The 144,179-nt window shown below is 39.6% G+C and overlaps 1 protein-coding gene across 2 annotated transcripts; it reads right to left on the minus strand.

Annotated features, from left to right (window-relative positions):
- Positions 1-7,707: 7,707 nt before the first annotated feature.
- TLL1 (tolloid like 1) lies at positions 7,708-108,856 on the minus strand. Of its 2 annotated transcripts, XM_063458197.1 has the most exons (22): positions 108,549-108,856; positions 77,229-77,339; positions 63,043-63,123; positions 61,349-61,498; positions 57,284-57,401; positions 54,396-54,574; positions 53,912-54,017; positions 50,380-50,504; positions 48,548-48,663; positions 45,866-45,968; positions 44,553-44,669; positions 43,595-43,740; positions 40,746-40,941; positions 40,088-40,213; positions 39,832-39,992; positions 34,232-34,412; positions 26,892-27,014; positions 24,282-24,407; positions 22,143-22,270; positions 21,494-21,707; positions 16,591-16,841; positions 7,708-9,582 (listed from the first exon to the last, which is right to left on the minus strand). In XM_063458197.1, exons 1-22 carry the CDS (start codon positions 108,700-108,702, stop codon positions 9,451-9,453), a joined length of 3,144 nt encoding a protein of 1,047 aa, XP_063314267.1. In that variant the 5' UTR covers positions 108,703-108,856; the 3' UTR covers positions 7,708-9,450. The 2 variants fall into 2 exon arrangements, with proteins under 2 accessions (XP_063314267.1, XP_063314268.1); XM_063458198.1 differs by lacking the exon at positions 26,892-27,014.
- Positions 108,857-144,179: the final 35,323 nt, after the last annotated feature.

Here is a 144,179-nt window from a genome sequence, read left to right on the forward strand (position 1 = left end):
AATCACCGGGGTTCTCGGTGTAGAGATTTGAAGATATTGGTACAGTTCCATGGAGATGTAGTTAGAACGTAGCCCTCTTGATAAGCATTCTTCGATCAGATTGATTACTTGATCTGTGGGGTCCTTTGATAGTTTCACGTATGTATTGTGGTCCGACAATTGTGATAGGAGTTCAGAGCGGTAGTCAGAATAATTCTGGATGACAATACCTCCTCCTTTATCGGCTGACCTAATTATGATGTCCTTATCGGTAGCCAAAGATTTGATGATTGCTCGTTCATGCTTCGTACAGTTAGAGTGATAAGAGTGGTGTTGTTTCAAATGGTCAGTAGATTCCTTGTGCACTGAGCGTAGAAAAGATTTGATGGACGTCTGGTTGGGCATAGGGTCGAATGTACTCTTCATTTTAAATTTGTTTATGGGATTGGTTGTATCCATGATTTTGGACTTGAAGAAGTCCTTAAGTCTTAATGACCGACCAAATTTATACAATTCCACTTCCCAGTCCAAGGGATTAGCTCCAGAGGTAGGGACAAAAGATAGGCCTTTACTGAGTAACTGGATTTCCTCTTGTGCCAAGGTTCTAGATGACAAATTGAAAATAGGGGCTATCTCTGTTGGCGGGGTGGCTTTCCTCTTGCCCCAGAATATGCGCCCCTTCTGACCACGTCTAGTGATGAATCTTCGCCTGATGTTCCTTGTCTGCTCTGGTATCGTGTCCGTATGGAAGGTTCCTCTGCTGATGCTCTGTCTAAAAAAGGTTGTGTAGTAGTAGGTGTGCCGCCGGTTTTCCGTGTTAGATGTGAGTCGTGTGGTAATTCAGACTCAGAAGTAGATTCCCCTGAAGTTCTATCTATTGTGAACTGTCTGGGTTTACGAATAGGTCTCCGCTTCTTAATAAAATATGGTGTATCAGTCTTGCCGCTGAGCCATCTATAGACTCGATGTTCCTTGTAGTCAGCGGTCACTTTCTCTTGTTTTTCTCTTTTGAATCTTACTAGATCCGTCTTATAATTCTTGATGTTGTCCTCCAATTTTAGTAGGGTGGTTGCAGCTTCTGGTGCTGATAATAATACAGCTTGTCTTGTTTCTAGTTCAGAGATCCTTCTCCTCACTTGAATTAGATCTTCTCTGACATCCTCGATGATAATCAGCATTAAATCCAGTGAACACTTATTCAACACTGAGATCCAACGCTTGCAGACCTGTGGTTTTAATCTGCCTATAGTGGGGATATTCTTAACACGAAACCCTCGTGGAATTTGTAGCTTACGATGATACTCAGACAAAAAAAGCCCGTGTAGGTCTAGATCAGTCTCCCGTTTTCTCAATCTTAGTAGTTCGAAGTATATATCACGCAGAGACGTAGTATTAGGTAATTCAGATGTAGATGCTGTCCATCGTATCCTGTCTGCATCATCCTCACTATATTGCCATACTTCCGCCTGTTCTGCTAACCCACCAGCCAATGTGAAAAAATCTTCCATAAATGAAATAGGGATAGTAGATTGAATCCAATATATACAGGTATATACAAGTACTCCCCAAGGTACAAACTCACAGTTCAAAACAGATAAATATAAATCCAGGAGCAAAAACGAAGGCTCCAAATGTTAGGGTGCATAGAAATCTAGCTCTTGCCACTGAGCTATGTATACAAAGAAGAAAAATAATCTTGCACTCCAATCCCAAGATATAAATGCCCGGTGCTTGTCCAGCCAAATACAAAAAATCCAAATAAGATAGCACTCCCAGGACTTGTAGATACAGATAAAACTTAGCTTTTAATTCACTTGAAAAAGGATCGACGTTTCAGTCTGCTAACCACAGACTTTCATCAGGACTAGTGTACAAACCATAAAAAACACATATATATACAAATATACAAATTGGCAATCAACTTACCCACCACCAAGATAATTGCATCTCCCTGTCAGCTCGGTCTGGGTTTCCCGCGGGTTCTGCCGGCGTCAGTGCGTGCGTCAAAAAAAATGACGTCATAACGTGGCGTCGGCGTCATTACCGCTACACGTGACCACTCGACCCGATGCATCATGGGGAGGCTGTTGCCATGGTATCAGAATCCATGGCAACAACTAAAAACAATAACACAAAAGGCTGAGGAAGCAGTACAGATCAAATTAAATGTATAACCTTGCATATAGACCCATACTGTAGAGTCTATCCTTGTGAACCAAGGAAATTAGAGATTAGGACTGGGTGATTACGTTATTACCAATATCCGCTCCTCCTAAATATATCATTAAAGGGCTAGCACACATAAGTGCCAAGATATACGGAAAGCTCACTCTTTACTAAAAAAATGCAAAAAATAAAGTAATACAAAAATTAGATATATCCCAGGCAATAGTGTATACGAAGGAGCAAAAATATGAATATATAAGTATACACAAAAAGGGGCAAGAATTACAGTCACCCCTCGCTTGGGCATTTGACTATCCCAAGCAAGCTAAACCCAACAAATAAAATTGAGACTACTTTTATCGTTAGAAATAACCATCTAAGCAGGTAGGCAGAAGGTTATACATTTAATTTGATCTGTACTGCTTCCTCAGCCTTTTGTGTTATTGTTTTTAGTTGTTGCCATGGATTCTGATACCATGGCAACAGCCTCCCCATGATGCATCGGGTCGAGTGGTCACGTGTAGCGGTAATGACGCCGACGCCACGTTATGACGTCATTTTTTTTGACGCACGCACTGACGCCGGCAGAACCCGCGGGAAACCCAGACCGAGCTGACAGGGAGATGCAATTATCTTGGTGGTGGGTAAGTTGATTGCCAATTTGTATATTTGTATATATATGTGTTTTTTATGGTTTGTACACTAGTCCTGATGAAAGTCTGTGGTTAGCAGACTGAAACGTCGATCCTTTTTCAAGTGAATTAAAAGCTAAGTTTTATCTGTATCTACAAGTCCTGGGAGTGCTATCTTATTTGGATTTTTTGTATTTGGCTGGACAAGCACCGGGCATTTATATCTTGGGATTGGAGTGCAAGATTATTTTTCTTCTTTGTATACATAGCTCAGTGGCAAGAGCTAGATTTCTATGCACCCTAACATTTGGAGCCTTCGTTTTTGCTCCTGGATTTATATTTATCTGTTTTGAACTGTGAGTTTGTACCTTGGGGAGTACTTGTATATACCTGTATATATTGGATTCAATCTACTATCCCTATTTCATTTATGGAAGATTTTTTCACATTGGCTGGTGGGTTAGCAGAACAGGCGGAAGTATGGCAATATAGTGAGGATGATGCAGACAGGATACGATGGACAGCATCTACATCTGAATTACCTAATACTACGTCTCTGCGTGATATATACTTCGAACTACTAAGATTGAGAAAACGGGAGACTGATCTAGACCTACACGGGCTTTTTTTGTCTGAGTATCATCGTAAGCTACAAATTCCACGAGGGTTTCGTGTTAAGAATATCCCCACTATAGGCAGATTAAAACCACAGGTCTGCAAGCGTTGGATCTCAGTGTTGAATAAGTGTTCACTGGATTTAATGCTGATTATCATCGAGGATGTCAGAGAAGATCTAATTCAAGTGAGGAGAAGGATCTCTGAACTAGAAACAAGACAAGCTGTATTATTCTCAGCACCAGAAGCTGCAACCACCCTACTAAAATTGGAGGACAACATCAAGAATTATAAGACGGATCTAGTAAGATTCAAAAGAGAAAAACAAGAGAAAGTGACCGCTGACTACAAGGAACATCGAGTCTATAGATGGCTCAGCGGCAAGACTGATACACCATATTTTATTAAGAAGCGGAGACCTATTCGTAAACCCAGACAGTTCACAATAGATAGAACTTCAGGGGAATCTACTTCTGAGTCTGAATTACCACACGACTCACGTCTAACACGGAAAACCGGCGGCACACCTACTACTACACAACCTTTTTTAGACAGAGCATCAGCAGAGGAACCTTCCATACGGACACGATACCAGAGCAGACAAGGAACATCAGGCGAAGATTCATCACTAGACGTGGTCAGAAGGGGCGCATATTCTGGGGCAAGAGGAAAGCCACCCCGCCAACAGAGATAGCCCCTATTTTCAATTTGTCATCTAGAACCTTGGCACAAGAGGAAATCCAGTTACTCAGTAAAGGCCTATCTTTTGTCCCTACCTCTGGAGCTAATCCCTTGGACTGGGAAGTGGAATTGTATAAATTTGGTCGGTCATTAAGACTTAAGGACTTCTTCAAGTCCAAAATCATGGATACAACCAATCCCATAAACAAATTTAAAATGAAGAGTACATTCGACCCTATGCCCAACCAGACGTCCATCAAATCTTTTCTACGCTCAGTGCACAAGGAATCTACTGACCATTTGAAACAACACCACTCTTATCACTCTAACTGTACGAAGCATGAACGAGCAATCATCAAATCTTTGGCTACCGATAAGGACATCATAATTAGGTCAGCCGATAAAGGAGGAGGTATTGTCATCCAGAATTATTCTGACTACCGCTCTGAACTCCTATCACAATTGTCGGACCACAATACATACGTGAAACTATCAAAGGACCCCACAGATCAAGTAATCAATCTGATCGAAGAATGCTTATCAAGAGGGCTACGTTCTAACTACATCTCCATGGAACTGTACCAATATCTTCAAATCTCTACACCGAGAACCCCGGTGATTTATTCACTTCCAAAGGTTCATAAAAACATGGATAAACCTCCGGGGCGCCCCATTGTTTCGGCAATTGGGGGAGTCCTGGAACCGTTAGCCAAATGGCTGGATTTTTTATTCAAAAGTCCAATTGAACACCTTCCTACTTGCATAAAGGACACTCCAAACTTTGTAAAAATGCTTTCTGAGACAACACTACCCTCGGGACCAGTGGTCCTATTGACGTGTGACGTGGCAAGCCTGTATACCGTAATACCCCATCAGGACGGAATAGACGCAATGAGAGCGATACTATCACAATCTAGGTATTATACAGGACCCCCTATAGAATTCACATTAGAGCTGTTGGAGATAGTCCTTTCCCAGAACTATTTTAGATTTGAGATGGAATGGTACAGACAGATTGCCGGGACATCCATGGGGGCAGCCATGGCGCCCATGTATGCCAATGGCTATATGTTTGGTTTTGAAACCAGATACATCCTAGAACCCTATAAAGACCGCATTTTAAAATATGTAAGATACATCGACGATATCTTTATGTTGGTCACTGGGTCTCTATCCCAAGCAGAGGAGATGATCCGATCCATCAATTCAAGTACTGATAACATTAAACTGACGGCGGTGATAAATGAAACATCTGTGGACTTTCTGGACATCAGAGTATTACGTGAGGGGATGTACTTGGCGTATACTTTGTACTCAAAGCCAACGGACCGTAATACAATACTACAGGCTAACAGCTTTCACCCAGGTCCTTTAAAAAACTCATTGCCTTACTCGCAATTCCTACGGGTCCTGAGGAATAACTCTGACCCACAAAGAGCCCAAGAACAATTGGATATAATGTGGGAGAAATTTCAACAACGAGGATACACACGCCAAGTCTTACAGAAAGCACTTGATCGAGGATTGGCCACAATTGATACTCCTACTCTAAAGACACAGAGTGACAGATTGATTTTTCCAACCGCATTCACTACTTCATCCCCCAAGTTTAGACAGATTGTTGAGGAAAACTGGAGAGTATTGAAGAATGATGTGACACTACCTCCAATCTTTCAGAATCCTCCTATGTTCTGCTATAAGAGGAACAAAAATTTGAGAGACTTGCTAGTTAATACCGATCCGGCACACTGCTATACCAAGGGAAGTACTCCACAGAACTTGGGATGCTATCGTTGTTTAGGATGTGTAACGTGTGGACATATGATTCCTGGCAAGACGTTTACACATCCTTATACAGGAACTAGTTATCGTATCCAACACCGATTAACGTGTACTAGTGATTTCGTGATCTACAAGTTAACGTGCCCATGTGGATTAACGTACATTGGAAAAACGGACTTACCACTGAGGGAACGTATCCGAAACCATAGGTCCAGCATTAGGACAGCATATAGGGACCAAAAGTCGGAGTTGCCAGTAGCTAAGCACTTCCTGGAACTGGGGCATACTATGCCATCTATGAAATTAATGGCCATTGACCACGTCCCTATGCCAAGGAGAGGTGGGGATCGTAAAAAGATGCTCCTTCAACGAGAACTATTCTGGATAAGGACATTGCAAACAGTTCATCCGCATGGACTAAATGAAAAATATTCATTATCTGTCTTTTTGTAATTATTGAAGTAATTATAACCTGTCGAATACTGACATGGGAGATGGGGGCTCACCCTTGGGGTTAGGCCTCCTCTCTCGTTATTCAGTTTTGAGGATGGTTATTCTCTCTTCACTTTATCTCGTTGGTTTAGAAACACATATACAGTGATGGCATGGGTATCCACTTCTTGGCGGAATTACCACATGTATTATCCTATGTTATTGTTTTATCCACTAGTACATTATCGCCTTAGACTCATTGATTTGATATACTCTGGTGACTTGATGGAAGGTGTTTTGGGCTTATTCTGCCTACCTGCTTAGATGGTTATTTCTAACGATAAAAGTAGTCTCAATTTTATTTGTTGGGTTTAGCTTGCTTGGGATAGTCAAATGCCCAAGCGAGGGGTGACTGTAATTCTTGCCCCTTTTTGTGTATACTTATATATTCATATTTTTGCTCCTTCGTATACACTATTGCCTGGGATATATCTAATTTTTGTATTACTTTATTTTTTGCATTTTTTTAGTAAAGAGTGAGCTTTCCGTATATCTTGGCACTTATGTGTGCTAGCCCTTTAATGATATATTTAGGAGGAGCGGATATTGGTAATAACGTAATCACCCAGTCCTAATCTCTAATTTCCTTGGTTCACAAGGATAGACTCTACAGTATGGGTCTATATGCAAGGTTATACATTTAATTTGATCTGTACTGCTTCCTCAGCCTTTTGTGTTATTGTTTTTAGTTGTTGCCATGGATTCTGATACCATGGCAACAGCCTCCCCATGATGCATCGGGTCGAGTGGTCACGTGTAGCGGTAATGACGCCGACGCCACGTTATGACGTCATTTTTTTTGACGCACGCACTGACGCCGGCAGAACCCGCGGGAAACCCAGACCGAGCTGACAGGGAGATGCAATTATCTTGGTGGTGGGTAAGTTGATTGCCAATTTGTATATTTGTATATATATGTGTTTTTTATGGTTTGTACACTAGTCCTGATGAAAGTCTGTGGTTAGCAGACTGAAACGTCGATCCTTTTTCAAGTGAATTAAAAGCTAAGTTTTATCTGTATCTACAAGTCCTGGGAGTGCTATCTTATTTGGATTTTTTGTATTTGGCTGGACAAGCACCGGGCATTTATATCTTGGGATTGGAGTGCAAGATTATTTTTCTTCTTTGTATACATATATATATATATATATATATATATATATATATTTTTTTTTTTTTTTTTTTTTTTTTTAAATGGTTCGAATAACTTTGTACTAAAGTTTATCTAAAATCCAAGAAACTATACATTCAGCCAAATGAAAAAAAAATGAAAAAAGAAAAGTCACCCTTACTACATTTTTAATACACTTTAAAAGAACAATTTTAATTTAAAAAAAATTAAATAAAAAATGTAGTGCCAGTGAATTTTGGAAGATAAGACCTGATGCCAATGTACATAGCAACCTACAAACAATCAAAACAACTCATTTGAATTTAATTTCCAGTAACGTTAAATATCCAATTTTCTGCATTTAACAACTTTAAAAGCTGCTATTGTCAAAAAGGAATCCAAGTAATTTGGCACAAAGTAACAGTTTAACTAGTCAACCATACAGGGTATTTCACACTTATGGAACATGTACATTCAAACAGACATTAGCATATACATCACTATATCTGTATGGGCCTAAAGTACATCATAACCATTTAAACATACAATATAATCTATACTGAAAGAAAGTCATATGTACACGAGAAGCTATAAGCTTTTGTTTACAATTTCCTTCGTAACATACATGATTTAACGACTTAAAATTATACTGTATCAAATTACAGATTTATCTACAATACGATCTGTTCGATCATGTGCAATAATTCTAAGGCAAAAGTTGTTCCACAGGACATAGGGCTGCAATTGCAATGATCTTTACATACACGTAATAAGTCTTAAGCATTCAGATGCAGCCAGGCATAGTAAGACATTCATGTTTTGTAGATTGTTGGCTCAATAATTTCTTTGTTTCTCTTTGTGGTTTTGTTTATCTAATCAGTTTGTCTTCATTTTTATGCTTGAGGAATAGCACCATTGGAGATTTCTTCCAATAACAAAGTATATACTAAACAGTCCACGATATAAAGGTAGTCTCCTTCCACAGACAATCTCTATAGGCATATGAACACTACAGAATCTTTTGTCAGAAGGAAAAAGAATCCCAAATAGACAATATAGCAGCCTTCTTGTTACTGAAGTGAAAAAGCCTGAAGTGGAAAAACAAAGTTTAACAAATTTGAGGGGTCATTCTAAAATTCACCTTCCTCCCTCATCACTAATTAGATAAAGTAGTAGATTTAAAAAAAAAAAAAAAAAAAACTCACTTAGGTCCCTGATTAGGTTTGGTGCAAAGGGAACAGTGCATAACATATGACATTAGACCAGCAAAGTGAAAACCTTTCTTAGTAGTCACACAAATAGAATGCTCAAACAATAAAACTGTTACATTCTTCTAAATGATGCTTACAATGGAAGGAACAGAAGGGCTGTTTATAGAATGTAAAACAGACATCTGTATAAAGAAAGATCAGGGCTTTAATATTCCAGTTTCTTAGAATCATTATGCAAATAAATGGAGGAATCCTGAATTCTACAGAACATCCTAAATGTTGTTTATAGGTTATATGCGGACAGCAGAAGCATAAGAGTCAAGTCAAAAAAATTTTGAAAACATACAGGTCTGTGACCAGCGGGATCTTTCAATCTTGCCTATATTTTTCTTGTTTCTGAGAAACAATCAGGCGGTAATGCTGTCCTCCGGTTGATTTTTACTGAATGTTACTGACTGATTCTGCAGGCAACTTTGACAAATGTCAAGCAAAGTACGAAAGCACATTTCTTCCTATAAGCATGCAGTGGCCTTTCATGGACTCCAGCAAAAAAAAGTCATTCTGTATCTACTTTAAAAATGTCTCCAATGTATTGAAATCATTGTTTCTTGTTTATGTTGCTCCTGATATTCCAGGGTACTTTAGTTTATACTTGCCTTATAAAAATGTCTACTATTAAAGTTTGTAAAAAGAAACAAAATAAAATCATTAAAAATCCATAAAACCAAAATGTCAATCTTGCGTGCACATAATTGTTTTTTTTTGTCAGAGGTTTCTTATGTTATTTGGTGTGTAGGATATCTTGAAATTTCACACTTTTGTATCGTATATGAAATCCCTTCTTGCTTATCGTGTCGTCTGTATGGAAATGAATCAGTACTGCATCACCGGTTGATACAATTTCTTCTGGAGGCTGTAAGTAAAAAGAAAATGTCACTCTAGGGATTATGTTTATGCATTAAAACACTACCAGTTCTTGTAATATGTACTTTACAATGGACTACATTAGAAGCAAAACATACAAACTTTATTAAACTACAGAATATATTCAAAGCAGGTGTTTTAGCATTCGGCCTTCAAAACTAAAATGGAGTTTAAAAGATGACTGACTTTAGGTGAAATATTATACTAAACATGCATTTTTTTTATTGTTGTAGTAAATCCATAATGAGGAGTCATTTTTACTTAGAATGGCTTAAAAATATGTAGTAGAAGCCATGCAAGAGATAGAAGTTTAATGCAAAGAAAGAGTGTTACTTTACTTTGTAGAATAGCAATGCCATAAATTGAGTGTTCTATTGTGACACAAACAATATCCATTTAAAGAACCAAATTACTTCTACAAAATGTTATTGTAAACTTCTTGATAGGGTTACATTGGAAGATGTTTATGGTATCAAGAAACTATTCCACGATCCCTACTCATCAGCAAAACACTGGGAAAACACAAATGGGTTACATGCACTTTAGACTAACCCACTGCTCAACAACTAGTGTGCTAGAGCACTGTGCTAGGTGCTAGAGCACTGTGCACTGTGCTAGGCCACCACGGAGAGAGAGCCCAGGACAGCCTCTGGTCTGCAACTCCCCTGGGTGGAGAGCTGCAGACTGTAAAGTAGCCATCAGTGAGCTCCAACCAATTATATGTGTACACTGCTCAAAAAAATAAAGGGAACACTTAAACAACACAATGTAACTCCAAGTCAACCACACTTCTGTGAAATCAAATGGTCCACTTAGGAAGCAACACTGAGTGACAAGCAATTTCACATGCTGTTGTGCAAATGGGATAGACAACAGGTGGAAATTATAGGCAATTAGAAAGGCACCCCCAATAAAGGAGTGGTTCTGCAGGTGGTGACCACTTCTCAGTTCCTATGCTTCCTGGCTGATGTTTTGGTCACTTTTGGATGCTGGCAGTGCTTTCACTCTAGTGGTAGCATGAGACGGAGTCTACAACCCACACAAGTGGCTCAGGTAGTGCAGCTCATTCAGGATGGCACATCAATTCGAGCTGTGGCAAGAAGGTTTGCTGTGTTTGTCAGCGTAGTGTCCAGAGCATGGAGGCGCTACCAGTAGACAGGCCAGTACATCAGGAGACGTGGAGGAGGCCGTAGGATGGCAACAACCCAGCAGCAGGACCGCTACGTCTGCCTTTATGCAAGGAAGAACAGGAGAAGCATCGCCATAGCCCTGCAAAATGACCTCCAGCAGGCCACAAATGTGCATGTGTCTGCTCAAACGTTCAGAAACAGACTCCATGAGGGTGGTATGAGGGCCCGACATCCACAGGTCAGGGTTGTGCTTACAACCCAACACCATGCAGGACGTTTGGCATTAGCCAGAGAACACCAAGATTGGCAAATTCGCCACTGGCACCCTGTGCTCTTCACAGATGAAAGCAGGTTCATGCTGAGCACATGTGACAGACGTGACGGAGTCCGGAGATGCAGTGAAGAACGTTCTGCTGCCTGCAACATCCTCCTGCATGACCAGTTTGGCAGTGGGTCAGTAATGGTGTGGGTGTGGGGTGGCATTTCTTTGGGGGGCCGCACAGCCCTCCATGTGCTCGCCAGAGGTAGCCTGACTGCCATTAGGTACCGAGATGAGATCTTCAGACCCCTTGTGAGACCATATGCTGGTGTGGTTGGCCCTGGGTTAATGCAAGACAATGCTAGACCTCGTGTGGCTGGAGTGTGTCAGCAGGTCCTGCAAGATGAAGGCATTGATGCTATGGACTGGCCTGCCCATTCCCCAGACCTGAATCCAATTGATCACATCATGTCTCACTCCATCCACCAACGTCACACGTTGCACCACAGACTGTCCAGGAGTTGGCAGATGTTTTAGTCCAGGTCTGGTAGGAGATCCCTCAGGAGACCCTCCGCCACCTCATCAGGAGCATGCACAGGCATTGTAGGGAGGTCATACAGGCACGTGGAGGCCACACACACTACGGAGCCTCATTTTGACTTGTTTTAAGGACATTACATCAAAGTTGGATCAGCCTGTAGTGTGTTTTTCCACTTTAATTTTGAGTGTGACTCCAAATCCAGACCTCCATGGGTTGAAAAAAAAATGTGATTTCCTATTTTTGTGTGATTTTGTTGTCAGCACATTCAACTATGTAAAGAACAAATTATTTCAGAAGAATATTTAATTCATTCAGATATAGGATGTGTTATTTGTTTTCCCTTTATTTTTTTGAGCAGTGTATATATGTATAATCTTACTATCTATACAACAAAACATTTTCTCCCTTCTATTTTTCACTTTCACTCTCGCTTCTCTCATTGCTAAAATATCACTATCCTTCTGCTCACCTCCCCTGGTGAACCATCTTCATTGCTCCCACTTTATTCCCCTCCCATCTCTCTTCATCCCATGCACTCTACTTATACCTTTCCAGCCTGCCCTTCTCCACCAACTCTCCCCAAATGCTCTATATACATACCCTCTTACAAAACTTTCAAATCCTACTCCCAACTTCACTTCCTTTCTATCCTTCTGCTCCTAGCAGCGGGTGATGTATCTCCAAACCCCGGTCCTACCTTGGCAAACCCACCACGTACTAACTCAAGGAATCACACCAATCTCAGGTTACTCTTCCTCTAAATCCTCCTTTAATACTGCCCTCTGAAATGCACGCTTTGTTTGCAATATTACAAAATCCACTGTGGTCCATCACCTCTTCATCTCTCATTCCCTAGACTTACTAGCCTTAACAGAAACATGGCTCTCCCCCTCTGACACTGCTACCCCTGCCTCTCTTTTGGTGGCTTTCAACTTACCCACAACCCAAGACCCTCTGAATGTCAAGGTGGTGTAGGGCCACATATAACACTACTCTCACCTCTGCCTTGGACACTGCAGCCAGGCTCCAAACATGCATCTCAAGGAGGACACGCTCCCAACCGTGGCATACTAAATCAACACGCTACCTGCAAAGATGCTCCCATTCTGATGAACGCTCATGGAGGAAGTCTTGCATCCAGTCAGACTTTCTCCATTATAGATTCATACTATGTGTATACAGCGCAGCCCTTGCCAAACAGTCATATTTTTCCTCTTATGCAATCCAGCTGTCTGACACCATTAACTCTTTTCCCTGCTGTGGCCACCCCTCAGACTAACCTTACAGGAGATAGCTTTGCATGCTACGGAAATCATTCTCCCCACCTTGCCCCTCTCTTTAACCACACCTGCATCATGCCTTTCCACATCTTCAACTGCTCTCTCTATTCTGGCATTGTTCCTCCTGACCTTAAACATGCCATTGTAGTACCTATCCCCCCCTCCCCCCCCAAAAAAAAAAAAAAAACACAAACTCTCGACCAGTCCCCCTCCCCCTAACCATCGTCCCATATCCCTGCCCCCTTTTTTGACACCGTTGATCATGTTCTCTTTCTCCAAACTCTTCAATCACTGAGTCTCTGTCCTCTCATGGTTTTCCTCTTATCTCTCCAAACGCTCATTCAGTGTCTCCTTTTCTACCTCCTCCCTTCGTCCGGTCTCTGTTGGAGTCCCCCATGGCTCTGTCCTTGGTCCCCTTCTATTTTCTCTTTTTACAGTCTCTCTTGGCAAACTTATTACCTCATTTGGATTCCAATACCACCTGTACGCTGATGACACACAGATATAGCTCTCCTCCCCAGACCGCTCCCCTGCTGTCCTGCAACCTGTCACTGTTTGCCTTTCTACCATCTCTGAATGGATGTCCTTCCGCTTTATGAAACTCAGTCTCTCCAAAACAGAGCTCGTCTTTCCTTCTCCTTTGAATTGACTCCTATATGATACAGGAAGTCAATGTAAAGTGCTAACCCATACCTATAAATGGTCCAGGGTCCTCTTCAACCTATCGTTCCTGTAAGTTTTCTTATAATTGTCCCATTTATAGTTAAATCCCCCCCTCTTATAACATTGTAAAGCGTTACCGAATCTGTTGGAGCTATATCAATGATAATAAATAATAAGAGTGTAGCCTCCAGTTAGAATAGAGATGTAATATATTCAGTTGTGCCTCGCATTTTAAAGTTTGTAAAAAGTTCACTCTACTATTGGAAATATACTTTATTGCATTTTGGTAATGCTTTTTAGGTTTTCTAAAGCCTGTACGGAATGCAAAAGTAACAGTCAGATTTACTGGCCACACTGTCACCCCCCTCCCCCTCCACACTGCCACTCACATTAATCACCCCAGTCCTGTCACACCCACCTGCTACAACCATACCCACTCACCCCCTACCACGTTAAGTCCCCTAAATCTTGTCATGCTCACCTCCCCTGCCAATGTCACAATATCTCCTCTAGCCAGGCCACATTTACCACCAAACTATGCCACACCGCCCTGTCATGTTAACCCCTCAAGCCTGTCCCACTAATCTCCTTTTGCCTGGTCACACTCGCTCCTCCAACCATGTCACGCTCAACCCCCTACCCGGTCTCATTCATCGCTCTCAACCCACCCTGCCCAGCTACCTTTTTACCCACCCAGTCAACCCCTGCAGACAGTCCTCATACACAGTCATAAAAACATAGCTTGAGAAACTCAATGCAGAAACTCCACAAGCTGCCGCCGCCTCCTCCAACACACACACACACACAAAAGATGCACATGCTCACCGAGACATACATTCACACAGAAAAATATACACGGTCACACTCAGACCATGCCAGAAATACTTAGACGTAGGAAGACACAGCCCAATACACATTGTGACTGCTTGTCTGCATTTGTCAATGTCTCTGTGGTATTTATTAATTGGGAAACTTACTGTAATATTTATTAATAGGCAAACTGGTATTTGTTAATTCAAAAAAAAAAACTACTATGTATGGCTTAACATAGGTTTAATTGGAAAATTACCGTATATACTCTAGTATAAGACGAGTTTTTCAGCACATTTTTTGTGCTGAAAAACCCCCACTCGTCTTATACTCGAGTCAGTTGTCTGTATTATGGCAATTTACATTGCCATAATACAGACATAGACCGGGGGCTGTCAGGAAGCTGTTATTTACCTTCACAGCAGCTCCTGTCAGCTCCCTTCTCTCTTCTCCGGTGCGTGCAGCTCCCAGGTCAGCTCCCTCTGCAACTCTCGCGAGAGCCGCGGGGTCAGAGCGTTGCCACGGGTTACCGTGGCAACGCTCCGCGCGGCCGCGAGAGTTGCAGAGGGAGCTGACCTGGGAGCTGCACGCACCGGAGAAGAGAGAAGGGAGCTGACAGGAGCTGCTGTGAAGGTAAGTAACAGCTTCCTGACAGCCCCCGGTCCATGTCTGTATTATGGCAATGTAAATTGGAAAGCCCATCCTACAGCCCATCCACTGGACCACCAGGGAGTGAGAGCCCCCCTCCCTGGCCAGCTAACAAGCAGGGAGGGGGGACGAAAAAATAAAAATATTAATAATCAAACAAATAATAATAATAAATATTAAAATAATAACAAAAAAATAATACAATTAATAATAAAAAAAAAATGGTTACCTAAAAAAAACATTAATTTTTTTTTTTAAATAATAATTAATTAATAAAATGCCCACCCCCCACCAATGCTCTGCACTCCTACACACACACTGCACTCCTATACACACACACACACACACACACACTGCACTCCTATACACACACACACACACACACACACACACTGCACTCCTATACACACACACACACACACACACACTGCACTCCTATACACACACACACTGCACTCCTATACACACACACACTGCACTCCTATACACACACACACACACACACTGCACTCCTATACACACACACACACACACACACTGCACTCCTATACACACACACACACACACACACTGCACTCCTATACACACACACACACACACACACACTGCACTCCTATACACACACACACACACACACTGCACTCCTATACACACACACACACACACACTGCACTCCTATACACACACACACACACACACTGCACTCCTATACACACACACACACACACTGCACTCCTATACACACACACACACACACTGCACTCCTATACACACACACACACACACTGCACTCCTATACACACACACACACTGCACTCCTATACACACACACACACTGCACTCCTATACACACACACTGCACTCCTATACACACACACTGCACTCATACACACACACTGCACTCATACACACACACTGCACTCATACACACACACTGCACTCCATTCATTATATACACACTGCACTCCATTCATTATATACACACTGCACTCATACACACTGCATACACACACACTTTATTCATATACACACTGCAAATAAATATTCAGTTAATATAATTTTTTTAGGATCTAATTTTATTTAGAAATGTACCAGTAGCTGCTGCATTTCCCACCCTAGTCTTATACTCGAGTCAATAAGTTTTCCCAGTTTGTTGGGGTAAAATTAGGGGCCTCGGCTTATATTCGGGTCGGCTTATACTCGAGTATATACGGTATATATTCTGGAAAGCGCTTTGGTGAGCCTTGGGTGAGAAAAGGTTGAGGAGCACTGCTCTAACCTATCTGAATTCCGCTTTAACTAGTGTGATTATTTTTCTGATATTATCAATATTATGAGAGGGGATTTAACTATAAATAGGACAATTACAAATAAACTTACAGGAACAATAGGTTGAAGAGGACCCTGCTCAATCGAGCTTACATTCTATAGGAGGTGGGGTGTAAAACACATTAGGGCAATTACAACGGTAATTACTAAAAGGAGAATAGCTATTTTGGCCATTGTATGGTTAATTCAAGAATCAAGTTTTAATAAAGGGTTAGAATCTCTCTTATTCAAGTACTTTGAATGAGGGGAAAAACAGACAAGGTTATTCACAAAATTTAACAGAAAATTAATGGTAAAGCCTAGGTCAAAGTCCTTAAAACCATAATAGCATACTTACCCCTGACCCACAGAAACGCCCTAGCCTTATTGCAGATGTGTCATAGCCATCAAAAAGCTCAATATAATCATAACCACAATCGGCCTCTTCTTCCACCTCAAATGTTTGGAATGTAAGCTCCACATGTAACCCTCTTTCTGTCACCAACAACCACTCACAATCTGCTTGGACTGGGTAGTTGTTATCACCAAACTGGGCATGAGAAAATAAGTCTCTTGGTTTTGTTTCAGTCTTTAATCTGCCGCCACACTCTGGGGAAATAAATAAAAATATATATATATATATGAAGATCAAGGTTTAGGTAGGTCTATGCATTCATCAGTTCTATAATACATTTTTCACTACCAAAGAAAGATGGGTAATATAAGCTTGTGTTAGAATGGTAATGTTAACTTGGAAGCATGGTTAGTTTAAGTCATCTCTTAACTGAACCAGCTTGACAAGTATCAACACTTCTAGATTTCAAACGGAGTAGGAGCGAGTTTCTCCTTTAATGTAAATGTCTTGCAGAAAACTACCAAGCAAGCTCCAGGGTATGTGATAATTTCAATTTACAGTAAAAAAAAAAAAGGTTTAGCGAAGGTTTGAAAGAAGAACATGTTTACCAAATACGGATAAATGAAAACACAAAAATATTAGCCATTGTAAGGTAGATGTTCTGTTCTTTGCTTTTAATACACTTGGGGAAGATTTATCAAAGTGTCACTAACACTTAAAGGGACACTATAGGCACCAAAACAAATATCTTAATGAAGCTGTTTTGTTGTATAGATCATACACCTGCAGTGTCACTGCTCAATCCTCTGCCATTTAGGAGTTTAATCACCGTTTATGCAGCCCTAGTCACATCTCCCTTCAAGTGACTTGCGTAACCTTCCCTAAACCGTCCTATAAAATGATCCAGTGTTAAGACATTCTAAATTCAACTGACTGTGCTATTTAGATAGTGTAATCTCCTGGTTTGTTAACCTTCTGGCCGCCTGCAGGTGTTTGATCAACGTTCAATAAACAGAGCAGGATATGAAAATGTCAAATGCAAGTTAACATCTCATTGAAAATTAAACCATTTTTTTCATGCAGACCGAGTCACAGGCAGGGGAGGTGTAAGTAGGGCTGTATAAACAGAAACAAAAGTGATAATGCCTAAATGGCAGAGAATAAAACAGCAAGAATGCACTATACACAAAAACTGTTAAATTAAGCTAAAGTTGTTTTGACGACTATAGTATCCTTTTAAGACCATTGTTTTGTGAATTTTTTGGAAAAATATGCTAAATTTATTGCATTTTGTGTGGTCATTTCACTATTTATGGTGACGCAAAAGGATAATTTTTTTCTGCCACTTTTTCCCCCAGCGGAAAAGTGTTTTACTACTTTTCCCCACTACTACGGTCTCTAAATTTGACAGTCTCCTGAAATGGAAAAGTTAACAAAACCATATAATAACTAAAATATGAACAATAAGACTAAAATTTAAGTCACTTGAAAACACCTTGCTATAACATGCCCTATTAAATCCAATGCTTCAAAATGTTATGGATTTCCACCAACATAAATATTTCATGTCAACAAAATAGTGCAAAGGAGATGTGATGTATGTACAATGTATTATAAACCCATGCTATTGGAAATCCATGCTAATCTGTAGGGAATAATGTGAAAGGAAAGAGGGGGAGGAAAACTAGCAACAATAACAGTGGTGTTCAGTATTGTTCCTCTTCCAGTTTTTCGGGTTTCTTTTTTCCAGTGATAATTTGGCAAGTTTGTTTTCCTTAACATAACCCTTGAGTGACCAATTTCAACAACATTGTTTTGGGTTTTTTTTTTTTCCTTTACACGTTTTCTTTTATAATTTAACAAAAACCCACACAAATACAGAATCGGCACACTGATCATTTAAAAACAAAAACAAACAAAAAAAAACACTACATTTCACAATTCACCACTAGAGACTGCTAGAAGACCACCAATATAAATGGCTTTCATTTTTCTTTTTTTTTTTTTTGAAAAATCCATTCCATGCTTATTTCGAAAAACTGAAGCAAGGGAGTGGGGGTTCAAACTCAATCAAAAATAGTATTCCATCATACAAATAAACTTTGTTAAAATTTAAATAAGGAATAATGCATCAAAGAGGTTCAGAACAAAAAGTAATTGACAAAACGGATTTTCAAATATCTAACTCTGTGCTTTCAGTTTTTCATTTCATTTCCATACACAACCTATGACCATGAATGCAGCAAAATTGTTAAAGTAACACCCCGATCACCATAACTTCTTCTAAATTAAGTTATGGTGCCACAAGGCCCCTAGATGCGCTCTAACCTTAAGGGATTAAACAGTTCACAAACTTTTTAACCCCAAGGGCTGCCTCCAATGCCGATTTCCAGGTACAACAGGAAGTATCCAGCGGCACTCTGATCTATTTAAAAGAGCAGAGTGCCGCTGTGCAGGATGGCAGCTGATTGACTTAGAGTGTCATCTGAACTCTCTAGCCAGTCAGTAACTCCCCATTCACAAAAATAGGTATGAAGTTATTATGACAGGACTGTACCTTTAAGCAAGAAGGGGGAACCATTTTGGCTGGGGAGGGCTTTAAATGTGAAATCAGCAAAATAGAAGGCAGGTTTTGCTTGCTTCTAAACTGGACACTAAGCATCAGAATTACATAATGTGCCTATTAGTATTTAAGGATCACCATACACCAGCAAAATATTGGCCTCTCTTAAGTGTATGCATTTGGTTTATTTAACACCGTTTTTTCATATTCACTATCTTTTGGCACGGTTTACAACATTTTTTTTCTGCTACGTTTTGAGTTCTAGCGAGGTTTGGGAATACCTGCTGGTTCACTGCTGCCTTCCACCTTACTATAGTGAGAGCCTATTCTGTGTTTTTTGTGTATAACGTGCCTATTGTATCGTGAGCAGATGGGCACAAAAAATAAAATTACTTTAAGTCTGCAATAGTGTATTTTGGAACAGTTTACACAGCAACACCCCCACAACTCTAAATCTCATCAAATGTGTCACTAAAAGCAGGCATCTCAAAATCCAGTCCTCCAGATGTTGATGACCTACAACTCCAAGATGGTCAGAGAATCTTGGAAGACGAAGTTCAGAAAAACTGGGGGACGAGAGTTTAAGATGCCTGCAAAAAACAGTGTGCACACATTCAAAAGTCAGGATCAAGTGACATTTCATAGGTTATTTTTCATTAAAGAGATATGGTAACAGTCATGCATTCAAAAGAAAAGCATCATTAAAGTTATGTTAAAATTGTCAAGATGGCCACCTTTATCAAGGTTGTAAAGAGTCATCAGTAGTATCAAGCCAGTACTTAATATAGGGCTGAAGGTGAACCCCATAAATCCACTATGCTTACTTTAAATATACATTTGTGATGTATGGAAAATATAGTATAAAGTTAAAGATATAATGGTCCACACCTCTCCACCCTGTAAACAGGGATCTTAATTAAATTAAGAAGAAACAGCAAATGGTCCATTGCTACAAACTCAACTAGGGTAAACAAGCAAAAAAAAACGACAGGGGGATTCTTTTAGGGAGTCCAAAAGTTCCAGTTTGCTTGGAAGAGCGATTCCTTCCATTTACACTCCAAAGATTACCCTTAAGTGTCTTGTAACCCAGTATGGAGGTTCCTTCCATCCTCACTAAACACCCATCAAGTATATCCCACCAAGCCAGTTCCAGGCTATTCCCATTCCCCTTGACTTATGCGGGGGCATGGGGAGGTTTTTACACAACCTTGGACATGATATAGTCAAATGACCAACAGGCACAATGCTCATGCAGCCTTAAACATTACAAGAAGTGTAAACCTACTACAGTTAAATGGCATGGAATTTTTTTTTTCCTCTCCAAAGTTAATTAGAACCCCACAAAATACATTATTTAGTCCTCCTGAAAGCAGGATTCCAAATTAAAAGCAAATCTTCTAGCAAACCTTTTAAGCAGAGGACTTCGATTTAAAATCCTTCTGACTCCAAAGCTTATGGGGTAAAGATATAATGTTTGAGCAGTCACTAGATGGTCAAAATGTTTAATTTTTAAGCCTCAACCACAGGGTCTTTCTGATATTTATAAAATTGTGATCTTGAATCCCCAGTTTCTTTTTTTTTTTTTTTACATTATTTTGTTTAGGATATTTAGGAGAAAAAAAAAAGAAAAAAGCTTTATCAAATATGCATGCCAAACCTTTTTCAAGAAAGATTTTACACATAACATGATGGACAAAGTACATTTGGAAACCTTCAGATAAACAGTGGTCAATATAAATATTGAATTAACCAATTTACATATATGAAAATACGGTGGCAAAAACAGTTTCTCTGAATGGGGAGACACCACCCCCACTCACCCGCAAGAGAAAAAAAAAAAGTAAAAAACCACGGCACCAACTTTTTATTTGGTGATAATACATAATAATACATCTTTAATGCTAAGCAAGAGTACTCCACAGCCCATTCCCTCTGTGCTGCTTGGACTCAAAGAAGTCAAAGCCTGAGCGGTAATAAGCAGCTATAATTGGATAAGAGTGTCAGCTGGTATGAATTGGTATGGCTAGAAAGTGTGTAATCTCTGCGTTACCCCCATACCTCCAGTAGGGGTCAGGCTGTGGTAGCCATGGCCAGAAACAGCGATTTAATGATCAAATGCTCTAAAATGTTTGAATAGTGAATGGAGGTAGAGTGACTGAGAACTCCAGGCATGATAACCAATTCAATGAGGGGAAATGGTTGTAGTGGCTACAGGGTCGCCAAGATCTGCTGTTAGAAAAATGTTAATGGAAAAACAAACCGAAGGAAAAATAAGCATCCAATTACATTTCCAACTATTGTTTGGTAAACACATTGAAAGGCAAAATTATCGCACATACTGACCTGTAGAATGCGTGGCTTGAAAACCTTTCCTTTGCACTGATGCATCAGAGACAAAACGCAAAAACATTTTATTTGCAGTGGCAACCAACGGTTCTGGTATCTTATTGCCACATAAACGTCCCAGGATAGGGGATGTGTCGGTTTCCCCATCAAACACCTCCAGGTGATCGTAAGCACATTCTTGATGTTGCTCAATCTCAAACTCTCCAAAAGTCTGCAATGAAAGACACTGCATTACAATTGGGTTTTGAGGGAGAGCGTAATCGGATTTTTTTTTTTTTTTTTTTTACTAGAAGGGAAAATATCTATTGAAAACGCAAACTGAATTCTTCTCTGTTCAAACTAAAATAAGTATTGTAAGTGATCAGCTGGCAATTCAAATAGTTTAGTTAACTCTCCCCTCAAATAAAACTGCAGAAAATAAGACAAAAAGTAAACAAAATAAACAAACCACAGAAAACTGATGCGCTTCTACTTCTTTACAATGATAAATTATCTTTGCCTCTGTTTTACAGGAGGGGGAGTGGGCAGTAAACTCCGTACACTGTAGTGTGCACTCCATTTTAAAGAAATGTATTCATTTAGGTTTGGCACCTCTATTTTATGTGCAACTTCAGGTTTTTATATTAAAGGAGTGGTATATAGTTACCAGTTTCACTCTGTGGCCTGGGGTGGCACTTATTTCCCACGTGCATTCTTTGCGACTAGGATATTTGTCTGGCCAGTTTGGACTCGTGATTACTCCATTTGGACTATGAATTCGGTGTTCACATTCAGCTGTCAAAAAAAAAAAAAATAATAATAATTAATGCATATGTAGGTAAATATATTAACTGGTTCTTTAACATTAATATCACCTAGATTTTCTGTTAATTTCCATTAAATTATAAAGATAGGAATAGATTTAGTAAAAGGGTATCAAGGACAGAGCTGCAGATTTGTTTGAAGCATAAATACAAAATAAGGCTAGGAAAAAATAAAAAAGCTTTGAATAATGTACTGCTGTAGATACAAGAGAAATATGCCAGTGAATGTGCAACTGCTATGGTGCACTACAAAGTCTGCCTTGTTGTAGTTTACAGAACAGCATGCAATTCACCCTAAACATACACATGGCTCCATTTTTATGTAAGTTCAGATCAATGGAGCAATGTTCAGCCGTACTGTCTACACCGCAAAGGAGCACAAAATTGGCAAATAATTTCCTATCCTCTCGATGTAAGGTGATGCTCTAGCTACTCCACTATCTGGACTGTAGTCCAAGTATCCATCTCTACCATCAGCACTAGAGAAACATAGCATTTTAATCCCACCCTTAATGTGAGTATGCAGCTAAGGCAGGGAAAGGGAATGTTGAAGGGAGAAATTCACTTTAAACCCTATCCAATTACAAGATAACTGCTTAGAGTCTTTACTACTGTAAATACCAGATACAATTCTGCCACACGCTGCTGCTATCACTTGATATTATAGACTGTCATACATGGGAGGAAAAAAAAATAGATGTTTCAGAGAGCACTTTTTTGTTTCTGTGTAAGGCTTGGCATCATCAGTTTCACATACAGAGTTATTTATGTAGAATACTGGGGCAAAGTTTCAATAAATGGCTCCTAGTCATTTTGCAATGTTTACCATTTTCCCTAGAATTGCTCTTTAAAATGAAACTGGAATGTGTTGCTGGAGGTTATGTTAAAACGAAGTTCTGTAACAATGTAACACTTGCATTTAGAAGACAATCTTTGTGAAATTAGAGATGCATAAATAAAAAAGAAAAAAAAACACTTATTTTACATGCAAAATAAAAATTCACACAGAAAGATTAATAAAAGTGTTCCATTTCTGTATAGGAAAAATAGGTAACAAATATGGCTAATTAGCACACAAGGTGGAAAGAGACATAAGAAGGTGGCAAGAGATAAATCACAGATCAGGTTAAACAAGCAAACCTATTGAAAAAAGGGCAGGTGAGACTGTGGCTCAAACGGAATTTAAAATAAAATGAATAAAAACCTGGTAGGTTTTCTGTGCACAATACATTAACATTGAGGTTCCATGTAACATATCTTACAATTCAAATAATTCTTACAAATTACCGACAATTCAATGGCTTTATTTACAAAGATGTAAATTATGGAAAATTCATGCTGTAGTTCAAAATGGTTCAAAATGGCCAATCTGAAAAAATAAAGTACGGTAATATTTTTCCAGTTCAGCTATTTTTGCTGGAAGTTTGTAATTCGTCTATTCCGGGTTTATTAAAATAACCCTGCAGTACTGGTCCTGCAAATAAATATATATATTATATATATATATATATATATATATATATGTATATATATATATATATTTATTTTTTTTTATTATTTTTTTTTTTATTTAAAAACAAAAAATCAAACATATGCTACATCACTATTTTTGGCACGATGCTGAACTGTTCAGGTGTTTCTGTGAGAGGCGATCATGACTGACGCGTTGTACACCGTGCCGACAAAAATGTGTGGTGACATTTTCACAGTTAAAAACAAAATCTGGAAGAAAACAAGGAATAGTCACATAACTAATGTGATTTCAATGGAACACCGTCACATAACAGAACATAAAGTACAAATCTGAATTTTGTCACCAACACATTGGTTTTAATTTGGTTGTTTGGATTAAGGACTATTAAATATTATTAAATAGCCCTTACGGAAATGAATCCAAAAGTCTCACGTAGCACACACCCCACATTCAGATATTTTATCAGCTGAATACATCTAGTCTTGAAAATATTTTATTGCCTCTGTACCTTCTTTGCAGTCGTGTTTGTTCTCGTGGAGCACAAATCCATTACGGCACTGGCAAACATAGCTACCTATGGTATTTATACACTCATGCTGGCAGCCTCCATTGTCTTTCGAACACTCATCTTTATCTGTAGACAAGGTAAATCAAGAAATTAAGAGTTAGAATGATGTAAGTTTTCAAAAAAGGTTAAAGCAATTCGGACTTGGAAATCGTGTTAATGTAAGCAGAATAAAACATGCATTTGCCACCTCACCTGTAACCTTGCATAGGAGCAAAAACAAAAGGAGGTTGGAGTGGTAAAATGCACTTGTTTGGAGTATGCAGATATGTTTAGTTATTGCAAATTGATAGCCAAAAAAAAAAAAAAAAAAAATCACTGAAACCTAAATACAATTCAAAGCAAGGTTACAAGTGGGATCACTTTAAACACCAGAAAGTTAAGCAAAAAGCCTTCATAAGTACACCCATTCAATTTATATTAAAATCTAAGAAATGTACACAAAAAAAAAAAAAGTATTCGTTATAAAAGGTAGTCAAGCATGTAAATTCAGTATAATTTCCTCTTATGTCACATCGTGTTAAAAAGCACTATACTGGCACTGCTGTCATTAGCTGTGGTGTTATTTTTATGTAAACCCATGAGAGATTATATTTTGAATTTAAAAGTAATTTAGTTCACTTCGCAGAAACTTCGTATGTTTTGTGAAAAAAATCCACCTTTCTGATTTCAACCACTAGGCCAGTGTTTTCCCAAACCAGTCCGTTCTCATGCCCCACTAACAATCTAGGATTTTCCCATTTTATTCCAATGGAGATACTGACAAAATATGGACTGTTGGTGGGTCTTGAGAACTGGTTTGGGAAACACACCACTAGACCATGTGCCCCAGAATAAGCATATGACAGAACATTCACTCAACTCTTCTCAAAAGGTTAATGCCTGGGAAGTAAACCTTTTCTACAAAACAACCTACCATCTTATAATTGCAACCAACCCTTGCAAAAGCTGCTGTGTAAAATCTGTTCTTGAGAACAGCCAAAAAATATTACACAAAATGTGGATGCCCCGAGTTTAGACTATTAATCGGGATTTTGTGGCTTGATTTTAAAAAGGCACAACATGATGTGCATTTGCTACGTATGTGGTGCATTTGGGGCAGTTTTTTTTCCCCCATGGAATTTCTAAAATCAGAAAACATCTCTCCATTGTTCAATCAAATGCTTCTCAGAGAAGATTTTGATTGGACCACGTTACCAGCTCAGTGCACATCCACACACTCTTAACCAGATAGTGATATCTCTGGTTGTGCAGCTTTTCAAGCAAAAATGCTGCACACACATATTCCTACCACCATGACCACTTCTAGAAGCAGAAGTGGTCATGGTGGTTGGAGTAACCCTTACAGTTGGATAGCACAGCGAATTTAAAGGAACAGAAAATGACCTAGCATGGAATTAAGCTATATGCAGTCCAGTTTCAAACGTTAGAAAGTATGCGTCTATCCGATAACGCTCTACCACACAAGAGAAAATGGCACAAAGAGGAGACTAACTTTAGGGGTGTATATAGGGACAATTAAAAGGTATTCAGAAATAGAAGGCAAAAGGATTTTCCTTGGTTAAGTGGAGGTATTTGGCCCTGTACCTTTGAATCGCCATTTCAATGTAGCTGCAAAAAACTTTTGTATTTAAGATCAGTAGTTATAGGCACCCAGACCACTTCAGCTCACTGAGGTGGTCTGGGTGCAGGGTCCCTGTCCCACTTAGTTTTGAGAAACTCTACCAGACAGCCACTCGAGGATCTTCCTGGATTTTATTGGACTATAGGACATCTAACCGACATTGGACATCTGCACGCTCTGCATAAGGACATCCAGTGTCAGTGAAAACTCCATAGGAAAGCATTGAATCAAAGTTTTCCTATGGGAAGGGCCGAATGCGCTTGTGGCACATGTACATTAGGTTCCTCATGTAGGATGATGTACGAAGAGGCGGAGCGCAGACCCAGCACCAAGGGAGGTCGGCACTGGAATCAGGTGAGTAAATAAAAGGATTTTTAATCTGTTCTTTGCAGTAGCACAATAGAATTACTTTAAATGTTTACGCATTGACCGGCAGTATCTGGATCCTTACTCCAGGGCAGCTGAGCAGAGAGAAAGCGTACAAAGGCTGACAATGAGAGCATTGAATACAGATCGGATAAATATTCTCCGATTCGAGAAGCTCTTAAAATCATATACATCACAATATTCCTAAGTTATTTACGGATAAAAAAAAAAAAAAAAATTAGTCACAGATCTCCAACATAGTCTTAGAAAACAATGTTAATCCATGCATCAAAAGGAGACAACTGTTGAACTAAAACTTCACCCAAAATGATTTAGCACATATCCATACCCTGCCTGCAGATTTAGAGGACAGTCATTGTTAGTATCCACCAGTATTCCCATGGATTTAGCATTCTGCTTACACATGTTTTGTGCTACACGTTGAAAAGCATTTGTTGCAAGGAGAGCATCAAGCAGTTATAAATGGATCAATATTCCCTAACCCCAAGAGAAAGCAAAGATCCATTTCCCACCTCCGGTTAGCTTGCAACAGGTGGTCATACCTCTGATACCTACAGAGGACACCAGTCTGTCAATTACACGTACTCGGCCTGATGGATCACCTTTTATCAAGTCCTTGCAAGATTCAAAAATAAAAATCTTTCCTTTGCAGGAAGCTTTCTTGTCTGTGAACACAAACGTACCAGGATAACAGCAGCAATGAACTCAGATTTCCATACAATGATTCAATATTTAAACAGTTTAGATCTGTTCTCCTTGGACATTGAATCGTACACTAATGAATCATATAAACAGATACATTTGTAATTGTAAAGAAAAAAAAAATAAACAGTCCAATTTTATCTCTGGTCTTGTCATTTTTATTTATTTTTTATCAAGTTCAATATAATTTCATTCTGAAGAGCGTTCAGTATGCAACATGCAGAGAACAACATGTTTTATATGGAAAAAATAAAACCACACAAAATAAAAGGAGGCCATCTGATCTTATGGCAAAACAAATCTCTCAGTGATGACATTGAAAACTTCAGTGCCTGACTGCCCCTTTGCTGACAGCAACAATGTAGGTTGTCTGACGAGGGCTGATCCTGTCAGCAGGGATTAATGCAGAGCAGCATATATCTGGAGAGACACATACTTACTTTGTCCCGGTGGCAACATATATTAAGGTAAAACTGGAGGCAAAAACATGCCCTTTTATAGTTACAAAATGCTTACAAATATTTTTTTTTTTTGGGGGGGGGGGGGGGGGGAGGATGTTTATTTAAACCATGCTGCCTTCTGGTCATTTTAGAATGTTTACATCTTTACAGAGTGTATAGTTTTTAATCTACATTTTTTAAATTTTATTTTTATAAATGTACAAATTATAGCCTAGAATGCAATTTTAAATCCATTTTTATTTCAACTTGTGATTCTTTGACAAGTCATTAGTTAGGTCACATTCTCTACCTTATTGAAGGGTGGGAAGATTTATATAAAAAAAATACAAATAAATTATTTGCAACAATTTTTTTACAATTCTATATATTTGCCACGTTACATGCATTGTACAGATACACAGAAGCTCAGTCACCTAGCAAAATTGTATATCATAAAACAATGGTGTTTACTTTGTTAAAGACTGCTTCATGTGTTTAGGTTTATCTATATTAAGTACCATATTAGTTTAGCTTAAAGAAGTCCTTGTAAACCTCCTAACGCAGACATAAAATGCTAACACTGATTCAGTTAAATGTTTTTTTTTGTTTTTTTTTTGCTTTTTTGTTTATAATTAATTGCAAAAGCATAATAAAATTAAATAAAAAAAAAAAACTATAGCAAGATACACAAGCTTTACCTTTGTTACTTATTTCACATCTGGAAGATAGTGTCTAAAACCGCTCATAGAATAAATTTAAACATTTCAAAAATAAAAATGTAAAAGCATCACATTCTTAATGTCCAATATTTAACCCCTTAAGGACCAAACTTCTGGAATAAAAGGGAATCATGACGTGTCAGACATGTCATGTGTCCTTAAGGGGTTAAAGGTTTAAATTCAAATGGAAGGTGAAACCTATTGTTAAAATGTAAATGTAACTAACCAAATAAAAGCTTTAATTACAATCCTAAATACAAGACAACAAAAACCAAAAACAAAACAAAACGGACTTGCATACATTTTAAACCTGAACACAATCTACACTACATTATCTAGATTTCTTAATGGAAACTAGATCTGGTATGTGTACATATTTAGTACAGAGTATCATTTTGTTGTACTTTTGTTTTGAGCACTTAAAAAGAGCTGTACAAGACTGGCAAGATAAAACCACCACAGATTGCTTTGGAATGAATATGCTGGGACACCAGTTATTTATGCAATTTCTTATATGATCGTGGAAGTGCCTCTGGTTATTAGAAAATCTTAAGCAGCACCTCTCACCTAAAATACAGGTTATGTTCTGTTTCTGTTCTGTAATTCCAGTCTGCATAGAGAAAAAACGGTGGGTTGGAATATTACTGGCCAGTATTTTAAACTAGGAATATTTTATGTCTTTCAGCGAAATAACCATCATAGCCAGATTACACAGCTGCCATAAAAAGGAATCTCTAAAGAACGTGGACTCACAATGCATTTGTTGGTAGGTTTAAATAACCTCAGATTTTATTGATCAACCTTGATGAAAATGGACTGGTTAATTCTGGCATAAAGGGTACATCTACGTCTGATTAGGTGTCACTTAGGAACACCGTAAATTGATTTAACAGTTTGGATACTGTAGTATTAATGTGTATATAAAGAAGCACAACTTCTGTACAAGTTTACCTTTTTGCCACATATCAAATGGTATAAATGATTTTTACCAGAATACCTTACGTTAATGCAAAAAAAATAAAAAATAAAATAAATCTACAGGTTTATAAAAAAAAAAAAAAAAAAGAAAAAAAAAAAAAAATCAGTTGAAGATGCAAGGTGGGCTCTTTCACAAATATTTTCTAGTTTCATCCATTACAAAATTAGAACACCGGTTCTAAATTCCAGTCATGAACTACAGATGATACAGTATCAAGAATCCAGTCATTACATCAGCAAAATGGAAACATGCACGCTTATGTAGTTTATCTCAGAGGGAAAAGTACTGCAACAAAAACTAGTGGGAAGCTGCCTCATCTATATGGACATCTTCCCACCAATTTATTTTGCAATAAAAATAAATAAAAAAACACCTTGTAAATAAAACTATATTTTTTACTTTTTTGTTTATTCAGACAGACATCTCAAATGTGTAAGTTTATATATGTGTTCGGTTCTTTTATTTATTAGTACTAAAGAGTAAAGAAAAATACAAATTAAGCATACCCATATTTATGGTTGTTTACCCAATACATCAGATGAAATGCTATGAGACATTGTGTGAATCACTTTCATTAGCTGCCTGACAGCCCCCCCTGTTCTTCCCAAAGTATCATTTACAGGCAGTAAATAAGCTTCCCTAATGACAGGCCTGCCTACTGTTAAAGGCTCCTAAAAGTAGAGGGTGGAGTTGGCAGGATCTGACATCTCTCACCTAACTCCATGCATTTCTCCCCTGCTGACAACTTTCTACTGCAGTCTTAACAAGTCAGGGACTGAAAGCACTGTGCCCCAACCAGGTAGGACATTGTCTGACAGAACTAAACTGTTTAGTAGTAACCTCAAATAGCAATGTCTTACCTTTAGCACTGCAGTTCTTGCAGTCTACCCTTCCCTAGAGACTTAGCCAGCCATTCAGCTCATCAAGTATCTTGAGAAATATAATGAACTTGAACTGGAGTGCTACTGGTCAGAAAACGCACACACACACACAAAAATGGCAATGATAAGACTAAAGTATCCTTTAAAAGGGACACTCCAGACACCCAGACCACTTCTGCCCATTGGAGTGCTCTGGGTGCCAACTCCCACTACCCTTAACCCTGCAAGTGTAATTATTGCAGTTTTTTTTTTTATAAACTGCAATAATTAATCTTGCAAGGTTAACTCCTCCTCTAGTGGCTGTCTACTAGACAGCCACTAGAGGGCACTTCCTGGTCTATAGCACAGGTTTTCTGTGCTATAGCGTCGCTGGACATCCTAACGCTATGTGAGGACCTCCAGCGTCGCTATAATCACCATAGAAAAGCAATGAATGCTTTCCTATGGGAGGCCTAATGCGCGTGTGCTGCATTGCTGCGCATACGTATTAGGTCTCCCCCGCTGGCTGATGTCGGCGGGAGAGGAGCATGGGCGGACCCTAAACCACCGCCGAGGGACATCGGCGGTGGTCTCAGGTAAATCACTGAAGGGGTTTTCACCCCTTCAGCAACATGGGGTGTGGGGAGGGAGGGAGAGGGGACCTGCAGTGCCAGGAAAACTATATAAAGTGTCCATTTAATGTGTGAATACCCATTTTCTATCAATAATGATAAAGGGCTACTTAAGGCACCAAAAAAAACTATAGTGTAATAAAACAGTTATGTTGTATAGATCAATCCCCTGCAGTCTCATGGCTCAATTAACTGCCATTTAGGAGTTAACTTTGTTTAGAAAGGATATGCAAGTCCAAGGCCAGTGGCGTACATACCAGGGTTGCAGGGGTCGCGGCTGCGACCGGGCCCGGCCCACCAGGGGGCCCGGCCGCCCTGCGACCCTGTATGTACGCTCTGGGCCAGCCTCTTCTCCTGGGGGGCCCTGAAGCCGGCCACCTCCGGGCCCCCCGAGGCTGGCCCTGCTTACACCCGGCGGGCAGTCAGGCTGGCCGGTGCGCGAGGGAGCACTCTCCCCTGAGTTCTTCCTCTTCAGCTCCCTCGCGCACCGCACTGATACCGGAGCCGGAAGATTACGTCATCTTCCGGCGCCGGCATCCCTACGCGGCGCGCGAGGGAGCTGAAGAGGAAGCACTCAGGGGAGAGTGCTCCCTCGCGCACCGGCCAGCCTGACTGCCCGCCGGGTGACCGCCCCCCAGGAACCCAGCAGCACCACTGGACCCCAGGGAATCCCCTCAGCACTCCAAAAGGTAGGGAGGCTGGGGGGATTACATTTTAAAAAAAAACTTGTATAAGTGTGTGTGAGTGTTAGTGTGTGTGTGTGTGTGTGTGTGTGAGAGAGTGAGTGAGTGAGTGAGTGAGTGAGAGTGTGTGTGAGTGAGTGAGTGAGTGAGTGTTAGTGAGTGTTAGTGAGTGTGTGTGTGAGTGTTAGTGTGAGTGAGTGTTAGTGAGTGTGTGTGTGTGAGTGAGTGTTAGTGAGTGTGTGTGTGTGTGTGTGTGTGTGTGTGTGTTAGTGTTGGTGTGTGTGTTAGAGTGTGTGTGTCTGCTAGTGAGTGTCAGTGAGTGTTACTGTGTGTGTCTGTTACTGAGTGTGTTTGTGTGTGTGTGTTAGTGAGTCTGTTAGTGAGTGTGTGTTTGTCAGTGAGAGTGTATGTTTTGTAAGTGAGTGTGTATGTATGTCTGCCGCTGAGTGTGTCTCTGTCAGTAAATGTGTGTGTCTGTTAGCTAGTGTGTATGCATTTGTTCGTGAGAGTGTGTGTGTCTTCAGCACTTACCTTTCTCCAGCGCCGGACTCCCATGGCGCTGGGGATCCCTCCGCCTCTCAGCTCCGAATGCGCATGCACGGCAAGAGCCGCGCACGCATTCAAACCGCCCATAGGAAAGCATTACTCAATGCTTTCCTATGGACATTCAGTGTCTTAAAATGGCGGAAGTGCCTCTAGCGGCTGTCAGTGAGACAGCCACTAGATGCTAGATTAACCCTCAGTGAAACATAACAGTTTCTCTGAAACTGCTATGCTTTCAGCTGCAGGGTTAAAACTAGAGGGACCTGACACCCAGACCACTTCATTGAGCTGATGTGATCTGGGTGTCTGTAGTGGTCCTTTAAGTGTGTGTGCATCTGCATGCACTGGCGTACATACCGCGATCGCAGCCCTGCAACCCCTGCGACCAGGTGCTCGCCGCCATGTGCTGCTGCCCCGGCCCGCGCAGAGTAAGCGCAAGGGGGGGGGGCCCACGGATCAATTTTCGCACCGGGGCCCCATGGGTCATGTGTACGCCACTGTCCAAGGCAAATGCTTCATAAACACCTCATGTAAAGAGAAATGTAAATGTTTAATCTTCCTTTATTCCAGTGTGTTTAATTTAGAATTTTGTATTTCCTGCTAGAGGCTGCAGAAGCCTCATAAGTGTGTTTAAAGTTCAACGAACAAGGATATAAAAAACAACAAAAACATACAAGCTCTTTATTTCTGGTCATTTGGGTGACGTGTGTATGCAGACTCCTCTACAAGAAGTGGTGTCAGAGGGAAGAAAGACTTGCCGTATATACTCTAGTATAAGCAGAGTTTTTCGGCACATTTTTTGTGCTGAAAAAAGCCCCTCGGCTTATACTCGAGTCACTGTCTGTATTATGTCAACTTACATTGCCATTACAAGCCCGGAGGTCCTGGAGGCCGGAGCAAGCTGTTACTTACCAGCTCCGGTCAGCTCCCCTGTTCAGATCACAGTGCAAGTCTCGCGAGACCCGCAGCCATCAGAGCATTGCCACGGGTTACCGTGGAAACGCTCAGCGCGGCACGCAGACTGCAAAACTTACACCGAGCTGAACGGAGCGGCTACAAAGGTAACAGCTTGCTCCTGGCCCCCCCTGCACAGCCCATGCCACTGGACCACCAGGGAATGAGAAAGTGTGGCACGCGCCCTCGCCCTCCCCCTCCCCCCCTCCCCCACCTCCCTGGCCAGGTAACAAGCAGGGAGGGGGGGGCGACAAAAAAATTAAATGAAACAAATAAATATTAAAATAAAATAAAAATATAAAAATATATATATTCAAATAAAAATGCCCTCCCCCCACCCAGATTACACACACACACACTCTGCATTATATATATATATATATATATATATATATAAATACATATACACACACACACACACACACACAGTGTGTGTGTATATAATGCAGAGTGTGTGTTTGTATGAGTGTGTGTATATAATGCACACACTCCGGATTATATACACACACACTGCATTCACACAAACACATTCTGCATTCATTATAAACACACACACACTGCATTCACACAAACACATTCTGTATTCATTATATACACACACACTGCATTCACACAAACACACTCTGTATTCATTATATACACACACACACTGCATTCACACAAACATTTTGCATTCATTATATACACACACTACACAAACACACACTGCATTCATTATTTACACACACTGTAAGTATTCAATGAATGTCATTTTATTGGGATCTAATTTTATTTAGAAATTTGCCAGTAGCTGCTGCATTTCCCACCCTAGGCTTATAATCGAGTCAATAAGTTTTTTGTGCTAAAATTAGGTGCCTCGGCTTATATTTGGGTCGACTTATACGCGAGTATATATGGTATGTCCTTTGTGCATGAATGGTCTTTGGGAACTCTGAAAAGTGGTGCAAATGTACCCATACCACAAGCGTATACAGGTAGTAGACTACAGTTAAAGCACCTGGTGGCACATTTGAATATCTGTAGGAGTAATGCAGGAATTACACACTGCTCACGCAGGCCAGATCCTGCTGGATATTTTGACGTGAGGTAAGGGGGGTTGGGGATACACCATTTTTTGTACTAGGCTCAGACAAAAAAAAAAAATTATTTTGATGATTTTAGGGATCATTAAAAAATTTATGTGCATCAGGTAGGCTATGGTGTTTCCTGATCAAGGCCCTAGGTAGGGTTTCTGTCAGAGGAGGAAAAGTCTGGTGTCTGAGTAAAGTAGCGTTAAACTATCTAGTGTCTGAGAAGATAGATAAATTAGTGTTTATATGGATAGAACACAGCACACATTTTTATATATTTTATCAACATGAAGACAATACCTGAGAAGAAGTGTGCCCGAAAGCCCTTCTTTGATACAGTGTTGTCCGACCTAAATTCGATTCTCATATTGTTATATTGGGAAGTAATAACTTCAGGCACTTCTGTTCCACAATATTTTCCATGTAATTTTGAATCAGATGAAAGTCCGCTACGAACTTCAACAAAGTCGTATTTGCAAACCTGGAAAGTTAAAGAGAACATGGGATTAAACACTTCATAAACAATGTAAGTAATGATAGAAATGTTTTACTCTAAACTGTTGGAACAAGTCTCTTATAGGCTACAGGTTTTCCTTGATTGATTGTATAGGATGTAGGCTTCATAACACATACAATATCTTTTAAGGGTTCTATATGAGAAACAGGCAGTTTTGTATTAAATGCTTGGGTTGAAGAAAATATACCCCAAATCTGTAGACAAGTTGTAGTGATTTAAGATTACAGAACAAAGACAAGCCTTTAGTTTATATTGAGTTAAGATTGAAGATTACAGAACAATCCACATATTTGTTCAGAGTCAATCACTACAACTGGTCTACAGATTTTGGGTATATTTTCTTCGACACAAGCATGTAATACAAAATGACCTGTTTTTACAATTCATTGTTCAGTTTTCTCCAAATGATCTAGCGATTTGAGGCCTAACCCCAAGTTATGTTAAAGCCAATTAAAAAAAACGTATTGCAAGACTGTATTATCAAGATCGATATGGTTTTTGTTTTCTCATTGGCATATATACTGCATTAGCAGTTGATAATTTCATGTCTAGGTTTATACAATGTTTATGCAGCTCTAATCACACCTCCCTGCATGTGACTAGCACAGCCTTCCTAAACACTTTCTGTAAACAGTCATCTAATGTTTTAATGTTTTAAAAAAAAAAAACAGACACTCCTAACTTACCAACCGGGTTCTGTTCCTATGACCTTGACGTAGAATGAATTGGTAGATAAGTGAGGAGTTAAGGGATTCCCTGCTCTGGTGCGTTCGTCTATGTTCGGGGAAGTTTCCCCAAACATAGACAAGCGCATCAGTGCAGGGAATCCCCACGACGGCTCGCACTTGCGTCTGGTCATAAGTGCGAGCCATCGTAAAACAGGTAGGTCACTGAATGAGGACCACCTGTATGTTTTACATTCATAATTTGAAGAGGAGAAAAAAAAATGAATAGTTGTGCCTGTGCTGAAGATACAGATACACTATAGCACATTAGTATGTAGAGGACCTGTCAATTCCGGATTTAAATCCTAACAATATTCTGCAACTTTGTGCCAGGATTTTTCAGAAACCCATTGTGTACGAATTTTCAGTCAATACACTTGTCTTCTGTTACTGTACTGTTGAACAAGCTGGGAATGCATGATCTAGTTTGTAGATTACCATGCCTAGTCTGGTATCTTCGTAGTTAATTTTAATTTCAGAACTTTCCACATAAATGCATCAGAAGGCAGCCAAATGAATTAAAATATCCCAAATATAAACTTATATACCGTATTTACTCTAGTATAAGCCAACCCGAATATAAGCAGAGGCCCCTAATTTTACCCAAAAAAACTGGGAAAACTTATTGACTAGAGCAGTGTTTCCCAACCCAGTCCTCAATGCACACCTACCAGTCCAGGATTTAAGGATTACCCAGTTTTGTCTAAGGCGTTTTTTCTTTTTTTTCTAAAAACACCTTAGACAAAACTGGGTAATCCTTAAATCCTGGACTGGTAGGTGTGCCTTGAGGACTGGGCTGGGAAACACTGGACTAGAGTATAAGACTAGGGTGGGAAATACTGGTAAATTTCTAAATAAAATTAGATCCTAAAAAAAATTATATTCATTGAATATTTATTGTGTGTATATAATGAGTGCAGTGTGTGTGTGCGCGCGAGTGCAGTGTGTGTGTGCGCGCGAGTGCAGTGTGTGTGTGCGCGCGAGTGCAGTGTGTGTGTGCGCGCGAGTGCAGTGTGTGTGTGCGCGCGAGTGCAGTGTGTGTGTGCGCGCGAGTGCAGTGTGTGTGTGCGCGCGAGTGCAGTGTGTGTGTGCGCGCGAGTGCAGTGTGTGTGTGCGCGCGAGTGCAGTGTGTGTGTGCGCGCGAGTGCAGTGTGTGTGTGCGCGCGAGTGCAGTGTGTGTGTGCGCGCGAGTGCAGTGTGTGTGTGCGCGCGAGTGCAGTGTGTGTGTGCGCGCGAGTGCAGTGTGTGTGTGCGCGCGAGTGCAGTGTGTGTGTGCGCGCGAGTGCAGTGTGTGTGTGCGCGCGAGTGCAGTGTGTGTGTGCGCGCGAGTGCAGTGTGTGTGTGCGCGCGAGTGCAGTGTGTGTGTGCGCGCGAGTGCAGTGTGTGTGTGCGCGCGAGTGCAGTGTGTGTGTGCGCGCGAGTGCAGTGTGTGTGTGCGCGCGAGTGCAGTGTGTGTGTGCGCGCGAGTGCAGTGTGTGTGTGCGCGCGAGTGCAGTGTGTGTGTGCGCGCGAGTGCAGTGTGTGTGTGCGCGCGAGTGCAGTGTGTGTGTGCGCGCGAGTGCAGTGTGTGTGCGCGCGAGTGCAGTGTGTGTGCGCGCGAGTGCAGTGTGTGTGTGCGCGCGAGTGCAGTGTGTGTGTGCGCGCGAGTGCAGTGTGTGTGTGCGCGCGAGTGCAGTGTGTGTGTGCGCGCGAGTGCAGTGTGTGTGTGCGCGCGAGTGCAGTGTGTGTGCGCGCGAGTGCAGTGTGTGTGCGCGCGAGTGCAGTGTGTGTGCGCGCGAGTGCAGTGTGTGTGTGCGCGCGAGTGCAGTGTGTGTGTGCGCGCGAGTGCAGTGTGTGTGTGCGCGCGAGTGCAGTGTGTGTGTGCGCGCGAGTGCAGTGTGTGTGTGCGCGCGAGTGCAGTGTGTGTGTGTGCGCGCGAGTGCAGTGTGTGTGTGTGCGCGCGAGTGCAGTGTGTGTGTGTGCGCGCGAGTGCAGTGTGTGTGTGTGCGCGCGAGTGCAGTGTGTGTGTGTGCGCGCGAGTGCAGTGTGTGTGTGCGCGCGCGAGTGCAGTGTGTGTGCGCGCGCGAGTGCAGTGTGTGTGCGCGCGCGAGTGCAGTGTGTGTGCGCGCGCGAGTGCAGTGTGTGCGCGCGCGAGTGCAGTGTGTGCGCGCGCGAGTGCAGTGTGTGTGCGCGCGCGAGTGCAGTGTGTGTGCGCGCGCGAGTGCAGTGTGTGTGCGCGCGCGAGTGCAGTGTGTGTGCGCGCGCGAGTGCAGTGTGTGTGCGCGCGCGAGTGCAGTGTGTGTGCGCGCGCGAGTGCAGTGTGTGTGCGCGCGCGAGTGCAGTGTGTGTGCGCGCGCGAGTGCAGTGTGTGTGCGCGCGCGAGTGCAGTGTGTGTGCGCGCGAGTGCAGTGTGTGTGCGCGCGCGAGTGCAGTGTGTGTGCGCGCGCGAGTGCAGTGTGTGTGCGCGCGCGAGTGCAGTGTGTGTGCGCGCGCGAGTGCAGTGTGTGTGCGCGCGCGAGTGCAGTGTGTGTGCGCGCGCGAGTGCAGTGTGTGTGCGCGCGCGAGTGCAGTGTGTGTGCGCGCGCGAGTGCAGTGTGTGTGCGCGCGCGAGTGCAGTGTGTGTGCGCGCGCGAGTGCAGTGTGTGTGCGCGCGCGAGTGCAGTGTGTGTGCGCGCGCGAGTGCAGTGTGTGTGCGCGCGCGAGTGCAGTGTGTGTGCGCGCGCGAGTGCAGTGTGTGTGCGCGCGCGAGTGCAGTGTGTGTGCGCGCGCGAGTGCAGTGTGTGTGCGCGCGCGAGTGCAGTGTGTGTGCGCGCGCGAGTGCAGTGTGTGTGCGCGCGCGAGTGCAGTGTGTGTGCGCGCGCGAGTGCAGTGTGTGTGCGCGCGCGAGTGCAGTGTGTGTGCGCGCGCGAGTGCAGTGTGTGTGCGCGCGCGAGTGCAGTGTGTGTGCGCGCGCGAGTGCAGTGTGTGTGCGCGCGCGAGTGCAGTGTGTGTGCGCGCGCGAGTGCAGTGTGTGTGCGCGCGCGAGTGCAGTGTGTGTGCGCGCGCGAGTGCAGTGTGTGTGCGCGCGCGAGTGCAGTGTGTGTGCGCGCGAGTGCAGTGTGTGTGCGCGCGAGTGCAGTGTGTGTGTGCGCGCGAGTGCAGTGTGTGTGTGCGCGCGAGTGCAGTGTGTGTGTGCGCGCGAGTGCAGTGTGTGTGTGCGCGCGAGTGCAGTGTGTGTGTGCGCGCGAGTGCAGTGTGTGTGTGCGCGCGAGTGCAGTGTGTGTGTGCGCGCGAGTGCAGCGTGTGTGTGCGCGCGAGTGCAGCGTGTGTGTGCGCGCGAGTGCAGCGTGTGTGTGCGCGCGAGTGCAGCGTGTGTGTGCGCGCGAGTGCAGCGTGTGTGTGCGCGCGAGTGCAGCGTGTGTGTGCGCGCGAGTGCAGTGTGTGTGTGCGCGCGAGTGCAGTGTGTGTGCGCGCGAGTGCAGTGTGTGTGCGCGCGAGTGCAGTGTGTGTGCGCGCGAGTGCAGTGTGTGTGCGCGCGAGTGCAGTGTGTGTGTGCGCGAGTGCAGTGTGTGTGTGCGTGCGTGTGTGTATATGAATGAAGTGTGAGTATATGAATGAAGTGTGAGTGTGTGTGATGCAGTGTGTGTTTGTGTATGTGTTGGTGGGGGGTGGGCATTTTGATTGTTATTTTATTAATTATTATTTTAATCATTTTTTGTTATATTATGTATTTTATTAATTATTATTTGAATTTTTTTGTTATATTGTTATTTTTTTAAATTATTTTTAATATTTTATTATTATTATTATTATTATTATTATGTATTTACTTTTTCCATCCCCCCTCCCTGCTTGATACATGGCAGGGAGGGGGGCTCTCACTCCCTGGGGGTCCAGTGGCATTGGTAGTTCAGTGGGGGGGAGGAGGTGGGCTGGCTGAGAGTTTACTTACCTCTCCTGCAGCTCCCTCCTCCTCCACGCCGGTCCGTGCAGCTCCTCTGTCAACTCACAGTGTAAGTCTCGCGAGAGCCGCACTATGACCCTGCGGCTCTCGCGAGACTTACACTGGGAGCTGACCGAGGTGCTGAACGGACCGGCGCGGAGGAGAAGGGAGCTGACAGGAGCTGCAGGAGAGGTAAGTAAACATTCTGCAGCCCCCACAGCCCCCTGTCTGTATTATGGCAATGTAAATTGCCATAATACAGACACTGACTCGAGTATAAGCAGAGTTGGGGTTTTTCAGCCAAAAAATGTGCTGAAAAACTCGGCTTATACTCTAGTATATACGGTAGTTAAGATGTCACTCAAGGAAAAAGAATATAATTTATGTGCTTTTTCCTGAATACTCAACTACTGATCAAAGTGAGTTGCATTAACAAATATACACTGAAAAAATTAAACTACACATACTTTGGACAATTTTATTTGAATTTAATTCACACAAACACGAGAGTCTATTTCATTAAAATAAGTGATGACAGCGATTGCTGTTGAAAATTAATCTCCCAAATAAGGTTACGTTTGATGAGCAAATATGAACATAAATTCCACAAAAAAAAAAAAAAAAGGAAAAAAGTTCTCTCTAGTAACAAAAGACTTCTTGAAAAAAAAAATTGCCAGTATTTTACATTATTCTGTACAGGTTTAAAAGAAAATTATTACATTGATAAATCTGTTAAGACAGCTTGTCGTTTACTTACTTCATTGCCTTCCAATTCAAAGAACTCAAACTTCATGGAGATCCTGTACTGAGATGGAGCCACTACCTGCCACACACAATTTTTGTTGGGTGGGTACTCTTTGGGCCAGGCTGGAGTGGTTATGGTGCCATTAAGTTTAGTCAGCAGCCCACCACATGCAGCTAAAACAAAGCAGACAGAATCATTAGGTGAAGAGTAGTGATATTTTTCAAATCTTATTTTATACAATTTTACAAGTGGGGATAAGCGCTACTACCTTCACAGCTTTTTTTGTCAGGTGCCAGCTCATAACCAGGATCGCAGGAACACTTATAACTTCCCAGAGTGTTAACACAGCGCTGCTCACATCCGCCATTGTCTGGTTTGCCACATTCATCCTCCTCTGTAAAAAGAAGAATAAATTGACTTTTTTTTTTTTTTTAAAGAAAAAAATAGCAAGGTTATAGCTACAGATAAAATACAATGTGAGGAAGCACTTCTGCAGAAGGCTTGAAAATTCCATTCAAGGTCATGTGAAGGATACATTATCTAAAAGTGAATTGCACATTGTCCTGATGTCACAAAAAATTAACAGAATCCTTAATCCCAGGTCTTTCCATTAATTGACAATCAGAAAAAAGCAGTATCTTGCTACACATGTGCCTTCAAATGAACACTTAAATTTTATTTTACAATGTATTTTTCACATTATTGAGAAAATACCACTTAAGTTACGTTAAGAATAAATAAGGACTACATGTACAACATTTTAATAGATCTCTACTTCTATGAACAAGCAGGGCTTCAAAATAGATTGTTTTAATCAAATCAAAGCAATATAGCCCTCATGCTTCGATTCATTATTAATTTGTGCCACAAATGACTGGTTTGTTCCATTCAATATTCACAAATATTAATGCATATAAAAGGCTTACCCTTTAAAAAGTCAGCAGCAAACCCAGCTTTGTTTACTGTTCCATCAGAAACAAACTTCATCCACAGCGTGTTTGAGGTAGATGTGATGTCTTCTGGTTTGTCATAGCCACAAAAATGGCCAATGAGTGGACTATTCTCACTGCTTCCATCCCTTACTTCCAAATAATCATAAGCACAGCTGTCATGGCGTTCAATCTGAAAATAGTTTAATAGTCAGTACAGTTCTCCCATTTGGGTAAAAAAAAAAAAAAAAAAAAAAAATAGGATCCACTGGCTAAACATCACTTAATAACAAATATTCAGTACAATTAAAAAGTAATTTGTTCACCCAGTTTTTCCTCCACTGTATCCCTACCTTTTAGGTTTTGTTATTCTGTTTTCCCTCTCTTGTACCAAATGTTGACAATGCTATCGAACATATACACAAACACGATAAATGCACATACATCACACCACCTAAAGTTGCACTTACGACAGCAGTATTAAAATGCTTGTGTGTTAAATGAAAGCATGGTTTGGGAGCTTTTTGTAAACATTTATTTTTCTTAACGCTCATTACTTCAAGCACCAAATAATCACTATAACCCATAATAGTAGTTCTGGTGCCTTTAGTTCCCTGGTGCCATTGCACAGTCTGAAAAAAAAAAAAAGACAAAAAAAAATTGCCCTGCCAGGCACCATCCCCGCATCAGTCTTCTCCAGCTGGGGAAGTTGGATTGCTCTGTAGAACAAAACAGGACCATGGCCATTGGTTGAGAGTGAGCAAAGCATTCTCAGCCAATTAGCACAGTCCTGCATCAGCCGTGCTTTACTCTATAGAGAAATCTGGCTTCTTCTGATGGCGACGGAAGAGAGTTTACCTGGGTCATACCAAATCCAAACCAAGCTGAAATGCACTTTCTGTAAAGACTGCGAAAAAATAAAGGGGGGTGGGGAAAGCATTACAAGCATCATATGATGCTTGGAATGCTGCCCCTCCCCCCTCCCCCCCCCCTTATTTTTTTGCAGTCCTCAAAGACAGGTACAGTTTTCAAAACTTATGCTGCTACCATCATATAGACACTTTGTACAGTTTTCTATTTTCCCATCTGTTTTAAAGCAATCAGCATCCAGTTACCTCTTCAGCCTCACTGAGAATTATTATTATGATATTTATAGAGCGCCATAAAATTCCGCAGCGCTTTACAATGGGTGTACGAACAGATATGTAGTTGTAACTAGACAAGTTGGACACACAGGAACAGAGGGGTTGAGGGCCCTGCTTAATGAGCTTACATGCTAGAGGGAGTGAGGTAAAGTGACACAAAAGGTAAGGATTGTATTAGACTTGTGACAGTTGCAGAAGAGGAATCAGTTAGGAGCTATTAACAGTTTAATTGATACGCTTTTATGAAGAAGTGGGTTTTTAACGATTTTTTGAAGTAGTGGAGACTGGGTGAGCATCTAACGGAGGAGGGAAGCGAGTTCCACAGGAACGGTGCAGCCCTCGAGAAATCTTGAAGGCGAGCATCAGAGGAGGGAGTACAGACAGAAGATAGACGTAAGTCTTCAGCAGATTGTAAGGGCCTAGACAGGACATACTTGTGTATAAGGGAGGATAGATAGGTGGGAGCAGCATTATGTAGAGATTTGAAAGCAAGAACCAGAATTTTAAATTGAGCTATATATTTTATAGGAAGTCAATGTAGGGACTGACAGAAGGGTGAGGCATGGGAGGTGTGGGCGGACAGGAAGATGAGCCTCACCGCCGCATTCATTATGGACTGTAACGGCGCAAGTTGGGAGCACGTAAGACCACTGAGAAGCGGATTACAGTAGTCAAGGTGAGAAAGGACAGTGGAATGGACCAAAACCTTACTCGCATCTGGCGTTAAGTAGGGGCGGATGCGTGCAATGTTTTTGAGATGGAAGTGGCAGGATTTGGCGGTCGACTGAACATGAGGCTTGAAGGAGAGGTCGGAGTCAAAGAGAACACATAGGCAGCGAGCCTGCGTGGTGGAGCTGATGGTAGCACCGTTGACTTGGAGGGAGACAGACACAGGAGTAACAACACTTGAGGGAGGAAAGACCAGAATTTCAGTTTTGGTCAAGTTTAGTTTAAGGAAGTGGGCAGTCAGAAACAGCAGAGAGGCAGTCAGAGAAACTAGTCATGAGGGACAGGGAGAGATCAGGAGAGTACAGGAAACTACTACCCAAATCTACGCAACAATGAAAGGCTGAACACACAAGGCTAACTCTGGCATGGAGTCCATTCAAAGAGTTACACTTTGCATGTAAAAAGGAATTTAAACATTTTCACATGTGTGCTGAGCTCTGCTCCTCCTGTGCACAAACACTGCTTCCATTCAAGAAATCACAGACCCTGAGATAGCAAAGCTTATTTGCAATAGTTTAACTTTGTTGTCAAGTTTGGCAACAATTTGCAAAGTTATTTGTAGTAGGTTTAATTATCTGCTTTTCAAAAGTAAATTTGAGAATACACTCATTTGGTTATAGTTTTCCCTATTTCACATGGAGCCAGTCTTAGCAAAATACCTATGAATTTACTTGTAATAAATAAAAGGTCCCATTATTTAAAGCCATTTGCTGCTCTCTGGTGTAATGGGATTAAGAACTTGTGAAAAATGGGCCATTGTCAGTACTTTAAACATTTTAATTCAAAAGAGCACCAATACGATTAAGCCAGTTTAATCCTCTTGGAAATGTATGCAACAGAAACAGCCTCACCACATGTAAAATTAAGATCAAGAGGTTAGCTTCTCAATGGCAATTTGTTTGCGCCAGTCTGGATTAGGAGATTTATGAAAGCAATATAATTTATCCAGAGTGATAGTAAAGATGGCATTACCTCAAATGCCTGAAAGGTTAATCCGACATTGTAGTTTTCTCCAACGGTTATTTTCCACACACATTCCTTCAATGGCCTATAATCATCAGGATAATTGGGAGACTGAATCTGACCAGAATCTTTGTGGATTTCACCACCACAAATTGCTGTCGAATAAGAAAATAAATGAACAAAGAAAATATGTATTTAGGCATACAATTTATAGAAATTAAGCTAAAAATCAGACTGATAAGTTCAGAATAGATATAGAATATATTAAGGTTTTGGGTGTCTGCCATATTTTCAAACTCCTTACATATTATGAAGTAAATTACCAATTCTATTTTCCGTTAAAGTGAATGATTTCTTGCATTTGGTGTTCGACATTATCTTTTAAAATCAGCCTATTGACCACAAAAAAACTGAGGCACACTAGGTTCCCTTCAGGTGTTAAAGTCAATCCATGTGCTATTTATGCTTTATTTAGCTAAAGTAGTTTAGGTGACTATAGTGTTCCTTTAAATTATCCCTTGCTTACACCAAGTTGCACAATCAGGGCATTTAACTCCCCATTTAATAAGCATATTTGCCAGAGAGGGGCCACCAACCCAAGCCCCAGCTGGCAAACAGGAGTATAAGATAACTAATAAAACCTGGGGTTCCCCTGTTACTAGCAGCAACACTGTCCCTGCTGGTAAAATATAGCATGACAGAATTATTTAGTCATGGGTGCTTAATGGAAGGACATCCATTCTGAAATAATCCTGTCATGGGTCATTAATGGGTTAAGATATACATACCTTGCTACCTTGTTTACAAATATTAACCCACTCATTATGCCAAGATACCATATCACTTTAGATGGGTATGGCATTAATAAACTAAGCAGCCCACTATGTTTAATTATCGACAAAGAGCCATCACGTTTGTTTTTGTTTTTTTCTACTACTTTGTATACATTTTGCGATTGTTTCCTTACCCTCATAAACCGCAGCAAATCCTTTTCCGACCCAGTTGCTGCTGCTTCGGAATTCAATCCACATTCTGCTGTCTGTTGTTGTGAGAACTTCTGGAAGTTTATCTCCACAGTACCTACCTGCAAAAATTAAGCAGTGGCAATTTAAGAAAAACATGGAATGTTGTTGAGGAATAACAAAACAAAGACTTAAAGGGACACTCCAGGCACCCAGACCACTTCTGCTCATTGGAGTGGTCTGGATGCAAACTCCCACTGCTCCTAACCCTGCAAATATAATTATTGCAGTTTTTACCTTGCAGGGTTAACTCCCCCTCTAGTGGCTGTCTACTAGACAGCCACTAGAGGGAACTTCCTGCTTCATAGCACAGGAAACCTGTGCTAGAGCGTCGCTGGACCTCCTCACGCTGTGTGAGTACCTCCAGCGTCGCTCAAATCCCCATAGGAAAGCATTGAAATTCGTTTTCAATGCTTTCCTATGGGGAGTGCTAATGCGCATGCGCGGCATTGCCACGCATGCGCATTAGGTCTCCTCGGCCAGTGGGCGGGATCAGTCTCGCCCACCGGCCAACGGAAGCACAGGGAGGAGCGTCGCGGAGGAGGAGACAGCGGCGAGGGACATCACCGCTGCCTCAGGTAAGTCACTGAAGGGGTTTTCACCCCTTCAGTAACTGGGGATTGGTGGGTGGGAGGGAGAGGGTACCTCCAGTGCCAGGAAAATGGATCGTTTCCCTGGCACTGGAGCTTCCCTTTAAACTAAATGACTACAAAGGTCATTTCAAAACTCTTAATTAAAGTTGAATCAAATGTTGAGAGACTTTATTCTAGATTAACATTGCAGTAAGTCAGTCATTTTAGGTCTACGTTAACTCTTTGAGGTATTGCAGGAAAAAAGTGTATTACCCAAGATTATATGAAAAGGGACCTACCTACATGACTGGAAGTGTATGGATGTTCTATTTAAAAATGATAATCCAGATTAACTAAAAAGTGTGCTAGCCATATATGTATGAAGCCACAAGTATACAAACAATCACAGATAACGATCCAGAAAATTTCAACTGCAATATCAGTGAAGCATGATCACGAACACAGTGATGAAAACTCAAGGGTATTTTATGAACCCAACTGAAAAAGGTCATGGAACATGATGCCTTAAGAAGGAGTCCATGAGTTTGTCATATGCAGGCAGTCACCATAAACATAGATGCAGAATATATCGTTCCAAGATGTATAGTGGGTTGGGAAAAAAAAAAAAAAAAATACACCCCCCCCCCCCCCACACACACACACACACACACACACACACACATTACCTAGAAGTGGTGATTTTCTCCAATATCCATCCCTTACTTCAATATAGTCATACCAGCACAGACTGCTCTTGTAAAGGTCCATAGTGGTAAAATTTAACACAATCTGCAAAAAAAAAAAAAAACAGATTGTCAGAATAAGCAGAGTTACATTGAGGGGCCTCTATACAGAGCTGTAAAAGGAAACTTGTATGTAAATCGCTCTAATGTGTGCATGCAGTACATTTTGTTTTTAAAGTGACACTTTAAGGCAGTGTTCCCCAACCCCCGGGCCGCGGACCGGTACCGGTCCGTGGATCAAACGGTACCGGGCCGCCCAGGGGTGTGCGAGCCTGCCGGCTAATGCAGGGCTGGCATTGCCCAAGTGCCAGCCCTGCAATGTGCCTGCGGACCGGAGGGGAGATCAGAGATCTCCCTCCCCGGTCCGCAGGCACTGTGCTGACAGCCGGCAGCGGAGGGAATGAGAGAGGACCCGGGAGCTCTTACCTGCAGCTCCTCCGGGTCCTCCTTACGCGAGATTTGGAGCGTTGCTGCGGTAACCACGGCAACGCTCCAAATCTCGCGAGAGTGAACTCTAGCCCTGTAACTGGGCTAGAGTTCATCTCACCACCACCGGACCACCAGGGAATCCCCACCGGACCACCAGGGACTAAGAAATGTCCCCCCTCCTCCCAGTAAAGGTAAGGGGGGGGGGGGGGGGGGAGAGGAGGGAGGGGGGACATGAATATATTAAGTTTAATTAAATAAATAAATAAAAAGCCTCCCTACCCTCCATACACACACTGCCCAACAAACACTGCCCCATACACACACTACACACACTGCCCAACAAACACTGCCCCATACACACACTACACACACTGCCCCAGAAACATTGCCCCATACACACACTACCCACACTGCCCCACACACACACACTACACACACTGCCCCAAAAACACTGCCCCATACACACACACTACACACATTGCCCCATACACACACACTACACACACTGCCCCATAAACACACTACACACACTGCCCCATACACACACTACACACACTGCCCCATACACACACTACAAACATTGCCCCATACACACACTACACACATTGCCCCATACACACACTACACACATTTCCCCATTGTCTTATTAAATCAAAACAAGCGGGCCACGGAAAAATTATCAAACGTTTACCGGTCCGCGGCGATAAAAAGGTTGGGGAGCACTGCTTTAAGGCACCCAAACCACTTCAAGGAAACAACACACCTTTAGAATAGGACTAGATCCTTAAGCCATACACATGCACCTCTTCCTTGCTTCTGTACCGTGTTCTCAGACAACGTCTCACCCAAGGTGCATATATGGCTGAATAATACGGTTCTATACTAAAAAGGTAGGTAGTTAGGAGTAATTATATAAATATAATGGTCTCCATTGATACACCCTTTTGCTCCTGGAAAGCTAGGTAACCTGTTAGTTTAAGCTGCCCCACACCTTCCTCCTATCCTGTTCTAGAGCAATTTAAATACCTCAGTGTGATAAAGTATTTACTTACTTATGACATTGAATTGGTTCTTTATGTACTGTTTATGGATGAGAGTCACCTGTGCCAAATCTAAATCCATTTAGTGAGCTATAGAAGTACAATGATGTAGGGTTCAAAGTAGTCCAAATAAATCCATGAGGTTACACAATTGTGGTAAAAGGAAAATATGGGAATATAGTCACAGCTTTTTCAGCCTAATCATCAAACACATTTTGTTTTCAATGTACTATAGTCCAGCATTTGAAATATAGCCTCAGTTAATGCAATTTCTCACTCGTTGAATTCCAAATGACAGTAAGAGGTGTCTATATATTAAATGTATTTGAATGGAGAGAAACTCTGCTATATCCCCAATTCAGCAAAAAGGACACTGCGGTTGTAAGTGGAAAACTTTGATTTTATTTATTTTTATTTTTTGGTGGGGGGTGGAATTTGATTTAAATGATGTGTTTCCAAACTTTATATGCATCAAACTCTAAAGTCTAGATAACGTAGCAGTTTGTAGAATACAAATAACATGTCAGAACGGACTTTATATCTTGGTCATTATTATGCGGATCATGGTGCCATTATGATCACAGGATGTTTTTTTATCCTACCTTAACATTATGCTGCTCTGATTTCTTAACTGTATATTACATCAGACACTGATGTATACTTCATTCACAACCTATATTTGTAGGTCTTACACCAAACACTATTATATAGTGTGTAAAAAAAAAAAAAAAATTATATATATATATATATATATATATATATATATATATATATATATATATATATATATATATATATACATATATATATATATACATACACACATACACACACACACACACACAATAAAAACAGAGCACAAGCTTTTGCACATTATTGTTCAGTTATGATTGGTGATATAACTGGCAGATTGTCACAATGAGGTTAACCCTGCCTCAAAAAGAAAACATTTAATACCGAGTGCCAACAGGCCAGGATGTACTCACAGCAATTCTGTCACATGGCAAAATACTAAAGTAGAAAATGTGATCTCCTGCCCCTTCAATGGAACAACTGGTCTTAAATGTTTTTACCACCAGGAAAAACATTATTGGTTAATTTCTACATTTGAAACAAAAGGAGCAAAAACATATTTTACAGAACATTCTTTACTTGCCTTTTCCCCTGGTGTCACAGAAACCCTCCATATGCAGTGAGTGTAGGATGGATAACCATTTGGAAAACCTGGAGATGAAAAGTTGCCCGTAGATTCTTGCAAGGTCTCTCCACATGCTGCAAAATAAATATATTTATTTTATGATTCAAAATATTCAGGTGAGACTCTGGGTATTATCAGTCTAGGTCAGTTGGTATCAAATGCATTGAACTATAGACATTTAGTATTTTTTCATATTATCATTTGTCAAAGGCCTGCTCTATGGAGTTTGCTACTTCCTGGATTGTGATGAGAATAAAGCTTATTTGTAGATTTCACTAGTGGCAGACAAAATTAGCATAACAAACTATGTACAATTGTTTGAGATCCACGAGAGCATAGAATCTGCATGTTTTTTTTGTTTGTTTGTTTTTTAAATCAAAAGATAAAAAGGATAAAAGGGACACTATAGTCTCCAGAACAACTACAGCTTGATGTAGATGCTTTGGTGAGTATAATCAGTACCTGCATGCTTTTTAATTTAAACACTGTCTGTTGCGAGAGAAGGCATTGTTTATATTGCTCCCCAGGGACAGCCACTGGAGGTACTTCTTGGATCAGTGTTGTACGACGTGCAACACGGACGTTCAGCGTTTCCATGCTCTGCTTGGAGACGCTGAACTTGCCCCAATAGAGATGCATGGATTCAATACAGCTCTGTGCAGATTGGCCAGGATGGCATTTGCCTCTGCCACGTCTCCCTGGTGGAGATCAGAATTGGCAATCTCAGTCAATCCAATGCTTTCCCATGGGCGCAGCGCTGGGATAAAGGCAAGTTTAAAGCCTTTTTAATGGGGGAGGGGAGCTGAAGCCTAAATAGTGTTAACACTATAGGGTCCGGAATACAAAGACAATTTTTCACAGCCTTCTTTGAGCAGATTTACCAAGGGTGCCAATGTTAGTGGAGGGCACTGTATAGCAGTATCAATAGGGAAAAAAGAAACAAGGTTTGTGTTTATTTGCATACAGAGACAGCTGCAAAATAATGGAGAGCTATTGAGGCAGCTTTAATGGATTGAGATATGTAGATACTGTACAACAGTATATATAAGAAACTAGCGGTCCATGCAAGATAAACCATTCTGTACAGCCAGAGTTGATTTCTTTAAACTGTATTAGGATATGAAAATAGTCTAGTGGGTGGTATCACACACACCAATAGGAGCTACCCACAACACATTGGCATGTATGCCCTGAAGCCAGATGTTTAACTGCAGCATCCAAACAGAGATGAAGTCAGACCTGTATAATGGAATAAGATGAAAGGCATTTCCATGCGACAGAGCTGACATTTTTTTTTTTTTTTTTTTTTAATGGTGATAACACTGTAATCATAATATTAAAGAGACTCTAGCCTAGCATTTTTTTACTGGTTATTCGCTGTTACCTTAACTGTAGGCCTTCTTGCAGGAGTTAAAAAAAAAAAAGCCTTCTTAGTTATTTACTTCAAATTACTGCACACATAGCCACCTAACCAACCTACTCATTTGAAACAGAATTAAGGTTATTCATACTTATTTACTCTGGAAGTAAACCAAAATAGCAATGCCAGGAGGTTTCATTTTGATACGGTTTAATGGATTATAGAGGTCAGCCTTCTCCTGCAGAATCATGTTCTTTTTTGCTATAGTCCTTAAATTAGTACTTACCCCAGGTTACTTATCAGCTTTATTTCAATAAAATATCCTGATTGTTTGGCTGACTATGCATTGACTTTTGAACTCTGACAGAGTTTATTGTACAAACTCCAAATACAATCTTCTTGCTTAGTCTTATTGCTTTTCTAATTATACCTGGACATCTGTACAGTTTTCTTGCCTGTGCGATATCCCCATTACTTAATCTGGTTCGTTGGCCAATAGGAGGACGCAAGCCATTCTCATCACGGGAAGGCAGAATAGTATCCAGAAACATACCCCTAAATCCAAACATAAAAGAGAATCAGTTCTATTACACATATTCACAAAAACAAAACAAAAAACAACTAGTTTTGATTATCTTTCCATATCAACTCTTTACTCAAACAGCAACAGTTGTCTTTTTTCCCCAGGACCATTTTTTTTTTTTTTTTTTTTTTTTTTTTTTTTTTTAACACCCAATGGAAGAAAATAAATATCCAGGCACACCTGACGTGTCTTCTAAAAGGTAGGCTTTATTTAAAAAAGTGGAGAAAACGTTTTGGCTCCTCTTGGAGCCTTTATCAAGTCTTGATGGGTTTTGAGAAAGGGGAATAATAGAATATATATTCAATAGTTAATTGCTTATTCGTATTTGTGACAAAAGGTTTACAAATTTTAAAGTGGGGACACAACTGCAAATTTGACTTTTTTTTTTAAACAAACTAACAGGTGGTGAGATAAAGAAAAGGAAAACTATTTTAAAAAGCACAAGCTCAAAAGGAAGAGCAACGCGGGGGATATGTGCTTGAGTAACAAATCCACAGTTAACTTGCAGGCTGACATGTGACAATTTGTGATTAGAATATTTTGCAATCATGTAAAATGTATGGTGCTTGCATCTGAAAAAAAAAAGCATAAAAACACAATTTGCTTAAAAAATACTTTTGAAAATATATCCAGCAGTCTACTTTCTGCAAGAAAGGTCAATTCCACAAAGCTGATCATTAGTAAAAAGCAATGGTTCCTAATTGGCCTTTTATCATGTTATTCTAGTGGGTAGTAGCAATTATATGGGGATCTAATATTAATGAAGTGGAACCCAGTAGGGAACATTAGGTTAATACAGTTAATTTTATATTTCGTCTGTCTTTTGATTCCTCTAACAAATTAATATCAGAATTACAGAAAACATAAAATTACCACCATTCCATTTATAAGAAAACAAAAACAAAAAAACACTTCCCCATAGTGCATGCTTGACAATTTTCTTTGTGGCTTTATGCAAGTTTGGAGTGTATCAAAGTAACAAACCAAATAAACAATTAAGCTTATGTTAAAATCTGACCATTAAATTGGCTATTGTACTCTGTTTAGATTTTCTATGAAAAGTTATAAAAATAAACACATTTTAAAAATACATTCAAGATTACATAAAAAAAAGTATGCATATGAAAGTTTATGATAGCAGAAGAATTGTGTCTAATCAGCAATACATCTTTAAGTTTATAGTCTCTTTATCATTACGGGGAGTATAAACATAACAGAATATAACTTAGGGACACTATACCCATCAAAACAACGTTAGTTAATTAAGCAGTTTGTGTATAGATCAGAGTTTCCCAATTGGTGTTCTGCAGAACAGAATAAAACTGGGGCTCTTCCATGATTTACCCATCAGGTGTCCCAAGCACTTAGGGCCACCCGATGGGTATCACTGAACAGGGGCCCGGTTCAACGATACCCATCAAGTGGCTTTAAGTGCTTGGGCATCTGGGTTTACAACTCCAAAATTATATAAACATAGATATATACACACACACACACACACACACAAACGTACATCCCCATTTAAAAATTCAACACTACATACAATCACACCACTGATCATAAATGCAAATATTACAAACAGCTACATTAAAATGCTAACATTATATACACTACCCAAAAAAGGTATTTAAAACCCCTGGTATTGATCATGCCCCATGAATTGTCTCTGCTCAATTCTTTGCCATTTAGGAGATAAATCACTTTTGTTTCTGGCCATGCAGCCCTGCCCACACCTCCCTTGGCGGGGACTCACACCGCTTGCATGAAAAACCAAATGGTTTCATTTTCAATCAGATGTTAAAACCTTCTAAAGCAAGTTCTCTCCCACTTTGAAATTGAACACAGAGAAGGCTCCTGCAAGCTATTAATAAAGCATAAGATAATAAATGATCATTTAAACAAAATACAATAAATGAAGTCTAAATATTTGCCTTACAGGAAGTGTTTAGGAAGGTTGTACAAGTCACATGTAGGGAGGTGTGTCAAGTGCTGAATAAACAAAGTGATTTAACTCCTAAATAGCAGAGAATTGAGCAGTGACACTACAGGGGCATGATCTATATACCTAAACCGCTTTATTCAATCTAAAGTTGTTTTGGAGTCAATAGTGTCCCTTTAACCCCTTAAGGACACATGACATGTGTGACATGTCATGATAACCCCTTAAGGACCTAACTTCTGGAATAAAAGGTAAAGGTGGACAGACTGCAAAGTTATGCATCATTAAAATTAAATCTCAAAACTGCTAACATCCTGCCAAGTATAAAGCTATACAAACAAATATAACACACTAATTTCCCTCCACACAAAATCAAAACTAAAAATCAATCAATACATTCAGAGACAACACCAAATCAGAACTGCACAACATGGGATTTGTCAAAACTTGCTCCTAAATAGGTTAATGAAGGCATTCACATACCAAAGGAAGGGGGTGTAAATAAATACTGCAGAACAGCAAAAGGTTTAGCACTCCTAAAAGCCAGTCTTGGCTTACATGTGTTCTAGAAAAAAAAAAAAGCGTATTGGACTGAATTAAGAGGAGCCAAAAAGGTCAGAAGATCTGTTTCTGGCACTGAAACGGCTGCATGTATTACAAAATACACTATAATGCAGATCTTTATGTAGACAGTAGAACTGTACTCTGACCTAAAGAACTGTCCTACAGTAAAACATCTCCTGAATATTACAAAACATCTCCTGAATATTACAAAATACAATATTGAAAAATCACCTATAAACAACTGTTATCCTTTTCATGGATATGCCATTTTCTTTTCATCTTATATGAACAACTTGGCAATAGACATTGTGTCCTGGCATTGCCTGGCCTGCATTGTATTGCACATTGCCAATGAGGAGAACAATAAATAAATAAATACATTTGCAAAAAATGTTCCACTTTTCCTCTTCATTGTAGATTTGAATATAAAACAGATAGGTGCATGGGATACAGCTTAAAACGATTTACATGAAGCCAAGTTGGAAGAACTTAGTTGCCAGGATAAAGTTTACATTTAGTGTTCCCACCACCTCAAACAAACATTCATATTTGATAAATATAGGGAAAAAAGTAAACCTAGTAGTAAAAATCCAGATAATTGGCAGTTCCCCTTAACCTTTTACATTGTGTGCCAGCAATCTGAACATCATTCAGTATTTTGGTTAAGTAGTAGATTTCACAAATAAGCGATGCCACAAGCCTCTTACAGTATCTTCATTTGCCTTTACTTTTCCCTTCGGTGAAGTTTGATGTGGAAAAAGTGCCATGTTTTACAGTAAGCGAGTCTGGACGACTTATCTGCCCTGTATTACAGTTGTTATAAGGTGTTACTCTGGGAAAAAAATGAAGTCAAAAATTATAACCTGAGATTCCAACCTTGAGAAGGTGTTCCTTGCATAGTGCATGATGCTCTCAAAGTCATAGGACTCTCCAAGTGAGTTTACTTCTCCTGGTTCCATTTTTAAAAAGTTATATTCCTGACCTAGATAGAAAGAAAAAGTAAGGAAAAACCAAAAACTCAAATATTTGCAGAATGGTATTGATACTTTGCATATCAGGGCACACAAAAACGCATCCCTTTCACATCTTTAGAGGGGAAGAAAAAATAAATAATTAGAGATATATATATCTCAAAGAATAGCTGCTCACCGGTCTTTAAAACTCCAATACTTTATTTAGTTCAAGTTAAAATCAGATTCTGGAGTCCAGGCTATGGCACCCAGCATTTTGGAATACTTAAAGCGTGAGTGCGGGGGAAATAAAAAAAAAAAAAAATAAAAAAAATTTATATATATATATATATATATATACATATACATATACATACATATACACACATATACACATCTTTTTTGCGTACCTGGTTGAATGTTCTCTCTGATGATTGCAACGTGATCATCTCGATCTGGCCGCGTGTGCTCATGCCAAAAGCCAATGACATGGCCCAGCTCATGAACAACTATCCCAAACTTATCACAGTTTTTGCCAATTGATATTGCTTGAGGTCCATTCCCTCTTCTTCCAACATAGGAACAGCACCTGTTGATTATATGAAGATTTATTTTCAAAATTTAAGTCTAAGGGGAGAGAGGGAGCGGGCGAAACACACGACAAGAGCTTCCGCAAATCATTGGCACACCCTGCCGTAGTGAAATAGTTACAGTTATTAATAGACTGATTCATCACGTCACATCTGTTGCACCAGATTTCTATCGTATCATAGCAACAAAATATTCTGAGAAAACTGCATTGTGTTTTGACTAAAAATATAACTTTTGCTATGTGACAATGTCATGTATAATTAAATCAATCTGACAAAAATCAGTTCTGTGATGTGGTCAGAATGTTTTCTGAAACACACAGTTCTAAGTTTTTAAATTATTTTTTTTTACATTATTTTTCTGCAGACTACAGTTATCCCAAAATTAGTACAATCATTAACCATCAATATGGTTATGGTGTTTGTTCTGCATTTTTACAGATTGAAATCAAATCCAAACTGGAAACTTTGCCATGTATGTTATTGAATATTTTTCTTGCCACATTATGCGGAAGACAAAACAGGAGAGCACAAACCAAAATGTGCAATAACAGGAGAGGCACCCAAGGCATTTTGTGCTTAATGTGGCACTTATTCAGTCTAGTTGTCTATGAGTAAGATTAAGCCAAGCACAGAATACATAAGGGCAACTCCTGTTTTTGTTTATTTGGGTTAGTGTGCAATATATTTTATTGATTATTAAATTGTTCTACTACTTGCACTCTTGTTGTACAGTAAGTTTTCTTTCCACCCTTTTTGTTGGTTGGTATACTGACTGGATTTCTATTAGTATGGCTGCAGTAAAGAAAGCTTCCAAATTTCCTCTATAGATTAGAGAGTTATATTTATTCAGCATTTAATATAGCAGCATGATCCACTTTACTTTTTGTTTAAATTTGTTCTGCATTTTCACTGGTTAAAGGGACACTATAGTCACCAGAACAACTACAGCTTATTGGATTTGTTTTGGCGAGTAGAATCATTACCTTCAGGCTTTTTGCTGTAAACGCGGTCTTTTCAGAGAAAATGCAGTGTTTACATTACAGCCTAGTGATAACTTCACTGACCACTCCTCAGATAGCAGTTAGAGATCCTTCCTGGGTCATGGCTGCCTAAAATGCATCCAAACATTCAGTATCTCATGCCTCTGCATGCAGACACTGAACTTTCCTCATAGAGATTCATTGATTCAATTCATCTCTATGAGGAGATGCTGATTGGCCAGGGCTGTGTTTGAATCATGCTGGTTCTGCCCCTGATCTGTCTCTTTGTCAGTCTCAGCCAATCATATGGGGAAGCACTGTGATTGGTTCAGGCTACCACTTCTGCTGATTTCAGCAGGCAGTGGGCAGGTCTAAAGGAAACAGAGCCAGAGCTAGCAGCTCCATACATGAATACAAGTAAGATTTAAACAAAAAAAAATTAGGGAGGCATGGGTGGGGGCCCAGGGTGGCTAGATGGTGGTTTAAACCCTATAGGGTCAGGAATACAGGTTTGTGTTCCTGACCCTAAAGTGCAACTTTAAGCCTGAAAAGATCACGTGTGGTAGTGTAATTGGTGAATTGCTCTTTTGCATTATTTCTGAAAATCCGCTCCGTTCTATTACATTGTTCCAACGTGAAGATGAGGCCACATTAAACTTTCTCCCATCAAAGCCATCCTGGTGGCCTGGAAGCAAGGTCCTCTCCATATTCTTAACCAATGTATGCTGCACATTGCATCATTTAGTGGTCAACAAAGAAGCTCCATGTGATTTCCAGAACATCCTGCTTCCTTTGCATCAGGATGAATGGGCTCTACTGGTCTCATCTTAGCAAAAAGGTCCTTATGCCCCACACAAGGAAAGGCGGCAGGCCTCTCAAATGATTACTCCATGATCATGGTTATAGCTGAAATAACCAACTGGAAACCAGGGCGTGAGGCAGGGTCTTTCTTTCCTAGGTTTCTCACAAACAAATCTCTATTAGTTTAGTGTATTTTCATATCAATCTAAGTGAAATGTGGTCACTTTGTGCTGCTTAATACCAGTATAGTTAGATATTTGACAATAAGGAGGTTTTGTCTTGGGAACTTCCTTTAACCATACATTGAAAGAGGGGCAAATCTTTTTGTTTGAAAGATTACTACAAAAAATAATTCAGGATTCAGTATCGTGTGGCCATCTAAGAAAACTATTTAGGTTGTAAATTGTTCCAAGGTTCATTTAGGATTTAACATAAATGTTATTGTGTGTACAGTCATCCGAATGAGTAGAGAATTAAGTGTAAAAAATAAAAATGTAGTTACAATGAAGTTTGGACATATAGGTGGTGCAATCTATTGCTATAAGTGTTCATCCTGCAAACTTCTGCTCGAAGTACTTAGAAACTGGGGTAATTAATGTTCTATTCCTGAAGTTAGACAAATCAATCAAGAGCCATTTTTCTTCCCACGTTTCTTAAAGTTTATCTAAGAAAGCCTGGACACCACTTATTGGTGTAGGTGATCAATATGATTCTTTTCACTAGCACCAGTTACTCAGGGTCTTCACAGTATAGATTTCTCTAGAGAAAAGGGGGTGAAAAATCCCAAGAAGTGCCTATTTTTTTTAATACACTGATGCAACTGCTTAAGCTGAAGTCAAATTCTTTTTGGTGATACCCATCTATAATAAGAACAGTTTAATTCGTACATAGACTGGACAATATTCTACATTTAGGGTTTTTTACCCGCAAGGCCTGTACGTAAACACAATGTAGCTCTCTTCCTCAGATCGCTCAATAAAAGTCACACATGTGTGTTTCTCCCAGTGCCTCATCGCCTGTTTAAACATTGCTCTCTGGATACCTAGAAAAAAAATTGAAAAAAAAAAAAAATCATCAAATCAATGAAGTATGAAAGCATATATTTTCTAATAACAGTGGACTTCTTTGGGTTTTAATTAAAAAAAATGTATTGCAGAATAATACATCTTAAGAACTAAATACCCCTATGTTGTGACTATTATGTTGACCAACATCATTCAAAATGGCTCCTATTATCCTAGACAATAAGGGGTGGGGGAGGGGCGTCTGTGTACATCCCAGGAAATAAACTGGGCCTACAAAGGTTTGTGCTATGAGATTTTACCTAGGAAAGGTATAAAAACAGAAATAGGCCTTGCTACTATTAGCTGTATTATGGGCTTACAAAGCATTGTTTGCCTTAATCAAAAATCAAGCCTATTTAATTTATAAAATATTTTACCAGGATGGATACATTGAGATTTCTCATTTTCATACATACAGGTAATAAATATTTTCAACCATGACAGGTGCATTCTATTGCCATAGATATTGCCTGAGGTCAGGGCCGGTGCTAGGATTTTTGACTACACAGGCAAAGATGCATTTTGACGCCCCCCCCCCCCCCCCCGCACCCAAAAAACCCAATGCATCTTCACCTCTGTGTCTCGTAGCCCCCCTTTTGAATTTTACCCCCATTAGTGTTGCATATCCACTCTCTTACCCCTCTGGTCCCTTTGTGCCTTACACCCCCCTTTAGTGTGTCTCATACAACCCCTCTTGTGTATTTCTTACTTCCCCGTCAGACACTTTCTATCTCTCTTTTTCTCCCATATAGACATAGACATAGATACAGGCAAAAATACATACATGCACAAATACACAAACATACAGACACACAACCATACAAGCACACAGACATAATTATTCAGGCACACAGTCACAAAGATATACAGACACACAGTCATAAAAGGCACACAATCAAACAAACACAGACATACATTCATACAGACACAGGCACACACAAAAATACAGACACAGACATAAAGAAACAGAGATTGGCATATAGAGACATACATACACAGTGATACAGAGACATACATACGCAGACAGTCATAAAGAGACATACAGACAAGGCATACAGAGACATACAAAGACAGACAAACAAAGAACCCTGCACACTGATACCGTGTAAATGCTCCGGCCATCCACAGTGGTAGTTGCTCCGACGTCAGGCAGACATCGCTGGATCCACCAGTAAAGTCTTCAAAAGGAATAAACGCAGGCAATACTCCAATAGTAAGGATGGTATATTTATTGATAGGTGACCAACCCCATAGAAAGTGTGATGTTTCGGCTCAGCAGAGCCTTAATAAGGCAATAATGCTCTGCTTAGCCGAAACGTTGCACTTTCTTTGGGGTGGTTCACCTATCAATAAATATACCATTATTACTATTAGAGTGTTGCCTGCGTTTATTCCTTTTGAATACATACACAGATCATCATACAGAGACATACAGACTGTATGTCTCTGTATGACGGTCTGTGTATGTACACAGGATGGCTAAAAGATAGACCCCCATCTGTCATGCAACTTTAACAATGCTTTGAAAGCTGGGGCTCTACCGATTCCCCATGCTTGCAGGATTGTATTTAGCACGGAGCGTGTTTGACTGTAAGTATGTGTTTATATAGAGTATGTTTCTGTGAATGTAGGGGTGAGTTTGTATGTAGTGTTTGAGTTTGAATGCAAGCATGCATTTACGTGTAGTGTTGGGTTTTTGAATGCAGGTGTGTGTTTATATATAATTTTGGTGTCTGATACAGACGTGTGTTTGTATGTAGTGTTGACATTTGAATGCAGGGGTGTGTTTGTATGTAGTGTTGAAGTTTGCATGCAGGTGGTTATTTGTGTGTAGTGTTGGTGTTTGAATGTTGAGATGTATGCACATATACACATACACTGCCACACACGCACACACTGACACACATGCAGATACACATATACACAAACGGATACACATTCAGATAGACAGACACACATATACAGATACACACAAACACTGACAGACATACAGATAAACACACACTGACATACAGATAAACACACACTGACATACAGACACACACATACACAATGATAGACATACAGTTACACACACAGACACACTGACAGACACACACACACACACTGACAGACATGGATACACACAGACACACTGACAGACAGATATATATACACACACACACAGACACACTGACAGACAGAACACACAAGGATACACTGACAGACATACAGGCACACTGACAGACATACGCACACACACATACACACACACACAGACAGACACACTGACAGACATATAGATACACACAGACACACTGACAGAAATATATACACACACACACACACACACACACACACACAGACACACTGACAGACATACACACACGGACACTGACAGACAGAAACACACAAGACACTGACAGATAGAAACACAGACAGACATACAGGCACACTGACAGACATATACACACACAAAGACACACTAACAGACAGACATACACAGACACACTGACAGACATATAGATACACACAGACAGATATATACACACACAGACACACTGACAGACATACACACACAAACATGCTGATCAAAATATACACTTTTCTAGCCATACACAGGAGGGTGGCTTACCTGGGATCTAGAGTGCTGGCTCAGGTAGTTGGGAGTTGGAGCTAGTCCTGCCCAGCCCCCCTCCTCTCTGCATTCTGCTCTCTGCAGTCTTCTTGGGAGGAAGTCCTCCCATGCTGAAATGAAGGTGGCCAGCGTTAGCTCCGCCCCTGCTGGGCGCGCTGTGTGCTACAGAGGGAGCAGGGATATGACGTGTTCATATCCCCGCCCCCTCCACACAGTCCGCGGCACTGTAGGGAAGAAGGCTGATTTGTGGGGATGCTGCTGCTGCTCGGCCACGCTTCAAGAAGTGACCGGCAGGAAAGGGATGCTGTGCGCTTCCCTCCTGCCGGTCACCCCGACATTTGCGCCCCCGGGCCGGTGCGCCCTAAGGCGGCCGCCTGTGCCGCCTTATGGACGCGCCGGCCCTGCCTGAGGTATATTGCCATAGATCTCATAAGATTTTTGATTGAATGAAGATTTGACTGTCCCTGAGGTTATTCCATAATTGCGGTGCTCTGTAGGAAAATGAGGATCGAGACCCTTTATTTTTTGTATTGCGGTATGTTAAATATCGTGCTGGTACTGGATTGGAGGTTATAGGAGGTGGAAACAGCGGGGGAGAGCATTCTGCTCAGGTAGGGTGGAAGCTTCCCAGAAAAGCTCTTATGCACGAGGCTGGAAAGATGAAGAGTGAGTTGGGATTCTAGAGACAGCCAGTTTAGCTCTTTTAACATGTCACAGTGGTGGGTAAAGTACATTCTAGTACAAAGTGGCAGAACAAGATATATTGTATTAATTTTATTAAGGTGGGTTTGTGGTACGGGTGCATACACTACATCCCCATAATCAATGACCGGCATTAGCATATGTTGCACGGTTTCCTTACTGTAGGGCTTATGCAGGATTTGTTTCTGTACAGGGTACCTTGTTTTGGGTATTGCTAGAATTTTTTTTATTTTAATTGCATTTTGTCTGCAGTATAGAAAAGATTTAGCAAATATAACAACATGGCTTAGAGCTCTGGTATTTGTTTTATACATATACATTTTATACATACAAGAACAATCAACAATGTGTTCGTTGTTAGAACAGACTAAGTGAGTAGTTGTCATTGCTGTATGAAAACTGGTAGCCAAAGCAAAAACATGCAAACTTCGGTCTCTTCCCTGCCACCCTTTTTTTTAGGTCTAGTGGCAATGTTTGCCTGCACACTTTAGAAACGTTATAACCTAGCCTTTATTTATAAGACTAGACTTTCAGTCTAAGCTCCTCAATCTCCCAAAGCACCCAGTTTTCAGAAATTTTTAGACAATTAACCAATTATTCTCTTACCAGTGAAATTGCCACCAATAACATATGGAATGACTCCACCAGGCCATATTCTTTCTGCTCGAGATGTAGCTGCTCTGGGAATTCGAGTTCTCTCATTTTTCCCTGAAGGCTTGGGATCCTTTTCGTTAGTTCCATTGGTACGTTCATAACCTGTGAGGAATTGAAGTGGTCAAACACTGTCTAAAACTAGACTTTACAGAGTCTTCTTACTCTTCACCCTTGTCAATGCTAAAATGATCAAGATCATCGCTTAGAAATGAACAAAAACCGGTCCAAAAAGGGAAACCACCTCAAAACAAAATATAAAAAACATGTATATTATTTAAACAATCATATATATTTTATAGCACTCATCCTTTTTGAGTCAGAAGTGTTCAGAGAAAAAAGTTTCCAACAGTATTTGCTTTTCTCAGTGTGACACCAAGCATCACATCTTAAAAGACCACTCCACACCAATAAAGCAATTCAGCTTTCTGGAGTGCTTTATGGGTGAAGAGTATCCTATTTTAATGAGAAATCCTCACTTTTATATTTACATTATGAACACCCCCTGGCTGTCAGCCAGTTTGGGAGGTTTGTTTCCTCCTTCCATTAGCTCCCCTCAGACTGGCACTAGGGGCCCTTCCTGGTGCAGTACTGCAATATTTGCAGGGTAGATGTTTGCATGAAGACAAATGCTCCCCAAATGCTCACAGAGATGCAAATGATGAAGATGGCAGGTTAGCCCAGGGCAGAGATTTCTGTGCATGCACACCAGAAAGACTGGCATACATGGGGGGGGGGGGGGGGGGGCTAAAGATAAAAGTGGATCAAATAATCTAATTAGTTAAAATAATCTCCTGTTATCAATACAGGTTTGTATTTCTAACATTAGTGTTTTTTCAAAGGGTCAGCTTATTGTAGGAGTCAAGATGCTGGAAGACAATGGATAAAGTCCCTCTAAATTTTGTCAATTCAGTTGAAAAGGGTATTCCTTGAGCCAATTCGCTTTAGTGATATAAAGAAGGATTTCCTCAACTTCACCTGTGGTGAGAGAAACCTTTGTCAAGTCTGCATCATACAAATAATCTTGCACATGCAACATTCAATCCAACCTTCAACCCCTAAATATGCACCCCCCTGCTGCAATACAACTCTGCACGAACAGCTATGCCAACTGTCAACTACAATTATGCCCGTATTTTCTCTCAAGATTACATAGATAGACATGTGGCTTTATAGGAACCCAATCAGGGCTCCAGCTCAGGTCAGTCCTACATCTAGGAATACCCTTGGTGTAAAGACTTGTATATAGCCTTATTGTTTAGATCTAAGAAATGTGACTAGGCAGGCATGATTTCCAGTTTAGTCTGGTAACATTAAGTAACATAGAACAGTTTGGGAGGAGCTTTACAGTTATACTTCCCTAAGGATTGCCATTTTAAAAGGCACACAGTGGTCCCTATATCTATATATGGTACCCAGAGTTCTCAGTTTGTTATTGACACCTAAGGTGTTGAATGGCACTTGAGAACAGATGTTTTTATTATCAGTGCTCTGAAGAAGCAACCTAATAACTTTACTGTTTACGCATGTCAAACAGCTTAACTGGAAAATTATACATGCCCTTAATAAGAGGTTTACAATACTCCGGTTAAAAAGGCAAGCAGTTTTTGATTTACAAGACCATGGAAAAAAAAAAAAAAAAAAAATACCAGATCCAAATCTTTGTATCTTTTGAATAAGCTGATAGAGAGCACCCCTCTTTTTTTCTAAATCATGTTCTCCAAGGCCACCTAAAAAAAAAAAAAAAAAAAAAAAAAGTGTAATGATACAATATTACAGACACAACCTATTAAATATTGAAAACAAAGTTTGTCTCCCCAAAATAGCTCAAACACATACCACTTGCTCTAATGAAGGGGAAAAGGAGTAGAGCTAAAACCAAAAAGTGTTACAAATTAAAAAAAAAAGTGATTTGGAATGCAGCCCACCATTCCCATTTAGACAGGTTTTATTGTACACCACATGCAAGTCTCAGTCTCCTGCCACTTAATTTTTGGGGGGAATGAGCACCCCCTTCAGATCATTACTTGGTAACATACCCACACTAGATAAGCTGCTGGTCAGCCATCGCTGTTCTTTGGACAAGAAGCAGTGTATAAATTGTCCTACTGCTACCATAACCTTACATCTATATACATATAGTATTTACAACACTATTTTTGCAAATGGCTTTCAAGTGACATAAAAAAGCAAAAATAGACAAATTGTCACTATGGTTAGAAGGAGAAGTCATAGTTTAGTGAATTCCCAACGTTTAATTTAAATGAAAAACACTATATAACCTTGCATAAAATTAAAGGGACACTATAGTCACCAGAACAACTACAGCTTATTGGATTTGTTCTAGTGAGTAGAATCATTACCTTCAGGCTTTTTGCTGTGAACACTGTCTTTTCAGAGAATATGCAGTGTTTACATTACAGCCTAGTGATAACTTCCCTGGCCACTCCTCAGATGTCTGTTAGAGATCCTTCCTGGGTCATGGCTGCCTAAAAAGCATCCAAACATTCAGTGTCTCCTCCCTCTGCATGCAGACACTGAACTTTCCTCAGAGACTCATTGATTCAACTCATTTCTATGAGGAGATGTGGATTGGTCAGGGCTGTGTTTGAATCGTGCTAATTCTGCCCCTGATCTGCCTCCTTGTCAATCACAGCCAATCCTATGGGGAAGCATTGTGATTGGATCAGGCCACCACTTCTGTTGTCAGCAGACAGCTTGTTTTTCTGAGGCAAACAGCATGCAGAGCTACAGCTTCAGGCTTGAATACAAGTAAGACTACTATTTTTAGTGTGGTATGAGGGTGTAAGGGTGGCTAGATGGTGGTTTTAACCCTATAGGGTCAGGAATACATGTTTGTGTTCCTGACCCTATAGTGCTCCTTTAAATAAAAATCAAAACAACAACAAAATATGTGCATAATAGGCTCCCAGACCACCTCAGCTCATTGGAGTGGTCTGGGTGCATTGTCCCCAACTCCTTTAGTCCTGAAATGTAAAACATTGCAGTACAGTCTCTAAAACTGCAATGTTCTCAGGAGTATACCAGACTCTAGACGTCCTCGCACTCTACTTGAGGACAGTGAAATCCCCATAAGAAAGCACAGATTCAGTGATTCACTGTGGGGAGAGCCTAATGCGCTTGCCGCACATGATGTCTAAGGAGGCGGAGTCCAGAGGTACACAGCGCTGGAGTTTGAAGAGTAAATAAAGGTTTTTTTTTTTGTTTTTTTTTAAACCTTTATGGTCTATGGTGGGGGAGCGAGGAAGAATGAGACCAGAGGGCAGTATAGTGTTCGGAAAACAGATTTCTACTCCTAACACTACAGAATCCCAACCATTATCAATATTAATTTAGGCAATACAGCCAATCTGGAAAGTTCATGCATCTTCACTATAGTAACAGCTTTGTAATTGTAGCATACATTTTGCTGATTGTGTGATCATTGCTACAATTCAAGCTTTAGTGAAGATCCCTGTTGGTGTTCTATCTGAAGACACTTGAACTAAACATAAACCAAAGCTGTATAGGCTAAAATATATGTGGAAAAAAAAGCTAAATCTTGCAAGAATTGCAGAAAGGTATGCTAAGAAGACAAATTGTATATTTTTGGTAGAATTTTGTGTAACCTCGCATTATTTTTTCCAAAGGTTTCTCATGTTTAAACGTTTTGAGTATTTGTCTTAATGCTTTAGAATTTCTAGCCAACCACTCTGGAAATAGGAAAATATTTTAAACAAGCAGTGCTCAATGTTGATTAGTTCTTTAAATTTTCTAAAGCAAACTGTAATGAAAGCTTCAAACATGTCATGACAACATCAAATTATCAGTAAGTCTTTGCTCTTGGTGACCTTCACATCTTTTGTGCCGTATTGATTGGCAGTCAAATATATGGCTTTTAGCTTGAATGCATACAAGTGACTTTCATTTTCAACCTCAAAAGAAGGTCAATTACAAAGTAAAAGGAGAATTTTAAAAGGGTGCATTTACTTTAAAACCATCCTTGGTCTTGAAACTGATCTGGAATGAAAAATAAAATAAAAAAAAATAAAAAAAAAAACACCCACATCCATTGTTCACACTAAAATGGCAATGGTATCAGGCAGCTACGGACTTGTAATAAAACCAGATAAACTGAGGAGGTTTAAAAATCAATCTAGATGCGAGCTGCAATACCAAATGACATAATGAATGATCTACCACAAACACAAATCTATATCAACGCTGAAAATCCAGTACTACGGCTGTTATTCATCCTGTCTAGTCTATACAAACTTCAGCAATCGGACAATACAGAAATCAAAAGTTAGCAAAGAGCAGTTTCGAGATCAAATCCATTGTATTTTTCTTTACAGATTGATAGTTGGTTAGGTCTAGTGTATGTTAACGCAAGGGGGTGGAGGGTGTAATCTGCCTGAAAACTTGTCTTCTGATTATGTCTGCTAAATCAACATTATTTTTAAAGTCAAGTCACTTTTGTCTTCATAAATAAAATTGCTAAAGCATACTAGTACATTTTAATCGGTGTTATTTTTACTGCAAACATCTAAAGCCAATGAAGTGCCTAGTTCTGGCATGATATGCCTCACTTGTCAAACGGATTGACCAATAATATACACAAGCTTGTTAATTTTGGGAGATTGCAGAGGACATTCTGGATTTCCAGAATTACATGCACAAACATTTGTGTTCAACAGCAGGAATGCAGAATACATGCTTGTGGATTGAAAGAGAATAAAGAGCGGATTCTATCGTTTGTAGAAGAGTAGAGTTCCATATTAAGTGGCAAGTGCGCATATATCTGGATAAGTAATAAGGAATGGTGAGTGCGCTTACAATAAATAAAATACAGTGTTTATCACACTTAAAAAATCTGAAGCGCATATAACACATTTGATTAAAATGCAATAATACCAAAGTGCTATAGTGCTTTAAGAGATTTACAAAATATGTGAAGTGCCAAAGTGCATATATGTGCAGACAAGGGATATCCAATATAAATAAAAAAAGGACTGATATACTTGCAGAGCTTCTGGAACAAAAAATACACGGCTCTGTAATACAAGTAATACAACACCTAGTGCAATATGTTTGTACAGTGCAGAATTAACAATAAATAAATAAGTAAGTATCTCACTCACAATGGTGGAGTGGTTGAAGTCGCCGCTACATCGATGATTTGTTTTTTATTTGGGAAGGCACAGAACATAGTTTTAATGAGTTTTTTAAATTTATTAATAATAATGACTGGGGTATACATCTCACCTCCAACATTAGCCCCACCAGTGTAGAATATCTTGATTTGAAAATATACACTGAGGGGACTATGTTAAAAACAGAGACCTTCTTTAAGAAAGTCAACACGAATGGGTATGTCATGTACAGTAGTGGACATTACTCACCCTGGCTGAATAACATCCCTAAGGGACAGCTTCTTAGGGTTAGACGTAATTGTGCAGAGGATCAGAAATTTCATATACAGTCCCAAGAACTCTTGGATAGATTCAGAGAAAAGAACTACCCAGAGGATATTTTAGAAAAAGCTTGGGAAGAAGTTAAAGAAATGACCCAGTATACACTACTTAACAAAGATAAGGGAAAAGCACCTATTTCAGCCCGAGACGCTCTAGTCTTTGATTATAATTCACGTCACAGAGACGTTAGACGTATTATCAATAAATATTGGAATATACTCAAGACAGATAAAGATTTGGGACCCTTGTTGCCTGAGAAACCGTTCTTGACGTTTAGAGGGGCTCCCAATTTCTGGTTAACAGTTACATTAAAGACAAACCAAAGCAAAAAAGTATTAATACATTTGGGGAAATCTCTGGTTTTTATAAATGCAAGATATGTTTAGGCTGCAAAAGCACACAACAAGTAGGGAATGGTAGGTTCTTTGAGTTCCAATCAGAGAGCACGAAAACTACCTATAAGATCAGGGAACATTGCTGTTTAATCCAGCAATTCAAGTTCTCAGACGTCATGAGATAAAATATAGGTGGCTCTACCCGCCCAAAATAAGCCTGTCGTTTGAAGGGAAAAGAGAGGTATTTGAGTCAAATACCAAATTGCTGGACTGGCTGAAAGCGAACAAATTGATTTTGTAAATAGTGGAGTCAGGGGCCAGGGCTAGTATCTGATATTATAAGGAAAGAAGGGGAAAGGGAATTCTCTTTTTTTTTTTTTTTTTTTTGGGTGTAATAGGACATGGTGTCAAGGATATGCAGCCGGTCTTTGGTTGAGATAATGGGAATATATCAGAAACAACCCCTATAATTGTTAGGTGAGCATTAATTCTGACCTAACAAGTGTTAAGCAGTAAAGATGTTTTCACGCTGTGAGGAGTTATGGAAAGGGCTCCTAATGAAAGGGCTATTGTAAACAATAGCCGGTAATATGGGTTTAACACCAAGGTGATGGTAAATAATATGACAAGAATTTGACCAAAATGTATGTATAGTAATAAGTGCGGTATTATAAATGTATGTATAGCAATAACTGCTGTATCATAAATTAATCCAATCTAGAACGACACTATTTCACAGTAAGGTTTGACTCAAATACGGGAGTAACACAAATATAATGATATACACGGGTTTAAAGATATATGGAAAAAGGATACAAATTAAGAAAACACAGAGAGACAGTAGTGAGAAATAAGAAAAGACCTCAGAGAGGTACATTGATAAAATATAAATCCACACGGGGATATAATTTTCGGAAAATGGGATAGGATTGGAAATTGCTGCTAGGGTAGTTTTATATCACATATGCTGTTACTACATATACTTGCACTAGGAGGCCAATTTCCTGTAGACCAATAAGAAGGGGTATACTTAGAAACACACTGAAAGAACGACATAATGCAAAGAAAAAAACACAGTGTATATATACTTCAAATAGAAGATATGATGTAGTCTCATTAATATATTAATGTGAGAAGTCGATATGGTTTAAATGATATAAACGATTTATGTCCTTAAAGGGAATTTTTTTTTTTTTTTTTTTTTTTTTTTCTCTTGGGTGTAATAGGATATGGTGTTAAGGATATGCAGGTGGTCTTTGGTTGAGACAATGGAAATATATCAGAAATAACCCCTATAATTGTTAGGTGAGCATTGATTCTGACCTAGCAAGTGTTAAGTGGTAAAGATTTTCTCACGTTTTGAGGAGTATATGGAAAGGGCTCCAAATGAAAGGGCTGTTATAAATAATAGCCGGTAATATGGGTTTTAACACTAAGGTGATGGTAAATAATTTGACAAGAAATTGAACAAAATGTATGTATAGTAATAATTGCTGTATCATAATTTAATTTAGAACGACACTCAAGTACGGGAGAAACACAAATATAACGACACACATGGGAATAAAGATACATGGAAAAAGGATATAACTTAAAATAATAAAGAGATATAGTAGTGAGAAATAAGAAAAGACCTCAGTGAGGTACATTGATAAAATATAAATCCACATGGGGATATAATTTTCGGTAAATGGGATAGGATTGGAAATTGTAGCTAAGGTAGTATTATATCACATAAATTGTTACCACATATACTTGCACTAGGAGGACAATTGTCTGTAGACCAATAAGAAGGGGTATACTTAGACACACATTGAAACAACGATATAACGCAAAGAAGAAAAAAAAAATAAGAGAAAAGAAACACAGTGTATATATACTTTTAATAGTTGATATGAAGTAGTCTCATTATTATATTAATGTGAAAAGTTGATTTGGTTTAAATGATATAAATGATTTATGTCCTTAAAGGGAAATTTTTTTTTTTTTTTTTTTTTTTTTCTCTCTCTCTACCCTTCGAAGCGATAAAGTGGTGTCCTCTAAGGCGTTTTTTTTTTTTTCTGGGCCCGGTGGTAGGCCCGCCCCTCTTGGTGTAGTGATACTACATTGTTGACGTTGATTTCTATTACTATCGGAAATCTACGGTTAAAATAGAGCAGAAAGAACCACCTTCTCTCTAAATCTAGCTGTATGTTCGATGACCATGTTGGATCTTTTTCGATCCAATTTTAATGTGATGGAGTTTCTTGTTGTCTGTTTTTTTTTTTTTTTTTATGTTTGTTTATGTTATTCCACGCTCAGAGCTTTCCAATTCATGGACAAAGCAATGGCAAAAAATGACAAGAGTACTTCTATGTGTGGTGACTGGGGGTCTGAATATAATTACACCTGTTTAATTTTCTGTAGACACAGATGTTAAAATTTTTATCTTTAAATGTTCAAGGTTTAAACACGAATAAAAAAAGGAGTAGATTATATGATACCCTTAGTGAACATAATATTCAAGTGGCATTCTTACAGGAAACTCACTGGTTGCAAGATCTTAAACAAAGATGGGGCGGGGTTAAATTTACCAATATTGTACACGCTTCTTTAAGAGACAAGAAAAAAAGAGGAGTTGCAGTCGTCTTTAATAGTAATATTGAATTGGTAATTGAATATATTGAACTAGACCAAGAAGCTAGATATATAATTATTGTATGCGTAATGGATAAAAAGACCTATACCTTAGTAAATGTTTATTTACCGAATGTTGACCCTATGTCAAAATTTGCATCAATAATGGATAGAGTGGACAAAGTATCTAAGGGGTATCTAATAATAGCAGGAGATTTTAACTGTGTGGGAGATCCCATAATGGATAAAACTTATATCTCTGCTACTACAAACGATAAAAGAACTGCTAAACAAGCTAAGAAATTAAAAAATATTTGTAAACAATATAACCTTCATGACATATGGAGATTATTACATCCAACGGATAAAGACTATTCCCATCAATCTTGCGTGCATGGTTCATACGCTCGTATTGATTTTTGTTTATTAGAGGCCAACGTGATACCCTTATGTAAATCAAGTGAAATTAAAGAGAGTCTATGGTCGGATCATAGCCTTATTTTACTAGACTTTGGTAACAAATCCACAAGGGGGTATAATACTTGGAGACTGAATGACGCCCTCATAAATGACCCGAAGAACAAGGAAGAAATAACCCAATTATTAAAATTTTTTTGGTTAGAAAACAACTCATCCGATACTTCGCCTGCAAACAATTGGTGCACACATAAATCAGTTATGCGTGGCTACCTAATTAAATTAGCACATATAATGAGGTCCAAAAATGGGAAGACCCTAACTGATTTATATATTGAGTTTTAGAATTTATCTAAACTAAACAAACAAAATCCCGCCGCAGAAACAAAAACTAGGTTAAATGGGTTACAAAAACAAATTAATCTTAAAGTGGAACAAAAAATTCAATTAAATATCCATAAACTAAGATTAAAAAATTACTATACTGGTAATAGAGCCAATAAGAACTTATCTAAAAGACTACGAAATCAGTATGCAAAAAACAGGGTGGAACAACTGACTGATGGCCAAAAGATCTATTCGACACCGGCGGAAATAGGGGACAGATTTAACCAATTCTATGAAGATTTGTATAATCTTAAATTGTTGCCCAATCAAAAAGATATACAAAACTATCTTGCCGAAACCCAGATCCCAAAAGTTACATCGCAGGATCTACTAATGTTAAATAGGATCATCTCGGCTGATGAAGTCAAATTTCAAATAAATAGACTTCCTACTAACAAAACTCCGGGCCCCGATGGCTTCACGAATAAATATTATAAACAAATGCAGTCCCTATTAATTAATCCTCTAACAGAAATGTTCAATCAAATAGCTCTAAACAAATCTTTTCCAACTGAATTACTACAGGCCAATATTGTTCCGATATTGAAACCTGATAAACCCAGTCACAATCCTAGTAACTACAGACCTATAGCCTTGATTAATGCGGACATGAAGATCTACGCGGCCATTATTGCCGATAGAATTAAGTCTATTGTGGCGACGCTGATCCATCCAGATCAGATAGGGTTTGTGCCAGGTAGGCAAGTATCCAACAATATTAGGAGAATAATTGATACTTTGGACTGGGCTAATAGAAATGGGAGGCCCTTCCTGGCCCTGTCGTTGGATGCTGAGAAAGCTTTCGACAGGGTCGGGTGGGGCTACCTCAGTGAACTCCTTATTGCTTTTGGATTCACTGGCTGGATACATAACGCCATTATGGCCCTATACTCCTCCCCCACTGCTAGAACGGTGGGTCCAAATATTACGGCAGGGTGGTTTGCACTCAAAAATGGTACACGACAGGGTTGTCCTCTTTCCCCCCTGCTGTATATATTGTCTATTGAGCCTTTGGCAATTAATATTAGGAATAATCCCCTAATCCAAGGTGTCCAAACGAACTTGATGGATATTAAGATATCATTATATGCGGATGATGCGTTACTCACTCTTACATCTCCAGAGTCCTCTTTAAAAATGCTAATGAAGGAAATTAAAAGGTACTCCAATTTGTCGAACTTTAAATTAAATGTAACTAAAACCACAGCAATGTTTTTGAATTTCGATAGTGATCTGGTAAACATCTTAACCCATTCTTATCAATTTATATGGACTGATGTGGAATTAAACTATCTGGGACTACTCATAACCGCCAATGTGACAGACATAATGGAGAGGAATATAATGTTTTCCATGAGAGATGAATTTCAAACTTAAAAGATGGAAAAATTTAGAAACTTCCTGGCAAGGTAAAATTAATATTATTAATTCATATATCTTGCCTAAATGGCTATTTATGTTCTCTATGATGCCACTTAAAATACCGGGGCCTTGGTTGGCTATGATCCAAGCCAGTTTTAACAATTTTATTTGGAATAACAAAAAACCCAGAATCGCTCAAAAAATCTTAACTAAAAAATTGTCTAATGGTGGATTAAATTACCCTAGTATTACCAATAGTTACTACGCAAATATCATTAGACATATCTATCTTCTTCAGGACCCAGTGCAGGTCCTCGAACCATGGTATATTTTAGAGTCTGAAATGGTGCAAACTGACACATTGCAATTTGCGATGTGGACAGTTACAAATAATTATTTAACCAATATGTTTAAGAAATCTACGATATTATTTCAAATTTTGGAAGAGTGGATAAAAATTAAGAAAAAACTAAGCCTAACGAATAAGATACCTAAGACATGCACATTAGATATATTGCAAAGCCTTATAAAAGATCTTTCTCTAAAGAACTGGGCTAACGCAGATAAAATTAAGATATTACAAATTATGCAAGGCGATAACATTTTGGTCATTTCAGTCCTTAAACGATACTTTTCACATTCCATCTAGAGAAATTTTCACATATTTGCGGATAAAAAACTTTATACACAAAAACGTGCTCAAATCGACGTCCATTTTTGCTAAAAATTTGGAATTTATGTTTAAGTTGCAACCTATTAAAAAGAGCATGTCTGCTGCATCAGCAATGTTGGAATCCCTTAAGGAGTCTCCCTATAGAGTGATCAAGGTGTGGGAACTAGACTTGAAAGTGCAAATCTCGATAGAGGACTGGAACTCTTCTTTAACGCGGGTAAATAAATATATCCACTGTTTAAATCTGTCAGAATGCCACTTCAAAGTTCTCTACAGATGGTATTATACACCTGTTAGAGTAGCCAAAATGTTTCATTCTGTCGAGCCAACTTGTTGGAGATGTGGAAGCCATATAGGCACCTATATACATATTTGGTGGTCATGTCCAGTTGTTAAAGTTCTGTGGTCCTGGGCCTTCAATATTTTTACATCTATGTCCGTAGATAGAATTCCGGAGAATGCCGCTTCGGCTCTTATACATTTGAATTTGCCTTTTGACTCTCAAAAAGAGATATGTCTGGCTATTCATTGTTTAGTCGCTGTTAAAATTATTATTGCGAGAAATTGGAAAATATCTAAGCCGTTTAATAAACGATTACTGATAGAACAAGTAAGGCATCAAATATCAATGGAATATGAAATGATCAAAAACGCGAATGCTACTTCTAGAAAAAACAATTGGTATAGGGAATGGTTAGATAAGTACAGTTCACTATTTGGATAACTACCCCATAGAGGGTTATCTTTCAATGCGATTTATACGAGACATATAGATATCTGTTGAAATAGAGAAAGATCGCTTGAACTGAAAATAGAAGTCAACAACCCCACTATAGGGAGAAAAGAACATATTTTGATTATGTGCTCTGAGCCGGTGGATTTTTTTTTTTTTTTTTTTGTGCCTTATTGTTGTTATCGTTGTTTTTGTTGCTATGTTAGTACTGATATGCCGGATTATGAGTGAACACTATCTGTATGTTATGCATGTTAAACATAAAAGATCTATGTATTTATTGGATAGATGTGCATATATGCTAAGTATTAATTCCTGCATATCTGATGTATGTCAAAAAAAAAATGAAAAAATGTTTGTCTAATAAAGATTTATTAAAAAAAAAAAAAAGATCAGGGAACATATGACATGCCACAGTAGTAATGTAATATATCTCTTACAGTGTACATGTAATTTGCAATATATTGGTAGAACTACAAGACCACTGTTCAAAAGGATTCGAGAGCACGTATATAATATACGTAAAAGAGTAACAAGCCATAGCGTCTCCGATCATTTTAATAAAGTACATAATGGGGACCCCAGGGCTCTCTCCTTTATGGCCATAAAGAAGGTTACTGCTAATTGGAGGGGAGGTGACTTTATTAGAAAAAATGGCCAAGAGGAAATGAAATGGGTCTATTACCTCGATACTATGTCCCCCTACTGGCCTAAATATTGATTTCGATCTTTTTAATTTTTTATAGTAGCTTTCTATAGACATTTTTAGACATTTTTATAAAAGTAATTCTTTAGGAGGTTTTTATAGTCATTTCAGGTTATTGTATTGTCATCTCTTTCTAATTATCTTATAGGATACTGAATTCTACGTATCCTCACAATATCACTCTATAGTCTTTGAACTTTTAAGGAAAAAAAGGGGAAAGAGAAATCCGTTGTTTAGCGGATATACCATTTGGAAAGCTTTTTCCCTTAATTGTATAATTAGTTTCTGATTTTGTTAAAAGAGAATTCATTTAAATTACTACTAAGTATCTAGGTGGAAGCTGTGGATACATATCTCCATCATAAATGATTATACAATATATAATTGTTTTCTCATTTTGTGTTTTCTCATCTTGCAATTGGGAATAATAAGCCTTGCACTTTAACCAACAATTTTCTCTTTATCCAAATTTTTCTCTATACATTCTTTATATGTAGTTTTTAGCTTTAAATATGTAGTTATATATATATATATATATATAATTTTTATATTCTGGTAGATATATAATGGATTTTAAGAAGGTATATTTTATGTACACCGCACATTGCACTTTTGTTACACAATTGGGTGTTAAACAGATGAGGTGAATATAATTATACGATGCATCTAGTTAACCATGTATTTGTGCTGGAATGAGATATATATATATATATATATATATATATATATATATATATATATATATATATATATATATATAGATTTATTGAATATTTGCATTTGAGGTTTTTTAATTTCTCTTTTATTTCTTTCACTCCTTCCTTTTATTATAATGTTTGGAGTTTATGTATATACTCCTGGACTCAATTGCAATGGACTGCTCCAAATTGGCTAATTAGCTAGCTTATATAAAGAAAGACCCAAGGAACGTGGATTATGCTTGAAAAAGCCCCGTGGATGGGGAGAAATGCATTGCATCGGAACAATCCGGAAGTTTTTGCACCTACACCGTGTATCCATGAGGATTGAGCTGCGAGGAGGACACTCTGATTATAGACCTTCTCTCTCTTTCTCGGACTATCGGTAGCAGGTTGCAGGAGACTGGTGTTTTATATTTTTATGCATTGGTAATAAAGAAATTCTTGGTTTACACATATCCGGACTGGCCCACGTTCTTTCTACACTGAGTGGATCCCACGATCACTGGGGGGCTGATCCTCCCTGGAGCCTGATAGTTTGGGGTGGTACTTCAACCACTCCACCATTGTGAGTGAGATACTTATTTATTTATTGCTAATTCTGCACTGTACAAACATATTGCACTAGGTGTTGTATTATTTGTATTACAGAGCCGTGTATTTTTTGTTCCAGAATCTCTGCAAGTATATCAGTCCTTTTTTTATTTATATTGGATATCCCTTGTCTGCACATACCGTATATGCACTTTGGCACTTCACATATTTTGTAAATCTCTTAAAGCACTATAGCACTTTGGTATTATTGCATTTTAATCAAATGTGTTATGTGCGCTTCAGATTTTTTAAGTGTGATAAACACTATTTTATTTATTGTAAGCGCACTCACCATTCCGTATTACCCATTTAGCACTTAGGAGATCTCACCAGGACTCCCAGTGAGTTGCAGCTATTTGTTTCTATTTATATTGTGTATGCTCGCTATACATATATATTTTCCTCCTTTTGCGCCATTTAACCTTCTGTCGATATATATATCTGGATAAAACAGAAGTAGACCTAAGGCAGCTGCCTAGGCCCCGTAATCAGTGAAGATAAGGTGGACTCCAAATGGAGAATCTGCCTAGGGCCCCGTGATATCTTTCCTGACAAAAAGTCAGTCGTTTGAGTGATTCCATCATCTCTAAAAACATGCTGGTGCTTGGCAGAATGTACATCAGGATACCTGAAGCAAAAACAACCAATTGTCAAGTTTCACACTTCAGCTCAGCCAGATTTAAAGAGGCATTATATTTTAGTTTTTGAAACTTGGAGTCCCACAAGTTTTTTTTTGTTTTTGTTTTTTTTAAACCAAAGTAACCTGCATCCTTCTTTTAAGTTCTTTCAGATCAATCGTTTGGGCACCTAGGCTTGTCTCATATCAAGGAAATATAAGAGTTGATACTTGCCCAAGTCAAAAACTACACAGGCTTCAGATGGAAACATTTCCCAAAAAGGGATAACTTTTTGCAATTCAGGGTTTCCTCTCACTCCTAGGATCATAACGCTCCCACCCTCAAAGATTTTTATTTATTAATTTTTTTGAATGATAAACTAAACAAATTGTGTCAGAAAGGTCATAGTTCTGTAGCTGAAAGGTAACTGGAGAAAGGTGAATTGTTTTATACTTTAACAGAGAAAATACCTCCAGACAGGATATAGTTTTAACTGGTAATTTACCAAACGTAGGGAGCAAATAAGTAAACCAATCCCTTGCGTTATTCAAAACGGGCTTTAAATCCATTTACAGCCTACATGAAGGATTAACAGTGTTGTCAACGCTAGACTTCTAGATGGTAGAATTCCTTCTCAAAGTTACTTGTTTTCGTTCTAAATTTTATACTTAATGAGAAACAAGTAGAAAAAAAATCCAACATATTTTAAATTACTCTGATTGTTCTCAACTCCAAATACCGAGCATACTTTAGCATGTATAGAATGCCTGGCAAAAATGTACATTAAAGTCACATTAGAACATCACTCCTTCACAATTAACATTGCTGTGCGTAAGTTACCATGTCATATCTTTTCAATCACTGTGAGAATTACATTTTATTCAGGAAGACTAATTTATACAGCTCAAAGGATGCTGTATTACCAAAATAATAGTGTATTTAAACAAAAACTAGAATAGGTAACAGCAGAGGCGCATTTTGGAATCCAGATGTGGCCCACTCTATCAGGTCCCCTAGCAGTATTTATGCTCAGATTTTCTATAGCTATGGCAGGTTTATTCAGAGCACAGCAAGGTAAGAAAATAAAAAATGTCCCAAAGTAACTTCCCTACTAACAAAGTAACTGCTGTGAATAACACTTGTGCAAAAAACAGATGTTGGGCACATTCTGTTGCGTATACAAGAAAACATCAACGAGGTACATCTTACATCGTAAATCTTACCTGTGGTGTGTCCCACTTTATAATTTGAATGCTGAGTGAGGTCAATTGTTCTGTCAATTTGGAACATTTTTAAATCTTCTTCATCTAAGGCAATATCTCCCCAAAAGACAGCTGGAAATAAGAATTTACAGTTAGAATTTGTTTTATGACATGTGCAACTATTTAAAGCAGAAAAGGATTGCCTATGCATAATGTCTAAAATATCTTTCAATGTAAAAGCCAAACATAACAATTAAAAGGAAAGGGTTTCACATATTTCTACTAGAGTTTTCAGTATTTCAGTCGGTTTATTGTATTAAAAGGAACACTAACAAACTCAACTGAAATGAACTAATTTAACATTAATATATATTCATTAGCCTTCTCGATTACAAAAAAAAAAACCAAAACACATAAACGGAATAAGGTGGTAAGGAGGAAACGACCCTATATTTTGCCTCAAAACATAGCTCTATTTTTAAAGCACCAACAAAGTATGTAGCATTGTACAATAGGTGGACTAACATGCATTTGCAACAAGACTAGCTGAATGCACAGGAACAGAGGATATGGAGGGCCCTGCGCCAACGAGTTTACATTCTAGAGGAAGTGGGTTAAAGTGGCACAGGAGACAAGGGTAGGATGTAATTCATGTACAGGAGAAAGTAGGTTACTAGAATAATTTACATTGAAGGATTAGTTATTGGATGACGCAGTTGCAAGAAAGGAAGCAGGATGGGTTACTAAGGTGAGGGGAGGGAAAAGCTATTAACAGTTTAATTGATATGCTGTGTTAGAATCTAACAGAGGAGGAAAAGGAGTTCCATAGGAACAGTGCAGCCCTTGACAAGTGTTGAAGGTGGGCGTCAGAGATGCAAGTACAAACCTAAAATAGATGCAGATCTTTGGCAGTGTAGAGGCTTGGACGGGACATACTTTTATATAAGAGGATAGGTAGACAAGAGCAGCAATATGTAATGGCCAAACACCCAGTTTAGAAGCAACCATCACCAAAAACACTCCAAAGATCAAGCATCCCTTAAAAAGATTTATTTAAAAATTACGACTAAACATTATCATCTATTTCAGATTTTCCTTTGATGGGAGTCTGGACTTCAGACTACATTAGATGATTACAGGAACGGTCATACATGGAGAATGCAGTTATCGTTTTAGATTTACATCAATGCATCGACAAAATCAAATAAAGTTCAATTGCACTTTTAAGAGCAGTAAGAACAGAATATTTAAGTGTCAGACTATAGGCAAACAGGAGTTATATCTACTGTAATAAACTAAAGTGGATGCAAGTGACGTACTACCCTTATTTCAGAGGAGTTTGATTGTTTAGAATGTTTAACACATGGAGAAAAATCTAGTCACAGATCACTTGCCATACAATATCCTTTAGACTCATAATTTAGATCAGTCAAGTGTTATTTTAAAAAGAATGTCACAAGAATTTTAATAAGTTAAAAACTGAAATACAGAGAAAAATTAATAATTCTTTGAATCCTTAGACTATGCTCACGTGAATGAAAAAAAATAAAATAAATGTTAATGTAGATAACATGGACTTAAAAGCACAATAAACAAAATCGCCAGGTGTAAACATTTCCCTGCTACCTCAAAAGATTTTACTACATGACATATGTTAACAAAGGAATTGCCCATCCCTGGCCATGATAGGTCACGGACTCCGACTAGATTAAAAGGACACTATGGTCACCAGAAATACTGCAGCTTAATGTAGTAGTTCTGGTGCCTATAGTTTGTCCATGCAGGCTTTCCAATGTAAACACCGCTGCCTAGTAACACAACTAGTGGGAGTCAATGAGACGGTTACTAGAGGTGCTTTCTGTGTCAGGGCTACCCAGTGTGTAGGATGGACGTCCAGTCTCCACATTCTGTATGGAGATGCTGAACGATCCCCGTAGAGCTGTATTGATTTAATGCAGCTATGTGAGGAGATGCTGATTGGTTCATCGCTTTGCCATGGAGGAGGAGCTGGGTCGGGCCAGTTACGGATAGATGGCCGCGGCACAAAAAAAAATACATTTTAAAAAGTGAGTAAAACTGTTTTACTGCAAGGAGAAGGGTCAGGGACCTAAATTGTGATTTTGGCACTAGAATGTAAGGAATACATGTTTGTTCCTTTAAATATAGAATCAAGTGTAAAAGTATTTGCTATTCCAATTAAACATTAACCAAAGTCTAACTGGATATAGATATACACATACTGTATGCAGATTACACACTTGCCTGTAGACAATACTTTAAAACTGCCATGGACTGCCGTAGGAAAGATAGGTGTAAATCCAACAAACTTTAAATTAAAGGACCACTATAGTGCCAGGAAAACAAACTTGTTTTCCTGGCACTGTAGGGTCATTAGGTCCCCCCCACCCACTGGGCTGAAAGGGTTAAAGCCCCTTCAGCCAGCCACTTACCTTTCTCTAGCACCAGGCTCCCTCGGCGCTGGTGACCTCTCCACCCCCTGCCAACGTCTGATCCGAATGAACATGCACAGCAAGAGCCGCGCGCACATTCAAACCGCCCATAGTAAAGGAAATTACTTAATGCTTTCCTATGGATGTCCAGCATCTTCTCACTGTGATTTTCGGAAGCGCCTCTAGCGGCTGTCAGTGAGACAGCCACTAGAGGCTGGATTAACCCTCAGTGAAACAGCCATTTCATTGAAACTGCTATGTTTTCAGCTGCAGGGTTAAAACTAGAGGGGACCTGGCACCCAGACCACTTCATTGACCTGAAGTGGTCTGGGTGCCTATAGTGGTCCTTTACGTAAAACGTAAATTTCATAGTTTTAAAAATTCTCAGTCAGCTAAGCATTCTGTGATCTTCTTTAAACAAATTGCAATCCAAAATGCAGCTTAGTTGTAGGGGGCACACTAGTGCATCCCAAATTTATTCAAAAAGCATTCAAAGTACAGACGTTTCAATGATAAATGCTGTTGGGGCTACAGCTGCGCGGCCAATCAGCATTTCCATGGGGAGCGTTCAGCGCCTCAATGCAGACCCAATCTAACACACTGGCCCCTCTTGACATTCTAATACATTGCACACATTCCAATACACTGCCCCCTCCACCAAATCTACATTGCCCTTCCTCTCTAATTTAATACACTGCCCTCCCCCCAATTTAACACACTGTTCCCCACCCCCTCCCCAATGTAATACACTGGTCCCATGTCTCCCCCAAATTAATAAAGTGCTCCCTCTAATTGATACACGGCTTACTCCAGAGGTTCCTTTGGCAATGCGAGCAGGAGGGAAGCAGGAGTGGCTGGAACCAGTCCAGTTTATGGATCCTCAGTCTTTGGGTAGTTGTAAAGTCTTAAATTTGGCTTTAAGGTATCAGCTCTCGTCCTTGGGGTGACGTCCCCAAGGACAGAAGCTGCAGTACATCACCCTAAGGACGGAAGCGGATACCCGAAAGCCAAATTAAGACTTTACAACTACCGAAAGACTGGGAGAGGTAGGAGGAGCACCAGGAGAGTGTAATATCTTGTAGACTGATATTGCGGAGGATGAGAAGAAGCTGTTGATCAACAGTGTCAAAAGCCGCTGAAAGGTCAAGGAGAATTAGGATAGAGTAGTGACCATGAGATTTTGCAGCGAGTAGATCATTGTGAAAACCGTAATGACCAAAGTATCCAGAGTGCTTAGCACAGAAACCAGACTGAAGCGGGTCTAGCAAAGAGTTAGACGCTAGGAAGTCTGTCAATCTCACATACACAACTCTTTCAAGGATCTTGGATGCAAAAGGCAGTAGCAAGATAGGACGGTAGTTGGACGGGGAGTTAGGCTCAAGGTTGGGCTTCTTTAGAATTGGGCTTACAATTGCATGTTTGAAGGGCGAAGAGAGAGCGAGACAGCGCGAGAGGCCAAAAAAAAAGTTTACAGAGAGCACACAAGAAGCATCAGTGCAGTTGGAGTTGTTGATTGGGATTTTGAATTCCCCAAGTATAAGGGAAGGAGTGCTAGATGAAAGCAAGTGGGGAAGGCCATGAAGAAAAGAGCTCAATGAATAGCTTAGGATGACCGGGAGGGGAAGGAGGGCGGTAGATGATCACAGTTAAAGGAGTGGGGTTAAATAGCCGTATTAGTCCAGTGATGTAGATGTAAAAGACAGATAACATATTTTATCTGTTTTTTTTACATCTCTCTCTCTCTCTATGGAGGGAAAAAAAAAGTGTGGAAGGAGGGGCTAGAGTATAATAAATAACAGCTGATAATAAACAACAAAATGGACTAGTAAGCTAGTTGGGTAAAGCAACAAAATACATAAGGAATAAACCACAAAACATATATACACACACACACAATATATATATATACACACACACACACACACATATATATACTTTTTTGCCTAGATTAGGTGTTTTTAAAAAAAACTTTTACAAACTAATCTGTCAACATTGAAGTTGCTGTTTAGTAGATAGGAGAGTGCGCTGGATCTTGTGTATTTATTGTATATATATATATATATATATATATATATATATATATATATATATATATATATATTACATACATACATACATATATACACACACACACACACACCAGATATGTGACAAAAAGCAAATCCGTATATATATATATAAATATATATATATATATATATATATATATATATATATATATATATATATATATAAAATAGATATTAAAAGGTCACAGTAAAATTGCTGAGAGTGTAACAAATGATAGAAATAATGGAAAAATAAATATGGATTTGAAGAACACAGAAAATTAAAAAGATCAAAATCACCATTTAGTCCTTCGGGGCAAGGGTTTTAAAAGGGAACACCCAGGACATTTTGTTTTTGCAAGAAAGTTTCTAACCCCTTGATCCCACTACTCCACAGACGTCTACCTCAGATAGAACTGCGATTGTTCTCTCATCCCAAGGTTTTACTAGACTCTTTTTGGAGATCGAACGAACGAACACACACTATGTAATACACAAGATCCAGTGCACTCACCTATTTACTAAACAGCAACTTCAATGTTGACTGATTTTATTAGTGTTATTTTATTTATCTACGCAATAATAATGGGGGTTTAGTTACATTATATGTATATATACACATACATACATGTACACCTATTTAAAAAAAAAAAAAAATATTGCTCTGTTTTAGATATCATTGTTTATTTCTATATTACTACTTGCTTATATTTAATTGTACATATTATCTCTGTGCCGCCACCTTTTTCTACTTCCTTAAACTTGTACATTAATAAAGCATTTTACAAACCACTTGCATGGAATTCTGTTTTCTGCGCACACATGGCTGCACACTCAATCAGGTATTCAGTGTAAGGCAACAAATGCAACGTACATTTCTAGAGTACAATTGATTTTCAGGTCTTGCTAAAACACTGTTAAATTAAAATCACTATGATGATTTATAGTACTAGTCTGAACGACACACTCCAAAAACGTAGTCAATAATTTTGTCAATAAATTCTTAAGAAAAAAAAAAAAAATGCTATAGACTGCATTTTTGTATTGTAACGAGACTTTAATTACAGTTCTTAAGTTCTTGCCAACTTGGCTTTATAGCTGATCATACTGTAGGTGTTAAGTGGCTAGATAATATAGCATAAGCCAGGAAAAAAGCAGTTAACGAGGACTGAAAATTAAAGGCCCAATTTGATGCAGAATTAAAAGGGACACTATAGTCACCAGAACAACTACAGCTAATTGCATTTGTTTTGGTAAGTAGAATCATTCACTTCAAGCTTTGTGCGGTTAACACTGTATTTTCAGAGAAAATGCAGTGTTTACATGAGAGCCTGGTGATAACTTCACTGGCCACTTCATAGATGGCTTCTAGAACTGCCCCTGATCGGCCTCCTTCACAGTCTCAGCCAATCCTATGGGGAAGCATTGTGGTTGGCTCAGACCACCACTTCTTATTATGTCAGCAGACAGCTTGTTATTTTGAGGCAAACAGGGACAAAACCAGCAGCTTCAGGCTTGAATACAAGTAAGGATTTTACTATATTTAGGGAGGCAAGAGGGGGCCAGGGGGACTAGATGGTGGTTTTAACACTATAGGGTCAGAAATATAGGTTTGTATTTCTGACTCTATAGTGTTCCTTTAAGTAAAAACACCAATTTGTTAATCTCCAGGAAAAACACAAAGGGGTTCAGGTTACCAACTAAATTACTTGCAACACACATATGTTAAGTCCCACGTGGGAGAAAAAATAAACTGAAATGAGACAACCACCAAAGGATCATGGAAATGGGTTTATATACTTACTCCATGCATAACAACTACAGCCTGCTGTAGTGATGTGAGGAGTAGCATGACACTGTTCCCCAGTAAGGAAACAAACCATTTATCCATTATTTGCCACTTACATGTGTCCCAACAGGTGCCAAGCCTGCAAGCATTGCGGCTTGACAGCAGAAGCCAAATGGGTCCCACTATGGTTGGCTGAAGGGAGTTAGACTACCTATAGAGGACTCTATAGGCCCCAGTCTTGTACTCTCACACATGCGCAAAATGTACAGAGTGGATGTCCACTCCTGCAGCTTCAGCAATTAAGCAATTCATTTTTTGTCCTTGAAAGCAGTTAACTTGCACTCTAGTCTTTTGGTCCTTTACTCTGTACAGCCAATAGTATGCACAGGTTGAACTAAAGGGTTAGTCTCTGCAGAAAGAATTTGACAGTATAATTCCAAAAAAATATTGAAGAACATGATCTTTCACTTCCTCTCTTCTGGGGTTATCTTTTATGCTTTGCTTGCCAAAAGCCTTGTTTTCATGGCCTTTGGCTGAAAATCTCTCAATGCTTCAGGTTCAGCTGTCAGTCCCAGAAGGGTCAAGTTTGAAGGGAGTATACCGATAGAAAGCACAAGAACATGCATGATTTGTACGCAAGTTGAAATATCATTTGCGTGAGCTCTGTGTGATTTTTTTGCCACACCCAAAGCGAAGGGAGTATGCTTACATATCAAATAATAGCATGGATGATCGAAGGAAGTGGAAAAACATGGTATCCCACTATCTGGGTGAAAATTAACTGCAAGCGGCATTCTGTAGTACTAATAGCGTAATGCTGAACTGTGTGGTTAGAAGATAATGTACAAATGCAACAGTGCTAGTGTAATTGTGATACATACACAATAGCCTTTGGGGCTTATTAATGCAGGTAAGGAGCACATACATATCAAGACTCATGGGGGAGGGGGGGGAGGGGTGTAAGTCTTTGCTCTAAAGAATATGCTTTTAGTATAGAATGGCATATTAAACATTAAAATAGGGGTATATTGTAAGATATGAAGGTAACAATGGGGGGGGGGAAGAACGTGGAATACATATGTGAGAGAGAAACAATAAAATAAAGAGGAACTTCTAGATCCACAAGACCACTTTACAAGACTGCTAAGAGCATGCTGTCCGCTTCACCTTGGTGAAGTGACCATGCGGTTTTGTTTTAGTCCTGCAACCGGGAGGGGTAAAAACCACTGCCTTATAAGAGATATGGCAAGGTTTACATTGTGGTACTGCTTAAAAAAAAAAAAAAAAAAAAAAACACCTCTACTGGCTGTAACACTGAAAGCCACTAGATGGGGATTCCCTTTGTGATACGCAAATCAGATTCGGTTCTTCAGCATTGCTAAAGGATGTCAATGTTCAATTAATACTTCTCTTAGAGGAGCACTGATTGGATTCAGTGCCTGCCTGTGAGAAACACTTGACGGGCACATTGTGGAGATTGTCAAGAATGCACTTTCTGTTACAGAGTCAGATCAGACTTCTCAGTGGCCATCTCTGTGTCGGATCCCGGACATATTTTAGAAAAACAAAGATGAGGCTATCAATCCCATATAAAATGGGACTTTTCATTCAATTAAAACCCATACTATCCATCAATATCTATATATTGAAAAGCGGTGTGTCCACTACAATCCGTCACCCATTTCCTGACAATTTTCATATTTTACGCTTTGACGGTTGCTACAATGTTGCTATTATTTACTATATACTAGCGATACTACGCATATAAAAAGGCAGGTGAGTTTTGGTTCTAATTAGCTGCACAAAACTGAAAGATTTGGCCACAGTCCTGGACACATTTTCACAATTAACTGGGGACACAAACAGAACATGCATTTTGCAGGAACTGCTGCCATAGTGACCAAAATTTATACATTTTAGATTAATGAACAGTGCAGATCTAAAAATTCATTTCTAAATTTAATAAGGCTACTTCAAATCCCCTCCCTCTGCAAACAAATATGGGAATTCAGTTCTGCCATATGGCCATATTGTGTTAAGCTCACCACTACGTCACAGTACCCAAATATCGGTCCTACACCAATTGTAACGTGGAAGACATATTAAATAAATGTTTGCTAAATAAGTGTATTTGTAGAATATATGTTGAAAGAGCATTGTGAGTATATAAAAGTACATCAAAGCACTATCATTTTAATTCCGTTTTGACACTGCACTTTTTTTTGTTCAAATTTTAGTTTAAGTGGATCCTATCAATTTTACAATTAATGCCCATTTTTTTTTCTACAACACTTCCAATGTTATAATTACAGTGGCCTGGAATTTCATGCCAATTTTGACTAGCTTAATATGTGTACCATTTATCTCATAAGCGGCCTCCCTCATTATTAATACAACCGTATCCAAGAACTGAATTAACTCAGCATATGCTTCCTCATTCTTTTGTGTGTCTTCATACCCATCACCGGTATCAACCATTTCATTTAGGATGGTTTCCCAAGAATCGATCTCCCACAACTGAGTTTTTCTATCACTGTTGAAACACAGCCTGCTTCAATAATATTGGGCATCCTATCTCTGCCCATACAAGTTGCAATCTGCATGCTGAGAATAAGATAACTGGGCAAGTGCCCACAATAATAGATGGCTACCACCACATGTGTTTAGTGATTCACTGCTCCACACTCAATGGGGGAAAAGAGATGGAGCAATAACTTTATTGAACCACAAAGAACACATTGAAAGCACCTTAGGCTTATATTCCCAACACTTAATGAGTATCGGGGAGGCAAAAAATAAAGATCAAATGTAGAAATTCACACCGCTTTATCCTTCAACTTTGTACATCCACCTTTCCTGTGAAGAATTGTTGCAAACTGTCATTTGTATCAGGCAGTCCGCATAGACAAAGCATAAAAAAGGAGAAATTAAACTTTTAAGATTTATCAAAATGCTCTGCTTGAATGAGCGAGGGGGGTAGACAGCAAGAGTGCTAAAACCTACAAGTTGTAATAGGTCCAGAGGGACAGTTCTCCTTTAAAAGAGTAATGGGCAAATGCATTTCAATATTTCTTATTACAATTACCTATAGTCTATTTTAACATATATTACATTGCAACGGTTATCCCACCTGGAAAATGCTTATGACCTTCTAGAGCAGAATAAATTGTGGGTGGAGTGTGACAAGCACTTTGTGTGATATGCAAGGCACTCAGAAGCAGCCAACAAAACACCCTTCATTAATAGAAAGTATTAAGCAATCATGTCATAGAATGGATACTGCCTCCAAAACTAACCAAATTGTAAATTCCTACAACAATTCATGCAACATTATGTGGAGGAATTGACTGCACTGTATCTGCATCACAATGCTAAAACACACATATTGTGTCTATACACATACACTACAGGACCTGTCCTTAGTTGGTCATTTTACATATACAGATATTAAGGTTAATACAACTCAGAATTGTGAAACAGGGACATCCTCAATTCATACATAATGCTGCTCCAAACTACCTATCCTCCCTAAAACACAAGGCCCATCTAGGCTCCAACACCTACATCTATCCTCTGCCTGTACTCCCCACTCGGATGCTCGCCATCGAGACTTCTCTAGGGCTGCACCATTCCTGTGGAACACCCTTCCCTGCTCTGTTAGACTTTTTACTTAGTCTCACTTCTTCAGGAAGGCATATCAAAAACTGTTAACAGCTTTCCTTCCTTGCACCCAGAAAGCAAATGGTTGCCTGCCTCGGGGGAGCCCCCAAAGGTGGCTAGCAGGCAAGCTTTTGGGCCCCCATAAAACAAGGCTAAGAAGGCATTTGCCTGGGCATTTGGGCACAGTGGTGTTTGCCGCCCCCTGGAAAGTGCCACCCAATGCAAATGCCTTGGTAGCCTTGCAGTAAATACAGCCACACAGCCCTCAATCCCCTCTGTTCCTGTGCATCCAACCAGTGTTACAAATTCATGTCGGTTAGTCGTCCTATTGTACAGCGCTGTGGAATTTGTTGGTGCTTCATAAATAATCATAAAAAAAAAAAAAAAAAAAAAAGAAGAGTAATCTGCGAAATGCCAGACTTGTTTCAAACTCAAAGTAGTGAGAAAGTTATAACATTTAGGACTTTTGACTTGACGTTTGACTGTAATAAACAATGCTTTGGAACATTTTGACAAGAGCCCTTCGTATATAACACATGTACTACTCAATAGATCAGAACATTTTAATGAATTGCTGGAATGGACTAGGAAAAACAACAAAAAAAGCATCAATAAAACAAACACTTTTTACTTGTATACAATGGTAAATTTGTAGTCCTGGAAATTACAATGAAGTGTACATACCCATTGTTTTACATCATTCACGCAGCTAATCTGTTTACAGATGGTCAGTGTTTAACCAAGACACTCATTAGATAAAGATTAGAAAGACCTTTTAGCCATGTTAAAGCACTCCAAACAAAAACAAAGTAATGCAGATAAAATCTACTCCGCATGCTGCTCCAGAGCTGCAGTCATCCCTTATTTTCACTGTGATATAAGCCTTCATGTAAAGTTTAGCTTGTATATTCTAGGCGAGACATTAAAAAGGTACCAAAAAGTACCACCGCCTGCAGATTAATGCATCAACATGTTCTAACAAAAAGCTTTGCTTTAAATGCAGTCATAAAGGTCAAAAAAATAATAATTCAGAAACTTAAATGGTATTTTACCCCGTAACACACATTTAACGGCATTACATCTTTTAGATTACTGTATCGTGCCACTTATTTCTAGCTCCATCCTTCGATATATGCTGGAAATGAGCTGGGACAGGTAAAGTCTCTCCTATGTCTCCCATCATATCACTTTCAAAAGGGGGTCTGAATTGACATTGTACAGACCAAGATTAAAGTGGAAGTCTGCACCACTACTGCAGCAAGCTGTAGTGGATATTTTGCATAACTAAGCCTAATGCACAATCTTCACCTTCATTGCTTTCATTTATTACGAACTCCTGGCACTTTAAGCCTTGCCTTTCATGTATCCCCAGCATGAGCAAGATTAAAATGAAAGGTGACTTTATGGGGCTGCTTAGGGACAAATTGTTATGCAGGGGCTCCAGAACCATCCCTATGTGACGAATGAAGGACAGGCCAAACTGGTAAACCGCCTATGGCTGATTAACAAAGTCCAATGGTGGAGAGATGGCGCAGAAAAGCATGTCCACATTAGCAAAGCCATAGCAGACTGGAACGGTCTGAAGGTCCCTTTTAACCCCTTAAGGACCAAACTTCTGGAATAAAAGGGAATCATGACATGTCATGTGTCCTTAAGGGGTTAAAGCACTTCAAACAACAAAACAGTGTAAACAGACATCTAACCTGATGTCTTCCGAGGTACATACGCACCACCTACACCACAGCTGATGGACAGTAGCTCCTGCTTAGCAGATACCTTTAGCTCTCTTGAGCCAAACCCTAACATGTAGGACCAGCACAATGGCAGAGAGAATTTTGTTTGTTTGTTTTTTTTAAAAGTTTTATTTAATTACATTTATTTTAAATCTAAAACGCGGTTAATTCAGAGCATTGTGAAGCACAAACATGAGCTTGTCAGCAGCCTTTTTTCTCCTCTAGGTACATCAGACAGTACTGCCTACAGCTATAAATGTAAGGATGCACATCTAAAAATATATTAGAGATAAAGAACCCTGCAAAAATGTATTCTGTAGAACAAAAACAAAAAAAAACAAAAAAAAAAAAACTATAACCTAGGCTGCATTTCAACATCAGTCCAACAGAATGGATATTCCAAAATGTACAGTGAGCAGCCACAACATTAAAAGCTGCAGATATAGTACGCAGTGATCTACTGACCCCATTTTAATTTCATGATACACTGGCCAACACTTGTATCTGTAAGACATTTGTGTAGACTATTGTTTGTACTGTGGTGCTCCCATTTACAAAGACATTCAGATCAAAAGGCAACTTCATTTGTAACTAACTTCATGCAGTTTGTAATTGGCAAAATATACATAGCAATTAGAGGAGCCAGCAATTAAAGTATGAACAATGTTTCTGAAAATCTATTGATATCATACAAAGCTTCACTCCATTAGATCATTTACATCAGCAGATTAACAAAGTCCATTTAATGCATGTCAAGCATGATTTTCCTAGATCTTTCTTCACGACACATTGTAAAATTAACGAGGAGCCATTGTCCTAGAATGTTCTGCATGAATTAAGGTGGTATTCAGGAACAGAAAGAAAAAAAAAAGCCATTTAACAGATTGTGTGTAATTTTTTGATGAATAGGCCTTATAACCACTTCAGTTAACAGCTAGAGTGGCAAACTAGGATTATGACCAGTTTAACATCTTAACACACTGGAATCATTGCAGCTATGGGAGCAGGTGGAAATGAGTAGTTAACTGGAGGGGAAGGCTACACGTCATAGATGCCTCATTTCCTCTTCAGTAAATTACAATACTGACAGAAACATGCAGAAAAAAAAAGAAATTTCTGTGAATAAAAGCATTGTCTGTTACCAAACATTAACTACTCCAAATATGGCCAACAGTACGGAACAAGGCCACACAAAGTACTCCATAGAGAATTAATGGTGTCAGCAGACTTTGTTGCATTCTACTTAACACATAAGAATTTGAATAGGTTTGCTGGTTAACCCCTGAATGACTATTGCCAAACTGTACTGAAACACCAGCGATGTACCCATTCTCCAATACCTTTGTTGTCACAGCACTGTTTTGTGTACAGCACCAGTTCCAACTGCTCCCAGGAATTTCCCCAAAAAGTGGGGACATTTTCTTTTGTGTGTGGGTCTGTAATCTAAAAATCTGCCTTTAAAAAGTAGTCACAAGTGAAATGGAGGCTTGGTTATACAACTCTTGTCCACCTCTTTTAAAGGGACATCGTAATAGTTTCAGCTCATTAAAGCAATTATAGTGTCTGCAATCCCTTGTCGCTGTACTTCTATTTAAAGTTAGTTATTTTTGTTTTCTTTTGTAAAATGTGAGTCACGGGAGCCAATTCCCCCCATTCTGCTGCCTGAGAGGATAAGGAAGCATTAGCCAGAGGCCCAGAGCAGCAATGGGTGGCTGACTGACTTAGAGTCAGATGACTGCTAGTATGGTCAGAAGGTGTATAGTCTCTGTCCGAGCCTTAGCTATGGGGAGGGTGGGGGGGAGAAGGCAGACTGTGTGGTTAGAAGCAGTCAGAGTTAAACGGCTTGAAAGTGGTTTAATATTAAATGGAGAGACCGTGCTAGAGGACTACAGCAACTAGCGCAAATTATATGAGGTGAAATTGTTATAATGACTACAGTTTCCATTTACAAGGGAGAGAGGGAGGGAAACCATAAACAGTGTGTCAGTGGGTTTAGTACATACAGTAGTGAGTTATATCTACAAAGGTTTGTGGTCTGAAGTTATTTACCCTTGGAAAAAACCTTGTAATTTGCTGGTCCCCCCCCCTATACTTTTAAGATTTCTGACAGAAATATGAATGAGCAAGTGTGTGACATTTCCAGCTAAGTGACAGGATGCAGGCTACCAGGAAAAGATAACCAAGTCAATGGTGAATGCTTCAGAGGGGGTGGGGGTACTCAAGCACATTTGGCAATTCATAATACTGTACTGCTTTCGGGAAACTAGATAACAAAAGGTTGGCAATGTGTATTTTGCTCTTTAATAGTGGAGATGATATTTGATAAGCAGAGGGCCAATTATTCACATTGTATCTTCCCAACGAAAACATTGACAAGAATACCTGGCAATGTTAATGTTTCATGCTATTTATCTTGGAGCCAATTTTCACTTCGCAAGTTTACACAAACCTGTATTCGGAAATAGCACATCTCCCCAATTACCACACATGAAGGTGTGTATATATGTATATATATATATATATATATATATATATATATATATATATATATATATATATATATATATATATATATAAAAGTTTAAATATATATAGAAAACTTAAAAGGCCATATACACATACAAATTCAGATAAAAGTTAAAATAGCAAAAAAAAAAATAAAAAAAAAATGAAACAAGTTACTTTAGGTTGTCAACACTTTATGGGTTTACGCAGCACACTGCCATAAAAGGGAAACTACAGGCACCCAGACCACTTAATCTCATTGAATTGATTTGGGTGCATTGTACCCGTCTCTTTTAGTCATGCAATACAAAACATTGCATGTTTTAAGAAACTACGGTTTACATTGCAGTACCAAGACAGCCTCTAGTGACTTTCTACCAGACACTAGAGGCGCCTCTTGGAGATTCAAGGAATCCCAGTCTAGATTTGTTTTTTTAAAGGGAAGGAGGAGATCCCACAGTTTTGTCATTTGTGCACACAGAATCAGAGCACCCTGAAGAGTCAATTTTCCCTTTGATAAATGCAAATAGCCCAGGTATAACTTGTAGTGAATTTGCATCATTTGCCAAATTAAATGCCATATTATCACTTTGATGGGTTATATTGGTTGAAACGTTACTCCAGGCATCAGTGATTTGAAGTGGTCATAGTGCCTGGTGTCTGCATGTGCAGGAAACTGAGAAGTTGCTTGTATCATCGCTCTTCATAATATTGTTTTTCTCCTTATAACCATTACAAAGGCCCAAAATGCTTTTATCTCACAGATATCAGTGAAGTGTCAGTTGTCTTTCTGCTGTGGTGTAACTCCGGATTCGCAGAGCGATATTTGTTGTCACAGAATTTGTAATTTACTCAAAATACATCTGTCATAAAAAGCTTAAAATAATTTTCTGGCTCACAAACCAGAATATTCGTTTTGATGCTATGTGTTTCCATAAGCAGGCGTATTTCAGGTGTGGTGAGGTTTGGAGGTACCCAGTTTTCAGCAGACACAGAGGGGCATTCAGACATACAATTTTTGAGCACACAAGAGACAGTAGTAATGATCTCTGCCTCAGATAAGTGAAGAAAAAGTCAGAACAATCCCACAGCCAATGTTCGACATGTGACTGACTGCAGCAATTGGCTGCAGGCGGACTTGCAAGGAAAGTATTACAGGGGGGGGGGGGGGGAAGGGGGGTGAAAGGACAAGATTTTTAGGACGTGGAATGCCATCCTAATGTCTCTAAAGACCACCTTTTAGAGGATGGCTTATATCTTAATGGCAGGAATGGGTTAACATCAATAGTGGTGTAGGAGAAGTTGAACAGATCAATGAGTAGCAACGTTGTTACAAATGTGGGACTTTTTCCTATGGTGCTCAGTTAGGTTTTAGGCCATGTTATAAAGTCTCTGCAGTAACGCCAGAGATGGAGACGTGAAAAAAAAAAAATATTTGGTAGGAAGAGTAGTAGTGTCCCTAGGGTCCTATGTGAACTAAAAGATTTTAAGGATTGTTTTCCTTTCCCTTAACCTATAGGCCTCGAGACATAGAAAACATAGGATACAGACAAGACAAGACAGAAAAACAAGCCCAAAGCAATCCCCATTAGTCAGAGAAGTCTTCCACAATACATACTATTCCTTCATCACATTTGCATGGTTGATGGGTGGAATTACACAGGAATGGAATGTCTGTTTAGAAGATTCAAAGGGACACTCCAGACTCCTAAAGCACTTTACTGAAATATGCTTTATGTGAAGAGTGAGTCCTTTTTCATTTAATTTCATTTGAGTGTTGATTTCAAAAGAAAATTATATTTTATTTCTTACAATATACAATTGCAAGAGGAAGCAATTCAAGCTTTCGTCTAACAGGATTCCTCCTAAACTGCTGCTTTTTCGCATTCATGTCACACTATGGTGGCAGGATGATGAAGCCGTTAAAACGTTACCTTTTTGCTGGTAGAGCAGGTCAAACATGGTTTTGTTTTAAATGAACACTAAAGCTCATTGAAAAGGTTACATTTCTGCATCTTTGGACCCAATCTGATCAGATTTGTTTGACCGAAAAAATAAATAAATCATGGTTTCCCAGCCTGACCCCACTGCTGCATCTACATAATAGACGTGTTTCACTTCAGCATCCAACTGTCATTACAAAGATTCAGAACAATTATAAGAGCTACACATACAGGAAATATTTTACAAGCACTTCACAGGTTCACTTTGGTCAGTATGTGCATTTGACAGAGCTGGTTTACTGGTCTTTTGAAGCCAGCTAAATAAAGTAGGATCTAGAGCAGGGGTAGGCAACCTACGGCACTCAAGGTGTCTTTGCACGGCACTCAAGGTGTCTTTGCACGGCACTCAAGGCTGCTAGAGCCAAACAGGCTCTGGCCTATCAGGAGTCCCAGTGAAACTTCAGATATCTGCTAATACGAAAAGGACAATCCTCAATTTATGCATTGCAGCACATTGAGTAAGTGATCTCAGGTCCCTTCCTCCCAGCACTTGTGAATAGAAATCCACACTGTGGTAGAGCAGCCCACAGTGGATATTACAGCTCCTGCCCTTCACCTGTACCTGGCCAGCCTGGTCTCCACTGGAACCTAGGGAAGCCACCCACACTGCTAGATATACACAGAAATGCACAATGACCCTCCCCTCATATAAATAATAGGAACAGCCCACAAACAAACATACACACAATCCGCACAAACGTAACCCGCTAACAATCCACATACATGCACACAACCCCACATGCAGCCTCTCACATGCAATACCCCACACATACACACACTACCAAACACACAATGTGACACATCCATCCATCCACACACACAATTCCACAAGCAGCCCCAATACACAGCCCACATTCATATGTATCATACACGATACCACAAACTACTCCTGAACATATACAATATAATAGCTCATATCTGCACAAATACAAATGTACAAAGCAATTACAGTATAAATAACAAAAGCAAAATACTGCAGCATACAGACCTCAATTTTAAAAAATAGGACCGGCACGCTACGGGACATCCAATCCTATATCGGCATAGTGCTGCTAAAAGGTTGCCTACCCCTGATCTAGAGTCTAGAGGTCCGTGACGTTTGGAGGTACCCAGTTTTCAGCAGACAAATGTCAGTGATTGTTTTAAGCAGTGTCCTTTGCAACCAACACATACAGAAAGCATACAGAGTAGAGGAAAACTAGAATGGGAGATAATTATTAAAGTGTTCTGAAAAGTGGCAGTTACATTGCATCAAATGTATATAGTAAACATCCCCCACCTGTGTTTCCATTTTTCCTCTTCATTTTCAATATTCGCCCAGGATTTGACTTGTCTCAAAAGGTTTAATCAAAGATTTAACACACAGTGAATGTTTTATTCAATGGTGTAACGTTCCAGATAACTAGTGACAACTCTCCTTTAAAAAGGTTACTTGGCTATAAAACATACAGAGATTACCTTTTAGCTGCTGAAGGTGCCACTCCACCCTTAAGCAGGAGCAATAGCCAGCCAGCACCAAGTTCCAGGCTGGCTAATGTCAATTCTGTGCACACCTGGCACCAGACAGGCAATGGCAGAACGGACCAATGCTCTGTTCCTCTCCCCCACTCTGGTTAAGGTTAAGAACATCAGGCAAGAAAGATCAGGCTGCAGGGACAACTTTGACTTGGCAGAGGTAAATTGGACCTTCTCACAAAGTGGTACTTTACCAAAAGATGTAATCCTTTAATCTGAGGCAATAGATTACTCAATATTGCAAAAAAAAAAATTAAAAAAAAAAAAAAACACAACCCACACCCCAAACATCTAAACACTTAAACAAGCTAGAATATTTTAGGAGTGAAGATTGTGTCTTTTTTTTTTTTGAAAATAAGAAGTCAGATTTCTATAGAAATTACAAAAGTAAACTTCCTATAATAATCCACCCCACCTGTCAGGACACTCGGTCTTGTTACTTCCTGGTTTGGTTAGCTCAGCGGAGCTAAACTCGAGGGGCAGGAAATTCCCCAGAGCACCCGTCTTGCAATCATTTTTCAATAAACTGCATTGGAAAGCCTGTGATTGGACAGCCACAGAAAGTCTGGGCGGGGATAGAAGGGGAGACATGGTAAAGGCTGCATACAATAGATCAGTAGCTTTTGCTCAAACCTTTTTTTAGATATACCTATATTAAATAAAATGCTATAAATACAACTATATGCATGTTTTCATTGTGGCATATCTACTAAAGAGTTATATTTAGACAGTGGTGTATCCCTTTAAATGTGCTATGGAATCTGTTGGCGCTATATAAATAAACAACAAAGGACCAGGCCTACTTCATTGCCTTGCATGGAGTACAGGACAAGAAAATTCCAGTCTTCGTTCAGATTATACCTGCAGCAGTTTAGCAGCTTTATAGCCACCCCACCCACATTCTGAGAGACGTCACAGAGAATGCACAACACCCAGGCGGTACAGTTGTTTGTCTGTGCAAGCCTGTACAATGGTAATTTGTAATTAGATTGTTTTCAGTTGTCTTCAATACTTTTATAAATACAAAAGATCCAGTCTACACCCGTCTTACAAACATTATGCCAATAAAGTAAGGATAATTGACACTACAAATGCAGAGTCATTTCCCTCTGATGTTAATTTATCTATTCATGAAATGTCTGAAAAACTAGGTCCTGGGGCATTTTTAAGGAGAATAGTGGTTTGAACCCTCTGCTCATTTTATTTGAAGTCACACTTGACAGTTAAGCAATCTAGATGAAAAGGTCCTGTATTACCAGGCAATAAATAGATGCCACTACAAACAAACTCTTAGGTGTGCACAAAACAGCAGTTTACTAGGAAAAGTTCTAGCATACCATCACAAATATAGAATTTTGGGTTTATGTACAAATACAGATTAGACGAGAATTCCCAGGTTGCATAATTAACAGCTAAAACGGGGGGCGGAGCCGACTGAGCAACGGAGTGGACGCACTTTCTCGGAGCTCCGTCTCTGACTTATCAAAAGCGAAGATATATGGTGGAAATCGAGCCTAAAACCTCCCCACACACCACCCAAACACGGGCTAATAGACCATGGGTAGAAAATCTAAGAAAGCAAAAGCCGAAAAAAGCCCCCACGGAAGGGACATTGGTGAGATGCTTCGGCTTTCACAACAGGCCGCGTGGCCCAAAATGGCGCAGCATGACGACCTTTCCTCATATTCATCAGAGGATTTCGCTGCCGACATCCTGGAGGGTGCATCCTACAGGCCACCTACAGACACTAGACAAGTACCCCCGAAACCCGGGGACCCGGTCACTGCCGAGCAACTCAAAACCATGCTGGCGGAACTCCGCAAAGACTTGGCGGCTGACATGGCCCATTATCGAAAGGCCGTCGAAGGAGCCACGATCAAAATTACCCAGCTAGAGGCCAGCTCAAGCTCCCAAGACACAAGGCTACAGGCACTCGAACAGACAATCACAGGCCTGGTCAAATGGCAAAACGCCACTAGCAACAGGCTTGACACCATGGAGGACCAGCGAAGGCGGTGTAACCTAAAGCTGAGGGGGGTGCCGGAGTCTGTAGGCCTGGATGATTTACCTCACTACGTTAGGCGCCTGTTGGAGGTACTACTACCGCCGAAGCGGGTAAAATCAATAAAACTTGACGGCATGTTTCGGCTGCCGAAATCACCCAGGGCACCGACAGCAGCGACGGCAGACCTCATCCTGCGGTTCCAGACACTGGCTGACAAGAGCACGCTTGCGACTGCATTGCGGGGCAAAACCCCCCTAAAGTTCGAAGGGGCATCGCTGACGGCGTTCCCAGATCTGACCAGGACCACAATAGCCTGGCGAAAAGACCTCCAACCCCTCTTGCATCATTTACGTGCCAAGGACATACCGTATAAATGGGGCACTCCTCGTGCTGTATCCTTCATCCTCAATGGGACTATATACAAGGCGCAAGACAAGCTGGAGCTGGAAACCCATCTACAAGCAACAGGTATCTTACAAGCAGCACCGCCACCCAGACGGAGCATAGCCCACTTGAACCCCGACACTATCCGGGACTTTACCCCGCGGAACCCTCCCAGGGCCTCCCCAGGTGGATCCCCCACTTGAAGAATCACCAGCGAACCAACCTACAGGGACTTTCCCTCACTTTCCATTCCACCATCCACGTAGACGGACCGTCTCACACAGTCAGAGACTAAAAAAATCAGCGGAACCACTACCTGCTGTTAATGTTTTTTTTATAATGTTTTTTCTAATGTTTTCTATAATGGTTCCCTTTATTACTTCCTTAGACACTTCATTTATTTCATTTGTGTTTTATGCAATGCCCATACATAGCGACCCGACGAAGCCACCACTGTATAGCCGCAGCATCTAGTGGCTAACACACCTAGAATGGGCAAACTGCCATACTCATACCATGAATACCCAGATAGGGTTGCAGAAGCCCGTCTAGCAACGTTACAATGTAACCCGCATTGCACTACGACACCCCTAATCCCCCCCCCCCAGCCGAAACACTGCAAACCACTCAGAGAATGACTACTTCATACAAGGCGAAGGGGTAGCCCTATAGGGCAGTTAAATAATTAGAGAGTAGCATCGGGCACACCTCACCCTCACCAAGGGCATTACAGTTACCAACACAGACCTTCTCCTCTAGAGATAACCCTATATTATAAAACAGTGCTATGATATGACAGCCATCTATGTTTTAATTGTTTGACATGTTGAATATGAGCCGTTGTGGCCATGAATGCATCTATGTTACTTTAATGCACGCAAAAATAAAGAATTAAAAAAAAAAAAAATTAACAGCTAAAACCATCTAATACTTTTATAAAATCTTAAGAAAATTGAGTTTGCCATATTTCCATAATCTTACAGAGAAACTAGCATTGTATTTGGTAGGAACTTTAAATATTTATTTATAATGTAGCCATATAAAATCTAGTGTGCATGTGTGAAGAAGTCTGATTAGATAAAAAAGTTAAAAAATGCCTCTGTTCCAGCAACAAGGCCAAGTTCTTCCCTCAGCCCAATTCACCTCCACCCCGCTGGAGGGGAGGGATATAGGGGGACTAGTTCAAGAACATGGGCAGCATGGGCTGTGACATCATTGGAAGTCTGTTTCCAGCATGCTGTGTGCAGACATCACTCCAATACGCACAGAACTGATATCAGTTGGACCTCTTATGATGCCCTAATGAGGCTGCCAAATCTAGTTATACCTCCGGCAGCACCTCTGCACATACAGAGTCAAGTTAACTCAAGCATTTCAAATTGAATTTCAAAATGGTCAGAGCTTAGAGTGTTACTTTAACACATATCCATTTCACCTATGAAAACTGCTTACCCTACCAGAGGCTCAAGTGCCTATTCCATTCATAAAAGGAATCTTTGACGAGGGGTTTAATTACTGTGATATTGAGACTTTATATAGTTCTAATGTTGCTTCAGTTATTATGGAGTAACCATTGAAATCGACCAATACGATACTTTTATATGCGTTATAAAAAAAAAGCTCACATTTTAGAAATATGTATGCAGTTAATGGCTGCCATGATCAGATTTTTACCACAACCTTTGAGTGCTTACACCAACACGCGACAATATCTGACAGTTTCTGTTGAGAGGACTTAAACATGCCAGGCTTCATAACCACTTCAAAAAGATAGGGTGCCCAAGCATTGTTACAAGTGGAATGGTCACTTCACTTAAACCAATGTCTACCTGGTGTGGAAATAAAAAAAAAAAATTAAAAAAATTACTCCGTTCTAATTGCGGATTTTGCACTTGGCAATGGGAATAGAGACAAGGATAAATGAAACAAGGTTCCATTTCTCTTCTATATTAACAAGACTTACCCTGTCTGAATGAGATAGTCATTTTCTAACTTTTTCAAGAGAGGCCATATATAGTCAGCCATACTTGTCTCAATAAAGTGTTCTGGGTGCAGTATGCCAGCACTTTTAATCCTACAATGTAGAACATTGCAATTATTTTTTTATTTTTAGAAACTGACAGGTTCACATTGCAGGGTTAAGTCCACCTCTAGTGACGGTCATTATGAGAACCACTAGAGGTGCTTCTGCTGCACTGACCAAGTGTCACATGACATGGAAGCTTTAAATGTAATGCTTTCCCAATGTGGAAGCTTTAATAGGTGTGCATTGTTTGTCATGCATACTCATTGTGTTCCCAATGCTGCTCTATGAGAAGCATTTGGCCATCCATGATTTCACAAAATGCACAGGGGTAAGCAAACCCTTTATTTTTATATTAAAATTGTATTGGAAACGGAGGAGACGTGTGGATAATTGACAGAGGCACAATGGAGTTAGGAATATAGAAATGGAGTAATCACACAGATGCACCTACACACACACACACACACACAACAAAAAAAAATAAAAAATAAAAATATTCACCATGTAACAGATCGTATAGTCACAATCTGAATTGCTTGCTACTGTGCATTTTTCACCTCCTACCAGAGATTTGAGCTACTGTCATACTTCGTTTTTTGCACTAGCATATTGTGAATTCTTTAGAAGATGATGGATGCCAATCTCTAAAAACACTTCAATCCTCTGACAGCTAAGCATCTGTGTAACATTTGGCTAATCATCATAATCATTTAAAACTAGTTTGCAGAATTTACAGATCTACAAAAAGTGCTGCTGCCAGCAAAGATTCTTGTACTTTGTGTTCTTCAATTACTTATGCAGTTCAGTAAAAGAAGCAGGAGTTTATAAAACGAAAGTTTCCAGGTGCTTGTGCAGCAGTTTTATCACATAGGGGTGAGGGATCTACAGTTGCATTCCATGGTAGAATGTTACATGACCAAAGGAAATTTGGAAATACATTTGTGACCTTTTCAGGATTTAAAAAAAAAAAAAAAAAATTGAAGCTCCTCCACCTAGCAACAGATGTCATTTACTTAGATAGCAATATTCCCTAGTGGTTATTGGGTGTATGTATTTAACCCCAACAATGCTCAACAAATACTGAGACTTAATATTTTAAAGTATTCTGCCCCCCTTGACCATATTTAATATGTTATTCCACAGTGTAAGCTGACAGCTTGCAAATTAAGGAGGAGAAAACATTTTTTAAATAAAAAGATAGCACTAAAACTCCACAAGGGAACAGAATTACGTGTTATAGAGACCTCTAGTGGATGTAATTCACAAAAACTTTAGAAATAAATACAGATAAAGACATACAAGTCCCTATGGGCATTTACGTGTAGAAGAGAGGTCATTCACAAAATAGACTTTTGTGAGGATTTTTGTGAGGGACATCTCATCTAAATAAGACATAGCCCCTCCCTTGCTCCTTCATCTTTTTTTCCTATATAAAGCAGCCAGATTCCAAAAAAAGTAAAAAAACATGCCAAAAAGATTAAAAAAAAGACTTCGAACACAAAAAATAAATAAAAATACATTTTACAAGGAGTGGGGGTTGTGGTATACTAAAAATTAAGAGGACACTCAAGTCTTTACTTCTACCTACAGGCTAGGATGTCTAAGAATGTGTGCAGAGGATCACTGCAGATTTGATCTGCATTCATTTGTACAGATGCTCTCCATGAAGCGGATACAGAGAGGGGAATGAGCCCTAATTTCTTTTGGAGTACCAAGTTTTGCTGATAAAACAAGCTCAAGAAATTGCTTCCATTATCCAGCTAGTCAACGTGCCCTTCGATAACTAAACTCACGCACGCAATACAAGTCCCCAATATTTTATACTCATGCTATTTTTAAAAGAAGAATTGCTATTTAACCCCTTAAGGACCAAACTTCTGCAATAAAAGGGTATCATGACATGGCACATGTCACAAGGGGTTTAAAAAAATAAAAAAAAATAAAAAATTGTTCTTGGGCACAAGGGAGCGATGACAGTTGTGGATACTTGCTCCATCTGAATTTTCCCTAGTACACTGTAGAGGAAGAATTAAGTTTTCCCCTTTTCACCTTGTAGCCATTATGCTACAAGGAGTCCTGTCAAAGAATATTGACTTTATTACCTACAATATTAAGGACCAACTTCCTTTAAACACATAATCTGAGATTGGTTGAGGTGAAAGACAAGATTTCCCACTGCTCGAACTTAAATTACCAATGGAAAGATTTCCTCGAATTTCCTTGGCCCAAAGAACTGCTATTGATGGATGAGTCCAATAACACCTAGAGTCTTCAAACGTGTTCCTATTGTTAAGCATTGGAGGTTGGTTGTGTTTGTTTGTTATCCAATTCCAGTATGCATCTTTACTGCCAAGAAAATTATTTTCATAATTATAATTTTGAATCTATAATGAGAAAATGGATTATTGCAGAAGAAACATTATTGGATTTTGCCCATTTTGTCAAAAAGCTATGCTTTTGAGGAATATGGAGTGTGTGTATATATATATATATATATATATATATATATATATATGCTTTTGAGGAATATGGAGTGTGAAAATAATTTTCTTGGCATATACATATATATATATATATATATACACACACACATATATACATATACACACACATATACACATACATATACACATACATATATACATATATACACACATACACACACACACTCCATATTCCTCAAAAGCATGGCTTTTTGACAAAATGGGCAAAATCCAATAATATTTCTTCTGCAATAATCCATTTTCTCATAGATTCAAAATTAGAATTATGAAAATTATTTTCTTGGCACACACACACGTTATGGTGGGGAAAAATTGTGATTGAAAACCCCTTCCACCTGATGTCTGTGGATAGTTAATACAATGTTAAACAAAACTCTGCACACCAGTCAAGCCATAAGACTTGCTTTTCCCACAGAAATCCCAAAACTGCAGCGATGTTGCAACCGCAAAGGATTCTGGGTGGGCATAAGCAAATTAGTTCAACAAAGAATCACATTTTTTAAGTGACTTAACAATTGCAATTGTACAATTAAATTTGTAAACCTGAATGTCAGCCAATATATTTCAGCATATATATCCAACATGCACATTTAAACTTCTCCATGGTCACCAAGATACAGCAGTTTATTGCCTACGTAGCTTATGTTCAAAGACAAACTAAGCAATATGTGGGTAAAAAAAAAAAAGCAGAAAAATATGTTTGAGTCTTCATTCGTACAAAATAGTACAGATAGAAGACGGACAGCAATTTCAGATATGATCCTATTTAGAGCTGCAAGGTTGAGTCGCCACGCAGATCTGTAGCAGCTACAGCTTTTAGGATGACTGCTGAACACCATAAGGCTTGAAGATCTTGCTAAGCACTCAATCTTTTGCCAGCTATACAATTACGTTTATAACCGGATTCTGAATCATGATCAGGTCACAGGAATATAAAAACAGATAGACTATATTCAAAAGGGAGGGGGAGGTCCACAGGCACATATTCCTTATGTGTACTTAACTATACAAGATTTTACTTATAGGTACTGTGTGTCACTTTGAAGTGTTCAGCAGTGCTACAATTAGAAACATGCTAATTGCGTGGACAAATGCAATTAAAATACCAGGGAGCCTTTTAAAATAGTGTTTCAACATTATCACGAAGGCAAACGAAAAACCAAACACCTGTACAACTTGTGACAGGTGGAAAAGAACTTTTGAGCAAGGTTCATGGTAGAGTGCCATGTTCACGCAATTCCCACATACACAGACATCTTGGGTGCCAGGTTCCACGCTCCGTTAGACTGCGTGACAGCCACACAATTGCATCTTTTTACACACATGTACCCTCTAAGCATGTGGTGAAGAGATCACCTGGATGACACATCCTATCCAAACATCTGCACCCACACCTTGCATGGTGGAAGAAGAGACATAGACCCCAGGGAATGCGGCTAGAGCAACTCCCTCACTTCCAGGGAAACTGGTATGCAAGAAGAGATCGAATCCTTTAAAATGTACCTGTGTAAGTGTGTCAGGGCAGGTCCCAACTAGAAAAAAAAATTGGCACGAGCATTTAAACGTGGAGCAGTCCAATAGGAGAGCTTGGGTTGGAAAAAGCGCAGGTCATGTCATCACCAATGATACACATTTGTTTGATGTCCCTCCAGGGCATCCCATGCACAGACCACTGCTGAAAAAGCTCTCTCAAGGAAAATGCAGTGTTTATGTTACACAGCACAAGTGAATTTAAGAAAACGCTTGCACTCTATTCACAGGTGAATGGTCTCTGGGACCCCAATAGTGTGTACCAGAGCGCAAAAGTGGGACAGGACGTGTAAAGAGTGTGTGTCTGGGGAGGCTGCCTGTGGTGTAGTATGGGTTAGGAGGCTTCTTGAAGGATTTTGTGTGAGTAGAGGGTCTGTTTGTGTTTTAATATACGTGTCGAAGAGCTACAGTGTGTATGTAGCTTTAAAGTGCGTGTGCGTCTAGGGGCTGCAGAGAGAGTGCATAGTGTTTGTCTAAGAGTGTAATGTGTGTAAAAGGGCTCAGGTGCATTTCAATTGTAAGGGCAGATTAGCCAACATGAACACTTAACTTGGAGAATTATTTTTTATTTTATATTTTAAATGTTCTATTTGACCTAAATTATTATTCTACTTTAGATTACCGGCAATTCTCCTGTGAATAATCTGAAGTGTGTACACATTACTATGCTCGGCTACAAGTGTCCATATGAATCTGTAGGCATGATAACGTGCCAAGTTTGTGTGTATTTAAGCATGTAGGTTAATGCGTGTCTTTGAAAACAGGATTAGAGTACATGGTAAGTTATCCATGTGTTCATATATCTGTTGCAAACTACATGCATGTTTGTGTTTACAACATTAGACACAGATCTGTTCACTAAATTAGTGATTTTCATGTGATTTTCTGTTTCAAAAGGAAATGGTCACTCACTTTACTTCACAAAAACTTTCCCTCCCTCCAACATGGCTCCAACCAAGATTTCTATGTAAAAATTAAATGGGCACCTGTGGTGCCATTGTATGAAAATAGAGATAGAGAATGAAATAGAGAATGATTTTAACCCCTTCGTAAACTATGAAACAAGATTATTAACAAATGCAAAATTTGTGTTATAACAATTTTGAGAAAAAAAAGTTTTTAAATAAACTACCTAAATTTATTTATTTATTTTTCTAGTCCGTTCACAGTATAGTGGGCAAAATCCAAAATAAGTGTGCCATCCACTCTCCAAACGTTTTGTGGTAGGACAAAAACATATCAATAGAAAATACTGATGGGTTTAAAGGGGTATGCCAGTCAATCACGCACTAGGTGCAATGTGTAGGGTAGGATGCAGTTTTTTTATTTTTACCATCCTGCATGGGTATATTGTTTCCAATCTGCAGTTGGGGAGGGTGAGGGGTGGAATAGGAGGTTTGGTAGGAGAGAACTTTGGATATTTTTAAAAAACGGACGTGAATCCGCTGCACGTCAAATCTAACATTTACAAATGGGTCAATCCAGTCTGAAATGTCAATTTAAGACATTTTGTGGCAGTCCATGTAGATTCTAAAATGTTTAATATTACTATCGCAAAGTAAGTTAAAAACAAATAATATCTTCACCATTGTTCAAGGAACAGAAGAAATCTTGTATCCAACTTCAACCCTGACATACAGCAAATCCCCCAGAATTCACAGAAAATATTAGCTAGAAATTTCTAATATAAAGTAAACTATCTTCACCGTGGAGTAATTGAAATAAATGTTAGTGTGTTGATCAACTACTACTAAGGACAGAGTTTGCAATATTGCACTACCGTTTAATGTGCTTACTCTGTACACAGATGTGCCACTATGTCCTGAGTCAAACCCTGTAAGAGGGCCGTGGTTTGCCCTTTGGCACTGCAGGTGTTCAGACACCTCTACCCTCAGGGCAACATAATATAGGAAAGGCGATTAAGTTTAAAATGTAAAAGTCGCATGAAGCAGAGTGTCCTAAAACACAAAGCTGAAAACATTAAAGGGTTATTATGGAGCAAGGAGGCATTGCCACATAAAGTGTTTTGGTACTCTAAACTATTACCAGTTATAGTATATTGTAAACCCCTGTAAAATTAAAGCCATCTGCACATCTTGTACACATTCCAAGCTGTAGGCTGTGACTTAATCTTGTGTTTGGAAGATAGCAAAACAGTTAGCTCTCAGCATGGGCCAATAGTCTCAAATGGAAATATAAATTAGCATGATTTAGCAGTAACAGAAATTACGCTTTGGGGCACTGGGCAGTCTAGTTTGCTTTGGATTCATAGCTTCCAAATCTGGTCAGCTTGATAATGTTGGTTACTGTCTGTCACAGACAAAAAAGGGTTGTGTCAGGGAATGCATTTTGACCAAGCAGGGGGTAAGCAAGAGGCTCCTGATGATTATATACTACAGCTTCATGAGGCCGATGGGAGACCAATTTTTTTTTTTATCAAATCCTGGTTTTAGTAAAACAATTCTGAGCAGATAATTTTCAGTAACCAGATGATCATACATAGTTATTTAAGACGTTTTCCTCCCTAAGCATTGGCAATCTCATCTTGGAATTTCATAAAAAATAAAGAATTAAAAAAAAAAAAAAAAAAAAAAAAATGACAATGACCTGAAAACAGAATCAATCAGGAACATAACACAAGTCATCAATGAATGGATGAATGGTAGGGTTTTAACAGTGTTCTACAACTGCTTAGAACCAGCACCGATAGGGAACAGTTCAGTCATTTGTCACGAATACTGTAAATTTAAACATTGTTGTGGGAGGAAAAGATATGCTGAGTGCCAATGAAACAATCTTTTACACAGTCCCTTGGTAAAACCCGTATTTGAAGGATTATGATAGCTTCTCTATAAACAGGATAAGCTACCCCCTCCCTGCGGCTCAGCATTAGGAAAATCAGTGGCACGTGTAGTCAAGGGCCCACAGTAATCAAGGCTGTATGGAACAATTGTGGCTGTACCAGACACACAGGAGACAGCACAGTAACCTCTTCTACATATCAGAATGTAATAAAGCATACAAAAAAAGGAAGCAGACAGCACCTCCTCCTTCTGTTTAACGTTACACCCAGCTCACTCTTTACATGTGAAACTCTGTATGGATGTGACATGCTCATCAACAAAGAGGAACCCTTGAGTGCTCAATGGAGGCAAAAGAGGGATGGGGGGGCGGTATATTGTCCTCCATCAAGAACGATTATAACAGCACAGTGTACTCACACCCATTAGGTTGTATATGAGTTCTGAAACACACAATAAAATCAGTTAATCTATAGATTCCACAATTTTCCCTATGTTTACCTTATACCCCACATTGCTGTGCATTCATAAAATACTGAAGGAATGCCTGTGTGTACATTGTGGGATAATAGTACATTTTGTAGTTTATTTTTTTATTTGTTTTTTACTTTCTTAGTATATGCCCAAGGGCTTACTAGGGTGAGAGGATAAAGAACTGCCACTTCCATAGAGAGGGGTGGCAAATTTCCTTTAGATGTCATATTGACCACTTTTCTGAAATATAAAAGACAACTAGAGATACATTATTTAAAAACTCCTAGGCCCCTCTATCTACTTCAGCTGTCAAAAACAGATGGCAGACGTCAGATCTTTTCACTTAAAGCATACTAGAAGCCAATTTAAATGAAATACGCAGGAAGATACTCCACTGTCCCACATAATATTGTGACATGTGCAGGTTTACAGAGGGAGCAACTAATCTGGGCTAAAATGACAGTGATCACATTAAATGCTACATACATGTTCACTTTTGTTTCTTTTTTAGAAAGATTTACAAAATACATATTGAGATTCACCATCAGGGTGATGTCTTTTATATACTGAATGCATGTTTGAGCAGGGCTTTCTCCCCTTTTTGCCTGTTATTTTGTGTATGTCATTTGCAATTTTTCAGAAATTCCTTTTTGTAATTGTAAAGCGCTGCAGAATATGTTGACGCTATAAATATTAATAGTAGTAAGGTTACACCTGAAAGACACCTTTTTTCTCCAAGAAAATTAGGCAACTATAGATTTAAACAGCCAGGTCATATTTCAAGCATCAAATGCATTCACATCTGGATGGGTATTTTGACTGTTTTTAATTAGTTACCAGTGGTATTTATAAATGATATAGATATTATACACACGTAATAAAATAATTAAACCAATTATTCCCAGGCTCCAATCCACCTTCGGTATAAAAGATCCAAACATATGTTCCCAGTCAATACAAGAGTTGAGCACATGCGCAGAAAAACTGCAATCAGTCCTGCTAACTAGACTATACATGGATGAGCAGCTTTCTCAATGCACAAGACATTTCCAGAAGTTAAAATTTGCAGGTTTATTCACCAAATGCTGAACTGTAATTAAACAGAATGGCAAAACATATTAAAATAGCCAAGTTGGGACTACTGCCAAGTTGGAGAATTTTTAAAGGAATGCTCCAAGCATCCCAACCACTACAGCACTCTGGAGTGGTTATGGTGCACCCCATCAAACCATGGGAATTATGCATACCTGGCGTCTGCTCCTCACCACCACTACCACTACATAGCCCAGGGCTTGCCTCATTGGCTGAAAACAGCTTTCATAATCAGTACTAGAGGCAAATAGAGGAGTGTGGCAGGCCCTAGGAGGCAAGTCAATGCTTCACAATAAACACCATGGCACTCCAGGCACCAAACCACTACAGCACACTGTACCGGTATGGTGTTTGGAGTGTTCCTTTACAAACACAGCTATTTTTACCCTTCAGATTGTATAAAATCACATTTTAGCAGGAAGACCAAATAAAAATATATATATTTTTTTAAATGTATGTGTGTACACACACACACACACACCATAGAATTAAAGGTAGTGTTTGTCAACCTGCTTTAGTATACAAGACATATATTTACTAAGAATGTATATGTTTGCTTGCTTATAAATATATAGAGCATGGATTGTCCATTTGCTACTGTATTAGTAAACATCACTGATTGAGGCAAGTTCCAAAACAGAACCATTTTTCCGGTAGGAGATACCACAGGGTCCTAAACAAGTAAATAGAAAAAAGGATGGAAACAGTAGATATCCTTGTTGTCAAATGCAATATTCTTAAACATAATCAAACATCACCCTGTGCTCTGAAGGTTACCAAACAAAAAGATAGAAAGAAAAGAAAAAAAATATCATCACTTACCAGCTTTGCATGGATCTTTATAATCAATGCCCTCTGGCTTTTCCTCTTCATTTTCATAGTTCGAATAATCATAGTCCATCCCATAGCACAAACATAACTTTTCACAAAAGGTCCATCCAGCCAGGAGGAGAATGACCCAGGAAGGCATTTTCATTGCACTTTACAGACAGACAGACTGATGGCTGCAGTTCAGTGGCAGGCCTTCAAATAACGTTGCTTCTAACCCACAGCTGCAGGCTAGGATGTAATTTTAATGAGTATTCCTGGTCTCATCAGATGTAAAACGAGGAGCACGTGGAGATGAGAAGATTTTTTACAGACGCACCCCCCAAAAAAAACAAACACAAACTAACTTTAACGCTACTAAACAGGGCTTCAGAGATTGTTTAAAATGATTTGATTGACTGTGATGGGGTAAGGATAGGGCTCCCAAGGAAACATAAGAGAGTCACCCTATATCTGCCTCCAGGCCACTAGGCTGTGTGGTTGCAGCTTCTTATCTGGATACTTCTCCCAGGTCCGATTGGTGTCTCCACACAGTCCTGTCCTCTCTGAAATCTGGTCCACACAGCAGTTCATCTGAGAAGCTATGAATATTGTACAGCCAAAAAAAAACAAAAAACTACATTAATTAATAGAGACATAAAGAGGATGGACAGTAACTTAATTACACACACACACATACATACATACATACTCACTCACTCACCCCACCTCCCATGCCTTTTTGAGAACTTGCTGAAAATAAACAAAACCTTACAAGCACAAAGCACTCGTCAGCATCCTGCCCAGCAATTTATACAATCAGGGTCAGGTCCCCTGATAGCCTTCTAAAAACACTCATGGTTTGTAGATTGTTATGGAGACCACACTGTCCCTTTAACCAGACAGTTGCAAGCTTATGAGAGATACAGTGTGAAGGGTTGAATTGCTCTTAAGGTAACCCTGCAGCCTACCTTCTCCATAACATTCTCTAGGGGAGGGGGGAAAGATACACAGTAGCCCTTCACGTCCACCAGAGTAGGTCAGAAAAGCTCTATGCAGTATATACACACCTAAAGGTGAGATCTCCAGGTCTTGTGAATGATCTTCAGTCTGGTTTGATTCGTGTGTGCCTGAGAGTCTTCTCTGTTCCTGTTTAACATTAGCAGTGAGTGGGAGAGTTTGCAGTATTCCTAGTTTGCAGAAGGATACATAAAAGCTCCATTGATTTGGATCAAGCAAGCCTCAAGTCAAGACGTGTAAAAGTGGCTAAAGTATGGGCAAAAAAACTAAAACAAAAAAAACAACACCAAGAAAAAAAACAAAAAAAAAAACTTCAATATAAAAATAAATTATGGAGCTTCAACCTGGCACAGGTTATCTAACGATGTCCCAAAAATGTTGCCTATAGTGCAGCCTCTCTTGACGGAGTCAGGGCTCAGCAGCAGCACTGCATCTCTTGGGGAAAGAAAGCAGAGATGATCAGTAATCTACTTTAATCTAGCAAAACGCAGCGAAGGATGTGAAGGTGAACAGGGATTTCTCTTTAAAAGCCTGGAGCCTCCACAGTGCCTGGAAGGGTTAAAAAGGAAATAAAAGCCCAGATGCGTTGTAGGATGGTGGGTATGCATGGGCAATAGTTGTGCTGTTAATCTCAGTGTAGTAATTACATTTGAAAGTCCTTGCTAAGTAAGGTGAGATTTACTGAGCTCAGTGGAACGCCCCTCCTTTTCTCCTCCCCAAATCTGATGGGAGGGGAGGTCGCTGGGAGACGTCTATAATCCCGTTAGGGTGTCACATTTGACACCACTGCTTTCAGATGTACTGCTGGGATCCTCAGTCTGCAGTTCAGCTGGTCTACCTGGGGCCATGTTTATTGAATGAGCAGAATAACACCTTCCAGTCTGCATTTTGATTCAAAGACATGAAAAAGGTGCAATATTATGTACACTTCTAAGACATCAGCTACTTCTACCATTAACCCCTTTGGAACAACAGGCAAACGCCTATACATGACAGAAGTTTCATTGTTCTGATTCCAAAGGGGTTAAAGCTGCCTTCATCTGAAGGCCAGCCGTTTACTGCTGATACTAATTACTGTCAATATTTTATGCTGGTGAATGAATATCTCTGAAGACAAATGTAACAAAATTTATCATACTGTCTTTCCAGGAAGGATACTTTTAGATTTGTTTTCGCCCAGTAATGTTGGATTCCTAGGGTATATCATACATTCCAAAAAACACTTATTTTGTAACAGAGAGATTTTTGTTGTTTTTGTTTTTAACTTAAATCTGCAATGGTCTAACCGTGTGCCCCTTTTACAGGGTTAAAGAATGTTTGTATGAAAATACCAGCATTCCACCAACATATATCCCAAAGCATTGTCAATTAAAATATAGTAAAGGAAAAAAGTAAGTAAAATCAATAAACAATTTCCACTGAACTGATATGACTTTGTATTAAATTGCTTTGTATATTTAAATACATAGTACTAGGAACTAGGTCATAAATTATCCCTGTTGTGGTCACAAGCCCTAACATTTGAAATGTTGAAAGGTAGGTCCCTACTGTGCGTGAGCAAAATACTTCAATTATTTCCATATGCCCCAAGATAACATAATTACAAAAAAACAAGTCCTGTGCTCACTCCCATCACTCCTGGGCGGCAGCAACGACCACAGTGCACATCAGCCCCAATACATACAGTAAAAAAACAAGGTCATTTAGTTACTCCAATGGACAAACATAATCCCCACTACCTATAACACTATGAAAATGAGCAATCCAGTTATCATACATTGTGGTTTTTTCACTAAACTGAGTTCTCATCAGACTATAAATTACAATTGTATGTGCCCTCTTTCTCCACTTTTTCAAACCCTTCCAATGTCTGCACTGTTCCCTAGTCTGCTCTTTTGCAATACTATACTCGTAGCTAGATTAAGACCCAGAGACCAGCCATGTTTCCAGATGCATTGGAAATGTTAGGCCTACGTCACCCTCCATTTTCTAAGAGTGAACAGTCCCTAATAAGTTAACCTGCCCTGACTATACTACCCTGGGCCAAGTTAAAATCGAATGATGATAACAAGACCTACCTAAAAAAATATTATTCCAGTTCTTTTACAGCAATATTCAAATTATTAGCATTTTGCTTTTGTTTTACATTTCCCCTATTCTGTATTCATGTATTTTACCAAAAAAAAATGATAATGTGTTAACACCTGCACAGTGTAATACAGATCACATTAGGAGACTGGGGGAGCGAGTGTGATAATACAAAGCACATCTGGAGAGAGGGGGAGCAAGTATAATACAGAGAACGTCTTTTTTAATAATACAGAACAAATCAGAGGAGAGGGGGGACAAAGAAGCTGAGCTGATTTGAACTAAGCTCTCCTATTACCCTGCTTTACCAGCAGAGAGAAGAGGGATTTCTAAGGGAGCTATATTTCTCAGACTTGAGGGCCATTTCACACCCTAGTCTTAAAGCAGTAATTTTTCTCACGTTAAATTTATTAACCTGATTTCTTTTAAATCATCTATCCGTGTTTTGACAGCTTGTATCCATGTTTTTTTTCTTTTAGTTATTTTAACACTCACTCTTATCTCACCTATTTCGTTTAAACTCATAAACTCTCCATATTTCTCTTAACAACCCTGCGCTTAACCGTTTTATGTAACCCCCTTTTCCACCTTTTGTAATCTTCCTTTTCCCTGCTTTTGATCAGCTGTCTGACTGCTCTAGTTCCATTGCCTGGCAAGTTCTCTATTGAAACCATACTCTTTATAAAGAACACTGTGATAACTCATGTTTTTAAGTACTGGGTAGCACTTTAATTTACCAAGGGCCATTATTTTAACACCTCAAAAGGTTAATTCATATCCTCAGGGCATGCATGGCCTATATTGAATAACCAGGATGGTGGCTTTACTTTGTAGTAGGGATGACAAGAGAAAATGCTTCCTATTAATGCTACCTGATAAGCTTATCCTCAATGCTTTAATTATTCAGTACATATAAAAATACACACCATGTCTATCGTGTCTTATTTTAGCACTTCGATCCACTCGAAGTGTAGATAGGGAAAGGACACAAGGATGTAATATGCCTTTAATCTAAATAGATATTTACTAATGCAGCGTGTGTGATTTGACCTTCTCTTTGTAATATAATGATCAAATCATCTGGCACTTAAATGGTCACATTCTAGATGGATGAGGAGGGTAATATTATTGAAAGTATTGTGACCTTGCAGAATTGGCATTAAGTGTTAAAATGTGCAAGGAACAAACTCATTGATTAGAGGGGGATTGGTCAATAACCGATTTTAATCACAGCCTTAACCTGGAAAACTACAGATTAGCTATCTACATATGCAGCTTGTTCATGATGCAGTTCAATAGGATAAACCAAATACTCTTCAAAATACTGACATTTTCCAAAGCAATGTGCTAATCCTGGCATCATTAATCAGTATTTTTCAATTACATTCCTAGTGTCAGATGCATCTAATATGTGAATGTTGGCTGAACTCATGCCATTAACGCATTGAAAAAACATTTGCTTTGAGTGTTTTAGCATGGCTATATTTTTGAATGCCATAGAGGGTAAGCAGGTATTTGACAGTTCACATGTTATCATGACTGTTTTGAATATATTATTTAAACATTGTATATTAAAAAATGGTATCAGTGCTTCAGAATATCATGAGATACATGATTAAAGGTACACTATTGGCATCAATACTACATTTACTTAATGAAGCAGTTTGGGTGTATAGCTCATGCACCTGTAGTTTCTCCATTTTCTGTTGTTTAGGAGTTAAATCACTTTTGTTTCTAGCCACACCTCCCTTGGCTGTGATTCTCACAGCCTCCATGAAAAACATGGTTTTTATTTTAAATCAATCGTATACAGGCGGCAGCTGCAGGCTCTAGCAGTCAATGAACACAGCAGACGATAAGTAATTCTAAGTTCAACACACTGTGCAATAACATAAACTAAACTATGTAAAAGTTTGTTTTCAATAAGATGTTAACTTGTTTTAGAAGGTTGTTTTCTTTTTTTAACTCCTACTCTGTTAAATAAACTTTAGTCACACACAGGGTGATTCTGTGGTGTCAAGAAGGCTATTACCAGTGCAGGAGATAAGAGATTCTAATTTAAACAGAATATGCAATAAAGGAAGTGTAAACATTAAACTCTATTTCCAGGAAGTGTTTAGGATGGCTACGTAAGTCACATCCAGGGAGGTGTGACTAGGGCAATGTAAACAAAGTGAGTTAACTCCTAAATGGCAGACAATTGAGAAACGAGGCTGCAGGAGCATGGTCTATACACCAAAACTGCTTTTGTTTTAGTGCCTTTAGTGTCTCTTTAAGGCTGTGAGCCTGAAATATATATTTTATGTCTGCTCTATAATGATAATGTGAGGTGCGTGAGCGGTTTCTCTCAGTTAGTTATTCTGCTGCCTTGTGTTCTCATATATTACTTTTTTCTGGTGTAGAAAGTGAGCCAGAATGTGCGCAAAATAAACATAATCATGGAGGCTCAAAACACAGTTGTAATATGCAAAGAAGGAAGGTGACCCTTTTTGCCATTACTGTCTTAGGGCACATAAAAATTGCTTTTGTAGACTAGCTTACTCAATGCTTCCTCTCCCACTTTTTTAATTGATGGTCTGTTTGCAAGATGTCAGATTTGATATCTTATCTAGTACCCTATGCTGTGTTAATGAGATGTCATCAAGCAAAGACCTTAATGACCAACTGGGTCTTATCTAACAACCTACATTTTTAAGTACTAATTTACAACTCTTCTTTACTGTAAGGATTCATTATATCCCCCACCATGATTACTTTGTTTGCATATGGAAAATTTTATTAGTCTGTTTTGTAAACAATTAAGTGTACCTACAAGTCAGATAGCAAAAGATCACATAATCCTTTCAGGACTCTGAATCCTATCTGATTATATATATATAGAACAAGCAAGTCAATGCATTGTTTTTTACTCATTGGATTGTTTGTAGATGAGACAGATGAGATTTAATTGATGAATATATACTCCATTTCATAAGTGGTGTTACACAAAGGGCAGTTACAATATCTAAACCCATGGTTTTGCACCATTCTGTATACATACAAAGTAAAATAAAGCTTGGTTTGTTTGAAGGATTATTGGGTTGTTTATTAACATTCAACACATTCCAAAGAAATGTACAATAGGCTTTTATAGCGTAGGGTGGCATTGTAGCCCTCACAATGACTAGATATTTTTTTTATAAGGTTTTGTTAAGAAACAATTATTTAGCAGAATCAATTAAAAATACTCTGTCATGCGTAACATGATAGCATTCAATTTTAATTTGTACAAAAAATAGAATAATTTCATCTGCACATTGTAGTAGTTTAACCGCTCACTGATGTATATATTTGCAGGCATAATTTAAAACAAGAAAAAAAAAAAAAACCTCAAACTGTAATATAGTCTTTACTGATGTCCAGTTTCAGAACTGTGAAAATAGTTACTATAATTCATAAACTCAAAAACTGTGTCGTTGTTGTTATTAGTAGTAGTGGTATTTATATAGCAACAACTTATTGCACAGCCCTTTACAATGTTATAGGAGGGACATTTAACAAAATATGAGACATTTACAAAATTTATACAGAACCAGTAGGTAGATGAGGACCATGCTCAAACGAGCTTACAATCTAAACTAGAGGTTTCTTGTCTTAGCTCAAATTCCCACTAATGCATTCTGGGTAATATCAGAGAGGGTGCTGTCCATAGGCATTGTTACGTGGAAAAAAAAAAACTACACAAACAAACCCAGGGGCTTCAGCCGAAGGATACATTTTATAGCCCTTCCCACATATAGGATTATGTAGGGCTAGTTTTACGAGGAGCTTAACAACAAGTAAGTCCTAATACCATATGTTACATAAATTACATTGTGACAACGTTTGGAGTATTTCATGAAGCTATATTTATATACTCCACACGTGTGGTATTAACCCTTCATCACACTGCATTAAAATCCTAAACCCACAGAACTCCACCACACAGTACTGTATCGTTAACTCAAATATAGTGCAACAAAGTGGCACTGTCGCGCATTATTTCATTGAGGTTTTATTTCATTGTTACACCGGGATTGGGATCTAAAAATTAAATGAAATGGTGCTAAAATTAGACCCAGGGCTTTTCAGGACCCCACTTGGAGCTCCAGCTCCTGTCAGCACCTGTAACTGCTCACCTGGTAACTCTGTGGGGCTTCCTCTTGCTTCTAAACTGAAACTGTATAACATCTGCAAATTTATTAATTAAAGAAACATCTACCAATACACTCTATAGGTAAAATACTGTGCTAATTAGCACAGCTTGCTGTACTGTATTGTAAAATAAAGTTATTGAATGAGCGGTTTGTGTCAATCAACTTTATGAAGAGAGCATTGGCCTGCTTTATGAAGAGGGCACTGATCTGCATTATGAGAAAGTAAGTCCATTCAGTGGGCTCTTCGCAGTCTTATGTAGTATAAATAGAGAATAGCAAATAGAACAGGTATGTGTGCACGTACACTAATGTTTTTTTTTCATACAACGCACATGGCAAGATAAACTTTTTGGTGTTTTCCTTTAGGCCAAAGGCATATATAAATGTCCACAACATCTAGAGGCTATACTGTAAATGGGTAAAATCTGTGTACATGCTAGCTAGTCATATTTTGTCAGTGATGTTTATGAACGGTGTATAAGATTTGATATTATTAACTATGATATGAGCATTGTGCGAAGTCTTACAATGGAAAATGTTTAAATTTATAATAAAACCATCTGGTAATCCAGTTAATCTGAAGCTAAATCATATTCAAGTTACCATACTTGTTTTACCAAATAACAAAAAAAAAAAAAAAAAAAAGGCAAATTCATCACTTGGCAATAAAAGGGTTGGACTTAGGGAACTCTATATATATGTAAATACTGCCTTAAATAGAATTGTGAGAATGTAACACCTAGGCAGAAAATGGCCTTTTTGAGACTATCTGTTGTGGGTGGGCTCCTTGTATTATGTTGCACAAAAAGTTTGGATGGGAATTCTAGATAAGAATTGTAACATACAATTGCTAAACTTGTATTATACAGTCATGAAGGTAGCCATCATTAATCACCAACAATAGTTTACGCTTCCTCTTGTCTAAATACAAATGTATTACACTGAAGCAATCACCTGTGATAAAAAGCCACCTTTGGTAAGATAAAATGTATTCTCTCTCTTATTTGTGATGTGTTATGCTTCACATTCATAAAAAAAAATGCAAGTGTTAGAAAAGAATAATGACTAACATGACAATAATTTATTTCAGCAGAATTATTATATGCGTTAAAATAAACAGAAATCCTGTATTCATTCTGAAGGATTAAGGTAGGAAACATAACACTGCATAGCAGGACGAACAAACTATTCCTTGTAGTTTGCATGCAGACAAGATGTCCATAGGATTACCAAAATGCCCATTTGTATGCATGTTTAACAAGCTGCTGACCAGCATTTATAAAATGCTTTGTTAGTTGTATATGCAATCCATATACTCACAGAAAAATCAATTAATTTATCTCAAAGGGTATTTATTACAAACAAATGATTGATTGACTAATTAATTGATTTATTGCTGTGAGAATCAGGATTTTGCATACTGCTGGGCAAACACATTTGTGTCAGCAGCATGAGAAATATATATGGTTAAAAATAATAATAATGAAAAATGTCTGTTTTGGAAATCCAGGGTGTTCTTTGGAATATTAAAGGAACACCATAGCAGTAGGAATGCAAATGTGTATTCCTAACGTTATAGGTAGCTGTTTAGGTATCCGGCCTCTACCTACAAGGAGGGGGAAAAAACAAAAAAAACTTTTCTCCCCCTCACTGGTTTCTTGGCTGGCCCTGCCTCCTTGGCTGAAATCATGGAGATCAATGATCTCAGTCAATCCAATGCTTTACTATAGGAAAGTACTAGGAGGCTACTGCGCATACACGGCAAAATGCCACGTTGTGCCATTGAGATGTTCTCTCTGAAACCATCTGACAGAATTATTTTACTCTATTTGGACAGAAGTGCTTCTAGTGGCTGTCTGAGTCACAGCGGCTAGAGGCATTTATACCCAGCAATTAAAACACTGGTGTTCTGCACAACAGAGATTTTGTTTTCATCTCCAGGGTTGGGGGGGGGGGGGGGGGGGAGTATAAAAAGTTAATTTATAAAAGTGCCAATTTCTATTGAAATCTATGGCAAGCTAAACATGCTTCGGGGGTGTGGAGTGTCCCTTTAATTTCAGATGCTGCTGCCACATAAGGATTGATTATTTGTCTGGGCAAAATATAACATGTGTTGACATGCAGTTTCATTTGCAGTGTTTGATTTCTATTTTAGATTTTGTGCCTAAGGATCTGTCAACAGAGGTTCTTCTTTTCAGTGGGGTAAAAGGGTTCCATATTTCAAAATAAATTATTGCTGAATTATGTTTAAATACGAGTATTATTTCTAACATTAAATTAGCATCAACGCTCAGATATCCTTGGATCGTAACCCAGTTCTAAAAGCCTCCTTTAAACTTTTTTTTATCTAACTAGATATATTGCAGAAGAGATGATAACATTACTCACAAGTGATGTGCAAACTAGTACATCATTATTCTTACTTAGATCCTTGCTTACACAACACTTTACACACACACACTTTAATTAGTTATCTTTCAAACTTATTATGAGAGCACTCTGGTGATCCTAGGAACATTTAATTGAACAATGACCAATGCTGATCTACTTGTTCTGAGTTAATAGGGCAACCACGGCTAGTGGTCCCAGTATAAAGAGATTACAGGGTCACACTAGCTGAGATTGCAAATACATCAACAATTGACTACAGCCTGCTTTAAAAAAAAAATAATAATGTTTATTTCACCTAGCCCAACAAATCAGTATTTCTAACGCTACAGCCATGATGCTGTAGGTCCACCCCAAGAAAAAATGAAAAAAGACAAATTACTTGGCTTTTCTCCAGCACTGAGTCTCCCTCGGCACTGCCGCAAACACCTTGGGTTGCGTAATTCAGGTGGTATGCCCCTGAGATGACGGGCCAATTCAATGATCCTCATAGAGAAACAATAGGGAGTATAGGCACATGCGCTGTGCTCACCGCGACGACCCTACAATTCTTTTACAGAGAATCATCAGATTCAATGATTTTCTATGGCTGACCGTGATGGCACTCTGCATGCGCTCATGACATCTAGGTATGTTACAGTATTAGAGTTGGGAAATAAGATTCTCGGCTCTCCTACCCACAGGGTAATATTGGGTTTTGTGGTGCTAGGACAGTGAGGGAGGCAGTACTGCAGGCACTATAACAACTTAAATACGATGAAGTTGTTAAAGTGTCTGCAGTGTGCCTTTAAATTCCCATGGGTGGTCAGAACACACAGAGGTTTATTCATATAATTATGAGCTGTATGGAATTAAGAAAATCTAGCTATGCTACAGTGACAATTTGACAATTTTAGCATCGGTTTTCTATTCATATTTCAGTTTGCTACAGTCCGGGATTCAATAATAAAAAAAAAAAAATAAACACATGTAGCATGCTCTTGGAAATAACAGAGAATTAAAGGGGAACTATCACTGCCCAGGATTTTAAAGCTTTTGTTTGCTTATCCCTATAAAAAAAAATGTGCATTTGTGAGGTGCGAAAAATAAAATAATTGTAGAAATTCCCACCCCTTCATCCTGCAACTGGGCACCTCATCTTAGCTCCCTGTCCTTCGTTGATATAAACTCTGTCCTTTGCAGCTGGCAGAATGCATAGAGGAAGGATACAGAGAAGAGAAGTAACACAATATTTCTGATGCTTCTTGTAATTTGCAATGTTTTCCCTGTCTGAACCTCATTATTATGTAATTTGGAATCTTAAACATAAAAGAACACAGAACATCTCGTGAAAAAAAAGGTTAACACAAGTTACAGCTCATTTCCAATGTTTTATTCAATAGTGTATCTTTTTAGAGAATTGACAATTCCCCTTTAACTGTGAAAATGTTCCCACATTAAAAGTGCTCATTTTATCAACCTTGAAAGCTGGAAGTTGCAACAACACAGCTGGGAGTTAAAACGGCAATCCTAAGGTTTGATCATAATAGCACCCCATATATGCTGTAGCTTTAATTAATTAAGCTATCTAATTGCTAGAAAGGTGATTACTTATTATTTTTGCTTGTGCTTAATCCAATATTAGGTTTGATTTTTAAATCTAATGACCAGTTTGAAAAGTGGAGTCAATTTTGCTGCACCGATTTCGATTATGCTATTTGTTGGAAAGTCTTGTAGAATATTTTTCTTTAAACATTTAATCAGTGCTAATACCTGACTCAAAGAAGCAGAGCAAATGACTTTTGGAAGAGAACGCACATTTGTCAATCCCAAACCTACGTCTTGGTCTGGGTTATGTTCACTTTTATTTTGGAAAAATAATCTGTGATTTATTAATGAAGTGTAGGAGATGTTTGTCAGTGTTTAGTGAGTGCTTGAGTTCTAGAGTAAGCATGGGATCTAACGAAACTCTGAGCAGATTGTTCTAATATTATAAATGTGCTCTTTTGTTTCAGGATACATTTTAAAAGTTGATTGTGTCTTTATCCTCCCTCCCAGAAATGTGATAATGGGAAGGTAGATTGTCATCTCACAGCTATGATCCTATACTGACCTAACCAGAGCTGCTGCAGGCTAGAATATTTGGATGGTGACTGTCTGGCTTCTAGGCAATACAGACAAGTACCTTCTTGCCCAGCTATTTCCATTCTATGTGACTTGCTTTTCAGGTTGATTGTGGTCAATCAGGGGCTTATTAACTAAACAATTAGTTGTTGAGAATTGATAACCAAATTACAACATTTGGGTTAAATGGGCAAGCTTTGACTATAGCAATTTTCCCAAAGTAGATACTATTCCCAACAATTTGATTTACAATGTAATTGTTCACTGTAATTTGCGGTTTAATTATTAAATTCCTATGTTATATATAAAAAAGTGTGTTCTATAGCAAAACAAGAAATTGTTTGAAAGTATAGTCAAGGGTGTACTCATTTGTAGGATGGATTTCCACAGACACCCTCTTCACAGGTACACGTGTGTAGAACGGATGAGACGAGATAGTCACCTGCTGCCAAAATTACAAGACGCCAAAACAAAACCTAATTTAAATTAGTTATCTTTTTCGCAAAGCTTTTAAGACAATTACATTTCATTAATGGAAAAAAAAACATTTGAGTAAATTGAATATGTAACATACTCTTTACTTAAAGAGGCACAGTCACGTCTGTCATTTCTGTGCCATTTTGAATAACAAAAGGTTTGTGTTTTGTTTTTGTTTTTTTTTGTGAGGAATTACATGTGTTTATTTATATTTAAATCTTTATCCCTTTCCATATTCCTAATTATTTCTTTAGAAAAATATATTTATTGTAAAGTGCTCGATAGGCAAAAATACATTTAGATTTGTCTTGTTTGCAAGTCATTGTCAGAGAAGGCATTACAACAAATCAATGAAGGATACATCTAAATATAAATCTACACAAGAGAATGAATTAATAAATGTTATCTGTTATTACAGTTGCAGTAATTGATTTTTAGATACATAGCGGTAAATGTTTTTTGCCAAATAAAAAATTGCAAATGAATACATATGCTTTAAAAGAGATACTTTAAGCACCATAGCAACAGATACATATTTCAAGGGTGTCACCGTATCCATGTGCATAACTTCCCCAAAAAGCCTTGTATCCTCAAATGATTTCCTGCTTTACCAGCCAAATTCTGTCAGCCGGTGACCAGGCCTGTGCACACTGTGATGCACAGTGCATGCCCATTCCTCACTTGTATGGCATTTAGAGCCAAAGCCATGACTATATGCATGTGTGGTCAGTGGCTCAGGAGTATGCGTAGAATTGCCCTATTCACTAAAGAATTATAGGTCAATAAAGTGGTTGTGGTATGGCTACAATCCTCACATTTTGTTGTTCCACTCATCAGATGCTGTGGTTGGGGTGGTGGTGGTGGTGGGGATAATGCATAATCTATATAATACATTAAAGATAAGGCTGTGGCAAACCTAGCCACTTTAGGTCATATTGCAGAACATTTAAAGGTTGTCTGAAATAGCTGTGTTAACCTGGACATGTATTCGTGGGTTTTAGAATAGAGAGCATGCATAGGCTAACAGCCGTGAATAAAATTGTCAGTTAACTCCTGGAGCTGTGAATAAAAGTTGACAGTTGACTCCCTGAACTGTGTTTCATCCGGTTACTGGGGGATTTGGGATATTGCCTTCTTTTCCAGCGCTTTACTTTGGATTACCTTCTATACCAGCGGAGATCGTGTGATTTAATATTGCAGCTCTGCTACAATTGGTGGCAAGCAACGGGATCCAACCTTACAGCCGAAAAGCGGTGTTCGGGTAATTTAAACTACCGAACAGGAAAGTGAATGGCAATTCGGATACAACAAAGAACCAAACACAGAGGTGAATGGAGACAGACTACACTGCATTGAAACGGCAGACGTTAAAGGGACTATTGGAAGCCAGGGGTAAGATAGCCAGCAATAAGCCAAAAGCTGTGCTGATTGCTGAATTGATGCAGGGAGACAGAGCTCGCAGCGTTACACCCCCACCAGCCATGGAAGAAACCCCCTTCCAAAAGGAAATGAGGACCAGGATGGAATTTTTACCCCAGCCAGTACCCCTGGAAATACTGACAGTACTGATGGCTGATGTGCAGGAGTATGTGATGGCACACGGATCGCAGAATTCACCCTCCAGAGCAGAATCTATGACTACTTTGGTCAGTAACCAGGTAAAGCCTAAGATCCCATACCATGCGTTTAAAATGTTCTGTGAAGAGAAAGACGAGATTGATGGGTATCTACAAGACTTTGAGAGGCTATGTGACTTGCATGATTTGGAGCAGGCAAACTGTCAGGTCGGGCCGCCGAAGCCTATCGGGCTGTACCCAGGGAGGACAGTAAAGATTATGCCCGGGTAAAACAGGCTATACTGGAAAGATACGCCATTACCCCATAGGCATACCGGCGCAAGTTTCGAGGGTTGCGCAAACCAGAGAAAGATTCCCACGCAGAGTGGGCCCACAAACTGGACCAAGCCTCCCAGGGGTGGATACAAGCCAGTCAAGCAACCACCATGGAGGAGTTACGGCAATTGCTGCTGTTAGAACAGTTTTTCAATGGTCTGTCCCCAGAGGCACAGGAATGGGTGAGAGATAGAAAACCCCATCACCCTAAGAGAAGCTGCAAGACTAGCAGACCAGCACTATGACGCCAGGAGGCATCACAGTAACTTCAACCGAGGGTACCCTCGACCCACCGCTCAACCTCATACAGCTACCCCTACTGCACCTACAGCAAACCCATTCCGGCCAACCCCGGGGGGACACACTCCACCCTCCAGGTATAATGGCAAAGCGAATATACAGTGCCATACGTGCAAACAATGGGGCCACATGGCGAGAGAGTGTACCCAGAACCGGAGCCGCCAAGCATGGAGCCAGGTAGGTCAGAATCCAGCACCAAGAGCAGCCGCCCACCACTACCAAGTGGAGCCAGCAACCCAGGAGATACTTTTTAATCAGACTGAAGAGCCCCTGGGGATACTACACTATGTGATGTCGGTACAAGCCACAGACAACAGGCAACACCGGTCCGCTTATGGATCTACCACCCCTCTTCCAGCAGTGACCACTTCGGCCCATCCACGACCAGGGATAAGCAAGAACTCGTACCCTCCCAGGTACAATACACGACCACCAACCCACTGCTATACCTGCAACCAGCAAGGACATATTCAATGAGATTGCCGACGGAACAGGAACCGACCAACCTGGCATAACCAGGGGCCACCACCCCTGTACCGAGCTGCGGTACACTGTTACCAAAAAGAACCCTTTGTCCCACACACGACAGCCATATCCGTAGAAGAACCCCTGGGAACCCTGCACGAAGTGAACCCCATACAAGCCGCCTCAGACAACCGACAGGGGCACCGCCAGGTGGTACACATAGAGGGAAAGAGTATACAAGGATTACGTGACTCTGGTTCCACCTTGACTTTGGTCCGAAATCATCTGGTTCCAAAGAACAATCTCACTGGGGACTGTGTGGCCGTACGAGTGGCAGGGGGAGCAATTTACAAAGTCCTCACTGCCAAGGTACATTTGGATTGGGGAGCGGGGCATGGGAATGTGGAGGTGGGGATTATGCAGGATTTGCCAGCTGATGTGATCTTGGGCAATGACTTGGGGGAGCTCACATCAGCCTTTGTTCCCCAACCCACCGTCCAGGAAGCATACCCTTTTGTTACTCGACAGCAGGCCCACACCATGGCTCCATCCGTCCACTCTGAGGCTCAGGTAGCGTGGCCAGTTATACTGCAGGGAACAGACCTTATTGGTATCGCCCAGACAGGCACAGGGAAAACATTAGCATACCTACTTCCAGGTTTTGTTCACCTGGACCTTCAGCCGTGTCCTAGAGATCAGCGAGGTGTGTGTGAGGACCTCCAGCGTTGCTCAAAACCCCATAGGAAAGCATTGAAATGATTTTTCAATGCTTTCCTATGAGGAGACGTAATGCGCATGCGCGGCATTTCCGCGTATGCGCATTAGGTCTCCTCGGCCGGTGGGCGAGATTAGTCTTGCCCACCGGCCGACGTAATCACAAGGAGGAGCGTCGCGGAGGCGGAGACAGCGGCGAGGGACATCGCCGCTGTCCCAGGTAAGTCACTGAAGGGGTTTTCACCCCTTCAGTAACCGGGGATTGGGGGTGGGAGGGAGAGGGACCCTCCAGTGCCAGAAAAACGGATCGTTTTTCTGGCACTGGAGTTTCCCTTTAAGGGGATTGTTTATTGTATGAATGGTTTTAATTGGTGTGTGTGTTAAATTGCTGTATTTCTGTGTGTAAATAAACTGTGACTTTATGCAAAGTGGTGTGAGCTTGTGTGTAAGTGACAGTGTGTGTTATTGAAAGTGTGTACGTTATGCTGTGTTGGTGAACGTGTGTAATTGACAGTGTGTGTGTTAGTGACAGTGTGCAAGTGTCACTGTGTATTAGTGAGAGTGTGAAAGTGACAGTTTGTGTGTTGGTCAATGTGTGCAAGTGACACTGTGTGTGTGTTCCTGAGTGTGCAAGTGACACTGCGTGTGTGTGTGTTAGTGAGAGTGTGTAAGTGACACTGTATATGTCAGTGAGTATGCGTGTTAGTGAGAGTGGGTCTCTTTTTCCCCTGAATGTGTGCTTACTACGAAATGTCTACTACACATTTTCCCCCTGAATGTGTGTCTCTCTACTAAATGTCTCCCAGTCTCTGTTTCCTAAATATCTCAACAGTCTCTCTATCCTTTCCCTAAATGTCTGCCCAGGCTGTTTTCTGTTCTCTAAATTTTTCACCATGCGTCGGCTTTCACCTAAAGGGACACTATAGGCACCCAGACCACTTTAGCTAATTGAAGTGGTCTGGATACACTGTCCCAGGGCCCTTAACCCTCCAAAAGTAATTATTGTAGTTTTTAACAAACTGAAATGATTACTGTTCAGGGTTCCACCTCTAGTGGCTATGCATAGGAACATCCAGTGTCACCCAAAACCCCATAGCAAAGCATTTTATAATACTCTCCTATGGGTAAATCCTAATGCGGCTATTAAGGAGTGAAGGTGGACCCGAGCCAATGCCGAGGGGCATAGGCGGTGGACCCGGGAAGTGATGGAAGGGATTTTAACCCCTTTTGCACCACGAGGTAGGGGCGCTTGTTTTCCTGGCACTATCGTTTCTCTTTAATGTCTACTCAGTGTGTCTCTTTCCCTAAATGTCTCTTCACTGCAATTCAGAATTTAGTGAATAAACCTCTGAGGGAACGTAGTTGCATTCATGAGGGGGTGGCAAAATGGATTGTTGCCTAGGGCGTCAAGAATCCTTGCACTGGCCCTGAGGAAGGAGATACCAACTGTGACGGACTGCCTGGCACCCCGATCAGGTACCTCCCTCAATCACTGCTTCCTAATAATCCCTGAGTACCATAAGCACCGCACCGGACACCATAACCACCATAAACCCCACAAACTGCCGCAGCTTGGTTGGGGTCTCACTGTCCTTCACCCACCCTGGACCCAAGACCATGATCCAGCTTCCAGTGGGTAGACCTCTCCTAGCCCAGTGAGTGAAGCAGGCTGCTCTTACCAGAGCAAGTGTTGTAATCCAAGGGAGTATAGTGATTATAGCAATCCCAAGAGTGAATATAGCTCTCCAATCCCCCAAACATGAGCCTAGACTTCATAAATGGTAAAACGAATCTGTTTAATGGCAGCCACAACTGGCCTTATATGCAGGTCCCCATACAAGGGGCACTCCCCCCAGGTTTGTATCCACTGTGTTCTAGTGTGGTAGGTACCTTTTCATACCCCCAAAAAGGGGTTATAGATTTAAAATTATATGATAACATTTTTACGAAATGATCACCTGACTGCCCATTTGCTGTCAGTCAGGTAATGAATTTTGTTATTGGCATGCCGATTCTATTCAAGTGACTATATATCAAATTGTTAAAACTAGTTACTGTTAACTACACTGAACAAAATTATAAATGCAACACTTTACAGTAAAACATACGCACGATTACATTGGCTTTCAAATCCAGGACACTCCCATACAAAATAGGTCAATCCCTTCCCTGTGCCTGGGAGATAATTGAGTCAGCACTGTATTAAACTCAATTATCTCCAGGCACAGACATACAAACATACATTTAAAAAAAATAAATAAAAAAATACCTTTAAACACACAAAATCCCCACAAAAGTTACATCCCCTGATAGACCCAATCTGGGTGACCAACATATACAAAAATCACCCAGATCGGTTCAGGAATTTCCTGCAAGTCATAATTTGACCGACCGCACACATGGTCCCATGTGTTCCATAGAATCGTGGCTAAGTGCCGCTGGGGACCGATCGGAAACCGCAAAGTCTTAATGCAGAAAATAGTTACATAGAATCGCGGCTAAGTGCCGCACTAGGGCCGATCAGGAACTGCAAAGTCTTCATGGCAAAAATAGTTCCAGGGCATTCGCGGCTAAGTCCCCCTGAAGTCTATTTGCGGTTTTGGTCCATACGAACGGCCGCCAGGGAGCTAGCATTCGGTTCTATGCACATGAATGGAAAGTGCCGAACCAGGGGGAATAAATTATGGGTCTTTACAGTCGCTGATCTGGCCTATAGTCTGTGGGCAGGAAGCCAGCTTCCACACTCCTCCAGGAGTCGGTGGCAAACGTTTGTCACACCAACAGTACACAGAGCTGAGCATAATAGATACCAATATAATATGCAGAACTGGGCACAACACAAAGATATATCCTTTAAATGCACAGAACTGGATACTACAACAGGCAGAGTTGAGTAAAATATAGAGATATCCATAACTATCCCACACAGCCTGGGTGACTGTGATGGGTTACACAGATCTGCAATACAGAAACCCACACAGTACTATATTTCTGTATAATGGTCCAGTAATCTCTGTCTAACTCTAGCTCTCTAGCTGAGTCTCTAGATCTCCATCTTCAAAAGTGCTCCTGCTATGTCTACTACAGCTTTCTAGTGACTGGTGCTACTGTTGTGAAACATTTTAGCTACACTGTGTACACAGGGTTAATACAGCCAAATACTGTTCTTTATTGCCATTGCAGACTCTTTATTACATTTGCAGCTGTCAATATAACCAATCTGCAGTAGTAATAAGTAGCTGATATGGTAAACAGAACACTAGCATTAGGAATACAGTTTTGTATTCCTAATGCTATAGTGTCCCTGTGCAATTAATTAAAGGTCCGCTCTCCTTGGTGAATAAATGGTTAAAAAAAAAAACTTTGTTATCTCACAGAGTTAAACGTAGAAGACAGGCACTAGAAACATTGCAGTTTCTCTGAATGAGATGAAGTGGTTTGGGTGCCTATAGGGACCCTTTAACAGAAGCAACAATCATTACATATTTAAACAGATTAAAATAAGTATCTGAGTCAAAGTCTCAGCCCTTCAGTGTGGAGCATCATAACTTTGTAGCTAGCCACAGCATGTGTTTCAGTTCTCAGCTACAGACAGTGTTTTTAGAAATGTTCTGATGCAATTTATACTCCCTTGTCTTCTCTCCGCTTTGGTGGGTATATTATTTATATATATATATATATATATATATATATATATACACACTGTATATAGCCAGTAAAGCTGATATATATGAGAAAATTATATTATACAATTACATTTGGCAGGGACCAGAAGCTGTTGTGTTCTCCCTCTATTACTTCCTTGATGGCTTCTTGCTTCTCTCTCCTGTAGGCACTGTAACATAACCCCTTGGTGCTATGAGCCAATGATGAAGCCAATAGCATGCATTGATTTGCAGCTGGCTTTGTTTCCCGAATGGCAACTCATTGGGAGGCCACTGAAATTCCTTCTTAAAGAAGACTAGGCTTGTGCAAAACCTGCTTAAACTGGACACATTTCAAACCTGTCCAGTTTTTGTGACATGCCTAGATGCTCTCAAGGAAACCTCTGACACACACATAGGCAATGGCTAGAGTATGTTAACCTACTTTTCCCCGCATATTTTTTCAATTACATACCTACCCCCAGAGAAAATTATCTTAGTGTTAAGAAACTATTGCAAAGAAATGTTTTCTCACATAAAAACTGGTGGGGTGCTACCCCAAGGTCCCCTATTAACAAGCCTCCACTGGAACTGACTTTGATTATTGGGACCACATATAAAAGATTCTTGATATGACAGGTTTTGAAATCTGAACTATTTGACATAAGAGCTGGGGGGACATTAAAGTAAAGTGGAGGTAGAGGGGCCTGTTATCCATTCCGTGTGAAGTAGATTAGATGTAATAGATGACTTGGACAATAAGGTCAAGCCAAAAATGATGCATGCTAATAGGTCCAGGTTGGTAGATGAGATGAAAGATACATGAAAAGCAAGTTGCATCAAGTTGATTAGGCAGACTCAGATTAATTTATGTAGGTGTTTTTAATTATGTACTAAAAGTGTATAAAGGGCAGATGATGCTGGGTATTTTAACAGAGTACACTACTTTCCAAAACCGTAGTTTTCAACTACTGTACTGTGGCACACTGGTATGCCTTAGCCACCTCAAAGTGTGCCCTTAACACATTTATTTCAGGACTTTAACAGGATGGATGTAGACCTGAAAATGTACGTTCTATATTTAGCAACATTAACATTAATTACAATTTATTTATCTGGAAATATGTATTGCTCTCTAGTAAATGTCACATTTATAAGCTGCTGATGAAGATAAGACAAAAATGGTGGTGTGCCTTGGACATTTTCCATCACTGATGTGTGGCTTGATCCAAAAAAAGTTGGCAGCCACTGTTCTAATCTTTTCCCTTTAACATGAAGAGGGAGACCTTTGACACCTTTGCAGGGAAGGATCCCAAAACTTTACCTCATCCATTGCAATGACATCCAGGTTTGTATCCACTGTGTTCTTGTGTGGTAGGTACCTTTTCATACCCCCCAAAAAGGAGTTATAGATGAAAAATTATATGGTAACATTATTACGAAATGATCACCTGACTGCCCATTTGCTGTCAGTCAGGTAATGAATATTGTTATTGGCATGCCGATTCTATTCAAGTGACTATATATCAAATTGTTAAAACTAGTTACTGTTAACTACACTGAACAAAATATAAATGCAACACTTTGGGTTTTGCCCCCCACTCAAAGATCTAAGACTTTTTCTATGTACACAAAAGGCCTATTTCTCTCAAATATTGTCTAAATCTGTGTTAGTGAGCACTTCTCCTTTGCCGAGATAATCCATCCACCTCACAGGTGTGCCTTAGGCTGGCCACAATTAAAGGCCACTCTAAAATGTGCAGTTTTATCACACAGCACAATGCCACAAATGTCGCAAGTTTTGAGGGAGTGTGCAAATGGCATGCTGACTGCAGGAATGTCCACCAGAGCTGTTGCCCGTGAATGAAATGTTCATGAGTGGCCCATGGTGGTGGTGGGGTTATGGTATGGGCAGGCATATGCTATGGACAACGAACAGAGGTGCACTTTATTGATGGCATTTTGAATACAAAGAGGTACTGTGACAAGTTCCTGAGGCCAATTGTTGTGCCCATGTTGCAAGGATCTGTACACAATTCCTGAAAACTAAAAACATCCCACTTCTTGCATGGCTAGCATACTCACCGGACATGTCACCCATTGAGCATGTTTGGGATGCTCTGGATCAGCGTATACGACAGCGTGTTCCAGGTCCTACCAATATCCATCAACTTCACACAGCCATTGAAGAGGAGTGGACCAACATTTCTAAGGTCACGATCAACAACCTGATCAACTCTATACGAAGGAGGTGTGTTGCACTACGTGAGGCAAATGGTGGTCACACCAGATACTGACTGGTTTTCGGACCCCCCGGACCCATCCAATACAGTAAAACTGCACATTTTAGAGAGGCCTTTTATTGTGGCCAGCCTAAGGCACACCTGTGCAATAATCATGCTGTCTAATCGGCATCTTGATATGCCACACCAGTGAGGTGGATTGATTATCTCGGCAAAAGAGAAGTGCTAACTAACACAGATTTAGACAGATTTGTGAACAATATTTGGGAGAAATAGGCCATTTATGTACATAGAAAAAGTCTTAGATCTTTGAGTTCAGCTCATGAAAAATGGGGGCAAAAACAAAAGTGTTCCGTTTATAATTTTGTTCAGTGTATTTCATCTCGTGGAGAACTTATAATGCCTTGAGAGACTCATACGTTATACTACTACCAAAAGGCTTTTGGCTTACTTTATGTCTTCCAACACATGCTTCATCCAGTTCCCTGGAAATTATTATGTCTAACTAGGATCAGAAAATTCTGCACTAACCTTATATTTTTCATAATGCCATGTATATCATATCTCCATGTTATGTTTACGTTGATTTAGGATACTCGTTTTTATTCTTTTTGCATTCAGTATAAACGTTGAACTGTAGCCAAAATGAAATTGCCACAATCCAGTGAAGTTTTAAAGATTTGGTAGGCTTTGCTAAGAAATAGTGTTCTATATAACACAAAACTGTTTCTTAAATGAATTGCTTTTGAGATACAGTATTATAAGAGCATCACTTATGGTCTGATTGTAGAGTACTGTTACGTTTGCTTTGAGTATCCTATAATGACCACTTCTTTGTAATCAACCATAATCCCTGTGGAGTCTGACTGCACAGGAAATACTCTAAGCTTCAAATAAATACAAAGAACACAATGAGAATGTATCCCCTTCCTAATTGTATAATGTTTCAAACTTAAGCTTGTGTTTTTCCTTGAACATTTAGTACTTTGTGGTATGGTGTTCTATAGTATGGAATATATTTATTTTGTTGATTACATTTACACTATTGTTATCTGTTTATCTTAAGCTCTCCAATGTACATTATCCTGTGTATATCAAATAGAAAATAAATGCAGTATGAAAGTAAATGCTATTTTCTTTTTTTAGTAAGTAATTTAAAATTGGTATTTTTACATGGAAATGACACTAATGTATGTAAAAATAGTCTTTGCCAAAGTTTAGAAAATTGTGAGTTTTCATGAATTCTAAGATTACATTAAATATCCATGTCTATAGATCTATAAATCGACTCTTTTGCCTCTTAGTGCTAGCTGCATATTTATTTATATATAGTCTGTTCCTCCTAAGAAAATTAGAGGTTTCATCATCCATGTGATAAAATGGTAAATATGTGTAAACATTAAGGTCTTGTTTGGACTTGTGGAGTTTTTACAAATCCCAAAATAATTAGATCATATTAAGATGTTTTTATTCTAAAACAGTTTTTACGTTAAAGCAAGGGGTCTACAGTTATTAAATGTAAACTGCAAGCACTCACACATTTAAGGTTACAATTAGTTGTGTTGTGTGTTTTATAATATTATTTTATATTAGTTCATTAAGTAATACAATTAAATACTAAATTGAATGAATACACAATTTCTGCTACTGCAGTGTTTCACTGTGTGCTACAATAACACACCTGTATATAACATAACCCCCAACACTGGCATCCTGTAAAGCGGTATGCAAGTGGACAGGCCATAAAAGGAAGAGCCACTTGGAGTGAGAGCACATCTAATGATGCAATATGCGTTCTAGAGATAGCTACCTTGTGTCCGCAAAAATGGGATACAGGGGAACAAACCTGAAATGGTAAGACAGGATCTCAAAATTGGGACTGTCCTGCCATATTCAGGATAGTTGGGAGGCCTGGTATAATACGGTACTGGCCAAATAAAAACAAAAATCACTGTTTAGTAAATATACCACCAAGGAAAACATGCATGTATTTAATATTGCACTTTTTCATTGTGTGTATATCTAAAACAGCTTGCAAAAGCTACGTATCTCTTGTTTGCCATCTTTAAAAACTCCCCCCTCCTACCCCAGCCCAGACTTTCTGTGACTGTCCAATCACAGACTTCCCATAGCAGCTCAATGAGAAGTCTTTGCAAGGCAGGTGTTTGGGCAATTGCTTGCTTCTTGAGGCTAAACTACCAGAAAGTAAGATGACCAGTTGTCTGACAGCCAGGGGGTGTAGCAACGTTGCATTTATAAAAAAAAATGTAAATTTCTACTAACATCTGCACTTTTTTTGTAAAATAAAGAGGACCCATTATCTACACATAAAGCACTTCAGCAAGCTAAAGTGCATTTGGTGTGTGGCATGTTCCTTTAATTTGAAGCACTGATAAAACATTTTTAAAAAAAAAATCACATGTGAACCAAAATAAAGCTTTTCTAAGCTGTTGGCCATTTTGTAGAAACAAACAATTATATGGAAATATATATATATAGAATCTCACAAAAGTGAGTACCTCAACCCTCATGGGCATGAAGTTCACCAGAGCTTCACAGGTTGCTACTGGAGTCCTCTTCCACTCCTCCATGACAACATAATGGAGATGGTGGATGTTAGACATCTTGCGCTCCCCCACCTTTCATTTGAGGATGCCCCACAGATGCTGTTTAGGTATTAAGACATGCCTGGCCTGTCCATCACCTTTACCTTCAGCTTCTTTAGTAAGGCAGTGGTCATCTTGGAGGTGTCTTTGGGGTCGTTATCATGTTGGAATACTGCCCTGTGGCCCAGTCTACGAAGGGAGGAAATCATGCTCTGCTTCAGTATGTCACAGTACATGTTTGCATTCATGGTTCCCTCAATGAACTGTAGCTCCCCAGTGCCGGCAGCACTCATGCAGGCCCAGACTATGACACACCCACCACCATGCTTGACTGTAGGCAAGACACACTTGTCTTTGTACTCCTCACCTGGTTGCCGCCACACACGCTTGACATAATCTGGACCAAATAAGTTTGTCTCAGTCTGATCGGACCACAGGACATGGTCCCAGTAATACATGTCTTAAGTCTGCTTGTCTTCAGCAAACTGTTTGCTGGCTTTTTTGTGCATCATCTTTAGAAGAGGCTTCCTTCTGGGATGACAGCCATGCAGACCAATTTTATGCAGTGTGCGGCGTATGGACTGAGCACTGACAGGTTCTCCCCACACCCCCTCCCCTTCAACCTCGGCAGCAATGCTGGCAGCACTCATATGTCTATTTCCCAAAGATAACCTCTCGATATTATGTGGAGCACGTGCTCTCAACTTATTTGGTCGACCATGGCGAGGCCTGTTCTGAGTGGAACCTGTCCTGTGAAACCACTGTATGGTCTTGCCCAACATGCTACAGATCAGTTTCAGGGTCTTGACAATCTTTTTATAGCCTAGGCCATCTTTATGTAGAGCAACAATTATTTTTTTTCAGATCTTCAGAGAGTTCTTTGCCATGAGGTGCCATGTTGAACACCAGTGACCAGTATGAGAGAGTGTGAGTGCATTAACACTAATTATAACATACCTGCTCCCCATTCACACCCGAGACCTTGTAACTGTCATGCCTTAACTATGGTATCCTCTTACTTCCTGGTTCCACGGAGCCTAGCCACACCCCTGTATGACACGGTCTGCCTATTTAATCTGACTGCACCAGCTGATCAAGGCTGGATTATTGAACTACGTTCCTTACTCACAACCCGGCTACAACTTCGTTGTGAAAGCCTCTGCTACCAGACCGGACTGAAAGACTCTGCAAAGTTCCCTTCACCTCTCCTCATCCACGACTAAAGATTAAACACTCTTCATACGCCTCTGAGGAGATCTCGGGAACCAGTGTTCTATATGCCGGAAGCTAAGTAAAACCAATGTGATAAGAGTTGCATCTAAAAGCTGTTATTACCTGTCTCCAAAAGTCCTTCGGTAAAAACAATCCCGTTACAGCTAACTTCAACTCATACTTCATATCAGTAATCTGCATCTGTCTTGCTTCAGTTAAAGTATGGAACAGCTATTGTAATTACTTATCACCTAAACCGTTGATTCTACTAAGAGACTCTTTATTGATTCAGTGTCTGCAATTTACTATCGTTTACTCCTTAAAGCTACAGTGCCTGTAATTGTGGACTTCAGTTATCATTTACTACTTAAAGCTACAGTGCCTGTAATTGTGGACTTCAGTTATCGTTTATTACTTAAAACTACAGTACCTGTAAATTGGAATTAAAGTCAATACCTTTTACTTTTTATAATAAATATTCAAACTATACGAAATCTGCAGTTGTGTTCCTTCATAACAAATGTTTAGACGTGACAGAATAATCCAGCCCTTGTAATGGATCCAGCAGATTTCGATTCTACTATAACTACGCTGAATCAAAGAGTTAATGCACTAGCCCAAAGTGTGCAAGACCTGCAAGTTACTAACGAAAGACTTCTCACTTATATCAGAGATTTACAAACTCATACTCCTCATACTACTCTGCACTCGGCTAGTGATCCTGCTGTGTGTAACCCTGAAAAGTTCTATGGAGATCGTTCAAAATACAGGGAGTTCCTCAACTCTTGCAAACTTTTAATTGCTTTGAAACCTAGATCCTATCCTACAGAAAGAACTAAAGTTTGTTCGGTTATTTCCTTTCTAAGAGGTGAACCTATGTCATGGGCTCATTCCTTTCTGGAAAACGATGACCCCATTTTAAATTCACTAGATGAATTTTTTTGAAGCCATGTCTCTTCTCTATGAAGATCCTAACAAACAAGCTACAGCTGATTTAACAATCAGAACACTACAGCAAAGAAATAGACCCGTTGAAGATTACATTGCTGAATTCAAAAGATGGGCTATAGAAACGCAATGGAATGACATCACATTGCGCAACCAGTTTCGAATTGGTTTATCGGAAGCTGTAAAAGATGAATTATCTAGAACAGAACTCCCTACTAATTTGAACGCTCTAATTCGCCTATCAATCAGCATTGACAGAAGATTAAGAGAAAGAAAGGCCGAAAAAGCCCTTTCACATTCAAAAGACCGCAAACCTTTTACTCCCTCAAAAGCTCCAGAAAAAACTTCTTTACCAAGTGAACCTATGGAAATAGGGATAATAAGAAGTCCCCTCACTCCTGAAGAGAAAAATCGAAGACGTATGTTAAACCTCTGCATGTATTGTGCCTCTCAAGTTCATTTAGTCTCTGATTGTCCTTCATTAAAACGGATAAAAGGCAGAAGGCAGTCTCATGCCTCTTCCATCCTAAGTGTACTTCCCTCTACAGCAAATACTCAAATGTCCCCTATCGTTCTTGTATTACAGTGGGACAATAAAAGAATCATAACCAAGGCTGTTATCGATTCCGGTGCAAATGGAGTATTCATTGACTCAGCCTTTGTAACAAAGAATAAAATTCCTTGTGTTCGTAAAAGAACTTCTGTACCTGTTAAAGTGATTGACGGGTCCCTCATCTCATCGGGACCAATACTTCATGAATCCGTCCCTCTAAAAGTAACCATCAATCATACTCATACGGAAAGTCTTATATTTGATGTTATCTCATCACCATTTTTTCCTATTATATTAGGGATCAACTGGTTAAGGAACCACAACCCTCAAATCTCATGGTTTCCTTTCTCTCTCACCTTTAACTCACATTATTGTAAAGAAACATGTTTACAGCAAATTCCAATTCTTCAGTCTACGAAAGAACCAGCTAAAACCTCATGTTGTTCTGACACCGAACTGGAGTCTCCTCCTCCTACAGTCATTGGTGAATTAAAGAGAAAGTTTACAACAGCTCCTATCCTTCAACTTCCAAATCCTTCATATCCTTATGTCCTTGAAACGGATGCTTCGGAATTTGCAATTGGAGCTGTCCTTTCTCAACACAAAACTCCTCAAGAACCTCCTTCGCCTAAAGTCATTGGAATCTTATCTTCTCTTATTGACGACATTAAAGGTCTCAGTGAAGATGCTCTTGAACTTCCTAAATCAATGAAATTATCCAAGAAAAACGGTCTCTACTATTTTAAAGACCGGATTTATGTACCTCCCTCTTTCAGAATTAAAGTACTTGAATTTATTCATGATTCTCCTCTGGCAGGTCATCCAGGTATGAAAAGGACCCTTGAATTGTCTAAAAGATACTGTTGGTGGCCTCGTCAAGACCAAACTATCGAATCTTATGTCAAATCTTGTTCTGTATGCCAACGATCCAATCAATTGTCCTTGTTGAAGCCTCATCATCCTGACCCTTTCCAAAGAAATGTCACTACTTCTCCTGATCCCATATTGGTCCAGGGTGAAGAAGAATACGAAATTCAAAGTATACTGGATTCAATGATCCATCGTGGCTCCTTACAATACCTCATCAGATGGAAAGGATATGGAATTGATGAAGATACATGGGAAAACTCCTCTGTCGTTCATGCTGATAAATTGATTTCCAAATTTCACAAGCGTTACCCTTCTAAACCAAGTCAATAGCACCCAGAGGTTGCTCATTAAAGAGGGGGTACTGTCATGCCTTAACTATGGTATCCTCTTACTTCCTGGTTCCACGGAGCCTAGCCACACCCCTGTATGACACGGTCTGCCTATTTAATCTGACTGCACCAGCTGATCAAGGCTGGATTATTGAACTACGTTCCTTACTCACAACCCGGCTACAACTTCGTTGTGAAAGCCTCTGCTACCAGACCGGACTGAAAGACTCTGCAAAGTTCCCTTCACCTCTCCTCATCCACGACTAAAGATTAAACACTCTTCATACGCCTCTGAGGAGATCTCGGGAACCAGTGTTCTATATGCAGGAAGCTAAGTAAAACCAATGTGATAAGAGTTGCATCTAAAAGCTGTTATTACCTGTCTCCAAAAGTCCTTCGGTAAAAACAATCCCGTTACAGCTAACTTCAACTCATACTTCATATCAGTAATCTGCATCTGTCTTGCTTCAGTTAAAGTATGGAACAGCTATTGTAATTACTTATCACCTAAACCGTTGATTCTACTAAGAGACTCTTTATTGATTCAGTGTCTGCAATTTACTATCGTTTACTCCTTAAAGCTACAGTGCCTGTAATTGTGGACTTCAGTTATCGTTTATTACTTAAAACTACAGTACCTGTAAATTGGAATTAAAGTCAATACCTTTTACTTTTTATAATAAATATTCAAACTATACGAAATCTGCAGTTGTGTTCCTTCATAACAAATGTTTAGACGTGACAGTAACACTAACGAGTCACATGACACCGGGGAGGGAAAATGGCTAATTGGGCCCAATTTGGACATTTCCCCTTAAGGGTTTACTCACTTTGTTGCAAACGGTTTAGGCATTAATGGCTGTGTGTTGAGTTATTTTGAGGGGACAGCAAATTTACACTGTCATACAGGCTGCACACTTACTACTTTACATTGTAGCTGTCAAGGTAAAGTTCCCCCAACACGCTAACTATAGGACTAAACCGGCAACTCAAGCTAGACATTAATAGAGAGGATGCCCACAGGTCAGGGTTTAAGAGAGGGAGAGCAGCAGGCTCACCTCAAAAGACCGATAACCGAGGGTGTGCCCATATATCATAGTATATAATACATGTCCCTGATATGAATCCCTTAGAGTAACGGGATAAAAAACAATAAATCTTTAATAAAGCAATATATAAAAAGTCGGTGGTGACTAACCAAAAAAATAATAATACATACACCTAAATGAAATGAAAAAGACCGTGCAAAAAAACTGTGTAACAAGAGTGCTATTTACACTGGGTATGAGTCTTGAGCTAAAGTCTAGTTTGTAAAACTAGATCGGTTTAATAATGGTATTATAGGTCGGTAAGACCAGTATTGAGTGTCTAGAAAAAAGGTTATAGACAGGTAGGCGTAGGGAAGGTATAGGTGAGAAGTATCTGCAAAAGTGAATCAAGACTACTATAATGGGAAAAACACTAAGTGAACCCAGTGTTCTCCCTGTAGTCTGAGACAGGACTCAAACCTATATAGGTAAATGTATAAACAAGGAACCAGCTGCTCTTAGCAGTATAAAGGTAGGTGAGCACAGTAGTGAAAGGGTTAAATGGGGAGATGGATCCCTAAAAGTGGATCTGATATCCTCCCTATGTATAAACTTCTTAAGTGCCACAACCTACAGAGTAGCTTTGAAGCAGTACAGGCCCTGTATAGCGAGTATAAAGAGGAAAGAACACAGGAAGAAAAAATATATATATAAATATGTATCTTTCCCCTTAAGAAAACTCCTTACGAAATCTCTCTATGAAATCCTCTGAGTATGGATACATAGTTTCACCTGTCAAGGACCATAGAGATATCTAGAGAACCTGTAACATAGTTGCTTGTTCGTGTTAGATTTTAACCCTGATAGTAAAATCAATGAGTTACACAAATCTGTCTATACGCCTGGTATAATGGTCTGTAGAACCTATAATCAACCTTGAACTGTAGTACACATCACAGACAGCTAGATATACGGAAAAAGACTACCCATAACGGTATACAGATAGCTAATGTAGAGTAACATTAGCCTACCTTTTTCTGTATAACTCAAGCTAGACATATTACCTTACCTTAAAGTGGCCGGACTTAACGTGAAGTAAAGTAAGGAGAGTAGCCAGAAATATCAGACAAGCCAAGGTCATGGCAGGAGAAGGAAGAACAAACGATAAACCAAGCCAAGGGTCAGGGAAGCCAGAAATGCGGATAACCAGAGACAAGCCGAAGTCTGATACCAAGAAAAACACAAGTAGACAGAACGCACTCTCGGGCTACAATAGACCACGCCAGGGCAAGGAAGTGATGTAGGAGGGAGGTATAAATAGGGCTAAGAGAGATCTGATAGGCTAGGGAAGAGAATAGGATAGTATATAAAAAGGTTAACAGATAACCTGAAACGATGTTAGTATCGCTTTAAAAGTTTAGAGTTAAGCCGCGCGTGTATGCGTGCGTCCCCAAACGTGCTCCCCCCCCAGTGCCCCCCCCCCCCAGTAAATTAAGATAGAGGAGGTTTAGATCTTGCAGCATCACTATCAGGAATATCCGTAACCACAATAAATATATGTGCCTCTTTTTAGTTTTAACTATGATGATTAGTACTTACTACTTTAACAACTTAAGGACCAAACTTCTGGAATAAAAGGGAATCATGACGTGTCACACATGTCATGTGTCTTTAAGGGGTTAAACCTACCGATGATGTTCAGAATCTATAATTCTATAAGCTGTTAGCATAAACTGCAGCTCAATTTGTAACAGTCTATCTACCCAAGTATTAAATTTTGCTAAACTGCACCCATGAATCTGTAGTGGAAAAAGTATGAAAATACAATATAAAGTTCAGATAAATGGAAAACCTATAAGGACCCCCCTTCCAGAAGAGATATAAACTGCCCCCTAGTGGATTACCAGTAGAAACCTATTCCAACCCAAGAACACACGCAGTTGTCATCATTTTGAATTAAAAAAAACAAATTGAAGCATTTAATACAACTACCGGTACTTATAATGCTCTAAATATAATACATGTTTCTGTGACACTATATTGGAATGGGATGAATTCCAAGTAATTCTGTAAGTTATGGATTTTAATTGGCAAACTTTGCAGGGTACTTATATGTGCTGTCAGCAGAAAAATAAAAGTATTAATAACACTGATAAGCAATTCATTGGACATTTTCCTATTTAATGTTGCCTGCAAAGACACCTTGCTGCTTTCTAAAGTAATACTCACAGACCATAAAAATATGAAGCTTTAAGACAGAATGAATACTTTTTTTTTATTAGCTAAGCACACACGCACAATAAAAGTCATGTACATTGGGTAACATCTCTGCCTGTCTTGCCCGCCATAATAACTTCTACACTATAACATAACCATTAAAATAATTGAGTAATCCTACAACCCCCAACTCACGCGGGGGCTCCAGTAAATGGGGTTTAATGTTTATGGTTCATGAGCTTGTGCCCATTCGTCATTTATTCTTTTATAAGCCAAGGGACGAGGCTTGCCTTGCTTGATATGTATGGCTAAATAGTGGAACCCAAATATTCTACAAACTTATTCTTGGCAAAAAGATTCCCAGCTTCTCTGGGTAATAGTCAACAAAGACTCATGTGCCTATAGTTGGTTGCAGTCCAACCCCATGAATGACATGGAATTCTGAGTCATCATTTAAAACCACCATACTGGCCTATATGTAAAAATGCCACAACTCTTGCAGTATATTTTGTGAATTCTTCTAAATCCATGGTTTTTCTTCGCATACTCTTTCTGAGCATATTTTAAACTATCTTCCTTCAAGTCAACTGATTTTTCTAAAAGAAACAAAGATTATACTTCAAGCTAAACAAGCCAGCATCCAACTAACAAGTAGTATTATAGGAAGCCGAGGTAAGAGAGGCTGGTCTATAAAGGGGAAGTAATTTACTAATCATGACTATCTATCTGTGGGATCAGATCTCTAAAAACCTGAGTGCAAAAGCACAACAGTAAACAAGTAATCCTATATTGAAACAGAGGAGGAAAAAAGGAATTATATGATGACACTGACATGAGAATCTTTTAATTAAATCTGCTTCCTTGTGTTAATTATTTTCTTACTATATACACATCATTGCTATAAACATACATTGTCTATTTTTTACAGAAATAAGGCCGCTAACGTGTGAGTGTATACTTAAATGATTATATGGTTAAAATGTAATAAAAGTCTATAAAATTGTTTGTCTGGCTTCCCACTATATCCTTGCCTTAGAGTTGGTATAATTTGAGCCACTGAGCATTTGTATCAAATATTGTTTATATAGAAGATATGTTTATCTGCCTCACACAGTTGTCTACTTCAGCAACTCATACAGCAGGAAACACTCTTGCCCTCATCTTCACCAATTTCTGTACCACCTCTAATCTCTCCACTGTTCAGTTTCTGACCACCATCTGCTAACATTTGACATCAGCATACCCCGTACCCAAATTTCACCACCCTTAACTCTCCAATCTCACAGAAACCTCAACTGCCTTGATCTCCAGCATTTCTCCACCAAACTCCAAACTCTCTTTTTACCCATCTCAAATCTAACTTGCCCTAACTCTGCAACCTCACTCTGCCACTCAACTCTCTCCTCTCCACTCGACATCATGGCACCTCCTACAATTAAACGCAGCAAGCGCCCCCAATTACAACCTTGGCACACCAAGCTGACCCGTTACCTACAAAAATGTTCTAGATCTGCTGAGCGCTATAAATTTATGCTGCGCTCCTACAGCCTGGTTCTTTCAGCTGCAAAAGTAAATTACTTTAACATCCTCAAAAAAACACTGTCCCATCAACCCAAACACCTATTTCACACTTTTGATGCTCTTCTTCGCCCTTTTACTCCCCCTCCTTCTGCCACCTTGTCCGCCACAAACTTTGCATCTTACTTCACTGAGAAGATCTCTACAATCAGAGAAGAGATCGCTAATTTCTCTCCTTCCCCTACCAATACATCACCCAACCCCACTCACTCCACCATTCTACACTCATTCGCACCTGCTACAGCAGAAGAGGTTTCTGCTCTGCTCCTGTCCTCCCGCCCCACCACCTGTTCCCTCCATCTTATTCCCTGGTATCTCATCAGCACTTTGTCTCCTTCTCTTGCTCTTCCTCTCACTAAAATCCAACTCCCCATCCAACTACTGCCATATCTCGCTACTGCCATTTGCCTCCAAGATCCTCGAAGGAGTTGTGTACACCAGACTGACTGACTTTCTCGAATCCAATTCTCTGCTTGACCCCCTTCAGTCTGGATTCCGCGCTGGTCATTCTGTCGAAACGGCTGTGACCAAAGTATCCAACAATTTAATTGCTGCTAAATCTCGCGGCCATTACTCTATCCTAATTCTCCTTGATCTTTCTGCTGCCTTTGACACTGTTGATCATCAACAGCTTCTTCGCATTCTCTGTAATTGTGGTCTACGGGATACTGTGCTCTCCTGGTGCTCCTCTTACCTCTCCCAGCACTCTTTTAGTGTTTCTTTCTTGGATTCTGCCTCTTCCCCCCCCCCCAAGCACTCTGTCGGCATCCCCCAAGGTTCTGTCTTTGGTCCCCTACTGCCATCTATCTATACTGCCTCCCTTGGTAAACTCATCAGCTCCTTTGGCTTCCGTTATCATTTCTATGCAGATGACATGCAAATCTGTCCTCTCCTTATCTCTCTCTGCCCTATCTTGACTCGTGTCTCTGACTGCCTCTATGCAATTTCCAACTTGATGGCTGCTCACTTCCTTAAGCTCAACCTGTCCAAAACAGAACTTCTGGTCTTTCCTCCCTCAAGTGTTATTACTCCCGTGTCTCCCTCCCTCCAAGTAAACAGCACTAACATCACCTCTACCTCAAAGGCTCACTGCCTGGGTGTTCCTTTTGACTCCAACCTCTCCCTCACCCCTCATGTCCAATCAATCGCCAAATCCTGTCGCTTCCATCTCAAAAACATAGCGCGCATTCGCCCCTATTAAACCCTGCATGTGGCTAAGGTGCTGGTCCATGCTCTTTTTCTCTCTCGCCTGGACTACCGCAATATCCTTCTCAGTGGTCTTACATGTTCTCAGATTGCACTGCTGAAATCTATAATGAATGCGGCGGTGAGGCTCATTTTCCTGCCCGCTCGCACCTCCCACACCTCCCCGCTCTGTATGTCCCATCGAGGCCCCTACACTCTGCCAAAGACCTACGTATATCCTCTGTCCTTACTCCCACCTCTAATGCTCGCCCCCAAGATTTCTCCAGGGATGAACCAAGTCACCACTCATTCAAAAAATCCTTGAAAACTCACTTCTTCAAGAAAGCACATCAATTAAACTGTTAGCAGGTTTTTATCCCCCCACCCATGACTCCTCTTCTTCAACGGTCAACAATTACCTACTAAGCCCTCATTGAAACCTTTTCTAACAACCTACTTTGTACCCCTACTTTTACCCTTTGTGTCACTATACCCCATTCCCTCTAGAATGTAAGCTCATTGAGCAGGGTCCTCCACCATTCTGTTCCTGTATGTCCAGTTGCCTGGTTACAATTACATATCTGTTAGTCCACCCAATATACAGTGCTACGGAAGCGCTATATTAATAATAAAATAATAATAGTAATCTATACTTTTCCAAATAGGTACCTAATTACAGTGATAGCTGACCTCTAGGTTGGTTAAAAGCAGAAATATAAAGAAAAGCAAGATCCACCACTACACTCTTTCATGCAGAGTTAAAGGAACACAAAATGAAAAGGGGGCATCACTATTTAGTAGATATTTATTGACACTGCAACTTTGTTCAGGAAGAACATAGTTCTGATCTTAGGAGGAAAGGGGAAGAGGAAAGTGTGCTCAAGTAGAGTGTGCCCGTGAATTCCTTTAGTTCAGAGGAGCTAGTGGAAGAAGGAAGCAAATCCTCCTGGCTATCTGACATAATTTAATTTTAAAGTGCTAACAATTTAATTTAATTGGAAAGGTGCTGATTTTTTCACATTAGTACTTTTATAAATTGGAATTAAAATAGGACACTCATCACCAGTAAAGTACTGGAGCAAGCTGGTTCTTTAATTAACAGCGTTATTTACTAAAGTAAGGAATTTCAGGGAATTAAGAATGAATGCAGAGTGTTTTTCAAATTTAAAGGAAATCTTTACTGCTTACCTGGCTCTCTGCTCCCCAGCCATGAGCTCATAAAAGAGATGGGTGCTACACTTCTGTAACACCCACCTAAGATCCACCTGCGCTCCTCCCCTATTCTGTGCAAATATGCCATACTTGTGGACTCTCCCTCAAGCAGGGAAAACATACTCCATGATGCCAACACAATGGCTTCATTATCAGTGTATCGGTATCAGAGCAGAGTGATGTCCTGTCACTCTCTTCCTATACTCCTTAGCCAGCGCTAGCATGTGGTGATTGCTATGGGTGGAGAGCAGAGGGACCTCCTTTGGAAGGTTTCTTCTGCTCTCCCTGTCCCTCAGGTCCTTGGCATTCAGTGTCTGCCAAGCAATTGAGACCGGTGAGAGAAAAACCTATCTTTAGATAGGCTTTTCTACAATCTATACATTTGCTAGCAAAACTTTT

This window comes from Pelobates fuscus, chromosome 6 (assembly GCF_036172605.1).
Source record: "Pelobates fuscus isolate aPelFus1 chromosome 6, aPelFus1.pri, whole genome shotgun sequence".
In the NCBI taxonomy this organism is placed as follows: Eukaryota; Metazoa; Chordata; class Amphibia; order Anura; family Pelobatidae; genus Pelobates; species Pelobates fuscus.

Coding starts and splice junctions, on each gene's coding strand:
- TLL1 (XM_063458197.1), bottom strand. CDS start 108,702: ATGAAAATGCCTTCCTGGGTCATTCTCCTCCTGGCTGGATGGACCTTT. Junction 45,969..48,547: donor CTGTGACACCAGGGGAAAAG/GCAAGTAAAGAA, acceptor TTTTTTTTGCAG/ATTGTGTTAAATTTTACCAC. Junction 43,741..44,552: donor ATTTGCTGCGGTTTATGAGG/GTAAGGAAACAA, acceptor CTTATTCGACAG/CAATTTGTGGTGGTGAAATC.